This window comes from Polyodon spathula, chromosome 1 (genome assembly GCF_017654505.1).
Source record: "Polyodon spathula isolate WHYD16114869_AA chromosome 1, ASM1765450v1, whole genome shotgun sequence".
NCBI classification, from domain to species: Eukaryota; Metazoa; Chordata; class Actinopteri; order Acipenseriformes; family Polyodontidae; genus Polyodon; species Polyodon spathula.
The window spans coordinates 94,663,618-94,807,796 of NC_054534.1; the positions used below are offsets into that span (position 1 = coordinate 94,663,618).

At 36.0% G+C, this 144,179-nt stretch overlaps 2 protein-coding genes across 2 annotated transcripts; both read left to right on the forward strand.

Moving 5' to 3' along the window:
* The first annotated feature begins 27,952 nt into the window (after positions 1-27,952).
* Positions 27,953-29,592, forward strand: LOC121301225 (homeobox protein Nkx-3.2-like). The gene is made up of 2 exons (XM_041230409.1): positions 27,953-28,605; positions 29,112-29,592. The coding sequence occupies exons 1-2, from the start codon at positions 28,194-28,196 to the stop codon at positions 29,546-29,548; spliced, it is 849 nt and encodes a 282-aa protein (XP_041086343.1). The 5' UTR covers positions 27,953-28,193; the 3' UTR covers positions 29,549-29,592.
* A 15,536-nt stretch (positions 29,593-45,128) lies between these two features.
* On the forward strand, positions 45,129-101,758 carry rab28 (RAB28, member RAS oncogene family). The gene is made up of 7 exons (XM_041266732.1): positions 45,129-45,336; positions 52,250-52,346; positions 56,573-56,661; positions 57,744-57,873; positions 93,038-93,141; positions 94,555-94,632; positions 99,362-101,758. Exons 1-7 carry the CDS (start codon positions 45,262-45,264, stop codon positions 99,452-99,454), a joined length of 666 nt encoding a protein of 221 aa, XP_041122666.1. The 5' UTR covers positions 45,129-45,261; the 3' UTR covers positions 99,455-101,758.
* Positions 101,759-144,179: the final 42,421 nt, after the last annotated feature.

Genomic DNA, 144,179 nt, shown 5'->3' on the forward strand with positions numbered 1-144,179 from the left:
AGTGCATTTTATAAATGATCTTGATATTAGGAATACATTGAAGAATGAATGTATGTTGGTAACAAGTGTACTAGCTAAGTGTCTGCCATTCTGTTTTATAAACGATGAGGAGAACCAAGAGACTAAAATACCTTAACAAAAGAAGAGAATGAAGATCGTAAGCCCACAGCAGGTTGGCAAGCCTACATCCACAAGCCTTTCCTTTACTCCAAGTACAATAGATGCCGGTTATTAGCAACCTGACAAAGTCAACTTCCGGTTATTAACAACATTTTCCCAGGAACCAATCCTATCAATTTGCCACCTGTTTTTAAGGAACAAGAAAAAACACCTGATTACTCCAGACAAAAATGTAAATCTTGCTTTAATGCCTTTAGGACAGGACGGTCTGTGTGTTTAGACAAAATCTGAATGAAATGCAAACCTTTTCTCCTACACACACACACACACACACACACACACACACACACACACACACACACACACACACACACACACACATATATTTGTATTTATTTTTTAAAAATTATTTTTATTTTCTTTTTCAGGAAAGAAGGAGATGATGGTACAATCCAAGGAAATGCTGAAGAAGGCTGAGGTAAAATGCATCTTAACTGTTAAACACACTAATAAATACTGCCCCTCTATAGTAGTAGTAAAAAAGTTGTTGTTTTTGTTAGCAATTCAGTCTAAGGTAAGTCATTTTCTTCTAACAGACACAATAAATATCTGCAAAGGAACCAAAACGGCAGTTGTCGAAGCCTGTCTGAAGAGTCTGTTCAGGCTACAGAAGAAAGCAAGCATAAAAACAAGAGGAAGAGGCAGCACTGCTTCCACATCTTCACAAGTTGAGGAAATGACAGTAGAAGCAGGAGGGTTGAAAGACCCCAAAAAACTACAGGAAAAGGTTAACGTACACTCTTTTCTGTCAGACCTTGATCCTGGTTCTGATGAATCCCACAGGCCGAGAGCCACTGGAAAAGTTGAAAAGCATCTTAAAAAAGAGACAATTTCTGATGCAGAAAATGAGAAAGAAATAAACATTTGAAAAAAAGTGAAAAGGAAAGAAGTCAGCTGGACAATAAAGTTAAAGAGAAGAACAAAAGTGACAAGGTGCAGAAAGCAGGATGCTGCTGAATATGTGTCAGAAGGTAAAGGGACAGAGAATGTACTGAAGGACAGTGGTCATCAGGCTAAGGCTGCATCTGACGATAAGTCTGCTAGAAAGAGCAAATGACAAGAAATGTTCGACTTCTGTCAAGGATATAAGGCTGGTGGTTTCTGAGGCAACCAAAGAGAATGTCTTGCAAAACGATGGCACAAGAAAGGTAAAAATATCTTTAGCTGATCAACCGAAAACAGAGCAAGGTGACAGGTCATCTGTTAGAAGTGACACTAAAGTTCAGCTTGGTGCAGAATAGTGTTCAGAGGAGAACCCTGTCTCTAAAAATAAAGCTGAAAGTGGATCTAGATCTGGGCTCAGAGTGTGGTAGAAAATAATTAAAGCCACTCAAAGACATTAAAAAGAGATCCAATAGCTATTCCGATGATGGGCATGAAGAAAAGGTTAGATCCAGGACTGAGAACAAAGAAGCCAAAGCAAGTGACAAAGAAGGCCTAGGTCCTGAAAGCAAGTCAAAGGTGGATCAATCATCAAAAGATAGCCATAACAATGAGAAGAGTCACTTGGGTGTTGATTAAAAACAGCTACAGAATCTGAGAGCGAAAGGTCAATCTTTAGTTCACGGAGACAGCAGTCACAAAGTAAAGAAGAAAATCCTGCTTCAAAATCTTCTGAAGTTACATCAAGTTCAAAGACAGAAAGAAGTCTCTGGGAATTGAACACAAAAGTAAAAATGCAAAACAAAGCCACAGGCTGGAGGTGTTGAAGGAGAGGAAAAAGGATGGTGGTATCAAGGAAGAAAAGAAGGCTACTGCTGAAAAGTCTCTTTAGTTAAAACTAAAGAAGACAACCAAGAAATGTTAGAAAAAGAGCAAGAAAGCAAAGACTGTGGATAAGAAAATACAGCATGAAATGAAAGGTAGTACATCTGTATTGGGGGTTTTAGAATAAGAAGGTAGTATCACAGAGGGCAGTTCCACATCACCACAGGATATGGAGGTCACAGACAACCTACCCTTTCTGTACAGGAAAGTGTGCCAGTGGATATGAACTTATGTCTGAAAGATACACGTGCTTCTACAGAACCACAGGAACGTGCGTCAGACGGGAGTCCTGAATCTGATAATAGCTGTTTGCAAGGAAAAGGCAAACCAATAGAGATTATCTCAAAAACAGTTTTGGCAATATGGCATCTATATCTGTAGATACTGTTTCAGATGAAACAGCTGCCAGTGATATGACTCCTGAAATTGAATCGAAAACACCAGTAGAAGTTGTTCCAGTAGTGGGTGCTACTGATTCTGGACAAGAATTCAAAGAGGCAGAGGCAGAGAAGAAAGCAAAGAACTTCAAAGCACTGATGATGTTTCTGTACATGAGGAACTACTCATCTCTTAGCAATATCAAACAGGGACCTGAGCAGCCTGTCACAGTTTCCTTCTAAGAACATGAAGAACCAGATGTGAAGACTAAAGAAGCAGCTGGCATTGCTTTCCATGGATCCACATATCCCAGCTCAGATTGAAGAAGAAACACAGACATGGTTATTGGTTGAATCCATGCCACTAGTGCTGCATGGTGCCTAGCAGGAAACCTCACAGATGGAAGCTGATGTGGATGTTTCAACTAGTATTCATAAGTTGGACATTATAGCAGGAGATGAAAGTCTTTGAGTGGGCGCTACTGGCTGGAGCACCGGAAGAAGGATGACAGTAGAGAACCGCCTGAAAAAGACACAGCACACAAAAGCAATATACTTTTATTTTTGGATGTATTTAATTATCATTATTTTTGTTAATGCTTACAGAATCGGCAAAACTAGTATTGGTGACTTTGCTCATTTGTGATGTTATTTAACTTTTGAACAGATGAAGCCGCCTGTGAAAATGAATCTATGGAGAAGGATAAAGCAACGTCTGAAATCACATCTCAAGACCGGCAGGTTTGTATACAAGAGGTGGTGGTGGTGGTGGTGGGGGTAGATGTGGGGGGGTTATTATAAAGACATTTGGGAAATTAACTAAAACAGTATACTGGAGTCCAGTTTCATTAAATGTTTGGTGTCATTTTATTTTCTTTAAAAGAACATACACTACTCTTCAATCATTGATACTTAACAAATAATAAATATGATTTATAACTCACAGATATTTCATAGACCCATATTAAACCAGCCTTCTGAAGGCTAATCTGTGTACATTTCTATTAAAAGAAGCTGAAATAATAGGTCCTTCACAAGAGGAAAAGACTCCTCAAAGAGGTAGACCACCCAAACACTGCTGCCCCTGTGAAGGATACCGGTAGGTGGAAGTATTATCTTCTTGTATGTTTGTCTCTATTGGGTCTCGTCCTGGATACAGTGACATTCTTTGTTCTCACATCCCAGTGTCTGCGTGACCAGACTGTTGTGCCCCTGGAACAAATTAATGTCCTCAACTTATCAGAAATACATGAAAGTGCCATGGCCAAAAAACTTCTGGGGTAGAAGCCAACACTCTTGAGCCCAAATAACTCTCTCTAAGTTATTTAGAGTTTTTGAAAACTATAATCTAGGTGGAAGTACTTACAAGATTTGTATGATTTTTAAATAAAATAAATCATCATTAATACATTTAAACGACTTTTAAATGCCAATGATTCTCATATATTATCAAATGCTATAACAACAATTATTGCAATATTTTTCTCTTTATGGATATCGTTGTAGAGAATATCAGTATTATCTCAAACCCCAATATAAACAAACACACCCACATTAAAGCTGACAAAAAACATAAATTAGTTTGTTACAAAATCACATTTTTCTACTACTGCCGCATCAGATGTCCTTGCTATTGTTTTTACAGGGCAATATCTTTTATCTTTGCCAAGGATCCAGCAAATATATATACTATCTCAGCAATATATACTATTCAGCATATATATATATATATATATCCATAATATATATATATATATATATATATATATATATATATATATATAATATATATATATATGATATATATACTTATATCAGAAGACAATTTAGTCACATGATTAAGTTTGTACAGTAGTTAGATAGCGTCTTGTAACTCATGCCATGAAAAATGTTAGCACTGTAGTGGCTCCTCCACTAGCTGCCCTGTTCAAGTGGAGATTGATTACCATGTGGAGGATATTTGTTTCTAGTTTCTTAGAATTGCATTTCTTTGGTTCATTTGAAACTATGGAGGATGGACAGGTCAGTGGACATCATGTGTAAACCAAATAGGGAGAGAATAAAGATTTCCCAGTGATTTCTCCTGATGTAAGTGTTACATATTTTATACTTATACAAGTATATACTTAAAATATACTGCCTCTATGTTGCAACAGCCATATTAATAAATAGGTGCCCTTTTGTCAAACTGTGATCATGTTACCAATTTGTTTTACAGAATGTATGGATTAGCAAAGCTGTTGCAGAGGTAGTGAGATCAAATTTGGAGTGTTATGTAATATGCTAAATGTGTTGATGACAGTAACATGGACCCTGTGTGACTTTATTTTCCTGCTGTATAGAGACTGTACACATTCAGTTATTGTCTTTACATTTGATTGATAAATTCCATTCTGTTGTGCAGATACATTTACTGTTTCACTGGCGGTTTGTTTTTCCATATGGATGCTACAGGTACATGCTTGAGATAGTGCCTTTACAGTTTGTACACACCTGTATTCTATTATTTTCTCAATACATTTCCATTGTTGGTGTTGTCCAGTAAAAAAATAACAATTTTACTGCCAGGGATTCTTTGTTTTTGATCTGAAAAACCCTAATTTTGTAAATGTCAGATTTTATTAAGTAAATATGGTCCTTTTGTTACTCGGGTCACCAACGTTTGGATCAGGAACTGGAGATGAAAGAGGAAAATAGAGTCTAAAAGCAAATCTAATGTAAGTTGGGGAAGGATGAAAATACATAGACAACACGTTGATGTTTGTTTAGTGATACGGCCATTTTTCTTAAACATCTTAAATATAGGATGGAATGGCAGAATTGACAGACAAGAAGAGAGGGAAAGGAAGACCAACATGGGTATCTGTTTCAAGTAAGTATATATCTTTCACAAGCTATTAGTACAAGTACTTGATAAAGTCCTGTCAATTAGATTCAGAGATTGTTGGTCTGTGTTTACAATAAGATTTAGGAGGTGTAATGATTGATACTGAGATGACCTGTACTGTAATTCACATATTTATTCTCTACATTGTCTTTGCAGGTGAACCAATGATGGTGGAAGTAGAGGAAGCTGAAAAAAAGAAGAGATAACAGAAAAATTAGAAGAGGTAGCCAAATTAATTTCACTTCACTGCTTTATATGAGAAAGAAAAGATTAACTTCTTATGATCATCACTCCAGTCTTGAGATGATTTTCAAAGGACATTCATTCCCTAGAAATACAAAATTTAAATTGTTGGTTTATGCTTGCACATGGATTAGGCAGTGGTTAACATGTAGAAAACAGAAAGTACTGATTAGAGGAGAAACCTCAAAAATGGAGCGAGGCAACCAGTGGAGTACCACAGGGATCAATATTTGGTCCACTGCTCTTCCTAATCTACATTAATGACCTAGATTCTATAGCAAACTTATTAAATTTGCAGACGATACAAAAATACGAGTGGCAAACACGTTGCAGCAGCAAAGTTCATTCAAAATTATATAGACAGCATTCAGAATAGGGCAGACACATGGCAAATTACATTTAATATAGAAATGTCTAAGGTACTGCATGCAGGCAGTAAAAATGTCCATTATAAATACCACATGGGAGATACTAAAATTGAAGAGGGAATCTATGAAACAGATCTAAGATGTTTAGTGTTTATGTTGACTCAGAAATGTCTTCATCTAGACTATGTGGGGAAGCTATAAAAAAAGACCAGCAAAATGCTTGGATATATGAAGATTAGATAAAGGTGCATTTAGAACAGAAAATAGGAGCCACTTTTTTACACAGAGAATTGTGGGAGTCTGGAACCAACTCTCAAGTAATGTTGTTGAAGCTGACACCCTGGGATCATTCAAGAAGCTGCTTGATGAGATTCTGGGATCAATAAGCTACTAACAACCAAACGAGCAAGATGGGCCAAATGGCGTCTTCTCGTTTGTCACCTTTCTGATTTACATTACACGAGAGTAGATGTTAAAACTTCATGCTGATTTGAACTCGGCTCTCGCCAAGATAAGCACCAACTAAGACGTAGCTTTACAGTAAACTAATATGATCCATATGTGTCTCCATCCATTTGCATTTCCTTCCATATAATGATGTAGATCTCCTTCTCTCTGGTGTTAATGGCTGAAGTGTAATGCTGGTTCCAGGGATCAGCTTATTTGCCTCCCTGGCGCATCAGCACACACAACGGCTGTGATGCTGGATCTGGGGATCAACCACAGTGCGGATTCCCCAGCGCATCAGCATGACAACCGTCTAGATTGAGCTAAGTAGGGTACACCTCTGGAGTCTTCAGGTGGGCACCTTCCATCCTCAGTGTTTCGTCGACTAGCCCACGACACCTCAAGAGGGCTCGACGGTGATTCTGGCGTCCCAGCATCACCCCCCTCCGTCCACCACTCAACCCCAGCTTACTTGCCTGTACATCAGCGTTTCTTTCTTTCTATTGTGCTTGAGATCCCCAGCCAGAATCTTTCTGTCACAACCACAGCCAGTTGCTGCTCCTCTCTGCTGCTTCAGATAAGTTCTTCACTGTGCGACGCAACTCTTGGCCACTGAATCTGACATCTCTGAGAAACCGGGTTGTAGAGTGTGCCACAAATCCTCGACAACCCACTTCCACTGGGTAAACCCGGACTCTCCATCCTCGCTGTTCCGCTTCAGTGGCTAGTTGAGCATACAGCAGTTTCTTCCTCTCGTACGCCTCATCTACAGCATCCTCCCATGGCACTGTTAACTCTACCAGGTGAACAAGGCGTGCTGATCCAGACCACAAGACAATATCTGGTCGAAGGTTAGTGGTGGCAATCTCAGGTGGAAAAATAAGCCATTGACCAACATCTGCCAGCATTTTCTCTAGCAGCTTCCAGTTGTCCTGGGCGAGGATTGGTTTTAACATCTTTTCTTGGTGGTTGCTCTCCTGGGTGGAGGAATGTTGTCTTTTGTGTGTAATGTTTTGATGGAACAGGTGGCAACTTATTGGTCAGGTTACGCTTGTCTTCCATTGCTAAGGCCAAACATCGCAACACCTGGTCATGGCACCAAGTAAACTGTCCTTGGCTAAGACCCACCTTACATCCTGTGAAAATGTGCCTTAATGTTGCAGGTGATGAACACAAAGGACATGAGGGATCCTCTCCTACCTAGAGGTTTAGGTTCTGTGGTGATGGGAGAACATCATATGTTGACCTGATGAGGAAACTGATCCTGCTCTGTTCCACTGACCATAGGTCTTGCCAGCCAATCTTGCGTTGTTCCACACTCTCACGTCTCATCCATTCTCCCTGCTTGGCCTGGGAAACGGCCTTTACACACCTGATCCTCTCCTCCTGCTTTTGAACCTCGTTGACTACCAGCTTCCTCCTTTGAGCTGGGGCTGCCTTGTGCCATGTAGGAGGAGCTGAACTGAGACCAAGACCCCTTCTTCCATGCTGAACTTGCCCCATGATATCACCAATTCGAAGGGCAGCCTTTGCATCTTCCACAGCTTTCTTTGCCGCCCACTTTCTTCCAGTTTTCAACACAGGTGCTACCTCCCTTACGCATTTATCGCGTGACTCTACTAATGTCATTTCCAGTCTGACCTTAGCGCACTTAAATTCCTCGGTTAGAGCGGAGACTGGTAGCTGCAGTATTCCTTTACCATGAAGTCCCACTCTGCTGAGGCAGCGTGGAACGCCCAACCATTTCCTGATGTATGAACTGATTAAAGCTTCCAGGTTCTCTACTGTTGTCAAAGAAACCTCGTACACAGTCAGTGGCCACAGCAACCTCGTCAGTAGACCACACTGAAAGCACCAGTTTTTTAGTTTGCCTAGTAGAGCGCAGCTGTCTATGCTCTTCAACCCTTCCACTGCTTGTTGTCTAACTTCTCCCACACAAATTGTGTCCTTTAGATCCCCATCGTACCATCTCCCAAGACTGTTCACTGGCTTCTCAGAGACTGTTGGTATTGCCTCACCATTAATGAAGAATGTTTTATCTACTACTTTGCCTTTAATTATAGAGATGCTCCTTGATTTAGTAGGCTTGAATTGCATTCGTGCCCATTCAATGTTATTGGTTAATTTGCCCAATAACCGATTAGTGCAGGCTACTGTTGTGGTCATGGTTGTCATGTCCACATAGGTGGAGTCATAAAGACTCCACCTGCTCGGCGCCATGCTCTTGGTACAACCTGTTTTATCCATGCCGCTTTCATCAATTTCCACAGAATTCGTAGAACTCCTGAAGCACTCTTGTACACTCTGTACAGAACTCCATTAGGCCCTGGTGATGATGAAGCCCTTGCTTTTTTCACAGCTTGCTCTACTTCTTTCCACTTAGGTGCACAATCCTCCATTTGGTATTCTGGTGGATTGATAAGTGGGATGTCTAAAGGAATTGACATAGGCTCCTGCCTTTTTGAATCTTACTTTCTTATGTTCTTATATACTTTGATTTGTTAAACTTTGAATAAGTGAGTCTGTGTGATTATTCTTGATTAACGGTTGTCTGGGTATGTGGAAATCTGTAAGCCAGTACATGAACAGCGCACGGTAGGAGTTTATGCAATAGATTTGTCCTCCTGTTTGCCTCCCCCTCGTCTAGTTAAAGAAATGTATGGATGTGACAGGTCTTTTGTAGTTCAATTCAATTAGAATACTATAATATCTATAATCGTATGTGCATGCAATTTTAATAAAATAAGATGATTATATATTTGTTTAAATTTGATTAATTATATTCAATTTGTAAAAAGCCAATATATGTATATGTTATGGTAAAAATCCAAATCTCGTCACTTAAATTTTATCGGCAAATGTCAAAATTTCCCAAATAAGGTGGTAAATGTCCAAAATGATGAATAAGTAAATTCCTTTTCGGATGTCTAACAGTTAATCAGTTATGTCTGAAATGTTTAAGAAATAGATTGCTTTTCAGACATTTACCAGTTAATTTTAGAATTTACCAAAGCGTATTGGTAAATGCAGGTATATCATCGAATAATGTATTTATTCCTACATATATATTGCCATTTAACAATAATCATTAATGCCAAAGAATGTATTTATTTCTGCATACACATTTTCTCATACAAATGTTCCATTAACAAAATAATCATAATGAGCTTACAGTAATACACAATTGAACAATTCAACATGGTACTGAACAGTATTGTAATCCATTTATGTAGAACAACCAACATTCTGGTAAATCTACGTATAAAACAAGTAATCGTGTTGAAGGATACTGTACTCCAAATATGTAGTAGTTTGATGAAAAAAATAACATTCTGTTAAATGCAAATTAAATCAATTAGAACCTTCATTTTTTTCAACAGAAAATCACACTTTTGTTATGACACAAAACACAACAAATACAGGCACTAAATAGATACCGGTATATTTACTTACTTACCGTAACATGGTAGACTCTTGTTTGCACTCGGTTCCTCAATTATTCCTGATGCCTTACAATGCGTGAAAGCGAATTATTCGGTCATTAGCCAAAGCCACTTGGTTATCTTTGAGGTTTACCGGTAAATGTTCTAAATGTTAAGTGTTCTCGTGTTTATTTCAGACATTTACCAACATGCCTACCTGCATACTTGCATACCCGCACATGCGCACACACACACACACACACACACACACACACACACACACACACACACACACACAGGTTTGATGGTTTTACCTTGTTTTAAAGTCACAGAAATAACAGATCTTCTTGCTCAGCCCAAGATAGCAGGTGCTATATAAAACAAGCACTGGATGTTAGATGTTTTGCATGTGCAGAAAATACATGATATATGATTTGCATTCTTTTAAGATAATTTTACTGAAAGACATAATTTTTGTCATACACAAATAAATGCCAAATACTAGTATTGGCCACACTAAATAATGAAGCACTACTAGTTAGCAATGTCTGTTTTAACCCATGTGTCTTGTATTTTTATTGTATGTAGTAATGTTAATAAGTGTGTGTGATAGAGATTGAGTGATTCTTGGTGTTAGATCTCCCTCCCGACCTGTGAGGGCTCTGTATAAAGGGAACAGAGCACCCTGGACTTAATGCCATGACAGTTTATTCCCAGGCTTAGGTGGAAGTCAGCCATCTAGAAAGGGGGTGGAGTTACGGTACACAAACTTAATGACCCGGATGAGAAACGGCGTGGCATCCGCGGATTGGAGGAGCGGGTGCGCTCCTTGACCAAGGAGTCATAGGTGACGGTATGAAAAGGGGACGTAGTGAAGTGATCTGTTCCTTTTGTAATTGGTTAGAGAAAGCCTAAAAAGGAGAACGGTGAAAAACGTGAATGTTTTGTTTGGTTGTACTGTCTTGTTAAAAACCTATTTGTTCATTGTTTAGACAGCTAACACAATCCAAAACTGTGACCATAGGCCAGCACCAAACCAGACAACGTCACTTCCCTTGTTTTACGAAGAACTGTATTTGCACCACGAGCACTAACTCACGCACTAAGGACTTGCGTATGCGTTTTGTGTGGATGTATAAAGAACTTTTGGTTGCGGGTCAAACCATATAAGTAAAGTTATACTTTAACTTAAGTAATTTACTTTTTGTTTTGCTGTCAGGCTTTGGAAAATAAGATCATTAAACACCATTGCACCTGAATCTCATTGCTTTCACCTGCACACACTTGGTCACAGTGGGTCAACAGATCACTCCGGCAAGAAAATGTAACAGACTAATATCCAGTTAAAGGGTGTAAGTAGACCCCCAGCTGTGTGGATCATTAAAACAGACCCCAATGAATTATGTGATGTAAATAAATATTGGAGTTTAGAAAGGTGAATCTGTTACCTGAGACGTGACTCCCGGCTTCAGTACAGGACAGCACATCGGTCAGCTTGAGGATATTTAAAGCTTGTTGTAGTTCCCCTTTTGTAACAGTCTCCCCTTTTTCTCTTTTCTTCAGTTTAATCAGCTGCAGCATCTGATATTTCTGCTCTTTAACATCAGATAAATGTCCCTGCTTAATTCCCTCCATTTCAGGTTCAGTGAGGCCAAGGATTCTCATTAAGTGTTTCCAGTCTACATCTGTGATGTTTCCCAACACTGTATATAGAAATTTGTTGCTGATACCTCCAATTGAAAAAAGAAAATGAGTGTGATTTTAAACAACTGAACACATACTTGAGGGTTATATATTTAAGGTGTTTTAGCTGATTAAATGTGTATTTTCAATTTAAAAAATAAATAAAATCTGTTACCTGTTATCATACTAGGTTAAGGAAATCTTTCAGTCTGTATGTCTTTCTGAACACTGGCTCTTTCTCAAACATGTTTTTGTCTTATGTGAAGGTACAGTTTTCTTACAGACAAACAGATTTGTACATCATACAGAATATCAAAGTGGCTATGATATACAGGAACTTACCTTCATTTTGTACAGGGGTAGTAGTGAGCAATCGTCCATTATCTGGAAAATATATGTTTTAAAAGGGACAGGTTTAAATTCAGTTTAAATCCAGTTGGATCATCTTGTGACTGAAGGAGAAGACTGAGTTGTTGAACTATAATCATGACATTAGTGTTTATGATCAATGTAGCTTGTATAAAGACATATCTAGTTTAAGGACAATGAACAGCTAGACCTTAATCCAAAAACAAGTTATAGTAAACCATACTTCTGATTCAACTTTATGCATTGAACATTGTACTGGGAGTTGTCATGCTGATCCTTAGTAAATAATTGAGTGCTGAAAAAATGTTTGACGCAATTTAAAAAAGAATATATATATATATATATATATATATATATATATATATATATATATATATATATATATATATATATATATATATATATATATACACACAGTGCCTTGCAAAAGTATTCAGACCCCTGACCAATTCTCTCATATTACTGAATTACAAATGGTACATTGAAATTTCATTCTGTTTGATATTTTATTTTAAAACACTGAAACTCAAAATCAGTTATTGTGAGGTGACATTGGTTTTATGTTGGGAAATATTTTTAAGAAAAATAAAAAAAAACTTAAATATCTTGCTTGCATAAGTATTCAAATCCCACACATTAATATTTGGTAGCGCCACCTTTCGCTGCAATAACAGCTTTAAGTCTTTTGGGGTAAGTATGTAAGGTAATTGTGTCCTCGTTAGGGCAATTTCAATTTTGGTGCAAACTGGGAGCTTCCACAGCACAGGGGTTGAATACTTATTCAAGCAAGATATTTCAGTTTTTTTTTTATTTTTCTTAAAATAACAATGTCATCTTACAATAATTGATTCTGAGTTTCAGTGTTTTAAAATAAAATATCAAACAGAACGAAATTTCAATGTACCATTTGTAATTCAGTAATATGAGAGAATTGGTCAGGGGTCTGAATACTTTTGCAAGTGTGTGTATATATATATATGCACTCATATATGCACTGAGTGTACAAAACATTAGAAACACCTTCCTAATATTGAGTTGCATCCCCTTTTGCCCTCAGAACAGCCTCAATTCGTCGGGGTATGGACTCTACAAGGTGTCGAAAGCATTCCACAGGGATACTGGCCCATGTTGACTCCAATGCTTCCCACAGTTATGTGAAGTTGGCTGGTAGTGGATCTCTACTCCGAATAGCTCGTTCCATCTCATTCCACAGATGTTCAATTCGATTGAGATCTGGTGACTGGGCAGTCCACTGCAGTAAGCTGAATTCACGGTCATGTTCATGGAACCATTCCTGGAGAATCCTAGCCTTGTGGCATGGGGCATTATCCTGCTGAAAAAATACATTAGCAGATGGATACACTGCTGCCATGAAGGGATGCACCTGATTGGAATTGATGTTCAGATATCCTGTGGCATTCAAACGTTGCTCCACTTTTATCAAGGGGCCCAATGTGTACCATTAAAACACACCCCAGACCATCACACCACCACCACCAGCCTGTAATGTTGAGACACGGTATCATGGATGCATGTACTCATGTGGTTTTCTCCATACTCTAGTCCTCCCATCAACATGAAACAGCAGGAACCGAGATTCATCAGACCCGGCAATGTTTTTCCAATCCTCCAGTGTCCAGTGTTTTCGTTCCTTAGCCCACTGCAACCGCAGTTTTTTGTGTTTTGCTGAAAGAAGTGGAACTCTGTTAGGTCATCTGCTGCCATACCCCATTCGTGTCAAGGTACGACGAGTTGTGCATTCTTTTATGGGTCTTTCGGCACCAATGTTGTACTGGACTGTCAGTTGACTAAATGTGGCCTGTCTGTTGCTCTGCACAGTTCGTGTCAGCCTCCTTTGGCCTCTTTCATCAATGAGCCATTTTCAACCATTGGCTTGCCGTTGGCAGGATGTCCTTTGGGTGGTGGACCATCCTTGATACACACAGGAAACTGTTGAGCGTGAAAAACCCAGCAGCGTTGCAGTTCTTGACACACTCAAACCAGCACACCTGGCATCTACTTCCATACACTGTTCAAAGGCACTTAAATCTTTTGTCTTGCCCATTTACCCTCTGAATGGCACACATACACAATTCATGTCTCAGTTGTGTCAAGGCTTAAAAATCCTTTTTTAACTTGTCTCCCCTTCATCTACACTTATTGAAGTGGATTTAACAGGTTACATCAATAAGGGGTCATAGCTTTCACCTGGATTCACCTCGTCAGTCTATTTCAAGGAATGAGCAGGTGTTCCTCATGTTTTGCACACTCAGTGTGTGTGTGTATATATATATATATATATATATATATATATATATATATATATATATATATATATATATACACACACACACACACACACACACACACACACATATATATACACACACACACACACACATATATATATATATATATATATATATATATATATATATATATCTATATATAATATATATATATATGGGGGAAAACAAACATTTTATTTTGTATTATTGCCTCAATAATGATTAAAAACAGATGGATTAAATATACTCTGTACAGGGAAAAAAGATTCTACCTTTTTCCAAGCATGTTTCAATGCAATTTAGTTTGGTTTCCATTGATTGAAGCAGTTTTAATATTTCAGTTCTTGAATCTGAGTCATCTTTCACTGGGTTGGGCGCCCTTTCATCTATGAAAGAATCGACAAATGTTAATAAACTGGTAGACCATAATAGCACTGGACTGACATAGCAACTTGAGTTTGATATAGTCTAAATCGATGTCGGCTATAATAGTTTGAAGGATTATTTTTTACATGGCACAGTTAATCTAAATAAATTATAATTCTTGCCGCAATGCCTCTCAAATTAAAAAAATAAAAAAATAAATAAAAAAAATTATGGCAAAAATTGAGAGAGATATCATGTTTGCTATAACATGTTTATTTTAAGCACATTTGAGATCTATGTAGCTAATGTAATATTATACCTGTATTGACCAGAACTGTGCGTAGAGGGTTAACACAAGTGATTAGGAGACATTCCAACCATTTAGATAGTATCTGTTGATTTCGTTTTTCTCTGTGTTATCACTAGAACAAACAGACTTGTTTAAACTGGGGACTGAAGGGTTTCAGTGGGAGGGAAGGGGAAGTGCTTTACCTTCTTGGAGAGGCAGCTCTTTCTGCTGGTAAGCTTTCTTCAATATGTTTGCAATCTTCTTTTCCAAGGTTTGAAGTCTGTGTGAAAGCTTGTACTCCTCTCCAGGTGAGATAATAGTGCTGTGCTCTGAATGAAAATAGACATTGTTTAAACAGTGTTACTTTCATCCTAGATCAGCAGGCAGGGGCAAATAAAATAAAAATGCAACTGTATTCACATAGTTTCAACACATAATTCATCAGGTGTTACAGCGATTTGTCAAGTAGAAAACAAAGCTTTATCATATATACAGGACACTTATTAATCTAATAGTTACTCATTAATTGGATATTAATAGATATTATTTCAAGTTTCAGATGGCAATTTTAACCTATCATTAATTGAAAATTGTTTTAAAATCAATTGTTAATCCATACATAGTGTATGCAATAATTAAAATCAAATACAGATATAATAAAACACTTTAAAATACAGCCTTATACACTGGAATGTGATTCCCAACCCCGGACACCTAAAGTTGAAGTTGGCATACAAAGATTCATTTTCATTTTTTTTTAAACGTTTAAGATTTTTAGAGATATGGATTGAGTACTAATGTTTCATTAAGTCCATGTGGTTCCATAAAATTTAAAGTATACATCCAGAATTACTCTCTCCTCATTAGCAGATTAATTATATTATTACCTTTCTCAGAGACAGATACTTTTTCGAGTCCTGTACATTTAAGAATAGAAGCTGAACCATGGTTCACGGCTTTATAGTGTTTCGCTATCACATAATCCATGTTGTTGTTATGTATTGCAGTCTTATGTCCTGGTATACGTATTTTTATATTTATTTTTGTTTGTCCTATATAAACTAAGCCACAAGGGCATTTAAGCATATATACCACATGGATTGTATTAAATAAAACCTTGTATCATGTATTTACGACCAGAGTGTGGATGATTAAAATATTTGGCATTGTGCACGTTAGATTTATACATAGAAGAGAATAACGCATCTTTAATATTCTTGCCACGTCTAAAACAGCATCTAGGTGGAGAGGTATAGAAATGTCGAAGTTGATGATCGCATTCCAATATCCTCCCATGTTTAAATACTATTCTTTTAATGTCATTAGAGATATAATTATACTCTGACAAAAGTTAATCTTGTGAATTTTTGTTTTGTTTTGCTGTACATGAATGCCTTCAAAATTCTGTAGTTAGTGTAAATATGGACTGAAGAGGAGGGCTATAATAGAAAATTATTGACCTAAGGGAAGACTATTGTTATCGACAGGGGGCTATTGCACTATAGTCAATATAGAACAATAGTCTTCCCGAGGGGCATTTAATTTTCCACTATGGCTGAGGCTGCAGTACATATTTAATATATGAATCAATCAACAAAATAATTGAGGTAAGGTTGGATAATAAATATGATTTTATATATTTTGTTTAAATATAGCTGGTACAGTATATTTAAATAAATAAATAAATAAATAAATATAAATAACAGAAAATATTTTTGAAGTTCATACTGTATAGTTAGCAAAGTTTTTCTCCGTCTCCATCTGATTTGCGACTGCTGCATAATCCAATTTATATTCTGCCCGTCATATGATTTTATCAAGTTGAATTTGTTTGAATTTCAGAAAGTCAGAAAACAGTGGCAGTGATGTTTTAATCACCATTTTAGTGTTTGGAGCATCTTTCTTTTGTAGTATATTTTGTAATTCAGTATTCATTGTAAATTGGTTTTCAGCCATTTTTTCTTGTGAAGTGCAGGGGAGAAAGGCGTTCCTTTGAAAAGGGGCGTGACTGACAGTGACCAATCACATGACAGACGGAGACTATTGACCAGTGGTGTAAGGATGTGAGGGCAATAGTTAAATTTATTATATATATGTATTATATATAATGTATATGAGATCATCATCTTCAACCTTTTTCAATCCACTGCTTGACTGAAAAAGGCTGAAGAAAGCCTGTCCGCAAACATCTTCCTGGAGGTCTTCTTCTTGGTTGCTTTATACCTCTTGAGATCCAGTCTAGTATCTCCTTGGTCTAGCGATGGTCTGTTCTTCTTACTACATGTCTGGCCCACTGCCACTTCAATATTTTTGCTCTTATAATAACATTGCATATTTTTGTTTGTGCTCTTATCCATTCCTTCCTTTTCCTGTCTCTTCTTGTTTTTCCCAGCACGGATATTTCCATATTCATTTGTCATTTTTGAGTAATTTGTGCATTGCGGGTCCAGATCTTGCATCCGTAAGTTAGCACAGGTAGCACACACTGGTTGAAGACTTTCCTCTTGAGGCATTAGGGTAGTTTCCCTTTCAGAGCCATGCTTAATCTTCCAAAGGTACTCCAGCTCATTTTTGGTATTCTGTTGATTTTGCACATTTGGTTCTCTGTTGCTGAAACTAACTGTCCTAAGTATATGTAGTTATTGACTTCTTCAAGCTTGAGCCAATTGACTTCAATTGCCTGTGGAGTGGTATATTTATTGAACATGACAAGTCTTCTTCACGTTCATTTTCAAACCCGCTTTGATGCTAGCCTCGTGTAGTTCTTGTATTTTTGTTTGTAATTCTTCTGGGCACATTATAACAAAAATATTGTTGCTTTCTTGATGAAAAATGTTATATTTTGGATTCGTCTGACCATAAACTTTGGTTGAATAAATCATCGGTGTTCTTCAAGAATTCAATAGAAAACGCCAATCACTTTCTTTTGTGTATTTTTTTTAACAAAGGTTTGCCTCTTAGTTTTCACCAGTGGACGTTCATCTTGTTAAGTTATTGTTGAATTGTTTGCTTGATAACTTCTTGACCATCTTCTTTCAATTCTTGTGTCAAATCTTTTGCAGTAATCTGAGGATTTAGCTGTGCTGCTCGAATGATTCTTCTTCCAGATTTTTCAGAAATCTTTCTTGGTCTTCCACACCTGGGGGTAGTTCCTGTTCTCCTTCTCCTGTGTTTGTCAATAATAGCCCACACAGTGCTGTTTGGTAAATGGAGTGTTTCTGCAATTTTTCTGGTAGTTGCACCTTTTTTGTTTAGTTGTATCACTTGAGATCATTGCTTTACTCTTCAGTTTTAACCATTTTTGTTACTTTTCTAATCAGAAATTTCCAGTTTAATTTTCAGCACTTGATGATTATGCATGCTATAATTATCATCAGATATTGGTTTTCAATCATGATTATTGTCAATAATTAACAACGAATATGTTTAATAAAAAATGTGTTGATTGTCCAAATATTTTTGTCAAAGTATGAAATTAGTTTTTGCATGTTGTTTTTCATTTTTTTGCAAGTTATGTAATAATTTGTTGTTTTATTATAAATCTTAATCTCTAATTTATATTTTTCAATAAAACAATTAGAAATTGTAGAAATAATTTTCTTTGTGTTTTTTTTTAAACTACCACATTATATAATATATATATATATATAATATAATATATATATATATATATATATATATATATATATATATATATATATATATATATATATATCTCTATATATCCTATATCACAGGACAGGATAAATTCCCCATTGAATGATAAACAAAGAAAGTGTATTTGAAGGTACAGTGATATTCTATGTATGCTGTTTTTGCGTCAATATCTTTTTTTACAAATGCACAATGAAATAAATAATACAAAGACATCCAATAAGTTAATGCTGTACAGTGGTCATTGGATGCTGATGTACTGTTGGCAATATATTTTAAGCTTATAAATATCAAATAAGTAACCATTTACCTGGTCTACCTGGTGGTGATTGAATAGTGACATTCTGATCCCAACAAGCCATTATCTAGAGTAAATACAGACACACAGATCATCCTATGTTTCCTTTCCACAGTAGCTGTTAAAATAGAACAGAATCAACCAAAACATATGAATTACATAATTTAGGTTTCATTTAGTACCAGTATTAGATTGTCTTGGTTTTGCCATGGATATCCCCAAGATATTCGTGGAAACTATACAAAGCTGTAAAAAAAACCATGACCAAATTATGAAATATATAACACATAAATAAAAAGGGAACCATTTATTTCTGCCCTTTGTATCACTTTCCAATTTTGATTGTCACCTGATTTTCTTTGTTATCCAGATATTCAGTTCCATTATTACATTTCCGAACTCTTGTACCAGCAACTAACTTGATCTTTATGACCTTTTGTAATGGTCACAAAATAACAATTTCTCTTCAAAGAACTGCTTCAGCTATGAAAACAAAACTGTGTGACTACATAGGTTATGTACCAGGACGTGTCTTTCTGAAGATAACATCAGAGAGATAAAATGAGTCCTTCATTCAATAAACATAATGATGGAGATTTCACTAGGTAGTTCCCTAATATATTTTGCTCACATTGAAGAGCTTAATTCAGGGAAACCCCTCCATCACAGAAAATTGAACTATAAGGTTCATCACTGAAATTAGGACCCAAGAACACAAAACAAACAAATCTCAATTTAACTCAATTTTACAGTGTTTCAGTTGTGAAAAATATGTATTGCTTGTCATCTTATTAATGTAATAGTTAAACATAATAGTTTTTACTGTAAATCCTGATTTTTTTTTTTGTTTTTTTTAAACCACCGGGGCCCATAAAATATAAGATATTCAAAAATGGGAATTTGGCTAAATGATTTTACGCACCAAAACACAATTACCTTGGAATGGAATGCTACCGTTTTAGAATGCTTTAAATAAATAGAAGATGTATATACTCTAATTTATAAAAAGTTTGAGTAAATATTAATCATCATTACATTTGCAACAAAATAAAGGCTGGTGGTTAGGTATTTTTACAGTCTGTAAGCCAAATTGTATAATAAAGGCTTGATGGACAGGTGCTTCTATTCCCACAGATTCTAATATTCTCTGATAGTTAATTTGGGCTAAACTTAATCCCAATTGGATAAGCATTTTTCAAGATTCTGTTCACTTGTGATAAAGTCGTTAAGAGGTTTCATCATATTTGGATGTGACTGTATCCCCCACGCCCCCACCTCCACTTTGCCACACACACACACACACACACACACACACACACACACACACACACACACACACACACCTTGATGGGGGGGGGGGGGGGGGGAAATAAAAAAAGGCTTAAAATAATGAAGCTTAATACATGAATAGCTAGATGCCTATTCATTATAAAAAAAAAAGAAGATACTAACCTTATAGTAACATAATATCATTTTAATGATTACACTGCATGCATTGTTAACAAACTCCATGAAATAAAAAAAGGCTTAAAACTAGGTTTAAGGACGCAGATGAAAACCAAGTACCAAACTGAAATGTAATCTGATACTGTATATTTCATTGATGTTTATTTATGTTGGGCAATTCCCCTGAGTGCATAGTTTTATTTTTTTAACCTTTGATAAAAGAGTATATATATATATATATATATATATATTATATTATATATATATATATATATATATAGTGCCTATAGAAAGTATTCACCCCCCTTGGACATTTTCATAGTTTGTTGTGGTGCATTTAAATTTGATTTTTTTTCACTTTGATTTACACAACCTACTCAACACTTTCAATGTGTGAAAAAATGGGGTGCTGGTGGGGTGTTAAAAAACAAATCAATTAAAAATAAAAACCTGAAAAGTTTTCATTAGATAAGTATTCACCCCCTTTTCTATGACACTCCTAAATATCTCAGGTGCAACCAATTGCCTTCAGAATTCACACAATAAGTTAAATGGAGTCCATCTGTGTGAAATAAAAGTGGTTCACATGATTTCAGATTAAATACACCTGTCTCTGCAAGGTCCGGCAGTTGGGTAGTGCATTCAAAACAAAGATTCTACCATGAGGACCCACGAGCTTTCAGAACAACTCTGGGATAAAGTTGTGGAAATACACAGATCAGGGGAGGGGTATAAAAAGATTTCAAGGGCATTGAAGATCTCTTGGAGCACGGTCAAGTAGATCATTAAGAAGTGGAAGGTATGGTGAGTCCAGTTTACCTAAAGTTGATGGTGATGCAAACCTATATACTGCATCACCACAGTCAATTTACGGCAAAAACATACAAGCAATAAGCCTCTTTTTTGTTTCCATAGAGAAACAAGATTTCAGTCTGTACAAAAAAAACAACATAAATTTTAGTTTTTTGCAAGATGTTCAATATGAGCCTTATCCAACCAGATACCAAATACTTGTAATTATCAACAAACAAAATGTCTTTGTGATCTAAAGTATCTAAAGCTGGAGTCACAGGAGCAGTTTTCCTTGCAGCAGAGAACACCATAGCTTTAGTCTTACTGGAATTTAAAAGAAGCTTTAAATCAATGAAAGCTTTTTGAATGGAATCAAAATCAGATTGTAAATTACTAACTGCCAAGGTTAAGGACGAATTGCATGAATATAGAACGGTTTCATTGGCACAGAGATGGTACTTAGTGAATGTCCTAGAGTGGCCCAGTCAAAACCCGGACTTGAATCCGATTGAGAATCTGTGGCAATACTTGAAGACTGCTGTCTACCAATGTTCCCCATCCAACTTGACAGAGCTTAAACAATTTTGCCAAGAAGAATCGCAAGAATAAGAATTGTGAATATTGAATTTTGCTGCCCAAGGTGGTTCAGCCAAGTATTGACTCAGGGGGCTGAATACTTATTCAGAATACATTTCAGCTTTTTTTTTTTTTTTATTTATTTTTCATTAACTGTCGTTTCACAATAAAAATTGTCTTGCCTCTTCAAAGTGTTGAGTAGGTTGTGTAAATCAAAGGAAACAAAAACCCATTTAAATGCATCAAGATTTCAGGTTGTAACACAACAGACTGTGAAAATGTCCAAGGTGGGTGAATACTTTGTATAGGCACTGTGTGTGTGTGTGTGTGTGTATATATATATATATATATATATGTATATATATATATATATATATATATATATATATATATATATATATATATATATATATAGATATATATATATATATATATATATATATATGTGTGTGTGTGTGTGTGTGTGTGTGTGTGTGTGTGTGTTTGAAAGCATGTGTTTCAGGGTTATGTTGCTCCATTACATAGTGATTGTTATTTTTCTCTAAATCTGCCTTTACCTGTCTTTGAGCTGATTTTAAAGATTGGACCAGTAGTGTGCTCTCAATGCAAAGAATATCCACTGCAATGATTCTTTGATGATTCAGCTGCTGAATGATATTACAAAATATGCACATGACACAGGTTATATTACTATAATTAGGAAAATATTTGACAGGGTTAATAGAAAATTGTGAAAATAAATTAACAGATGTGAACGCAAGCAATGAGGAATGGAATGCTTTCTGTATAACAGACCTTCAAATGCTGTTCTTCAAGAATTTCAAAAATGACAATGCTGTAAACAGTATTATTGCTGAATCGTCCTTATAGCTAAGCAATTTTAAGACCAGATCTTTTTGCAATGCTGGCAGTCTTTAATGCCTGACAAAAAAAAAAAAAAATCAAGTACTGGAGAAATATTTGCTGAACAATTAATACCTTCCTACACACAACATAATAATTGTGCTGTAACATATTTCTTTTTCAAATGTACAATTACACTGGCTGACAATTTAATAACTGTTGTGGTATAAAGAAACTGTGTATGTTCTTAGAGTGTGGAGATCTTCCAGAAGAGAGGCACAAACAGATAAGAATAAAAGGACAGGTGTACTCAAAACAGTTCTATTTTAGAAAACAACTGGTTTTCCGAACAAAATGTGTGAGAATTTTGAATAATTGAGTATCTGCTTTATCAGATTATTAGTTGAACTGTGCTAACTACTACAAAGTTCTTGTGAAATCACTAAATTACTAAATATGTTTTACAGTCAAAAAACAGTGCAACATAACTGCAAATATATTTTATGGCAATTGTCTTATCGTGCAGCAAAATCACTCAGCTTTCTCATTGTCAAAGATAAGTATACCAAGCTATTGTCCCATCATGCTTCATTTCCAGACACTTTTCTAAGCACTTACTTCCTATTAGTCACTTCTCTACACTTACCGAAACATAACAACATTGAAAGTGTTCAGGGTGAGATCATCTGCATAGCTGAGGCTGAACAGCCTTTGTGGTTCTTTGGCAAGTGAACAACTATCTTTCAGCCATGATGGAATGGTGCTGTTTTCTGCTGGCTGGAAAAGCTACAATAAATGCACATTCTTTTAGAATTTTAACATGTCAACCAGGCAGAGCTGACACACAGATAAGTAATGACTAGGAGTATTAATATTTGCAGCAATAAGTGATAGGGAACACAGTAAATAACAATATTTAACTTTCACAGCCGGATTGTCATACTACTATGATTGATTGACTGCTGCTCCTCATAGGAATACAGATATCGAAGTGACAGTCTTGTTATGGGGGTGCAAATATATTTGCAGCTTGAGTGACTTTCAACAAAAAAAATCCCCCAAAAAACTGTAAATGTAAACGTCAATGTTATATTTGGAAGTATAGGCTAGATGGTGCTGTTTCTTCATTATGTCTTTAATGCCCATCCTCAAGGTGGGATGCTTGGATAATCTCTTACGAACAAAGTTGGACTTGGGTGGTTTTATTCTGTTAATTGTTTCACACCCCTCCAGTGGTGTGCAAATCGGCAACCTTGCACAGCTTGTTTAATAAAGTGCTTATTAATATTATTATCCAATCATTCTCTGAAACCTGTTGTGGAAATTTAAAAGAAAAACTACTTCTCCTCTTCCTCTTCCTCCTACTGCTAATAATAATAATAATAATAATATAATAATAATAATAATAAGAAGAAGAAGAAGAAGAAGAAGAAGAAGAAGAAGAAGAAGAAGAAGAATACAGTGTTTGTTTTTTATTTAAATATAAGCAGGAAGGATCACCTTGCAATACTAATAGGTAGTAGGTGTAATAGAAGAGTGTCTTCTCAAACAAACCCACCAGGTGGCATGCCTTCCATTATGGGTAGCGTTCAGTAGGCCTTCTGCTAAAGCACTGAGCCACCACCTATAAGTAAAATGTTGAATTCCACAGATGATATCAATAATTGTAGAGAATACACATAAAAATATGCAAAATACAAACATAGTAGACTGGTATCAATCTTGCATCTATTTTTTAGATCTTTAAACCTTTAAGTCGTATAGCCTACACTGCATAAAATAGCTTATGTTACTAATTTTAAACTCCAAGAGAGTGATTTTAATTTCAAATTTAGTCAACTTTAATCTGCAGATAGCATGATAAGTCTAGTTAACCTACCAGTAAGGTATGTTTTTATACTAAATCAAGCAAAATATTAATACATCTTTTATCTTTTTTATTTCTCTATAAAAAAAAACTAAATGTTGATGATGAAAAGTTTCAAATGGATTGAAAATTGTATTTACATTTTGCTGTTTGATTTTACAAACAACAAAAGAGTATGTATAGAGAGTAAATATATAGACCTAAACCATACTAATTTGATCTTCAACAATTTGACTGCATTCTGTTCCACATTATTTACCTACAGTAGGTTGTGCCTATACTGCAGTGGTATGTGCAGGTAAAAGTAACAAGCTATTTTGTTTCTGCCTATTGCAAGCAATGTCAGGATAGTAAAGGCAGCAAATACGCCTGTTCAAGTTATTTAACCTATTCAACCTATTGTCTAAGTTATTAGGCTGACAGTTTATTAGGCTCCTTTTTAGTTTTCTTTAAGTATTATTATTATTATTATTATTAATGAAGATGATTGCTTATTATTATATATATATATATATATATATATTATATATATATATATATATATATATATATATATATATATATATATATATATATATATATATATATATATATATATATATATAATATATATAAAACATTTTTTGGAAAAGTTGGCTGCAACTCAACATCGTGTTTATCAACTTTGAAGCTGACTTTTATTTTAAAATATAGTTGGAAAAAGGTTTGTAGTAGCTCATTATTTTTTGTGATACAAGTGTTAAAGATATTGTAATACCTAAAATGTTTGACAATGACAACGAAAAAAATATGAACAGTTTGTTTATCTTGTGCATATTCCCAATGACATAAATGCCAAATAAAAATCTTTCAAATCCCTTGAAAGAATGTGATGGTAGTCCACTATGAAAGGCACTATGTAAAATTGATTGAAGTATTGAACTTGCATTCTCACTTCAATTTCATCATCATCATCATCATCATCATCATCATCATCATCATATTAATCCTTAAAAATATTCCTGCTGAATAAATGTTGCCTCCCATAGTAGACTGATCGGAATAGGATAGGAATAGATGTGTCATTATTTTGGTAGCAGAAATGTAAATCTTTATCTATCTATCTATCTATCTACCTATCTACCTATCTAGCTATCTAGCTATCTGTCTAAATTTCATAAGTTGAAAAACTTGCCTGATACACATTGACAAGAGAGACTACATGTAGAGGACTCCATCACACCTGCATGGAGGAATCTGTATTGATCACCAGTTCCTAAAAGAGCTGTGATCTGCAGTGGAGAATATTGTACATCATTGTGGCCATCAACTCATTTCTCTCCATTATTCAGCTGGGGGGAGAAGATACTTTTTAATTTTGCTTGATTGGGGAAAGGGTTTTTCATTGTTATTTGTTTTGTCGTTGGTTAAAGCCTTTGTTTGAGTTATTGAATGATTTGTTTAGCGAACTGGGTCTTAGTTTTACTCAAATCACTTTTATTTTTGGAGTGAAGAACACTAAAGGAAATAAAAATCTTTGTCAATTGACAAATTTTCTACTGGGCCAGGCAAAAAAGGCAATTTTGAAAAGTAGGAAAAACAAAATGAATGGAGTTTTAACTGATGCGGTAGTACCTATTTTTAAAGTGAATTAAAGTAGATTTTACTTGTTATAAATTGGTGCACCAGCTAGAAATGTTTCAGACAATTTGAACAATTGGGTAGGTGGTGTGTTTGTTGGAAGATAATAGATTAAGAATGTGTTTGTAATTATTGTAATAGAGAGTCTTGTATGGACATATTTGCTATTTATTTATTTTGTACTGTTAATATTGAGTGATTGAAATAAAGGATATTAAAAATAAAAAAAAATGAACCACAGAAGTAGAAAGTGGGCCTATACATGGGGGTCTCGTTAAGATGTTGAAATGAACTCAGACCACCCAATTCGCCTGCCAGAATTCAGAAAGAAAAAGTCGGACTTGAAACGGGGGGAGAGAGGGGGGGGGGGGGGGGGGGGGGGGGGTCGAACGTGTACTTAGTTCTGCTTACTCTGAACTGCCTATAACGCTCTGAGATCCATATGGTCAGCTGATACAGTGACTGGTTCTGTTTTCGAAATTCTGTTTTTTTTTTTTCTGATTTTAAATTGTTAAAAACAGTTGGTGGAAATGTGTAACTGCAAATGTGTTGTGCATTTGACGAGTATCAGTATAAACTGTAGTGAAAATGGAAATTTAAAAAAACTTGTAATTTTGTAAATTACACCTGAACTATAGTCTTTAATAACCAATATTTCCTGACAACCACACCAGTATTTTTGAAATTCTGCGATAAAAATAACTCTCACAACGGCAGTAAAATCAAAACTCAACTCGAATAAATGTAAGCCATTATTGGAATATTTAAATAATGGTCATGAATACTCATTTAAGATTTGGTAATAATGTGTTTTTAACCTTTTTCTTTGAAAATCGATACGTTGTTAATTCTCCGTCAATGCTACTTTGGTACAAAACAATAACAAGTAAATGTTAGTGTTTTATTGTAAATGCACGTTCATAAATGCAAATAACTAAAATCCCGCTCAATGTTAAAAAGCAATATCCCTCTAAATGTATATCACTAAATATGGGCTTACTAAAAACAATCGGAAAGACTAGATGGTGGGACATATACCTGTGTGAGATCTAAGTTTTCTTAAACGTCACATTCTAACAACAGCATTTATAGTTTTGCCGTAAAGAAGACTACATTATTGGTATGGACGATGACCAATCATAAAATATTTCTAAAACAGTAATTGCATTATTATTATTATTATTATTATTATTATTATTATTATATTATTATTATTATTATTATTATTATTAGTAGTAGTAGTAGTAATGGTCTAACCAATCAATCTGTAGGCCCGCTGTTATTATTTTTAATTATTAATAATAATAATAATAATAATAATAATAATAATAATAATAATAATAATAATAATAATAATAATAATAATAATAATAATAGGCTACATAAAGATATTGCTATTTGTGCACCCAAATTTAAAATCGCATTTTTAAAAGTGGCTGGGCCATTTGTGCTGTGTACAGTTGGGCTTATCTTTACCAGAATTATTTTATTTTACGAAGTTTTCTTGCTACCTCTTCCCTCTCTACAAACAGATACAAAATACCTTGCATTTTTTATTTTTGTTTTATATTTGCTCTAGCATACTAAACTAATTTAATGATATTTCCTTGAACCAAACGTTTTTCCAGGTATTCAAGAGTGCCATCTAATTAAATGTGCATGCGAGCAACACTGATAAGCAAGTTTAAGATAGAGACATTTACAAAGATACAGATATTTATTTGTTTATTTGTAGAGAGGGGAGGGATTAAACCTACACACTATTAACATTAACTAAACGTCCATTCACATAATAGAGCAACCAAGACCACGACTCCATAAGAGATGGTTTTCATGTTGTCCCCACAAACTGGAACGTGTCATTTTAATCTCACACAAGTGAATCTGTGCATTAGAAATCTACAGGATTATTATATTATTATTAAATAGTAAATAATAATAATAATAATAATGTTATAGTTTTTTTCTTCTCCTTTCATCCAACAGAGCTCAGTTTGTACACTGTTAAGAAAGGGTGGGGTATTATGTATGGGGTATTAGTATGTCACAGCTTGGCCTGACCAATCAGACTCTAGCATTCTTCTTGCTTTGTCCAATGGGAGTTGCTGAGGGTTTGCTGTCACTCACAGGTAAGAAATTATACCAGAACTGTATGAAAAAGGGGAGGAAAACGAAAGAGACTAGGATTGCAAGAACCTATCTAAGAGACAAGAGTCCTGCGGTCGAAAACAGGACCACATTTTGTGGAGGGGATCGAACAGATTTCCTATACGCAATGAGCTGCTTCTTGTACCAGGAGAAACAAAACGGATAAACTACAGTCCTTTTAATGAAGAGGAAAATAATATAGGTCTTACGCTTATCTTAAAAAAAAAACAAACCAAAAAAAAAAAAACAAGCATTGCATTAAAATGGCCGTTCGCAGCAACACCTTAACGTCATTCTCCATCCAGGCTATTTTAAATAAAAAAGAATATAACAGGCATTCGAACGATTTGGATGTAGCTTGTTTTCCAAAGTCATCCTGCTGGAAAATATTTGGGGATGTGGATACTAGAGGATCGGAGGGCTTTTCTTACCCATCTAAAAGCGAAGGAGAGGCGGGCATGGTGAGCGACCAGAAAAGCTATGATTCTGATTCGGGTGTCAGTGAAGAGAATGACAGTAAGACCCGTCCTGTCTGCAAACCAGAGAAAGATAATATGGAACTTTCAACCTCCGCATTATTGGAAGACAGTTTCCACGATGAAACGGATCAGGAATCCACAGCAATGGAGAGTGCTCAGATTCTTAGTGACTATGAGATGTCAGCGAATGTGTCTGGTAAGTGATACAAGTATTCTGAAAATACAGCTGTCCTCAGATCAAAGTAACCGAGACAACGTCTACAGCACTAAAGTTATTTAAGAGATGCTACTCAGATATCCATTACAATATTTTCATGCTAATATGTATACTATTATAAATAAAACAAAATAACAAAAATAAGTGTCTGAACGGGAAAAGTTGCTGTTATCTTTCCTCACAAGAATATCAAATCTAAAGGCAGAGTATTGACGTTTATGAAATGCGGGCAAGTGGGGCATTAAGGCGTGTTACAAACAGTGTGCTGATTGCAACATTGAAAGTGCTGAGCTAACAAGTTAGTAATAGTTGATTTAGGTAAAGATATTAGGTGATGTTCATAAACAATAGAGTCGACAAGATAAAACGTATCGTTTTCGTTGGTGTCCTGTCCTCAGTTAAGCGTATTGGGTTTGACAGTGATTATCGATTTAGGAACAATAACCTTCAAAAACACGGATTTACTGACTCATATCTACTTTCAGATACCAACCACCCGGAAGATGACAAATGCGATAAAAGCTCGGAACAGCCTAAGCAAAGGAAGAAGCGATCAAGGGCCGCTTTCTCCCACGCGCAGGTATTCGAGTTGGAAAGGCGATTCAACCACCAGAGGTACTTATCCGGACCCGAGAGAGCCGACCTGGCGGCCTCCCTAAAGCTGACCGAAACTCAAGTTAAAATCTGGTTCCAAAACCGCAGATACAAAACCAAACGTCGGCAGATGGCTGCTGATTTAATGGCCTCAGCCCCCGCAGCCAAGAAAGTGGCGGTGAAAGTTTTAGTTCGAGACGATCAGAGACAGTACAACCCAGGAGAACTAATGAGACCGCCGCTCTTGTCTCTTCAGCCATCCTACTACTACCCTTATGCATACTGCCTCCCTGCATGGACACTGCCTGCCTGCGCTGGGAATCAATGAAACTATATTAGTAAGAAATAAAAAACCCTGACACCAAACTGAAACACAACAGTATTTATATATATTAAAATATATATATATACTATATATATATATATATATATATATATATATATATATATATATATATATATATAAACTTATTTTGAAAGTGATTTTTATAAACCTAAAACTGCCCAGTGCAGAATGTTTCATGGTATCCATGTGTTGACTATTTATAGCATTATGGATTATAGTGAAAGTACTACTTCCTTTCCATTATATCGATTTAATGAGAATCTCAGTGTTGGACTATTATTGATTACCACAAACAAGCGTGCCGCTTGTTGCTGAATGTATGGACTACTTAGAATTTGCAGTTTTTACTTAATTGTTTCTTATATTCCATTTTTACATGAATAATAGTAAAAAGGGCAGCGATGTCACAGATTTTGAGACCTCCCAAATACCACGAGCTGTTTCTGTTTTTCTTACTGAGATTAGGGTAAGGCTTTTCAGCACTTTGTCCACATGTAGCTTATATAGTTTGTTTGTGTGTATCTCAGTCAAGCTTGCTGTAAAATGTTTCCAAGATGTCAGCCGTGTATTTGCTTACGCCGAGTGCCTCCTGGGCCCATACTGCAAGAAGGTAGACACCGACAATAATGACTTTGCATTAAAATGTATTTTTATTCCAGAAACGGTTCGTTATTTGTTCTCCACCGAATATAAACACATATTGTATGTATGCCCTCTAAGAGACTATATGCTTTAAATTATAAATAAAAACGTCTGAAAAGTTAACTTATTCTTTAAGATACATTTGTCAAAAGACATTTACAAAAAAGGTTTTGTGTGTTTCTGGTTTAAATGAAGTGCATTTTAAGTCACCTAATTGTTTGTTTTACGCACAAACCTTTATAGGTTTAAGTTTTGTAAGTTCGTTTTTTTTTTAAACAGATACTCATCTGTAACTTGTTTTTTCATGTATCTAAGTTTGGCGTCCCACAATGCCAGAGAGGATTTGATTCACCTCACTTCAACAAATCCAATGGCTTGTCAAACAACAAGTTTAGCTATAGCTATTAAATTCTGCAGAACTATTAAGTTATAATAGTTCTGGATTCATAACTTTTTTAAAATACTGTGTTGAAACTGTGAAAAGCTCATAGGCCTATTTAAAGTGACCAGAGCGGTCTCTAATATATATTATATATATTATATATATTTATATATATATATATATATATATATATATATATATAGCTGTGACACGAACATTTGTAAGACAAATTAACAGCAGTCAAAATTCCGAATAACGTTGGTGTTTTAGATTTTGTAGTAAAATATTGACAAATAAAGAATGTGAGATAATAGTAATACTATGTAAAATAAATTAAAACACCTACAAAAAAGAACAGAACGAATATACTGTAATTTGTCTTTATTAGGTCTGAGAAAAATAAAATAATAATTGTGCTTGTTGCAAATTGGAATATAATAAGGCAGAATTATTCAATGCAGTCATTATTTATTGTTGGATATATTTTCGAGCTACAAACCGTGCAAAAGTCCAAAATCTAATCAAATATAAAATGATGCAATTTTTCTAAAGTAGAAGCTTATAAATGATAATAATCTGATATTGCAGTATATATTTCATTTTAAGACTACTTTAGAGTAACAACAATCTATCTGACTGATGCTTTGTTCTCATGATTATGATTTTAGGCATACACACACACACACACACACACACACACACACACACACACACACACACACATATATGTATGTGTGTGTTATTTAGTATATTATCTACCTATTTCTCTCTAAACGTTATAGATATATTCTGACAACTGCTATACCACTTGAAAAATCCCCTATTATAGCAGGTTTTACGTTACATTGCTTTTATAGCCAACATAAAGAAATAATAACCAAAATAAAGGTTATAAAAGTATGCTCTAAAGTACTAAACTGTAACTATAGTTACCAGTGATTTAAGGCAACAATAGAAACAAAGTGCGTTAATGGTAATGTTAGTCATGCATTCTATAGCACCTTTTATTGTTTAAAGTATGTGTTATATTATTCTGACTACAAATAAACATATTTGCTATATTTTTTTTCTCAAAGCAAAAGAATGTAACATCTCTAAGAAAATAGACTGTGAGCTGTTTTTTAACTTTAATGTTTGTATGGCTTTGATAGGTCATACAATGTATGGCAGTAACTGCATAACCCTATACAGTGCAGTAGATATTGACACATTCTTCTTATAAAGCTGCAGTTTGAACTAAACTAGTTTCACTTTCTTTTAAATATATCGGAAAGTCTAAGGACATGTTTAGATGACCCTGTCCTGTCACCGAATTAACACAATCAACACGAAGAAGGAGGGTAGTCTACACGTTGTAAATCGTGGACAGAAGTGACCTCCTCTGTTTTATAGTGACTTGTTTTTCCTGAAACAAATATATCAGTGCACAGCCTGAGTGTTTGCTTTGAAACGAGGGGCGTTGATAACTTCAAGGCATTGTTTTCTGAAAGGAATGCAATAATAATAATAATAATAAGTTAATGACACAATGATGCAATATCCCTTTCTGTGAAGGAAAAGCCCTGCCCCTTCACTCTTCTAAAAAATGCATTCCTTTTCTCTAGCAATTTCCTTTGCTCCAGTTCAAAGTTTGCTACCTTTCATGAATGAAAACTACTAATCTTGCCAACCAATTAAGATGCACATAAATACATCTTTATAATTATGGGTTTTAAGGGAAAAAGAAGTGCAACACCTCATGGGTAATAATTAAATGTGTTTTTTTCAGTTTTATTTTGCTTTTTTGCTTTTTTTAGATGATAATAGGTTACTGTTCTAGTATACAAGAGTTCAACAAGGCATTAGCTCAGTAATACAACAAACGGTAATCACAAGTTACTAGATATCCAACCAGATACACAAGAAGCACATTTTTTTGAATTGTTAAATTCCAGTGGCATCAAAAAACAAACAGTTAAATACTGTATTGTATCTATATTTAAAAAATAAAAAACAAACAAATGGGTCTGGTGTGTCAAGGTTTTTGCTCCAAAGTGCAAAGACAAAAACATTCAGACCATTTTTCCTTTTACATAAACATTTGAAATCTGTCTCCAAATGTATGCTTTTTATGAATATGAAATAGCCCTAATCCAACTCACATACATACTGTGTATTTCATGAAACAGTCGAGTCAGGTAAATAAAGAGATCTGGCTTACCAGCTGAATCGCTCCACTGTGCTCTATGGTTCAACTTGCTACCTCCAATTATGATGTAGACTATACTATAAAACAGAAAATTTCACACACACACAGACACACACAGACACACACACACACACGCGCGCACACACGCACACACACACACACACACACACACACACACACACACACACACACACACACACACACACACACACACACACACACACACACACACACACACACATAAATACAAAAATGGAGGTAAGGTTTCGTTTCAGATTCTAATAGAAATGTCTTTTTTAAATAGCAAAACATGTATAAGGACATTTGACTTTATTGCTATGAGCAAAATTTGGTACTTTAAAATATTTACATTTTAAATGGAATGTAGGACCATTTCCTTTTCTGTGTGACAGAAAAAAAATCGGAGGTCTACAATATGTTTTTCATTCAAAGGTAACATAGAGGCTGTATTCTAGTGAACTGGATAAACAGGTTACCTCCACTAAGAGTGGAGCCTGTGAGCGTTTAAAAAGCATCTCACCGGCAACTACAAACATTGCATTAATCTTCAGTTAAAAATCAGCTAGGAGCTCTTACATGAACCTTGTTTGTTTGTTTGTTTTTTTTTTTTTTTTTAGTTCTTTAACATTATCAATTGTTTTTTTTTCTTTCTTTTTCCAACATAAAATAAAATAGAAATGGTATTTGGGTAATACTGCAATAAGTATAGCCCCTGATCTCCAAAAAAGCAAACACTTCTAGATTCTCCATGTCTTAACAATTCTTTCTTCTGTATAACTGAGACAAAATTGGAACTTCAAAATTATGGGAAATGTGTTGTGCATTTATTACCATTGTAACAGATGGAGCCAAAGACATCTCCATAAACAAACCACATTAAATTTTACATTTAAATAGAGATACCTTAAAATATATAAATCAGAATACCGTAATATCTTTCAAACAATTCTGTTTATATGCTCTCAGTTTATATCTTGCATATTTTAAAGAGTAATTCTCAACACATTAGAACCTTTACAATGCATTTAATTTAAGGTGGACATCTATTTTTATGGTTAATTTACAGCGGTTCAAATTATTCAAAATATTCCTATTTCACCGACCACCCTTTACGATGTATGGACTCTTCTGTAAATAATTGCGTCATTTATATCATAGAAATGTTTAAAAGTATGTTAAGCTCACTTCACCAAAGTTTTGTTTAACTGTTGTGACTGTGTTTTTTCCAGTTACAGGCACGATAATCTGATTATAGTTGATCACTTTGCAGGGAAGAATTTAAAATATTTGCATCATGGTTAGATAAGGAAAACTCGTAATGTCGCCAGTGTGTTTAGATTTACTTTACAATGGAACGGAACGCATAGTTAACATTCTGTATCGGGTGCATTGACAACTATTAAACGTTCAGATAACATCAAGAATTAACCGGCGGTGGCGCTTATATTTCGATGTCCGTTTTTTGTAGTAGCCTAAGCGATTGTCTCTCAGTTTTCCATGTAGGCTACCTAAGTTGGCCACTAGTAAGAGCTCGTAGCCTGCCTTCGATGTTTAAGGATTTCCAACAGACCTCTATCCTAACAAAAATATATTTTGTGCAAAATTGTAATCGCAAATTGCAAATCGCACTTTACATATCGAGGTAGTTCATTTTTGATGTGCTCAGTTTGTAAAAGTATTTCTGGGGACCAATTTGCTCACAGGGTACACTTTTTTTTTTAAAAGCAATTTTGTTTGCTATAAATACAAAGGTGATTAAAAATGACACAAGACCACATCAGAGATTCCCAGTCTGCTGTTTGCATCTCTGATCTGGTCTTGTGTAATTTTTAATTACCTTTGTACTTATAGCAAAAAATTAGCAAAAAATAAAAATGGAATACAATGCGTTACCAAAAATGACTCCGACATTTTATTGATAACTACTGTAATACATTGAGTGTCAAATATTGTTTGCATTGTATTTAGGTCAAGGGGGCATTTAGTGTTCAATATCCTTTTTAATGAATCCCCCACTCTCTGTATCACAGTTTAAATGTGAGCCAATTTAAAGATCCCATATGTGGAATATTTGCCGAAGGAAAAATGGTACGATTGGGGTTTACTTTAAAAGTGCTTTACATACAGCAACCATCATATAGTTATTAAACAAGATGCAGTGATATTATTTAAACTAGGTTGTTTACCTTATATGAAATAGCCTAACGCCAAAGCAAATAATCCCATTATTTTTAATTGCAAAGTACTCTTATATGTATCTATATCTATCTGTCGCTAATGTGAAATAGTCTCCAAACATATAACTTATCTTAATGTGTAACATTTTCACCTATTAAAATCAGATGGAGACAATCAGCAGCACTATCCCTGTTATTTACTTTACAAATAACAGGTCCAACGCCATACCAATTCAAGTATGATAAACGTCTTCAGAAAAGTAGACCTATAGCGTCATTATTTTCAAAAAGACAAAAAACAAAAAAACAAAAAACAAAAACAAAACAACAACAACAAAAAAAAAATTGAATTGCATGCATATATCAACAATTTAACTTTTAACAAATGACCCTATTCATACTGAACACAGCCCACATTTCTACCAGGGGTATCTTTGCAAGACAAGAGATGCATTTATTTACAGCACATAGATTCACTGCAATGCCAGTACAGTGAACAGTATAATCACAGTTTTAGTTGAGCAACGGCATTATTAGTTGTATTATTATTGACATAAATGGCTAATTAAATATTTTTGGAACTACTCTTACACATTTTATCCCAAAACGATTGGTCTAAAAATGAGTTTACTAGTCATCTAATTGATAATATTACTAGTAATAGTGGACTGGAGTATTTTCTATCCTAAAACTAATACATTTATCTCTATTTGAAAATCGATTCTATAACAACTTCACTACATCTGGGACCAAATCAAAACTTTGACAACCCGTTAATCGCACTTAACAAAATTGTATTCAATAGCGTTTTCTTTGCATGAGTAGAAGAAATAAGATACTTACAAAAACAAAAAACAAAACAAACAAACAAAAAAAAACAAACAAACAAAAAAACAATAATAATAATAAAAAAAAAAAAAAAAAAAAAAAAAAAAAAAAAACCCGGTATTAAATAGTTTTGTTAAGTGCGATTAACGGGTTGTCAGAGTTTTGATTTGGTGAGGGCCTAAATGTGAAATATACTGATGTCCAAATCGTTTTTTTTTTTTTTTTTTTCTATTTCTTATTCTGTTAATCATTTGTGTCCAGGAGTGTGAATTTAAAAGTCTATATAATGTATCAGGTTATGATACATTATTAAGCTTACACGTCTTTGCAGAAATACTTGGTCAGGTTTTTTTTTTTTTTTAAGTTATTAGAGTCAAAATAAAATAATAATCTTTATTTATACATAGCGCCTTTCATAGTCGACCACCATGACGAAGCGCTTTACAAGATACGTGACTAGGGTGTGTGAGCTATGCATGAGCTGCAGGGTCACTTACAAGAACGTCTCACCCCAAAGACTGAGCACAAATGACAAATGAGTTATTGGCTGAGCTGGGATTTAAACCAGGTACTTACTGGTTACAAGCCCGTTTCTGTAACCACTTTAACACAGCCACAAAACGGTGTATTTGTCAGATTTGCTCTCAGCAGAACTAGTTCAGGATCTCGGTTCTAGGTAATAAGATGTCGTATCAGGGTATGAAGTCGGGAGCACAATATAAGACAGAAGTAGCGTTTCATATAACGTTGCTCACACTGCTTGGTCGCATTACCTGTCGAATTTCACCGACAAAAATTTACTCTCCTGTGTATTTAGACATAGACTGAGACAATTACAGCGACAGAGGGCATCGGAAGATGAGTGCGCAGTATCTTTGACATGGTCTCTTCTTTTATTATTATTATTATGTATTGATATTGTTTTATTGTAATAATGTAGCCTATTGTTATTTTGTAATGTTTACTATTTCTCGATACTGTAGACTTATATTTGTTTTAACCACGTGTAAAATCGCTTTAGATAATGTAACATGAAAGACTCTCTATAAATAAATAAACTTGAAAATGTAAATCGATCAATAAATTATAGTGACCCTCTCTGTTTCTGCTGAGAGTATATAGGGTAAGAGGGACGCAGCCTGTTTGATCTCATGTTACGGCCCGCTAGTGGCCTTGTTTTATTTGCAATTGACAGTCTTTTTAATGATCTTTGGGGGAAAACTTTACATAACTGTTAATTAAAAAAAAAAAAAAAAAAAAACACAGTGGCCTTCTTCTAGCAGTAGACCTATCTACAAGCTAGCTCTGCTAGTATGATGTGTTCTTTTTGTTGCTGTTTGTGCACATGTCAGCAGTGATTTTCCTGTCTGGTTTGTCTCCTAACACAGCCCCCCCCCCCCCCCCCCCCCCCCCCCCCCGCCCCCTTAATAATTATGATCGTTATATTTAGTCTTTTTAAAATGTGTCTCATGTGTTCTAACATATTTAATAATTATTTCGTTGAATATTAAAATACTCGTGTTTAATAACTCTGTATTAGTAACACGAGTATGTGTTTATGATGCGGTTCCAAACGCGTAAATTACATGGGAATATATAAAATTACATATACAGCATACATTAGATAGACAATGTGGTGTTAGGCCATTTAAACCTATAGTCATATGACTTGATTACGCAATTGTGATTTCCAAGAGCACTGAAAATGCATTCCTTGTGTTGCGTGGTCCATGTATTTTCAGACGAGGCTAGTCCACATTTAAACACAACACAATCGATTCAACTCGAATGCACAGGTGATAACTCACGAGTCTGGTAACAGGTCGAAAGACCTATCGTATTTGAACTTACGATCTCGCAATATAGAACCGGGCCCCTTGACTCCTCCCAGTGATTCATTTCAAATATTTTTGTATTGCGATATAAAACACATAATAATAGTTCGGTACTAATATGGTAAAGGTACAGTTCGATAATAATATGGCAAAGGTTTACCATATTCATGGAGATAACAGCTTACACTATTAATAGCCCTATTATATTTATTTACAACTGTTGCGGTCTTTAACAGACAACTGGAGCAGTATGAACATAAGAACATAAGAACATAAGAAAGTTTACAAACGAGAGGAGGCCATTCGGCCCATCTTGCTCGTTTGGTTGTTAGTAGCTTATTGATCCCAAAATCTCATCAAGCAGCTTCTTGAAGGATCCCAGGGTGTCAGCTTCAACAACATTACTGGGGAGTTGATTCCAGACCCTCACAATTCTCTGTGTAAAAAAGTGTCTCCTATTTTCTGTTCTGAATGCCCCTTTTTCTAAACTCCATTTGTGACCCCTGGTCCTTGTTTCTTTTTTCAGGCTGAAAAAGTCCCTTGGGTCGACACTGTCAATACCTTTTAGAATTTTGAAGTAGACTATCCATGGGGAAAATAAATAAATAAATAAATAAATAAATAAATAATAATAATAATAATAATAATAATAATAATAATAATAATAATAATAATAAATAATAATAACAATGCTGATATATTATAATAATAAACATTTCTCTGTAGTTTTAATGGCTCAAGGTTATTTTTTAATTATGGTAATTTGTGTTATGGTTTAAATCTCTAGAATTAATCATGTTTTATTACACAATATGTCAGTCTACAGAAATGACGTGGCATTTTTTTGCTACGCGTGCCCTGAACATATCATCTTCGTTTAAACTATTTAAAAACGTAATCATGGAAGGTTGTTTTTCCTAACAGAATCGTAAGACATATGCTGGGACAAATACAGCTTAAAAAAAAAAAAAAAAAAAAAACTTAAAATAAGATTTTATGTTAATATCGTTTTTAGAGTACAACTAACTATTTATTTGAAGAAAATACAGTAGGATATTATTTTAATTATGAGTTTTGTTAAATTTTGGGCCCCTGGCATTGTTTTAAAATGTAATTAAATAATAAATATTACGGAACTTCACGATATCAATAATGTTATTTCTTCAGATATTTTAATGGATGTGGTAATACGATGGGTTGCAGTTTTTGTTTTTCACATCTAAAAGTACTAACATTATATGAACACTTTGATATTTAATTTTTAACATTACATACCCGTTATTTGATACAGTTGTATATGACTATGACTTTTTATGGCTTGAATTTAAAACTAACAAAATATAAAAATTTCACAGATATAAGACTTTACTCTTCCACGAATGTCTATGTATCTGTGGTAAGAGTTTGTACGTCAAGGACAATTTCTTTATACAAGTTAATAGAGTACGCTTGACATACATAATAGTACTTAATCATTACAATTATTTTCCCTTCCTCGCAGACATGTTCCAGTTGTTGTTCTAGATCACATTTCACATTTAATGATAGAAAATTACTATTTGAAATGTTACATATTTTGACACTTAAATCCGTGGACCATATGTTTCCCGAGCGAGAAATAAATTTGTTCGGGCATATAACTTAATGACATTATATTAAGGGGTGGCAGATTAGGAAACCTGAATATCAAAATCCCAGCATCTTGTGATTAATGTGTGGCCATGTGTATAAAATGAAATCGGTGAAGTATGGTTTGAAAGGCATATGTAAATGGATAAGTTAATTCGTGTTTGCATTGGTGCTTTGTTTGAATTCTAAAAATTATGAATTGTGAAATAAGAAAGATTTCGTCTCGCAATGGAAAGCTATACAATTTTTATCAAGGGACTCGTGAAGTAAAACTAGTTGAACGTGTAACTTAAGAGGAGGAATTGTATTTTCTTCTTTTTGGTAAAATCTGTTCAGCTCTGCTATCTTGAATCACTGATATCATCGATTTTATAATAATAATATAACAGTGGACCAACATCACAAAGCTTATGAGACTATAGGGTGTTTAAACTATGCATCAGTTACAGAGTTACTCACTTAACAACAACGTCGCACCCGAAAGACGGAGCACATACCAATAGTTATGTTTAATACGTTTATTAAGCATGCATTGCTTTTGATTTCTAATTTGTTGTTTTTAATTAATCTTGTGTTGTCTTCTTAATGCATAATTAATAATATGTATATTATACAACCCTTGAAAAAGTTCTGGGATACAGAATAATAGTCATTAAGGTAATTAATTATATTGTGCACTATTGAAGCATTTAACTGATACTGTGTATTCAAGTAGGCTACAAGTATGCAAAAAACTGCAAATGTTGTATTTTCTGACATATTATTCATATGATAATATTAGTAATAACACCATTTTCAAGCCCTTAGGCATAAGACCTGGGCCAGCTGAATATTAAACGGAGGTTACAAGCCACAAGGCAGTACAATAGCACCTGAGCTAGTAAACTAATAGCTATGCCTTTGAACTGTTTTGATGGAGCTACTGTACCACTCTGGATACAGTACTGTACTCCTGTTTTTAAGAGAAATATATAAAGGCCATATTTTGAACAGCTGCAAAGCAAAATTTACATACTTTTATATGTTATAAAATTAGAGATGACTCAAAATATGAATAAAGCCACTCCCTCTTTCATGTAACTTGTGCTAGTTTTATTGGAACTGTTCACTATGGGTTAACATTTGAATCCAAAAGTTGGTCTGTTTTATCTATCATTGGGACTGTGAAAATGAAAAGTGGTTACACAAAAGTAAAGGTTTTGAAATACCATTTTATCTCCATTATTATCACATTGTACAAATGATATACATGGATAACATAAACAATAGGACTATTTTAAAAACAATCGGTCACATGAAACATTGAAGTAAATAAACAACCACTGTCTTACCTATGTCAATTGATGTCAACACCTTATTTAAATTTTTTAGGATGATGTACTAAACTTTTTCCCAGTGAAATGTGTGGAGAGATGTTGTCAAAATAACGACTAGTGTTTTATCAACATTACTGTCAACGCCTAACGCTGTACAATATATGCTAAGGCTAAGGTTAAAAGTTCATTTGATTTAGCCAGTCATATATATTATATATATATATATATATATATATCTATATATCACCAGTATATATATATATATATATATATATATATATATATATATAGTAAAAAAACACATTGACACTAATTGACATATATAAGGTTTTATATAAAGAACATGTTTCAGATAACAAGAAACTGCTTAGATTCACATAAACGCTTAAATGAACCTTAAGAGTTGTGTATGTGAACATCAACATTTAGTTTTCTTTTTTCAGAGAAAGGTATCAGCTTGTTGGTAAATGCTTTGTGACTGTACATGTTGCTCCTAGTTTCTTAGTTAGTATAATTATAACGTGTCTAGAAAAATAAATAGATAAATAAAAATCACTCAATATTTATCGGCAAGCATTTCCATGGAATTAATATATAACATTTAATTTCAAATCTTATTATTGGGGGTTGGGGTAATGGATTTTTCAATCTGATTATTTAGACAGACCAGTTTTTCACCTGTTTTCAATTCTATCTGAAATGCATTGTGCTGTATTGTGTCTTCCAAAAATAAATTATTTAACTTTGTTTGAAAATTCAGATAACTTTGTTGTCTCTTGGTTTCTACCAATGGAGAATATTTTCTTTTCCATAATTGTGAGTGTAGGTGCATAATTACGTGTCCAAAGTTTGAATATCATAAGGTTGGCTAGGCATATGTGTACCTCAACACCAAGAAATTCCCACAGCACTGTTAATTCTCTGCCATGTATTCTGTAATATATGACAATGGTATCTCCCTGCTAGCAGGTTCATCCCTCTTTTCGTGGTTTTATTGTTTAAATAGGACCAGCTACTTTATGACAGATGTCATCAATGGCATCAGAAGCAGGTCTGAAGCTGTTATACGATTTGTAGGCCTACTTTGATTCTAAAGTTGTTATTTTATTTTATTGTATTTACTATTCACAACAAGCTTCCTAATTCATTCAACACCCCCTGGGTAGAGGGGCCACTGGTGAGTATATCAATTAAATTGGTTTAACAGCTATACACCAATGTGTTTTTTACTCTCCAAATACAAGCATTTACTTTTCGAATACAAGTTTGTCTGTATTAAGGTTTGTTTAATTCGGAGGAGTAGATAACCTTGATGGGGAAAATACCCAAGAGACTCAGATTCCAGAAGATATAAAGAAATGAATGAGAGTCCATTGCACACAAATTTGTTGTATATTAGTTAGATAGCATACATGCTAGGATTACGTTTTCCTAAACAACCTCTGCATCTGTGTTACCATACAAGGTTTGTAGTTAAGCATTAGTAGTGATGTGTCTAAACACTTTCATTTTAGGAAAAATATTTAGCACATAGTGTTTCATACAGTATAAAATAAATTAAATTCAAAAGCTGGAGGCACAAACAAATAGATATATAAAACAAAACTTGTGCCATGCACACAAGCCTAGCAGATGCAGGAGGAGGGACCATATCAATGCTGGAGAAATTTTTAAATACCATACTTTTGACATCCAAAATTGCAAAACAAGCATAATTTCCTCAATTCAGTCAAATACCGCATATCCTGTAAAAAAAGACAAACAGCACACTGTTCCTTCTATCATTACACCACACTTCTATTTGCTGTTCCATCTTCTCCTACAACACACAAAGAACCCTATTTCCCTTAGGATGGCCATCCAGTTTGAAACCAGCACATGATTTTTATACTCCAGTAGTACCCATAATCTTAGCCTAGTAAACATGTTTTATCATAATTGAAGGCTGATTGGGGGATATAATTGAGGATGATTATGTGAAATAAATATTAAATATGTACAATCCAAATATAGGTTTAAGCACAGCTATATCTAAGAACAACACATAAAGTAATATACTTCTTCACAAATGCTTATGTTGATGAGATATATAGTAGCTTCATATACAATCATTACCAAAAGAATGATCACAATATTTGTAGAGTTATTAGTAAGCTAGTTGTTAATAACCTAAATAAGGGGCTGCTAAAATGAAGTCTAACCATTCTATAATAGGTTTGTATAATTGTACAACTACACTAGTAAGGACTGAAAAATAAACCCATGAACCTGTGTTATCAAAAAGTGTTAAAATCATCTTTTTTTTTGTAAGCAAACAAACAAATGATGCTTTTTACATTTTGCTTGGCTGTATCTCTTAAGAGACAAATAACACAGCTACCATTAAATACACTATGTTACCTGTATTCAAAATGTACCAGTTTTTATTTTTTTATTTTTTTTTATGAACCAATGGGTATATTTTCATTATTTTAAACACACACACACACACACACACACAGAGACAACGTGTGGATAATCACCCAATTGTCAAGTACTGTAGTGTATTTGTTACAACATGATGACTAATGTTGTTGGTTGATAATCTCTAATGTAAGTGTTTAAATTGCATGTTGGCCTGACCAGAACAAGGTTATCCTCACAATACTTGCACTCCTTCATTTTGATCATATAAAGAGTTGAATGAATAATGATCAATTAGCTTATATAAAACTGATAACATATTTTGTATTAATATTTAATGTTTTTACAATGAGTGAATAAGGTTCTTTTGTTTTTTTTAACTTACATTAAGTGGATGCACTTTGTCATTTAGCAGCCTTGCTGAATGTACAGCCAGCATTTTGCAGTTTAAAAGGCAACATTTAAATAGGGGCAATGTAACAGTAACAAAAGGTATACTTCTAGGAAATACACAACATGAATGTCACAGTAACAGATTTTTGTTGATTTAATACATTTTAAACTCAGTTTTGGTAAGTACTGTTTCACATAAAGAAACATTAATGAAGACTTCAGATAGAAACGATTGACTCTACATTCAGCAACAACAATTAAACAATTAAACTGGTGCTCTTATTGACATGACTGACTTTTGGGGAGCAGAAAATGACCAGAATTGCAATGGGAGTGTTATCTGGATAAAATATGAGACATATGCCTATACAAAATATAATAACATTTTCAAAAAAGGTTGTATCAGTATTAAAATACATACAAGTCATTTGGAGAAATTTACAGTAAAGTCTGTAGCATATGACTTATTTTGAAACAGTTGGTAGAGGGTTAAAATAAAATAAAAAATGCATGTTTTTTGCAAAAGTGCTTATGGGACCTTAGCAAGGGCTCTGGTACTAGGGGTGCTGGGGGTGCAGCAGCACCCTTGGCTTTGCATGGCTTCCACCATACACAGGGGTTATAGTTTTGCTCAATGGCTTTCAGCACCCCCACTTCAAAAATTGTTCCAGTGCAACTGGAACTTAAGCGAATGGAATGTGAGCAAGAAGTAAGGCAGCATTCAAACACAGTAGGGTTGTTATGTGATTTGTGCTTCTTGTTAAAACAGCATTTGATCTACTGGTACTACAGCACTTGCTGCACGTCTATTTTTAAACAGGAGACAATGATATATTCAGCGATATCAACGTATTTAGCGAATATGAGGTTAGGTTGTGTTTAAAATATAATGTAAAGTCATTTGCATTCTTAGGACATGGGTGGGGGTATCACTGCAGTTGTGAGACGCCACTCTCGTTAAATCGTCGGATATATCTGAAGAGGGTGATAAGGTTATTCAGAGATTCACAGATATTCACTTAGAAAGTGGACTGAGTAGGTTATACTACTAGCAATAATACCTCACCCCCAGCGCCACTTGTTTTTATAGCTGGCCAGAGTAATAATAACAAAAAATATCATTACAGTAACGCGTAGGTGCAGAGAGAGATAATATTATGCAGACTGTGGTGTGAAAACATTGAAAAAAAAAAAGAAAAAAAAAAAAGTATCTACTTGAATCTGTTCAGAAAAACGTATTTCCATGCAAGATTTGCACAATTCCAAAACTGGTTTAGTTGCAGTCTGTGAAGTAACAGTAGCCTGTCAAATAAATAAATAAATAAATACATAAACAGCGTTCGGCGCATATAGGCTCATTAATCTATTTTCGATGTGTTGGACATTTAAGGCTACCTTTCAAACAAACAGTTTGTTACTTATGTTTCACAAAACCAACAGTACAGTACCTATACTCTCAATAAACAAAACATTGAAGCTAAGTCTTGTTGTAACCTCTGACCCCATTTTCCTTGGATACAGAGACGCGTCATAGATGGAATAAACCATTATAAATCTACAGTTAAAACGCAGCAGTAAGTGAACATTTATAACCAGATAAAAATAATCTGTTATATATACATTTCATTTTTATTTAAGCGAGTTAATGTCATCCGTCAAACCTGGTTCCTTTTTGTTATATATCTATATCTATATATATATTTGCATTCTTGTACAGTGTCTCCTGCTTTTCAGTGCAATAGGATTTCCCCAGCATAGCAATTGCGTGAATATGGCGTCTGGTTGCTTAGCGCTAGTCCTTTTAATCTTTATCTGATAACATTTCTTTAATTAATTTCCAGTTCATATTATACAGTTTATATTATCGTCTTCATAAACATCATGTCTGACTCGGAGGAAGAATGCCAAGACCGACAGCTGAAAATTGTTATTATAGGAGACGGAGCATCAGGAAAGGTGAGAGATTTTGAGATTCAGGACGACAGATACACAGACATTGCAGCATCAACAGAAAAGGGGATTTAGGACTTCCAATTCTATGTACACGCTTTGCAAAATCTTTTAGCTGAGAGGCGTTTGCTTTCGTTATTAGAAAAACAAAATTAAATGATCCCGTTTACCTATTCGGAAAGATAGTACGGATAGGCTTTGATATTACAGACAGTGTTTATACAGTACTGGTGATTAACTTGAATAATTTATGACAATAAAATGAACAAAAAAAACAAATAATAATAATAATAATAATAATAATAATAATAATAATAATAATAATAATAATAATAAAAAAAACTGGCGTAAATAACTACAATCTTGGTAGGATAAACATTTGTATGATGGCTATGACAATGCAATATTGATTGAATACAGCACAAATACCCCTAAAAAATTAACTCAGAAATACCATTTGTTTATTTGTATTTATTTATAGCGATTTATAAACAACTTAAAATATGGAGAGAAAAAAAAAAAGTTTATATTAGAGTGTGCAAATAAGTTAGTTGTCCTCAAAAGTAGAGATAATATGTTATGTACCAAATATAAACTCGATAATGTTTTAATATGTAGTAAGTTGTATACTGTATCCTGTACAATTTTCCTTTGTTTTGATTAAGCGGTAGTGCCCATCGATGACAGCTCTAACCTGTGGTAGTTGACCGTAACTGTAGCTGTGTATTCTGAGCTGAAGAGGAGGGCACTAACGCGTCAAGGTCAACTACCATACGGTGATGACTTCACTGAGAGGGCACTATCGCTATAAAATATTTTTCACGTTACTTTCTTTAAACAACATTTTAAAATTTAGATTTGCCTCGAACTGCCGGGTACCATTCCGCTGAGAAAAGGTTTAGGAAAATATCCTCAAAATGTTCATGATCACATACATAATGAGAGAGAACAAAAAGAAAAGTTTTATTAAACCAATAATTTTTTACTTGCTGGGGGTGCTTATAGTTTATATAAGAACATAAGAAAGTTTACAAACGAGAGGAGGCCATTCGGCCCATCTTGCTCGTTTGGTTGTTAGTAGCTTATTGATCCCAAAATCTCATCAAGCAGCTTCTTGAAGGATCCCAGGGTGTCAGCTTCAACAACATTACTGGGGAGTTGATTCCAGACCCTCACAATTCTCTGTGTAAAAAAGTGTCTCCTATTTTCTGTTCTGAATGCCTCTTTTTCTAAACTCCATTTGTGACCCCTGGTCCTTGTTTCTTTTTTCAGGCTGAAAAAGTCCCTTGGGTCGACACTGTCAATAGCTTTTAGAATTTTGAATGCTTGAATTAGGTCGCCACGTAGTCTTCTTTGTTCAAGACTGAACAGATTTAGCCTGTCTGCATATGACATGCCTTTTAAGCCCGGAATAATTCTGGTCGCTCTTCTTTGCACTCTTTCTAGAGCAGCAATATCTTTTTTATAGCAAGGTGACCAGAACTGAACACAATATTCAAGATGAGGTCTTACTAGTGCATTGTACAGTTTTAACATTACTTCCCTTGATTTAAATTCAACACTTTTCACAATGTATCCGAGCATCTTGTTAGCCTTTTTTATAGCTTCCCCACATTGTCTAGATGAAGACATTTCTGAGTCAACAAAAACTCCTAGGTCTTTTTCATAGATTCCTTCTCCAATTTCAATATCTCCCTTATGATATTTATAATGTACATTTTTATTTCCTGCGTGCAGTACCTTACACTTTTCTCTATTAAATGTCATTTGCCATGTGTCTGCCCAGTTCTGAATCTTGTCTAGATCATTTTGAATGACCTTTGCTGCTGCAACAGTGTTTGCCACTCCTCCTACTTTTGTGTCGTCTGCAAATTTAACAAGTTTGCTTACTATACCAGAATCTAAATCATTAATGTAGATTAGGAATAGCAGAGGACCTAATACTGATCCCTGTGGTACACCGCTGGTTACCACACTCCATTCTGAGGTTTTTCCTCTAATCAGTACTTTCTGTTTTCTACATGTTAACCACTCCCTAATCCATGTACATGCGTTTCCTTGAATCCCTACTGCGTTCAGTTTGAGAATTAATCTTTTGTGCGGGACTTTGTCAAAAGCTTTCTGGAAATCTAAATAAACCATGTCATATGCTTTGCAATTATCCATTATCGATGTTGCATCCTCAAAAAAATCAAGCAAGTTAGTTAGGCACGATCTCCCTTTCCTAAAACCATGTTGACTGTCTCCCAGTACCCTGTTACCATATAGGTAATTTTCCATTTTGGATCTTATTATAGTTTCCATAAGTTTGCATATAATAGAAGTCAGGCTTACTGGTCTGTAGTTACCTGGTTCAGTTTTGTTTCCCTTTTTGTGGATCGGTATTACGTTTGCAATTTTCCAGTCTGTCGGTACCACCCCTGTGTCAAGAGACTGCTGCATGATCTTGGTTAGCGGTTTGTAAATTACTTCTTTCATTTCTTTGAGTACTACTGGGAGGATCTCATCCGGCCCAGGGGATTTGTTTATTTTAAGAGCTCCTAGTCCCTTTAACACTTCTGCCTCAGTTATGCTAAAGTTATTTAAAACTGGATAGGAACTGGATGACATGTGGGGCATGTTGTCAGTATCTTCCTTTGTAAAAACTTGTGAAAAGTAATCATTTAACATATTTGCTATTTTTTTTTCTTCCTCTACGATTTTGCCATTTGTATCTCTTAAACATTTAATCTCCTCTTTGAATGTTCTCTTGCTGTTGTAATATTGGAAAAACATTTTGGAATTGGTTTTAGCTCCCTTAGCAATGTTCATTTCTATTTCTCTCTTGGCCTTTCTAACTTCCTTTTTGACTTGCGTTTGCAGTTCTGTGTACTCTTTCTGCGTACTTTCTTTTTGGTCCTTTTTTAATGCTCTGTAAAGTGCCTTTTTTCGCTGAATATTTTTTTTTAATTGATCTATTAAACCATTTTGGCAATTTAGTTTTACATTTAGATTTGTCTACTTTAGGGATGTAATTGTTTTGCGCCTCTAGTACTACATTTTTGAAGAACAACCATCCTTCTTCTGTGGGTGTTTTCTCTATTTTACTCCAATCTACTTCTGTTAGTCTCTGTTTCATGCCTTCATAGTTTGCTTTTCTAAAATTGTAAACCTTAGCTTTAGTCTTTACTTTTGGGGATTTAAAAAACACTTCAAATGAGACCATGTTGTGGTCTGAGTTTGCCAGTGGTTCTCTGACCTCTGTTTTAGTTATTCTATCTTCGTTATTTGAAAAGACTAAATCAAGGCATGCCTCCCCTCTAGTGGGTGCCTTCACAAATTGTGTTAGGAAGCAGTCATTTGTCATTTCCACCATTTCTATTTCATCCTTCGTGCTACCCACCGGGTTTTCCCATTTTATTTGGGGGAAGTTGAAATCCCCCATTAGTATGGCTTCTCCTTTGCTACACACATTTCTAATGTCATTGTATAACAGATTATTGTGCTCACCGTCTGAATCTGGCGGTCTATAGCATGCTCCTATTATTATGCCTTTTGAATTTTTGTCTGTTATTCTGACCCATATTGATTCGGTTTTATTTTCTTTGTCCAGGTTTAACACCTGGGCTTCAAGACTGTTTCTTATGTATAGCGCTACCCCTCCTCCTCTTCTGTCCTGCCTGTCTTTCCTATACAGTGTATACCCACAAATATTATATTCGTCCCCATCACTCTCAGATAACCACGTTTCTGTAACACCTATCACATCATAGTTACCTGTTAGTGCAGTAGCTTCAAGTTCTAGAATTTTGTTTCTGATACTTCTAGCATTTAGATAAATACATTTAATGGTTGTCTTACCTGAGTTGTTGTTCTTGTTTTGATGCGGTCTCCCTTCTGTTTTTTTGTTGATTTCTCCCCCCTTCCTTTCTAGTTTAAATGCTTCCGAACCTGCTCGAGGATCTTTTCTCCGAGTAGACTAGTTCCCTTGTTATTTAAATGCAGTCCATCCCGTCTATACAGATAGTCCTCGTTGTAGAATGTGGTCCAATGATCAAGATAGGTGAAGCCTTCCCGTGTGCACCACGTCTTCAGCCATTCGTTTTGATTAATTATTTCCAGCTGTCCATATGGTCCTTTGCAAGGTGCGGGTAGTATACCAGAAAATACCACAGTTTTGGTTTTCTCTTTTAATTTCCTTCCTAGCTCTCTGAATTTGTTTTGCAGGGATTTTGGTCTGTCTCTTCCAATGTTGTTTGTACCGATGTGGACGACTACTACCGGGTCGTCTCCTGTTCGTTCTAGGAGCCTGTCCACGTTCTCAGTGATGTGCTTGACCGAGGCTCCCGGAAGGCAGCACACTGTTGTAGTAAGGGGGTCCAAACTGCGAACTGAACTTGCTGTGTTTCTCAATATGGAGTCCCCAACAATCATGACCTCCCTTCTTTTTGCTGTCTGGTCACCACTGTCAATAGGGTCCTGGATGTTGTTCCTTTCATTCTCTTGTTGTTGGTTCTGCTCATCACAATTCTGAAGTGACTCAAATCTGTTGGTTGTTTTGATTTCTGGTGGTTGTGTTTGACGAAGTTTCTTTTTTTCCCTGCTTCTGCCTACCTGAACCCAGCTGTTCTGACCTTCTATCTCCCTGGTGGCTTTCAGTCTGTTAGGGGTGATGCAGACTTCCATGAATTGTGGGTGTGCCAGTTCCTCAAGATCCTGTTGCTGTCTCACTTCTTCCAGCTCCATTTCTAGCATACCTACTAGTTTATGCAAATCCTGGATCGTGCGGCACTTTACGCACACTTGGTTTAGCTCCGCTGGGTTTTCTCGGATTTCCCACATCAAGCAGGTGTCACAGATTACTGGCTTGAAGACCATGTTGAGGTTTTTTTTTTTTTTTGAAGTTTAGTTTCTTCTGCAGCTGTCAACCTGCTTTCAAACTGCTTCGAAACTGCTCTGTACTTTTCCACGCCTGTACTTGTCCCACTCGCTGTCGCTTCCACTCGCTGTCGCTGGGAAGACTGCCTCGTTTAACTGCGTTGTTCTGCTGTGCTGTTGGCTCCTCCCCTCGCCCGTGTCTCAAAACGGCGCTGAATTTGAATCAGCTGCTCCGAGTTTCAGCTTGTTTGTTATCAGAAAAACACACGCGGCTGTTTGACTTTGAGCTGCTGCTGTGTTTCCCCAATGTCCTCTCTTTTCTGATTAAAGCAATTCAAGATGCAATTTCTCCTTTCTGCTTCGAAACTGCTCTGTACTTTTCCACGCCTGTACTTCTCCCACTCGCTGTCGCTGGGAAGACTCTGGACAGTGCAAGGTTGGTTTATTCTCTCGCAGACAAAAGCCGTACGTCAGCTGGAGACACTTCAAAGGGTGCGTCAGAAGGACTGAGGCACCCCCCGAATCGCAGTTTGACAAAGCAAACTGGTCGTAGCTGTTGGTCGTACTTTCAGCCAGTCTGCGTTATTGCCTTTGTCGATTTGTGACTAGGGTTGACAACAGGCTCCGCAATCCCGCGACACTTTGGACGGGATTTTAAAATTGCCCGTCTCATGAATGAGGCAAATGCGTAAATTGGCTCATATATATTTTTATGAGCAGCAAACAAGTAAAATTGATCAGCTGTTCTCCATACTGCCTCCGATCAGACGTATTGAACAGCTGAACAACGTTAGTGATTTGATGGGAATGTAATTGCATACAGAAAATAAATAGCGATGTTAACTTATTATTGAATAAAATACATAAAAATAATAACAATAATACAAATAAAAATATTATTATTATTATTATTATTATTATTATTATTATTATTATTATTATTATTATTATTATTTTATGTCATAATACAGTGGTTGCTGCGCGACCGGAACTATGTAAGCACCAATATTCATTTTTTTTTTTTTTTTTTTTTTTTTAGCAAAGGCATTGAACTGATTCGGTATAAGCCGGAACGGCCTTGCAACGGTCAAATCTCGGGACCATAATAAGGATGTGTGATGTGAATGATATACTCTGTCTTCTATATGTCTTGTAATACAGAACATTTAATTAATTTTTTTTTTTTTTTTTTTTTTTTTTTTTTTTTTTTTACAAATGCACTAATTTTAAAATAATAATAAATAAATAACTAAAAAAAAAAAAAAGTAAATCCTCTATTTCCAGATTGGTGGCTGATACATGAATCCCCCATGTAATTTGGAGAATGTTTTCAGGATTGATGAGTGTGTATGAACAAGGACTGTGTTACAGGGCAGAACCAATTCCCACGCACGCAACAAGGGAGCATCTTGATCACTGTGCAAAAAAGCTGGTCTCGTTTACAAGAGCTGTTATCTGCTGACCTCATTTTACCTTCAGGGGTCAGAGCCTGGTTCTTTTCTACATTTTGACCACCTTGTAGCGTGGTTACTTCATGGGATTTTTCAACATGTATTGTTTCAATTTGAGCCATTTACCACCTTTTCTAAGACAGTTTTAGAAGTTAGCAGTGCTCTAACAGGCTAAATTGTGACTTATCACGGGAGCCGTTGGTGAGTATACAGTAGTATGCATTCTGGTTTCAGGTTCATTGTAACACTAACAGACACCTTGGGCTTGTTAATGCTCGTCAGTGCACAGCAAAGGAACTGGTAAAAACTGTATATTAAAGATTATATAACCCCCCCCCCCCCCCCCCCCCCCCACACCCACACACACACACACACCACACACACACACACACACACTTTCATTTCAGAACTTCACATATAGACTGATTGTGCTGAGCCCATAACACTGTCAAACCTGTTAAAATCCTGCTTTTGTTGTTCTTATAATGAAGTGCTATTACGTTTAGTTTATTATAGTGTTATTGTTTTATAAGGTGATTGTAGGAAACACACTTTCATTGAAGAGCAAGAAACTTTGCTGACCACCTTCCTTGTTTTTTTTTTTTTTTCAGTCTTCATTGGCTATGCGATTTGCACAAGAGTCTTTTGGAAAACAGTACAAACAAACAATAGGGCTGGATTTTTTTCTGAAAAGAATATCTTTGCCAGGTAAGAAACCTTTGAGTGAAGTCCATTTTATTTTAAAATCTTTCAGGCAAATTATTCAAATGTTTGACTTTAATGTTTATTATTTTTACATGCAGTTACTGTCAATTTTACAGTTTAGTATTGTACAATTTTAAAGCTTGCTTACGGCGGTCCCCCACCCCCCCAAAAAAATACTGTACATAAATTACCCAATTTGTATTGATTTCTGCCTGCTCAAACAAAGTTGTATGTATGTTTTATGAAAATGTTTTGTTGTTTTGTATAATTTTTTATAATTGTATGTTTTGTTCAGTGTATAATTTTCAGAATCAAGATTTTACTTGCAGTAATTATAGACATTTTACAGCTCTGAAAAATATACTGCTTCTGTGTTAGTTTTCTTATGATTAAACAGTACAGTATATTTCCATTTGAATCTGTGAGGTGTAGCTTTTCTAAGTTTATTTGACCTGCAAATAAATAAAACCAATACCTTTAAGACAGGAGGTTATGGAAGCTTGACTTAATAAATTACGTGAATCAGACACAGCAGTACTTTTAATTAACAGACCATTTTAAGTTCTGTTTTCCAACTGTTTAAGTCAGAGTTAATAGTCTTTTAGATCAAAGGGAAAATAAAGCAAGCTATCATGTTTTGAAGCAAGTGCAAAGGCACATTTTCTGAAGGAAAAAAAACAACAGTAAAATCAGCAGTACAACTGTTTTTTTTATTGGTATTATTATTATTATTATTATTATTATTATTTAGCAGACACCTTTATCCAGGGCGACTTACAGAGACTAGTATATGTGAACTATGCATCAGTTGCAGAGTCACTTACAACAATGTCTTACTCTAAAGACAGAGCACAAGGAGGTTAAGTGACTTGCTCAGGGTCACACAGTCAGTCAATGAGTGAGCTGGGATTTGAACCGGGGACCGCAAGAAGAAGAAGAAGAAGAAGAAGAAGAAGAAGAAGAAGAAGAAGAAGAAGAAGAAGAAGAAGAAGAAGAAGAAGAAGAAGAAACTTTATTTTATATATTGCCATTCATGTATAAACATCACAAAGCACTGTACAGTTCAATAAAAAAGACATGACATTATAATTTACATATTTCAATATTAGGAAAAAACTACTATATAAAAGTGATTAATTGATTTAAAAATATCCAAAACCTCAGTCCTTGATTAACCCAGGAAGACCATTCCACAGTCTTGGTGCAAACTGAAGAATTTAGCCCTGTTTTTGGAATAATTAAAAGACTGTTGACCGAAATTCCACGAAGGAATATAGTTGTGTACTAAATATTTTATATAGCATGGAGCCAGTCCTTTTAGGCTTTATCAACAGAATTTTAAAATCAGTCCCAGATTTGACAGGTAGCCAATGCAAGGATGCCAAAACCAGAAGTTATATGTATGCAGGATTTAGATTTTATTTAAACCCGAGCAGCCGAATTCTGCACATACTGCAGCCTGTTGAGAACCCTCTGAGAGACACCAGTAAGCAGAACGTTGCAGTAATCAAGTCTAGAAAAGACAAAGGCATGTACTAACTTCTCGGCATCAGACAAAAACAGAATAGAAAGTAGGTGAAAAAATGATACCCTGGTAATGTTCCGTACATGTGACTCGAAAGGCTAGACTAGGGTAACAAATAATACCAAGATTTCTCATTTCGGAGCTAGACCAAATCTCAATATTGTAACCAATCAGAGAAGAGTATTTTTACTTTGACATTTGAATGTAACATTTGAGTTTATATTGAAAGTACAATTCCTTTTTTTGTTTGCTTTGTTTATTAATGACTAATACTGTACTTGGCTTCCTGTTCACTGCATAACCAAGGTGTTCTATAATATTTATTGGTAAATAATGGGTCCTATGACTGGTTAAATTTTGCAATTTGATGAATAATGTCTCAGTAATCTATCAATGTTACTTTGAAACACTGCATTATAAAACATTTTGGATGTATCTTGTTTAGGAAAAGTGTGTGGTACAGATTAACCATTAAAACCATCAAAGTTATCAAGATGCAAATACATCTCTAGTTATTAAGGGCAAGAACCTTTAAAGAGTAAGTAGCGGGGTTATGTAAAATATAGCTTTATATGTTCCCACATGTTGCTATAACTGTTTAAATAATGTGCTTGTGTTTTTTCTTTTCATTTTTAACATCCTGACAAACTTTTTACACTTAGCCTATAACTTTTAAAGTCTGTTTCAAAGCTCTTTTCAAAATTACTGCTCTAGTGCACTGGGGTTTGAGATCTGTCCTCTAAATCACTGCAGGAAGAGCGGTTAAAAAAAAAAAAAATATATATATATATATATATATATATATATATATATATATATATATATATATATATATATATATATATAACAAGTGCTCTGGCTTTTCTGTTCCGTACCACATCATGGATCGTCATTGCTGATATCTGTTTGACAACGTGGGCAATAATCCTTACGCTGTCAGTGCACTAGAACAGACATTTTGAAAAAAGCTTTGATATAGGCGAATAAGTTATAAGTGTAAAAAGTTGTCAGGATGTTAACAATCAAAAGAAAAAGTACAGGTACATTATTTAAACAGTTTCAGCAAACTCGTGGGGATGTGAAACACTCTTTTTAAATTACTCTTTAAAAAAAAAAATGGAACCCCACTACTTACTCCTTAAAAAATACTAACTCTTCAATGTCTAAATTAGAACACAAAAAACAAAAAAAAAAAAAAAAAAAAAAAAAAAAACAAAAAAAAAAAAAAAAAAAAAAAAAAAATGTTATAAGTGTAAAAAGTTAAACAGTTTAACAATCAAAAGAAAAATTACAGGTACATTTTTTTAAACAGTTGATAGCAACATGTGAAACACTCTCTTTTTGGAACCCCACTACTTACTCTTTAACTCTTATTTGAACTTCATACAGATGTTTCTCAGTTAAAAAATACTGCAGGTTCACTTTAAATTAGAACCTCCTATATATGCTTTCATATCTACAGTATATGGAGACAGAACACTTTACAGAAATTGTAGATCCTTTGATTACACAATGTTAAATAAAAGATCTAAATTGTGTTCATGTATTTATTTTTATTTTTATTCATGTTTCAATCCTAAAATTCTAGGCGATGCAAAACTTTTGGCCATAGCTGTAGTGTATTATTATTTTCCTTTTTTCATTCTTAGGTAAATTTTTTAGCAGGATCATATTCACTAGATGTCCAGATGTCTTTAGTTATTGTAACAGAGAGACATCAGCATCTGAATTAATTTTTTCAGCTAACTCTGTAACTTTACTTCTATCAAAGAATGATACATGTAAAGATATATATATATATATATATATATATATATATATATATATATATATATATAAAATGTTTTGAATCATTCTTTGATAGAAGTTACTGCATGAGTATATATCACACCCTGAAGAAAAATAACTAACTCTATTACAGATTACTTTACTACAGATGCATTTTTTATATTAAATGCAGCTTGCTGTGTTGTATAGTCTAGATGCAACCACTGTGAAGATTTTCCTTCCTTAAAAATTGTAAGTGAGTCAGCAGGGTCTGCTGGTTTGAGTTCACGTTCAGTCAGGCAGTCTACTCATGCAGTTTCTTAAGATCTACTGTAAAATACTCCTAGGAGCCTTTTGGTTACTGTCCAGTAAAAAGCTTTCCTGTGAGGATTTTTTTTTTTTACTTACTAGCACAAAAAGTGGCCAAGCCAGTGTTTTCAGTACCATCTTAGCTGCACAGCACTTAAAGCAAGATTGCCTGATTAGCCAAATATACTATACAGTCACTGTTGTACCACAGTGGTGGTTGAATATCAGACCAAGATAAACTGCTTACTGTGTAGTCCTTTTTTTTTTTTAATGAAGAAAATATTTTTCTTTCTTTCTTACTGGACAAAATCTTTTAAGGTCTTTTAAGGACCTTCTTTTCAATATAGTAAAAACACCATGTCAAGGTTACGGTATGCTGAAGAAACTTTTGTGAAATATTATTCAAGTAGAAAATGGAATTTCATTTCTTAAACATGACTGCTAAGCAGCCGTTCTCTCATTTTTACTAAAATGACTAAGTGCTACTTTACGTTAAGGGCCTTTTTGACACTGTAGATGCGAACTCATTGGCTTGTATGGTCTTGATTGACTACTTTTGTATGTTGTGTAATAAAAGCTAAATAGTTGTGTTTCATATTGTATTAGTAACCAGAAGTTCTTTTTACAGGAAATGCAAATGTCGCACTACAAGTGTGGGATATTGGAGGCCAGACATTAGGAGGAAAGATGCTGGATAAATACATTTATGGAGCTCAGGTACTGTAAACACAGTAATTTGGCATGGCTTTAGAATAAAAAGTTGAGAAAAACTGATGTTGCACAAAAAGTATGTTTGTAAAAAAACGCCTCTTTTCCACTGTAAAACTGAGCCTTGCCAGGGCTGTACCGAACCTTCACGGTGCTGTAAGGAGAGCCTGGGTGTTTTTTTCACTGTACAACTGAGTGTGTGAGTTAAGGGTACTGTATCCACATTTTTTATCCATTTACTTTAAATTGTCAGATATTCGGGCATAACCTTTCTCATTTCTGATGCACAACTCCAGAGCTTTCTGAACATTACTATCTAACTATAGAGAAACTAGACCCTGCACTTCCTCAGAGTCCCAAGGCTGTACTTTTCACTCATCACACTCGCTGCTTGCCTTTGTCCTTCTGGATTGGACTGACTGATGCAACGTAATGACGAAAATCCTTAACTCCGCCCCTGGCTCAGCTTGGCTCCGAGCTAGATTCAGATGTCTTGTGAGGCCGGAGTTTCGCGGCTTGGTTCTCACTCGGCTCAACAAATAGCCAGTGGAGAACCACCCATACCCGCACAATACCAAGCCCTCACGGGTCAGATGTGCCAATGGAAAAGGGATATGCTCAAGTTTTCTGAAAATTCTAATTAGAAAAGTGATATTTTCTTTAAATAGATAGGTATAACAAAGAAATTAAAAGGAAAATATAAGAACAGTCTGGAGAAGTTTGTGTAAATTGACAAATAATAATGTCACTGAATTTTTATTAAAAACCCTCTTGAATCAGAGGTAGTAATTTGGATTTAAAATAGAGCAACAACTTTGACAATCTAATTATAACCTTATGAAAAGTAGCTCTGATCTGCAATTATTTCTGACTCCTACATATGTCAGTTTTAACTGGGTTATCTACAGCAGTCATAATGTGGATTTGATGTTGCTCTGTTCCTGTTTGTTATCCTTTTATTAAGCATGACATCACACTGGTGCTGCAGTGGGGCTCTTTGATGAATGATAGAATCCATCTTCGGTGATTGGATTTAATGAAGGAGAAGTGAGAAAGTAATCCTAAGGTCACTGTTCCTTATCCCACTTTAGGGTGTGCTTCTGGTATATGACATCACAAACTATCAGAGCTTTGAGAATCTTGAAGACTGGCACTGCATGGTAAAGAAGGTTAACGAAGAATCTGAAACTCAGCCTGTAATTTCCTTGGTGGGAAATAAAAGCAATCAAAATGAATTATATTTATATATATATATAAGTAATCTTCTCTTATATATATATATATATATATATATATATATATATATATATATATATATATATATATATATATATATATATATATATATATATAAATATTATATATATATATATATATATATATATATATATATATATTATATATATATATATATATATATATATATATCTATATATATATATATATATATTATATTTGACACATACTTTCAGGTAATATTTACTTTTCAAGCTTGAAATGGACAAATTAAACTGAAACTGAATATACACTTTTATATTGTGGACCTACAGGGGGAAAAAAAAAACATTTCTGATTGTGATCTACACATAACACTTACCTTTTAACATCTAATAAAAAAAGAGATGTTTTATTTTAAATGAATTGAGCCTGTGGTGTATTTGTTCGGTTTTTAACCCCCACCTCATATAGGATGCTCAGTGCTATCAGTGCATTTATATTTTTCATAATCTGATTCATAAGCAGACTACTCATGTGTCAAACCAACATTCTCCCTGGATTTATTGTAAATAGAAATTAACCCAAGTTGCATGGGAGCTACACACGTCTTGATTTATGGTCATGGATCATGGAGTCTGGGGCATTGGTTATCTGTAGCTGTATAGTGGGGTAGGAATTATCTGGTGTTCATTTGAACACCAGTGTTCATTTGATGGATGAATGATTTCTACTTGTAGAGATATTAACCAGATCCATTTGCAAATAGAGACTAATAACTCTGATTTTTAAACATTCTTCATGATAAATGGGGAGGCAAGGAGAAGAGTGCATCAGCTCTAATTAAAAATGTTGACTGTATGTTCTTTTGGCCACGATTGATTGTTACAGAAGTGGTATCTCTACACAGGAAACTCTTTTCCGTTACTTTGCGAAGTTGAAAGGTTATGTTGTAATGTACGTATTAATTTGTGCCCCCTGCTCCTGAAAGTGATGCATTAACTTTGCAATTTACAGTGAACTCTTGTTGATTTCGAACAGCAATCTCTACAGAATTGTTTATAAACTTTGTGCTCCTGAACATAGTCTGTTCCTCCAAGGATAGAAACCTGAGAAACATTTGTGTGTTTTACTCCTACATAAAAAATACCACACAAATTGCTCTACAAGGAGCAATCAATTATGATCTGAAACATTTTAAATCCTTGAACCTTCATACAGACTTATTTTTCAGTGGCCATGAAAAGGAGTTAGTCTAGATATCTTAAGGGAATAGCAGACACAGACGTTAGTATTTTAGTTGCCTTCAGAGTAGTTATAAACTTGTAACTTAATGTAAAATACTTTGGGGGTACTTTTTTCAGTTTATTGCCCTCTTAAAAGAAAAAAAAAATGTGGTAGGCCTAATTAATAGCTGTAAGTTACAATGCGCAATGTGCAATATTGGAGGGTCTTTAAAAATATAAATTCAAGCCTCTTCGTCCCCAGGAAATAAAGAATCTGCTTGTGCAGTCCCTTATTGTATGTATTTTTTTTTTGTTTAAAATAGCTAGCTATCCATATATATATATATATATATATTATATATATATATATATAATATATATGCATGTAAAACTTCAAATAGTATATATATATATATTAATCACCGGTCTCCAATACTCACTGGGTCTCTAAGTGCCGGGGCTGCTGGGAATTATAGTAAATAGACGCCTGGTCTCTCTTAAACGCCGGGTTTTGAATAATAATACAATGCGCATCATACCAAATGTTCCAGCCAGTACACACAAACGGCTGTACAGCGAGCTTACCAATTTGTTTTTCAAAAGCGATGAAGAGACCCTGAGGCTCAGGGTGAATGATAAGAAAACTGAATTTAATTTATTTTAAAATATACATGTAATGCATACAGTTGTATGGCGTTATTCATTTTAAAACCAGTTGTGAAGCTTTTTTGAGCGTGCTGAAAGTAAAATACAAACCTTGTTTTCTGATATTAACAGGGTTGCCTTTTAGGTTATTTGGAAGTGTTTTTTTTTTTTTTTTTATTAACAATATTTCGTGCATTTGAGTTTTGCAATGAATGTTCATATTTTGCTCCTTTTCCAGTTGTTATTTATCAATGCACAATTTATAGAAACAAATTATTCACTTTTGCTTAGATTTTATGATAAAACTGGTACTTATATTGATTTTATTGTTAATCTTTAAACAGTTCTTGAGTGTGCTGTGGGCCAACATATCAATACAATATTAATACAATATTTACAATACAATACAATATTTCATGCGGTTGCTGGTTAATTTCATCGATTGTCCATGCTTACCAATGTATACGTTGTGAGGGTGAACAATAAATATAATATGTGTTAATAAAGATGATGCTACTTATTGCTTTCATTAATTTTAAAAACATGTTTTGTTTTATTGTGCTGCAAGCCTACCTTAACATACGCTTGTGTTCCGATATTTACGGGGCTGTCTTTATTGGGTTTTACTGGTTTTATTATTACAATACAAACTGTTATTACCCACTGTGACAAAGTGCCCGCCCCTGTGTATATTTTCTGTTATATGTTGCGTGTTGTCTGTTAATGTTGGTGTATAGTCATTGGTACATGGGATATAAACGGGTCTGTGTAACACGAGTGTTTAAAATGTATATTTGTATTTAGGCACTAGGATTGCACAGCACTTCACGTGCAAGTAAAAAGTAGTAATATGTGAGCACGGGGAATTGCACTTTATTAATTCATGTGCAGTTGTACCGAGACTCCAATTGAATGATTGATTAGCAGTCGAGTCTTAGTACAGCTGCATAAAAGCAGCATGTTTTCACCCACTCGTGGTTGGGTGTTCGGTGAGTGGAGAACAGGATAGGAGAAGGAGGTAAAGAGAATAATAAGAATAAGAATCATCGTAAAATGTCTGCTCACCGTGTTTTGTTTAGTCTGTTTTTGTTTGTCTGTTTATTTTGGCGAATGTGCCGTGTCTGTGTTTCTGTTTGTTACCACTGTTTATTTTCTGTGTCTGTTCATTCATTAAATGCTGAGCAAGACCATTCGCTCAGCTCCACCAAACTCCACCTCTCTTTTTGTTTATTATTTCCTGGCTCTGGTCTGACTCCACCCACTCTGGCCATCGTTGTGACACATGGTGTCAAAGTGGGATAACAGCGCCTCCAAGCGTCAGACCAGAGCAGGAACTGCAATTTGTTGTTTAAAATAAAATTAAAAACAAAAAAACAAAAAACAACAACAAAAAAAAAAATAAAAAAAATTATTATTTACCTTTCTTACCGTCTTCATCGGTCGGTAGGTTGTGGTCGGCACACCTTGTCGTCGGGCCCACAATGCAGCCCGACGCGACTTACTGACCCGCTCGCAGCTGGGCATCCTGACCAACTGCCGGGACCACCTGGGGGAGCTGTCGATGGGGTTGCCAAGGGGTTGATGCCAACTCCGATGCACCGGCACTACGGGGCAGGTCTGCACTCCCTCTCAAGAGAGGAGGGAGTCAGGGGTCGCCTCAGTGGTAGTCTGGGGAACCTCCTAAAATTAGGAGGATTTTATAAAGAACCTCGCAGCAGAGTTATGCCCTGGCTGTGGGGCTTATGGGCACACATTAGCCATATGCCCTACGCAGTATGGAGAGGAGGAACTGGACCAGGAGTGGCAGGTGAGGAGGCAGAGAAGGGGAAGGGGAAAGGGGAAGAGGAAGGCAGAACGTCCACCACCCAAGTCTCCACCAGCAGCAGAAGAATGCCTGCTGGTTTTGCCTCCAGAGCCAAAGGGAGAGCCCCACCAGTCCCCTGAAACAAGGGTAGAATACACGCCGCTCCCACCTCCGCCGCCAGGAGACTACATGCCACTCCCACCTCCACCAGCAGAGGGTGAATGCCTGCTGGGTCCCTGTCCACCAGCAGAGAGTGAATGCCTGCTGGGTCCTTGTCCACCAGCAGAGGATGAATACCTGTTGGTATCACTTCCCCCACCAGCAGAAGATGAATACCTGTTGGTATCACTTCCCCCACCAGCAGAGGATGAATGCCTGCTGGTATCACTTCCCCCACCAGCAGAGGATGAATTCCTGCTGGTATCACTTCCCCCGCCAGCAGAGGATGAATGCCTGCTGGTATCACTTCCCCCACCATCACGAGGAGAGGAGCAGAAGGTAGAGGCAGCTCCATCAGAAGGACCAGGACTGGATGCTGGCGGTCCTCAGCAGCCCTTGCACCACCCGGCCGCAGTGGCCGAAAAGAGGGCCAACACTCGCACCCCAGCTTGTCCTGACTCCCTGCCTTGCTTCGCCCAAGGATCTCTGCCTCACTTCGCCCAAGGATGCCTGCCACGCTTCGCCCAAGGATGCCTGCCGCGCTTCGCCCTAGGATGCCTGCATCGCATGGGGTTGCTCGCGGCTCTGCATCGCCTGGGGTTGCTCGCGGCTCTGCATCGCCTGGGGTTGCTCGCGGCTCTGCATCGCCTGGGGTTGCTCGCGGCTCTGCATCGCCTGGGGTTGCTCGCGGCTCTGCATCGCCTGGGGTTGCCCGCGGCTCTGCATCGCCTGGGGTTGCCCGCGGCTCTGCATCGCCTGGGGTTGCCCGCCGCTCAGCATCGCCTGGGGTCGCTGGAACTGCTTCGACTGGGGTTGCCAGCTGCTCCGCATCGCCTGGGGTTGCCAGCCGCTCTGCATCGCCTGGGGCTGCCTGTTGCTCCGCATCACAGCAGGAAGTACGGTGGCCGGCACCCCACCAAGGGGAGCTGCCGGCCACGAAGAAGGGGGAGGAGGTCTGGAGACCACCAACCCCTGCAGCAGTTTCGCTGCCGGAGATCGGGGAGGAGGTCTGGAGACCTGCTCCCACTGCAGCAGTTTTGCTGCCGGAGATCGTGGGGAAAGTCAGGAGACCTGCTTCCACTGCAGCAGTTTCGCTGCCAGAAGTGCTGTGGTCGGAGCCCCACCAAGGGGAGCTGCCGGCTCTGAAGAAGGGGGGAGTTCAGGAGACCACCCCCCAAGCAGCTTTCCGCTGCCAGGACTACCCTGGCAGGAGTATGCCACCCTGCTGTCAGCATTGCTGCTGACAGCCTTACCTCCTGTGGGCCCCTTGAAGCCTCCTCCATGACTTTGTACTGGACTTTGGGGCTTTTAAGGGGGGAGGTGGCCATTGAGGCCATGTGTGCTTTGCACAAGGGGGGGGGGGGGGGGGTGGGTATATGTGACAAAGTTCCCGCCCCTGTGTATATTTTCTGTTATATGTTGCGTGTGTTGTTTAATGTTGGTGTATAGTCATTGGTACACAGGATATAAACGGGTCTGTGTAACACGAGTGTTTAAAATGTATATTTGTATTTAGGCACGAGGATTGCACAGCACTTCAAGTGCAAGTAAAAAGTAATAATATGTGAGCACAGGGAATTGCACTTTATTAATTCATGTGCAGTTGTACCGAGACTCCAATTGAATGATTGATTAGCAGTCGAGTCTTGGTACAGCTGCATAAAAGCAGCATGTTTTCACCCACTCGTGGTTGGGTGTTCGGTGAGTGGAGAACAGGATAGGAGAAGGAGGTAAAGAGAATAATAAGAATAAGAATCATCGTAAAATGTCTGCTCACCGTGTTTTGTTTAGTCTGTTTTTGTTTGTCTGTTTATTTTGGCGAATGTGCCGTGTCTGTGTTTCTGTTTGTTACCACCGTTTATTTTCTGTGTCTGTTCATTCATTAAATGCTGAGCAAGACCATTCGCTCAGCTCCACCAAACTCCACCTCTCTTTTTGTTTATTATTTCCTGGCTCTGGTCTGACTCCACACACTCCGGCCGTCATTGTGACACCCACTTACACAGCCTTTTAATGACGTTGCTGGAATGTTGTAATTTACTTATGTCGTTTCTATAACGTTGTGTGCAGGCAGTTTTTTCATGATTGCATCTGAAGTATTTGCAGATGTTAGTGATCTTCCATAATAAATAAATTAATTAATTAATTAATAATAAATGCCAGTCTCCAATAGTCGCCAGGGCTACTGGCAAACAGTGTAAACAGTTTTACATACAGTTAGGTCGATAGATAGATAGATACGGATGAAGGCTATGTTTGCATCCAGAGCCATTCTAAAAAAAGGCATAATACCACAGTAGTGACATCAAAAAGTGATAATTCCTCTAGAGCAAAATATACTTTAACTTTGACTGACTCGACTCCTCGAGACCATCACTTTCAATTCAAACACAATTTCAGTAACTCGACAACACTCACAGTACAGAAATGTTCATTAATCATCAACAAAATGAGAGTACTTAAATGAAAAAAAAATTAAAGCTGGTATATTTGTATCTCAGAGAAAATGGAGAGGAACAGGAAATTAAAACAAGGTAAAGGCAATCATCCAAATAAAGCTGAAGCACTAACGGATAATGACATAGAACATCTTTACAGCACTGAAGCATTACGTTTAAAAAATCCCAACTGTACTGCTGAACCTCGTCTTCTTTACTATTTGCATCACAAAGGTATCCATGTATTATATAAAAAAGAGTATTTTCAGTGAGTTACAGGAAAACAATTCCATCTCAGGTTTATTATATATATATATATATATATATATATATATATATATATATATATATATATATATATATATATATATATATATATTTAGCTCAAAGAGCCTGCTGCCCAACGTTTCGATATGTTGTACATATCTTTCTCAAGGGAGCCTGTGTTTGAATCAAAACATTGGAAGTATTTACAGAGTCCCACTGGCATAATTGTGTTCAGTCTATTTATCCATTTACTTTCTTTTATTCTTCTATATGTGGCATTATCTAATTTTAGCTGTTCTAATACTACAAACTTTACATAATTTATGACATGTCCTTGACTGGTGAAGTGCTGTACTATTGGCTCATTCATTTTTTTATTTCTAATTAATGAAAGGTGGTTCTGAATTCTTTTATATAAAGTTGTTCCAGTCTCTCCAACATATTTTATTTCATCACATTTTTCACAGGCTATTCCATAAACAACATTGTTATTTTTACAGTAGGTATTAGTTTTTAGTGGATATGTGGTGTTCTTATGTTTAATTATATTTCTACTTTTGTCCATGTATTTACAAACTTTACATGTACTAGTGCAAGTATTTGTAGAACCTATTCTGTCAATTATTCTTTTATGTTTACTGTGAACTAGAATATCACCTAAATTAGCTTCTCTTTTGAATGCTACAACTGGGGCCTTAAGAAACACTTTTTTCAATTTTTCTGAATTATGTAGAATATGCAAGTGTTTTTCCAAACTATCTTAGAAATATTGGGCAAAAGTTTAGAGTACGTCATTATTAATGGGTCTCTCTTGACCTTTTTATCTCTATTTTTATAGTCTAGTAGATATAATATGTAATGTTAATAAAATTACATTTTATGGTTTAAAGTATAAACTACATCATTTCTGTATAAGTGATTCAGCTATTTTGTATTGATTTTATTGTGTTTTATTTTAATACTGTCTTTATAGAAATTTAAAAAAAAGAAATGCATTTATTTGATTCAGTTTTACAAAGCTTAAGTGCAAATTATACAATGTGAAGCATAGGTGATACTTTTTGACATGCGTGATAACCTGCAAAGGGTTCTGGAGGGATACTTCACGATTTACATCTAAGGTTATGGTACAAATCCATTTCCTGTAACATTTAAATTTCGTGCTGGGCAATAATGGGGCACAGTCTATGCTACGCTGACCATTCCAGAACCTCCAGGCAGATTGTGCTGCCACACAGCAATACTGACGATCTCTTTTTTTGTTATTTAAACAGGTGTTTTTAGTTTTCTGCCCTTCCATGATTTTTTGCCATGAGGAGTTGCTTTAGCACAGAAACTGGATGCTGACAGCTGTGAGTGTTGGGATAGGTCTCTGCCAACTTTGCACACCTAGATTTGGCAATATTTGACCATTATTCTTTACAAAACTGTTCAAGCTCTGTCAAGTTCCTTGGGGAGCGTTGATGGACAGCAATCTTCAAGTCATGCCACAAATTTTCAATTGGATTTAGGTCGGGGCTTGGACTGGGCCACTCAAGGACATTTACCTTTGTGTTCCTTAGTCACTCCAGTGTAGCTTTGGCTGTGTGTTTTGAGTTGTTGTCATGCTGAAAGGTGAACTTCCGTCCCATTTTCAGCTTTCTTGCAGAGGGCAGCAGGTTTTTTGGGCGATGCGTTGTGTTGGGATTGCGCCAAACATAACGCTTTGCATTTAGGCCAAAAAGTTCTGTTTTAGTTTTGTCAGACCACAAAACTTTTTGCCACATGGCTACAGAATGTCCTGAGTGTTTTTTTGCATACTTCAAATGGGATTCAAGGTGGGCTTTCTTGAGTAGTGGCTTCCTTTGATACTTTGACCAGTCTTGGCCATAAAAGCCTGTAGCTCTTGCAAAGTTACCATTGGCCTCATGTGAATCACTACAATTTAACAGCAGTGGAGGCCACTTAACTTGGTGTGTGATTTTGAAGGCAACTGGTTACACCTGAGCTAATTTAGGATTGCTATTTCAAGTGAAGGTGGACCCTTATCCAACCAAGCTACACTGAACAAAAATATAAACGCTACACTGAACAAAAATATAAACGCAACATGTAAAGTGTTGGTCCCATATTTCGTGAGCTGAAATAAAAGATCCCAGAAATTTTCCATACGCACGAAAATCTTATTTCTCTCAAATTTTGTGTTACAAAATTTGTTTACATCCCTGTTAGTGAGCATTTTTCCTTTGCTAAGATCATCTATCCACCTGAAAGGTATGACATATCAAGAAGCTGATTAAACAGCATGATCATTACACAGGTGCACCTTGTGCTGGGGACAAAAAAAGGCCATTCTAAAATGTGCAGTTTTGTCACATAACACAATGCCGCAGATGTCTTAAGTTTTGAGGGGGTGTGCAATTGGCATGCTGACTGCAGGTTCATTTCTCTACCATAAGCCGCCTCCAACGTCGTTTTAGAGAATTTGACAGTATGTCCAACCGGCCTCACAACCGCAGACCACGTGTAACCACGCCAGCCCAGGACCTCCACATCCGGCTTCTTCACCTGCGGGATCGTCTGAGACCAGCCACTCGGACAGCTGATGAAACTGTGGGTTTGCACAACCGAAGAATTTCTGCATAAACTGTCAGAAACCGTCTCAGGGCCATATGATGTGATTCAGGCTATAGTAAAGTTATGAAATTAGACAGCCCGATCGGCGTAATGAACGTGGAATTTATCCTGTAAATTTGTTAAAGATCTGGAAGGCAAGGGAAGCTTTATTTATAACCCCAGGCAATGTAGTGATTTAGGCTGCCGTCCAGAGACCCCTAGCACTAAAATAATTTGGATGGGTCCAGATCAGCAACAGGAGCTGTGTAAGTTTATTAAGGAGTTCAGCGATGTTGTCTGACTTGCCCGGCAGAACTAACTTTGTTGAATATGACATTATCTCTCCACCAGGTGTCATAGTATGAGAGAGACCTTACCGGAACCCAGAAAGTCGACAAAGTGGTGTTCGCAAAGAGGTATGAGACATGCTCGAACTTGGGGTAATTGAGCCTTCCAAGAGTGAGTGGTGATTTCCAGTTGTCATAGTGACCAAGAAAGACAGCACCAATCGCTTCTGTGTGGACTTCCAGAAGATAAACCATATTGCCAAGTTCAGTGCGTACCCTATGCCTCGGGTTGACGAACTAGATAGACTAGATAGATAGGCGAAGTTTATCTCGACTCTGGACCTGACAAAGGGATACTGGCAGATCCCCTTAACCCGCAGTTATAGAGAGAGAAACACATTTTCAGCACCAGATGCATCGGATGGGTTTGGGTGAGGTCTTGTCCCAAAAGGTTGACGGAGTAGAGCACCCGATACTGTATATCAGCAAAAAGATGCTCCCCTGGGAGCGCAACTACTCTGTAGTCGAAAAGGAGTGTTGGCCATTAAATGGGCTACTCACTCCTTACGATACTCCCTGCTGGGACATTCGTTTGATCTTGTCACAGACCACGCCCCACTAAGTGGTTAAGCACAATGAAGGGTAGCAATGTCCAGATAACTCTGTGGTCTCTGGCATTGCAGCCCTTAATGTACCACCAAAATACAGATTATTTTTCCGGGAAGGGGGAGTAATGGGAAAGAGCGGTGGGATATTTGACAGAAATACAGTGATTCTTTGTTGTAAATCTCCCTCCCGACCTGTGAGGGCGCTAAGCAGTGAGAACAAAGTTCTTTGGACGGGTTGGTCTGACAGTTCTTTCCCAGGGTCGGGAAGTCGGCCAGTCTGGAAGAAGGCGAGACTCTGTTGCAAGAACGCATTGACCCGGAAGGGATACGATGTGGCAGCCGCAGATTGGAGAGGCGGTTGCACTCGTTTACCAAGGGGTCATGTGTGACAGCATAAAAGGGGACGGAGAATTGTAATTGGTTCCTTTATTTTGGTTGGTATTAAGTGAACCGGAAGGACTTATGTTGTGTTTAATCGTGAGTGTTTGTTTTGTTCTGTCTATTTGTTATGTGCTATCACTAGACAGCTAACATGTTCCGGAGCTGTAGGCCAGCACAAACCTGGAACAGCACTGCACTTGTTATCACAAATAACTGTATTTGCACCACTAGCACTAATTCACTTGTGTATGTGTTTTGTGTGGGTGTATAATAAAAACAGGACTATTTGCGGGGCAAACCAGGGATTATAAATGAAGTAATACATGCTCCTGTATTACTTACCTCCATTATTATTTACTCTTTGTTTTGCTGTCGGGCACTGGACATAAAAATGAATAAAATAAATTTTCACCTGGATTACAATTGTCTGCCTGTTCTTTAATCACCTGCACCTATGAACCACTTTGCCACAATCACACTTCCCTGTTTTGATATGAAGTGTGATGAAGAATTGCTTATACTTTCACTTTTCATATTTTTTTATATATATATATACACACACACACACACATGTTTGTAATCCTATACTGGTGGGGACTGCTCATTGACTCTCACTATATTTTTATTTACTATTTCTAACTCCAGTCAGACAAAACTCCACACAGGGTGAAAGTCGACAACAAACTTTTTCTTAAAAAGGTGTTTTACAAAGTGGGGACATCCCCACAATGCCGTTTTTTCAGGAGTTACTGTCTTTGTGGGGATATTTTCTCAAATTTTGTCCCCACATTGATAGCAATACCTACACATACACACAATATAAATGCAAAAATACCCTATTTTATGGTTACACTGTAATGAGTGCTTTTGTATTTTCCATTCTGACTGGGAAGAAATCTTAAACAGGCTACAGTTTATTTTTGTACACATGATACAAAACTGTAAATACATTAGTATAATTTAAGTAAGTGTTTTTAAAAAAAAAAAAAAAAAAAAAAAAATATATATATATATATATATATATATATATATATATATATATATATATATATATATATATATATATACTTCAGCTGCCAGTGAACTCTCCAACACTCTATAATAATAATAGTAATACATTTTGTTTATAAAGCGTCTTTCCAATCCCAAAGGTGCTTTATAAATAACATGTAGTCTTCTTCTTTTTCTTCTTCTTCACTGGCACTTGAAGTATATAAAAAAAACTTATAGGCAAGATTAGCCACAGCATGTATAAATACTGTATGGTCAATGCCTGTATATGTATGTTTGACAGTCTGCAGTTTTGAGTGAAGTTATCTTCACAAGATGGTGAACATGAGCTGCTATTTTGTGCAAAGTTATCTTTCCCAAATCCATGTGCAAGTCAGCAGTGTTGAAACAAAACTTTAAATAGAATATATATATATATATATATATATATATATATATATATATATATATATATATATATATATATATATATATATATATATATATATATAAATTAAATTAAAGTTGACATGGTATAGCTGCAGCCTTTCTCCTATTTCTTTACACTGTTATTTGTATTCTTTTTTCAGGTTTACAATGGTCTCTACTACATGGAACAACACATACCCTCTCTATGTTGGTCTCCTGGCAATCCATGTGTGACTCTTAACAAGGATTGCTTTTAAAAACATTAAAGTCACATGATGCATTTTGCCACCAACATTGTTCTCAGTGTTTACTTACTTGGCAAAGTAAAGCAGAATATTTAAAGAGCCTTGTAAATCTGCCATAAATCCTGTCTGTTCAGTGTAGACAGCACATTTTTTAATAAAGAGGTGCTAATAATCCCAGGTTAAAGCTGAATGCGCTTCTGTTTTTGGTTTAGTTGAAAAATGTTGTTTCTGGCTCTGCCCTTCATACTTAGGTCTTCTTATAACAAACTAAAGGGTTTTAATTGCACCTTTGGGGATAGTTAGGCTACAATAGACATATGGTGGACAAAAGCCGAGTCTAGTAAGTGAGGTACTATTATAAACAGGAGATGTATACGTCAGCAGTGTCTGAACTGCCCAGGGAGATAACCACAGCTCGTGTGTAGAATTGTCGTATACAGCATAGTTTTTTATTGCAAATTTTAAAAGCAGTTTTTCATATAAAATGTACCATATCCACTGTACAGTTGATATTTAAACCAACAGTACATTCTTGTTTATGTCAAATTAATTGCGAAAGCAGCAGGTTATATGCTGAAAGAGTATCTATTGTGTAGGATTTTTTTGTCTTACTTTTTAAATAAAAATTCAAACAATAAGTAATTCTAAAGGAGGCTTTACATGTTTGTCTTATATTTGATAACCAGCTTAGGCTGCATGTATTATTTTCCAAGCAGAGTTTAATTTGCCAAGACAGCAAAATATTAATATTAGGAACATTTTAAGCTCTGCCCCTTTGGGAACCTTTAGGTTACACAGACAGTGAAAAAACAGGATGTAGCATTGCAAGTTGTGAATAGATTATTGTAAAAATTCTAAATGTAAAGAATATTGGAAATGTGATCATTATCAGAGTAATCATGACAGAAAATACTGTGGCCCCCATTGTAGGAGCTCTGGGCTTCATTGACTTGAATACTTCATGTGGTTGATGTGCTTCACCAAAAGGTTAAGTATTAATGGAAAATGTTCACAGCCATGTTACTAAAGGAAAACATGTTCCTTGTAAGTTTTCTTTGATTTTGCATTTACAGTAACGTTGAATGTCTTCATTCATTAAGCCATCCATAAAGCAAATATTGTTGCACATGTAGCAGATAATACGTCTTTTTAAGACGGCTTGTGTGGTATGTCACAGATCATTAACTGCACATAACCACCTGACTTGTGGCTGTCTGGAAGCATCATTATGGTCAAATAGTCTTTTATTCCTCTATCACTACAGAACATTGATTTACAGGAATGTCCTTTCTTAGCCTCTGGGTATACATTGCATAAAAGGTGCTGTTAAACCTCATTAGCAGTTACCTTTAAAATATTGTTGAACTTCACTTTAAAGACCAGATATCAAATGGTAGCAACTGTAGTTCTGGGGAGAATCCGTATGATTACTGGTTGAAGTATGAGTTTACCATCGTTGATAAAACTATATCTATATTATATATAATATGAGGAATATATATATTATATATATATATATATATATATATATATATATATATATATATAGTTGTAGTCAAAAGTTAACATACCCCAATGGAAATTTTATAATTTCTTGAAATTTCTCAAACAAAAACTTCCAGGAAAAATCTTTTGTATCAAAAGTTTTGCATTTGTGGATAAGGAAAAAAGTTACAACAAATAGATGTCTACAATTATTTCAGCATGTTATTTATTTATTTATTTATTTATTGCAAAACTCCAAAAATGCTAATTCAAAAGTAGTCATACCCTGACAAGGAAAATGAAATTAATAGCTAGTTGAGGCACCTTTAGCAATAATAACCTCTTTTAAACAATTAGTTTATTTGTTTAATTCTTTTTTATTTATTTGATTCTTTAGTGATTTTTGATCATTCTTCAACGTACAATTGTTCCAGTTCATTCAAATTCTGAGGACTTCTCTTGTGCACAGCCTTCTTCAGCTCATACCAAAGATTCTCAATCAGATTTAGATTGGGAATTTAACTAGGCCATTCCAAAACCTTGATTTTTTATTCTTCTTTTAACCATTCTGAAGTAGATTTTGATATGTGTTTTGGATCCTTGTTGTGTTCGAATGTCCAATTGCGTTTTAAATCAAGTTTTGTATAGAGGGTTTCAGATGATTGGCCAATATCTTTTGGTATGCTATGGAATCCATTTTACCATGTATTGGAACTAAGTTTCCTGTGCCATGTGAGGAAAAATATCCCCATAGAAGGAAAAACCTTTGACCAGAACTGATATCCATCATTCAAATGTCATTTTGCAAACTAAGCGAATGTCCTTTTCCTAAGAGTGGCTTTTTCCTTGGCCTGCGACCATTGAGACCATCACCGTGCAATACTCGACCTATGGTTGAAATGGAAACCACAGTCCCACTTTTAGCCAGTTCACTTTGAAGGTCTTTGAATTGTTTTTCTTATATAAGTAGCAAACCTCAGATTATTAACAAATCACTTCTTTTGCCACACATACTTTTACAGCTTGTTTTCTGTATTCATAACTGTATTTTGAGTGAATATAAGACTGATCACGTAACGTGGTTCCAGAATGTAACTGACCGCAAGGTGGAATCAAATATAGTGCTATTTGATTCACTGGCTGCTCCGAAAAAGCAAGCTAAATGAAATGTTGAATTTCAGTAGCTGGCTGTGATGTAATGCTTTGTTGATGACCACTGAGGTGTAAGACCATGGGAAGAGTGTTCTTTTCAAATTATTTTATGTTTGAAAACAATAAAAAGAAACAAAATCTTGAATACCGTTTTCATTCCAGAACGTAATAAATTAATTACATTTCTTTTTTTGTGTACATGAAAAATTTCAAGTTTTTTTGTTTATTGTTCCTGTTCTGATTCCGTTTCAAATCACTGGTTTGGAACAAGAACCAGGAGGGACAACAGCCCTCCATGACCAGGATTGGACACTCTTGCGCTAGATGCTTTCAAAACAAGCCTATCTATCTATCGATCGATCGATCTATCTAGTGCCGAGAAAAAGTTTGTGAACCTCAATGATAATTATGGAAATTCCATAGTTTTACCATGATAGCCGCCTTGAATCAAAACCAGTCTTTTCTTATATATCCAATAGGGTTTATATTAACCAATTCCATGTCTTTTGAAACAAAGTGATGTATGAATTACACAAAGAGTAATTAAGATTCAGGGTATGTGAAAAAGTAAGTGAACCACTGGTTTTACAAGCTCAATTAAGGGGATAATTAAAATCAGGTGTTTTAAATAATTAGATAGATCTTCATGGGTGAGTTTGGGAGGCTCCACCCTATATAAAGATCAGAAAAGTTTGGTCTTCACCATACAGGTGTGTGGAAACATGTCATGCCACGATCAAAAGAAATCTCAGAGGACCTCAGAAAAACAGTTATTGATGCTTATCGGTCTAAAAGGGTTACAAAGCCATTTCTAAGGATCTGGGGCTCCACCAATCCACTGTCAGACAAATGGAGAAAGTTCAAGACTACAGTCACTTTACCCTAGTCCTAGTCAAAGTACGGACCTAAACTCCATTGAAATGTTGTGGCAGGACCTGAAGCGAGCTGTCCATGCAAGGAAGCCCTCAAATGTCACCAAGCTGAAGCAGTTCTGTAAGGAGGAATGGGCCAAAATTCCTCAAAACGATTTGAGAGACTTACCAACAGTTACAGGAAACGCTTAGTTGAAGTCATTGCTGCTCAAGGGGATGCCATCAGTTACTGAATCTAAATGTTCACATACTTTTTCACACATGGATATTGAATGTTGCATCATTTGTGGATAAATAAATGTTAAAGTATGTATGTCAGACTTCTAGTCGAGTCCAAGTCATCAGGGTCCAAGTCACTTGTCCTTGACAAACTCAAATCAGTTTTCAGTAAACTAGTGGTAGTAGTGGAGGAGCTGTTTACCTAACGGATGTTGTCTGATATCCCTCAGGAAACATGCACAAAAATACAAATACAGAAAAAAATATTTTGATTAATTTTTTTTCTAGCTAGATTATTCTATTTGCAGAGCCTTTTCAACGTGTCTGTCACTATCTTCTTTGCTTTTGGAATTGGAATTTGAATTGGAATACTGTTTGAATGTTCCTGAAGTTTGTAGATAAGCTTCAAGTTCAAGTTTGTGGACATGTTTTTCACTTTGATAGAAGCCGTGATCTGGACTATAGGGCTGGTGTAGTGTTAGAAAGTGGTATATTGTCAGAATGTGCTAAGAGTACCAAAACTTGACCAGTATAGTGTCAGAAAGGGGTATGCTGTCAGGTTGCAAGTGGGAAGCTGGCAGATTTTGGTACAGGTCCAATCAATTTGGATCTGATGGGTATTTTTCTATTGTCAAAAAGAGGCACATTTACCATTAATGATATTGTGGCAGAGCAAAGCTCTGCCCTTTAAATTGGCAGGGATGGGGTTAACTTCCCCTGCCTGCCTGGGTTTATTATGTTCAGGTGGCTGGGGTTGATTAGTTGATTAGGTTGATTAACGATCAATCAGCGCCCAGCCACCTGATATAAAAGGAGGCCTCTACTTCTCATTTGGAGAGGGAGCTGAGGAAGCAGGTTGGGTTTTTTTGGTTGTTTGGAGAGCTTGAATCCAGTGAAGGCATTGTCCAGCCTGGAGATTGTTATTTTTGTAAGTTTTGCTTTTTATCTTTTTTTGTGTTTAAATTGCTTTGTTTTGGCCCTTGTGCCCTTTCATTTTGTGTTTATTTATAATAAAATAGTTATTTTTTTGAACTGCAGTCTGTCTCTGGGCCTCTATCCACTCGCCAGCCTGCCACAGATATATATATATATATATATATATATATATATATATATATCTATATATATTATATATATATATATATTGCAAACTTAAACTGGAAACAGACAATTTCTCTAAAAAGAAAAAATAAATTAGTCCACCACAGTAAAAAATAAAAACAATGTACAAGACCCAATGTATTGTGTATGATAAATATTCACATATTATTTTCATAATGGTGGAGAAATATGATAAATTTGATTTAAAAAGATGTCAAATACTTCGTATTTCTTCAAGTTTCTCTGAAGCAGTTTAACTCTCCATGCTGCCAAAACCGTCTCCGCCCTTTAGACACTAAATGCCCCTCTCAGTGATATCACATGAAAAATGTAATCCCTCCCCTATCCAGTGATATATTTCAAGCCTGTTCTGTAAAGTACGGTGGTCGTGTAAGTCATTAAAACGAAGTGCGTTTTTTTTTTTGTTGTCATGTTTACACGATCAGAAGCCCACTTTAGTATGATCGTGTTAACACGATCCCGGCCCTTAAAGGGTTTAAGTAATTGTGCTGAAGAACTGGCTATTCTACTGTAGTTAGCAAGTTGTATTGGTATTGATTGGTGTAAAACCAAAAGGTTTTCCAGAAACTGATTGTCTTGTATGGCACATGTCAGCATGCCAGGCTATATTCCAGTGAAGTGTTGTACAAGTATCATTGTGTAATGATGGGCTTAGTAATTACCTACCATTACTATACTGTTTTTGAGCTTTACCAATAACCATTAAGTTTCTACCTGATATAAATAGTTATTTAGATAAAGGTTGTTGTCTAGATTAACATTTTTTGCACGGTTAAAAGCAGTAGGCCTGTGCCAGGTTGCAAAAGATTGAATCCCAAAACTCTACATTTGGGTGTATTTAAGACCCTGCTCTGACCCCCACAGTCAAATCTTGGCAAGTAGAAAAGTTTTTTTTTTTTTTTTTTTTTTTTTTTTTTCCCTTTTAAAGTTACTTGCTTTCTAGCTTGATAGTAAGGAAGTTTGTTGAAGCGAGAGTGCCTGAAAACAATACATGTGCCAGAAACAAAAGCCTGAATCCCCCATTCCATCAACTGAACTGTACTGAGTGCTATATTTTTTTAAATCTAAAATGCATTGTTTTCTTATATTACACTTAATGATTTTAATGAGTGGTGTAATGCTGAAGTTCAAGGCAGTCAAAGTTACACTTAAGGTTTTAAGAGATTGAATTGGTTCTTTCACATAATCTGTCCTCATACAGTTATTTACTGCAGAGATGTATTCAAATTATTGCAGCTTTCAGTTCTCATACAATCTTAACCTGCCCAGTCACTGGTGCTTCTTTCAAAGTAATATTTGAAGCACTGCATAGGTTTGTGTGACCACTCTGAAAGTAAAGTTGCTAAAGGGATGAGTTGTGATTAAATAACTGTTGACAGGATATGTCTGCTTTGAAGCAAACTGATTCCCTTGACAGCTGTCCCACATCGAACCCGCCAGTTTTTTTTGGTTTGTTTTTTTTTAAACTAAAAAGAAGACAACTTTAGCAGCTTCTATAATATCGGTTTGTCAGAGACTATGCTAACCGACTTTAGTGGTGCAGTGCAGTTATATAACTCTCTTTTGATTTAATGTGTTTGAGATCTTATTTAGGATGTACAGTGGCTCTCAAAAGTATTCACCCCCCTTTGGACTTTTCCACATTTTATTGTGTTACAACATGGAATCAAAATGGATTTAGTTAGGAGTTTTTTGCCATTGATCAACGCAAAAAGAGTCCATAATGTCAAAGTGAAAAATAAAATCTACAAATTGTTCTAAATTAATTACAAATACAAAACAGAAAATAATTGATTGCCTAAGTAGTCACCCCCTTGAGTAAATAGTTGATAGAGGCACCTTTGGCAGCAGTTATAGCCTATTTGGATAAGTCTCTACCAGCTTTGCAGATCTGGACACTGCAATTTTTGCCTGTTAAAGCTCTGTCAAGTTGGATAAGCACCTTATGGTGAACAACAATTTTCAACTCTTTCCACATATTCTCAATTGGATTGAGGTCCGGGCTTTGACTGGGCCACTCCAGGACATTGAACTTTTTGTTTTTAAGCCACTTCAGTGTTGCTTTGCCTGTATGTTTGGGGTTGTTGTCCTGTTGGAAGATTAATCTTCTCCCAAGTCCCAGGTCTCTTGCAGACTTCAGCAGGTATTCCTCTAGGATTTCTCTGTTCTTTGCTGCATCCATTTTTCCCTCTGTCTTCACGAGCTTTCCAGGCCCTGACACAGGGAAACATCCCCATAGAATGATGCTGCCACCACCATGCTTCACAGTAGGGATGGTGTTCTCAGGATGATGTGCGGTGTTAGGCTTGCACCAAACATAGCGCTTAGCATTGAGGCCAAAAAGCTCTATTTTGGTCTCATCAGACCATAGAATACTTTTGAGAGCCACTGTAGATCTGGAATCTACATTAATTCCCCTAAGGTTTGTTTAGTGTATGGATGTTTAGTTCAACAAAAAATGTTAATACCATATTTGTAAGATACTGCCTAATAAGAAACATCAGTGTCTGGTCCTGTAAAGCAGTATTTATTGTGTTTGCTCCATTTTGTGGACATGCTGAGCTGCCTTCTATGCAATGCTTAAAAAATAAATAAATAAATAAATAAATAAATAAAAGCCTTTGGCAACTCAGTAAAATTCATTGTACAGTACAGTGTTATAGCATTAATTGCTTATTGCATTATTTACCATGAGGAAGATAGCATAAAATGCTGATTTCTCAGGGGGGAAAACAAGTCAGTTGATGGATGGCAACATAAACAAATATTTTACTAAACTGGACAGAAGGCAATTTTTGGCAGTAAAGCTCTCATATCTGTTGGTTCAGACTCCAGCCCTTACTTGTGTGGATAGTGGCTTTGTGAAAACTGGATGGATTAGGCCAGGTGTTCTACTTGCAGGAGCTGTTCAAGAGTTACATTTAATAATCTTTGTGTCACTCTACAAAAATAAACAATTAGAAATTGCCAGTTTTCTGTAAACATATTTAATTAACAATGTTTAGAGTGTTTTGGGCTAATAAAATTACTCGCTCTAGCATTTAGGTAAGATGTGGCTGGAGCCACCAAGGTCTGCTTTACTGGAAACTCTTGTGAGTTCTGAATGGTTTTATAGAGCGCTTAAACAAGAAATGCTTAATATAAATGTGTTAGAGTTATAATTTTTCATATGCGCAAAAAGTGAAGGGATTTATAAAATGAGTGCTGTATGTGTAAGTAGTGAGGGAGACTAAACAGTGTGTTGGTGTTACTTTATCCTGTTTCCACTGGGGGTTTGCCTTAAGACTTAAGTCATACTTTGTATGAATGTCTCTTAACTAAATGGTATGATTTTTTTTGTGTTTTTTTCATTAATGGAAACTTTGGAAATATTGACAGAAAGTTATGTACAGGGCTGTAGTGCTCTGATTACTCACTTAACTGTATATATTAAGGATTTTGTTAATGCTGATATTTTTTCACTGGCTAAAAAAGCTCAATCATGTTTACAGTATACAAAACTTAAAATGTAATATTAGCACCATCTTGTGCACCCTACCACACACTGCAGCAGCAATGTACTTTTACTGTAAGCGTGATATTATTCTCAGGCTTGGAAAGCTTTAGTTCCTAAATCTATTTGCAAAATAATAGCTGCACAGTAAGTTCAGTGTATTGCAGTATATCAAATTAATATTTTGTCAAATATTTATTTTATTTTTTTTAACATTTATAGGATTGCAAGAAGACTTAAATAGATGAATACGCTTATTTTGATCCCTTGAGCTAGATTCTTAGAGGGTTAAGTAGAAATACAGTGAAACCTGATTTGAAGAGGGTGAGTTAAGTAAACCGTTGTCAGGTTAATTCACATCTCAAGGCAATGTTAGAGAGTTCAGCAGCATGTAGGCTTGTTTAATTTGTTGCTGTAGTCTTTGTGTACATTTAAAGTAAAATAAACATCAACTCTTTTATGTGATACATCTGTATTTGGTAAATATTATATTTATTGATGATCACTTCTAATGACTAACCTCTTTCCTTGTTTATTTTAAAAATACAAATATGTTTGAGTGGTGATCCTTTACATTTCCTCAGCTTTTTACACATTATGAAATGTAGTAATACCGGACACCCAGAGCAAATGGAACTACCAGTAACTAACACACAGACATACTATGATAAAGAGTTATTAGTCACCATAATGGAATAGAAGGCTCCTGGTAACCTGGGGCTGGCATGCCAGTTTAAAATGTTTTAGTACAATTTGTTAAGATGGAAATTTACAATCTAGCCATTAGTGATGGAAGGTGAGGGTATTAGCGAAATCCATTATAGAAGAAACAACTTCTGAAGCCATTAGTCACAATTACACAATATTTTAGATCAAGCACCTCAAATACAGCAAATTCAATCATTTACCAATGCACACAACTATTCCTGCTCTGTTCTCACTGAGCTGGAGACACTGTCATGTTTGCATTTTACTCATTTATGACAAGTAAGCCATTATACAAACATTCAGTAACATTGAAAAACTAGAATGTGTAAACCAAACAGATGAAAGAGGAGTGGTTAATCATCTATTACTTAAAGATGGGTACATTCCTGTTTTATACATTTACAATCATAACTGTTCTGTCACTGATCCTTTATCTTACTCCCAGCTGAAAATAGATAGTTAATAAGGGAGCTTGCTATTTAGAATGCATGTACTAGTTTTAAATCGAGAAATCTGTTTTTATGGTATGTATTTATAGTACCGTGAAAAAGTATTTGCCCCCTGTCTGATTTTCTGAATTTTTGCATATTTTTGACACTGAATGTTATCAGATCTTCAACCAAAATCTAATGTTAGATAAAATGGACCCTGAGTGAACAAATAACACAAAATTTTGATACTTATTTCATTTATTTGTTAAAGAAAGTTATGCAATACCCAATGCCCAATGCCCCCGTGTGAAAAAGTAATCGTCCCTTTAGACTCAATAACTGGTTACGCCACCTTTAGCAGCAATAACTGCAACCAAATGCTTCCTGTAGTTATTGATCAGTCTCTCACAGCGCCGTTGAGGAATTTTGGCCCACTCCTTCATGCAGAACTGCTTAAACTCAGTGACATTTGTGGGTTTTCGAGCATAAACTGCTTGTTTCAGGTCCTGCCACAGCATCTCAATGGAGTATAGATCTGGACTTTGACTAGGCCATTCCAAAACTTTAAATTTCTTGTTCTTCAACCATTCTGATGTAGACTTGATTGTGTGTTTCGGATCATTGTCTTGCTGCATGACCCAGCTGCACTTCAGCTTCAGCTCACGGACGGATGGCCTGATACTCACCTGTAGAATTCTCTGTTACAGAGCAGAATTTATGGTTTCTTCAATGATGGCAAGTCGGCCAGGTGCTGATCCAAATCTTGGCACTACCCCCACCATGCTTGTTATGAGGTTCTTACCGTGGAATTCAGTGTTTGGTTTTGGCCAGACATAACTGGGCCCATGTTGGCCAAAAGGTTCCACTTTCGACACATCTGTCTATAGAACATTGTTCCATTGAGGATCATCCAGGTGCTTTTTGGCAAACTTGAGACAAGCATTCATGTTCTTCTTAGTGAGCGGTGGTTTCCGCTTTGCTACTTTGCCATGAATCCCATTTTTGCCCAGTGTCTTTCTGATGGTGGAGTCATGAACACTGACCTTACCCAAGGTGAGAGAGACCTGCAGATCCCTGGCTGTTGTTATAGGGTTCTTTGTGACTTCCTGGACAATTTTACGCCTTGCTCTTGGAGAGATTTTGGCAGGACAGCCAGTCCTGGGAAGATTCACTACTGACCCAAACTTTCTCCATTTGGACAAAATGGCTCTGACTGTGGTTTGGTGGAGCCCCAGAGCCTTATAAATGGCTTTGTAACCCTTTCCAGACTGATAGGCATCAACTTTTTTTTTTTTTCCCTGGAGGTCTTCAGGAATTTCTTTTGATCGTGGCATGATGTGCCTCTAGAACCTGTGTGCTGACAACTTCACTCTGATGGTAAGAGACTAAGTTAGTCAGATTTATAATGGGCAGGGCTGGCCCAAGTCAGGCATGATTGTTAACAAAAGTATAAAAACAGCTGACCCTAACTATCGTTTTAATTGGGTTGAGTTAACTAGCAATAGGGGGCAATAACTTTTTCACACCTGAAGATTGCATGTTTGATTATCTTGCACACCAAACAAATGAAAGAAGCACCACACTTTGGTGTCATTTTTTTTCTCTCAGACTCCCTCTATATACTACTACAACCCACCAAAAGATCTGACCAAATTCAATGTGAAAAATGTGCAAAAGTGCAGAAAATCAGACAGGGGGCAAATACTTTTTTCAGGGCACTCTAAGTTAAGTACAGTATTATAAATGGTGCTTTATCATCATTCATAGTTTCTATACTATTCAACTGCTGTACTGTAGGTGTAAAACAAAAACAAAAATATGATTTTTCTGTTCAGGAAAATTGTTATAGAACATGGGGCTCTATGTATCATTGATTTTTCTTTTGTATTTTGACTTTTCATAGGTTTTTGTGACTTTCATAGACCTACCCACGATGTATTAAAGTAATTTTCATTCCCGTAACTTAGTTTCATCCCTGCTGCGGTAGTTTAGTTACGACTGTTTGTTTCAAGCTACTTTTGTATGCAAATGTATGAATCTCATTATAATACCGAAGTGTTGCGCTTACCCTTGATGTATTATCATTTTTGCCTCTCACTGGCGTGAAACATTTATTGACTTTTAGTTACTTTAAAATAAATTGCTGCAGTGCCCAAGCTCCTTTCCACAAAGCCTCTCAAATTGAAAAAAATGACAGCAAAAGTTGCCTGAGTGTCTGCCCGTCATTGCCGCCAGTGTCCCTCAGCACCAGCACATCTGATCTACAAACCATTCACAAACTTGCACACCATCAGCTGGCTCATTCTGTCACAATTCAATTGAATTCTGTCTCATCCCGTCCAGTGAGAAGATGATTCATTATCATGTTTCCCACAGGGAGTTTTGCCATACTAAATGTGGGGAAGTGCCATATGCCAACAATTGGCAGAATTATCATGGAAAATGCCTGCCAAGGTGTGTCTTGTTTTGAGGCTTATTGCAGCCAGGAACCTCATGTAAAACACATGTTTGGTATCCTTGCAAACCTGGAAGACATGGAAGTCTACATTTGAAGTTCATGTATCTAGCTTTTGTGGTACATCATTGGGAGTAAATATGAAGTTTTGTGATTTTTGCATATTTTTATTTGTAAGGTTAACCTCAATATTCAGCCCTTTTAGAGCAAGAAAAGCTTTGAACAAGTATAAAATGTTCTAGTTTCTGTAAAGCACGTTTTGAAATGAGCATAACATTTGACAGTTATCTTGCCAATTGAAGCTTTCAACTTGGAATAAGCCTTATAATGTGAGCTGGTAATCCTTAACTTAGAAAATTGGGCATGTTATACTCTATGCATTGCAAGAGGGGTTAAACTTCACCTCGTTTATAAGTCTAGTGTCATTGTAATCCTCAATCTACAGTTTCAGAAGTATAGTTGTCCAGCTTCCTTTGATACAGTATGTGCAGAGGTTTGAGCAGCCACGATAAAAACATCTGTTAGAAAAATGTTTTTTCTTCATATATAGTTAACATTTTGGCAATGTGAGACATATACAGTTTGTTTAAGAAATAACTTTTACAGTGATTTAAAGTTACATAGAAAATGTAATTTTTCATTTTGTTTTATACTTAACCTACGGTATATCTCAATCAGTTCACCAGATGTACCCACAAATGTAACATCACTGAAAAGTTCAAATTGTACTGAAAAAAAAAATCTAATATTAGTCTTCCTATTTATCCTTTTAAAGTGAGAAATTTGACTTTGAAATGATTTAGTCCCAAATTCAGGAAAAACCTCTAGCACTGAGGGTTCCAAAAGACCTATCTCCAAAGGGGTTAAGCCTGGAATAATTCTGGTTCATCTTCTTTTCACTCTTTTCTAGAGCAACAATATCCTTTGTAGCGAGGTGACCAAAACTGAACACGATATTCTAGATTCTATTCAATATTCTAGGTAATGAATTGTAAAGTTTGAACATTACTTCCTTTGATTTAAATTCAACACTTTTTACTATATATCCAAGCATTTTGTTGGGCTTTTTATAGCTTCCCCACATTGCCTAGATCAGTGATCCTCAAAGTAATTTGGGCACGGGCATAAATTGATCTTACTTGGCTGTTTGCGGGCAAGCTGGCAATTGCATAGGTTATTTTCTAAAACTTTTCTTAATTAGCGGTTTATAAGTTCTTTCATTTCTTTGAATTTGCGTATTGGGAGGCTCTCATCCGGCCCCGTGGATTTGTTTATTTTAAGAGCTCCTAGTCCCTTTAACACTTCTGCCTCTGTTATGCTAAGGTTATTTAAAACTGGATAGGTACAGGTCGACATGTGGGCCATGTTATCCGTGTCCTCCTTTGTAAAAACGAAAAGTAATCATTTAATGTATTTGCTAGTTTTTTCTCTTCATCTTTGATGTCGCCATTTGTATCTCTTAAATATTTTACTTCCTCCTTGAATATTCTTTTGATGTTTTAATATTGGAAAAACCTCTTAGAATTGGTTTTAGCCTCCTTGGCAAAGTTCATTTCTATCTCTCTCTGTACTTTGTTCTTGGTCCCTGTTTCTTAATGTTTTTTGGCCCTGTGAAGTGTTAAATTTTTATATATATATATATATATATATATATATATATATATATATATATATATATATATATATATATGTATTTTTTTTTTTTTTTTCCCCAAACTAATAGGTAGTTTTGTCTTTGTGGAGATTTGTTTTCCTTTTCTTTTTGGCCAGTGCCTTAGTTGCATCACAGTCGAAGTCTGCAAGAGCCATAGCTTGATATTGTTATATTTGCGGTAACACTTTAAAATAAGTGTTTGTTCATGATTATTTAATGTATATTAAGGGGAATGTTATGAAGTCATGAAAAGTATGTCATGAACTCATGCTTGTGACTTTTGAATTCAGTAGGAATTTCATTTGAAATCAGTAGGAAATCATGTGTTTGTTACATTGGAATTACAGACACTTATTTTAAAAGAAAAATTGAGTATTAGTTTTAAACAATGTCTATGTACAATAAAGACTGCTAATTTGACACAGGTGCTGTACTTTATGAAGATACCTTTCAGGCTTTACACCTTGCATAGTTTTTCAGCTGTATCAATACATGCATACTTATGTCAGTTACAGTGCATCCTGCTTGCCTGTCCAAAGACAGCACAGTGTATTTATACTGAAATGTTATGGTTGTCTGTTTTGTTATTTAGGCAAGTTCCTCAGGATCTCAAAATGTTGAAAACCATTTGCAGCAGTTCTTTTGTTAAGTCATTATGTCTATGAATTCTTGTGTGCTTTTTAGATATTTTCCTTTTGTATAAATAAAATATGCTGAGGCAAAATAGCCAGTAACAAATTCTCACCATTTGAAAGCAACAAGAGCTACAAAATACAGTACATGACACTCTGTAAAATAAACACATGCTCTGTATCAAATGAATGCATGTCATTTGTGTGTAAGTACAGTAATACTCTGTCATGCTATCTATCTGTGTAGAGGCATAAACAGTTTATTTTGTGTTTAGAATAACTTCCTGGAGGTAGTTAATGTGACATACAGTTTGTCAGAAATGAGGGAAACCAGATCCGCACTTGAGATTGTTTTTCCGATAACCCAGAATTGCTGCATTAAAGAAACACAAACTGTACGAAGGGTATGGTCTTCTGTTTCAGCTGAATGGAGTTCAAAACGGTAACATACTCTATGTAGTGTATGGTTGGTTACAGCACAATTATTTTTCTGGAATCAATTACAGCAACCTGGTTATTAATTACTGCTTTTAAATTAACACTTGCAATCATTTTATGACAGGATATAATTTTACCCCGGGCAAGGTTTGTTGCATTTAACCACTTTACATGGCTGCTTTGGATGTCAACATGGTTTGATTTGAAAACTAGTAATACATTATGCACATTTTATTAATTGATTAATTTATTTAACCAGGAGATTTACCCATTTGAGGCCTCATTTACAAGGAGGTCCTGGAAACTAATACAATGTTAAATGGTGTGTGCAATTCATATTGCCCGATGCCCAGGACAACAAGTTTTGCCGTTATGCTTTGCCTGTTGGACAAATAGTTTTTATTTATTAGTTTTTCTTATGTTTCTTCTGTTGCTAAAAAGAAACTGGGTATATTTCTAGAGAGTCACGCAAGTGTTGACGTTCCACCCCTGTCAGTTCTGATTGGCAAGCTGTGGAACAAGCTGATCTGTTGGTTACAAAGAAACACAGTAATGGCTGCCAGGAGAGCATCTGGCAATGCACAGACTAATCTTTTAAACTTAAGGTATTATTTACAGTTTATGTAAATTTGCAAATAAGTGATACTTCTTTCTTAATGCATGAACCTGACATTTAAATGCAGCAATGAGCCACCATACCACACACCACACACCATGAGCCAGATCACAACAGGGGTGAAGAAACATTTGCTCTAATCAACATTTGGGCTGACTGTTCAACCCAGAGATGCTTGGACGGAAGCATGTGGCAAAGTGGTTGATTGTGTACAGGTGCAGAGGTGATGCAGTGCAAGAATAAAACAGAGATTGTAATCCGGTTGGGAAAAATGTTTCTTTATTTTATAATCCAGGTCTGGTGACCAAACAATGATCCCCGGCAATACACAGCAATGTGTAATGCACGGGGTAAATAACAGGTTTGCAGTCCCAAACAATAAACACAGGTATCTCTCCCACAAACACGGTCATCAGTCCTGGGTGCACGCTGTAGTGCTCATGGTGGGTGATACAGTTTAATGCATGACAGTAGTGTAGTGCTGATCTCGGTTTTATGCTGACTCTTAGCGACAGCTCTGGAACGTGTTAGCCGTCTATAAAAACACAAGTAACAGTTATAGACAAGACAAAGAAACACTCGCTCACAATATTTCACAAAGATTGCACAGGTCCTTCTGGGTTATTTTTCGTAACAAAAGCAAAGGAACAGATAACATTGCTTCGACCCCTATTTATACCGTCACTCATGACCCCTTGGTAAACGATTGCAGCTGCCACATCATTGAGTTAGGTACCGAAGCGCTGTCTCTTTTCTACATGACCAACTTCCTTTTAACCATCGGAACGAAGTGTTAGGTCAAGTAGTCTAGAGTATCCTGTTCCCATTAGTGCACTCACAAGTCGGGAGGGAGATTTACCACCAAGAATCATTGTCTTTCTGTCACTAAGCATCAGTAACAAGCTGCTCCCAGGGAATTGATATGCACATTGTTGACTTGTATCTGTCACCCAAGTCAGCTCTGCTTTATCATGACACCGGGTCCTGCCTGGGTAGGTTCTGTCCCCTGTAGACATTGTGAAATCCATAAGAACATAAGAACATAAGAAAGATTACAAACGAGAGGAGGCCATTCGGCCCATCTTGCTCGTTTGGTTGTTAGTAGCTTATTGATCCCAAAATCTCATCAAGCAGCTTCTTGAAGGATCCCAGGGTGTCAGCTTCAACAACATTACTGGGGAGTTGATTCCAGACCCTCACAATTCTCTGTGTAAAAAAAAAGTGCTATTTTCTGTTCTGAATGCAAACTCCATTTGTGACCCCCTGGTCCTTGTTTCTTTTTTCAGGCTGAAAAAGTCCCTTGGGTCGACACTGTCAATACCTTTTAGAATTTTGAATGCTTGAATTAGGTCGCCACGTAGTCTTCTTTGTTCAAGACTGAACAGATTCAATTCTTTTTTAGCCTGTCTGCATATGACATGCCTTTTAAGCCCGGAATAATTCTGGTCGCTCTTCTTTGCACTCTTTCTAGAGCAGCAATATCTTTTTTATAGCGAGGTGACCAGAACTGCACACAATATTCAAGATGAGGTCTTACAAGTGCATTGTACAGTTTTAACATTACTTCCCTTGATTTAAATTCAACACTTTTCACAATGTATCCGAGTATCTTGTTAGCCTTTTTTATAGCTTCCCCACATTGCCTAGATGAAGACATTTCTGAGTCAACAAAAACTCCTAGGTCTTTTTCATAGATTCCTTCTCCAATTTCAGTATCTCCCATATGATATTTATAATGTACATTTTTATTTCCTGTGTGCAGTACCTTACACTTTTCTCTATTAAATGTAATTTGCCATGTGTCTGCCCAGTTCTGAATCTTGTCTAGATCATTTTGAATGACCTTTGCTGCTGCAACAGTGTTTGCCACTCCTCCTTGTGTCGTCTGCAAATTTAACAAGTTTGCTTACTATACCAGAATCTAAATCAATGTAGATTAGGAATAGCAGAGGACCTAATACTGATCCCTGTGGTACACCGCTGGTTACCACACTCCATTCTGAGGTTTTTCCTCTAATCAGTACTTTCTGTTTTCTACATGTTAACCACTCCCTAATCCATGTACATGCGTTTCCTTGAATCCCAACTGCGTTCAGTTTGAGAATTAATCTTTTGTGCGGGACTTTGTCAAAAGCTTTCTGGAAATCTAAATAAACCATGTCATATGCTTTGCAATTATCCATTATCGATGTTGCATCCTCAAAAAAATCAAGCAAGTTAGTTAGGCACGATCTCCCTTTCCTAAAACCATGTTGACTGTCTCCCAGTACCCTGTTACCATATAGGTAATTTTCCATTTTGGCTCTTATTATAGTTTCCATAAGTTTGCATATAATAGAAGTCAGGCTTACTGGTCTGTAGTTACCTGGTTCAGTTTTGTTTCCCTTTTTGTGGATCGGTATTACGTTTGCAATTTTCCAGTCTGTCGGTACCACCCCTGTGTCAAGAGACTGCTGCATGATCTTGGTTAGCGGTTTGTAAATTACTTCTTTCATTTCTTTGAGTACTACTGGGAGGATCTCATCCGGCCCAGGGGATTTGTTTATTTTAAGAGCTCCTAGTCCCTTTAACACTTCTGCCTCAGTTATGCTAAAGTTATTTAAAACTGGATAGGAACTGGATGACATGTGGGGCATGTTGTCAGTATCTTCCTTTGTAAAAACTTGTGAAAAGTAATCATTTAACATATTTGCTATTTTTTTTTCTTCCTCTACGATTTTGCCATTTGTATCTCTTAAACATTTAACATCCTCTTTGAATGTTCTCTTGCTGTTGTAATATTGGAAAAAACATTTTGGAATTGGTTTTAGCTCCCTTAGCAATGTTCATTTCTATTTCTCTCTTGGCCTTTCTAACTTCCTTTTTGACTTGCATTTGCAGTTCTGTGTACTCTTTCTGTGTACTTTCTTTTTGGTCCTTTTTTAATGCTCTGTAAAGTGCCTTTTTTCGCTGAATATTTTTTTTAATTGATCTATTAAACCATTTTGGCAATTTAGTTTTACATTTAGATTTGTCTACTTTAGGGATATAATTGTTTTGCGCCTCTAGTACTACATTTTTGAAGAACAACCATCCTTCTTCTGTGGGTGTTTTCTCTATTTTACTCCAATCTACTTCTGTTAGTCTCTGTTTCATACCTTCATAGTTTGCTTTTCTAAAATTGTAAACCTTAGCTTTAGTCTTTACTTTTGAGGATTTAAAAAACACTTCAAATGAGACCATGTTGTGGTCTGAGTTTGCCAGTGGTTCTCTGACCTCTGTTTTAGTTATTCTATCTTCGTTATTTGAAAAGACTAAATCAAGGCATGCCTCCCCTCTAGTCAGTGCCTTCACAAATTGTGTTAGGAAGCAGTCATTTGTCATTTCCACCATTTCTATTTCATCCTTCGACCCACCGGGTTTTCCCATTTTATTTGGGGGAAGTTGAAATCCCCCATTAGTATGGCTTCTCCTTTGCTACACACATTTCTAATGTCATTGTATAACAGATTATTGTGCTCACCGTCTGAATCTGGCGGTCTATAGCATGCTCCTATTATTATGCCTTTTGAATTTTTGTCTGTTATTCTGACCCATATTGATTCGGTTTTATTTTCTTTGTCCAGGTTTAACACCTGGGCTTCAAGACTGTTTCTTATGTATAGCGCTACCCCTCCTCCTCTTCTGTCCTGCCTGTCTTTCCTATACAGTGTATACCCACAAATATTATATTCGTCCCCATCACTCTCAGATAACCACGTTTCTGTAACACCTATCACATCATAGTTACCTGTTAGTGCAGTAGCTTCAAGTTCTAGAATTTTGTTTCTGATACTTCTAGCATTTAGATAAACACATTTAATGGTTGTCTTACCTGAGTTGTTGTTCTTGTTTTGATGCGGTCTCCCTTCTGTTTTTTTGTTGATTTCTCCCCCCTTCCTTTCTAGTTTAAATGCTTCCGAACCTGCTCGAGGATCTTTTCTCCAAGTAGACTAGTTCCCTTGTTATTTAAATGCAGTCCATCCCGTCTATACAGATAGTCCTCGTTGTAGAATGTGGTCCAATGATCAAGATAGGTGAAGCCTTCCCGTGTGCACCACGTCTTCAGCCATGCGTTTTGATTAATTATTTCCAGCTGTCCATATGGTCCTTTGCAAGGTGCGGGTAGTATACCAGAAAATACCACAGTTTTGGTTTTCTCTTTTAATTTCCTTCCTAGCTCTCTGAATTTGTTTTGCAGGGATTTTGGTCTGTCTCTTCCAATGTTGTTTGTACCGATGTGGACGACTACTACCGGGTCGTCTCCTGTTCGTTCTAGGAGCCTGTCCACGTTTTCAGTGATGTGCTTGACCGAGGCTCCCGGAAGGCAGCACACTGTTGTAGTAAGGGGGTCCAAACTGCGAACTGAACTTGCTGTGTTTCTCAATATGGAGTCCCCAACAATCATGACCTCCCTTCTTTTTGCTGTCTGGTCACCACTGTCAATGGGGTCCTGGATGTTGTTCCTTTCATTCTCTTGTTGTTGGTTCTGCTCATCAAAATTCTGAAGTGACTCAAATCTGTTGGTTGTTTTGATTTCTGGTGGTTGTGTTTGACGAAGTTTCTTTTTTTCCCTGCTTCTGCCTACCTGAACCCAGCTGTTCTGACCTTCTATCTCCCTGGTGGCTTTCAGTCTGTTAGGGGTGATGCAGACTTCCATGAATTGTGGGTGTGCCAGTTCCTCAAGATCCTGTTGCTGTCTCACTTCTTCCAGCTCCATTTCTAGCATGCTTACTAGTTTATGCAAATCCTGGATCGCGCGGCACTTTACGCACACTTGGTTTAGCTCCGCTGGGTTTTCTCGGATTTCCCACATCAAGCAGGTGTCACAGATTACTGGCTTGAAGACCATGTTGAGGGTTTTTTTTTTTTTTTGAAGTTTAGTTTCTTCTGCAGCCGTCAGCCTGCTTTCAAACTGCTTCGAAACTGCTCTGTACTTTTCCACGCTGTACTTCTCCCACTCGCTGTCGCTTCCACTCGCTGTCGCTGGGAAGACTGCCTCGTTTAACTGCGTTGTTCTGCTGTGCTGTCGGCTCCTCCCCTCGCCCGTGTCTCAAAACGGCGCTGAATTTGAATCAGCTGCTCCGAGTTTCAGCTTGTTTGTTATCAGAAAAACACACGCGGCTGTGTTTCCCCAATGTCCTCTGTTTTCTGATTAAAGCAATTCAAGATGCAATTTCTCCTTTCTGCTTCTAAACTGCTCTGTGGTACTCTGATATATTCCAACAACAACATGCCATGAAAAGTTAAAAACAGTAATTCATATGAAGCTAAACATAGATCTGCATATTTTAAAAATGTTCTATTTTCAATAAAATATTGTTTTCATAGTGTGTGTTACCTTTAAAACAAAAAAACTGAGACCTACTGTAGCACCGCATTTGAGTCAGTCAGTCAATTCCAGTGTGCCAAGTAGCGAGTTGGGACTCTGATTCTTTTAATCAAGTAAAAAAAAAAAAAAAAAAGACATTTAAGAATATGTTATGAAAGTAAGACTACATTAGCTTGTTAACACTTGCCAGCCATGCTAAAACACTAGCTGCGTAGATGTTATCCAAGTTAGTTTTCATGTGTTTACTACTGTAGCAGGCTTTACAGGAGATATCTGTCACACTGCATCCCAAGTATTTTCATTTTATATATGCATGCATGTTTTCTTTTTGCTTTCACTGAATTTGCTAAAGGGTTGTAAGCATGAAAAAAAACAAACATCTACATGTATATTGATTTATATGTAGTGATGTCCTGTACTATGTTGTACTGAACTTTGTGGCAAAATGGTTGTATCAAGATGTGTTTAATATCTCATGCATGCAGTTTAATTTTCAAAATGTACTAGGAGCAGCAAAAAAAGTCTCTTCTACAATGAAGTTAATGTTTTTATTTTGTAAACTCTGTTTCAATACATAAAAATATACTACTTGTGTACCAAATTCCACGGATGCATGAGTAAACAAGCAGAACAATTTGTTTCACCTAATCTGCAGGTTGATAGTGCACTTATGGTAATGGAGAGAATAGGAAATGTAGTAAGGGTGTGTGAACCTCTGATCAAAAATTGTGGGAACAGAACATTGTGATTTTATATTATATTTTCAAAGGAACTGAGTCACTCCATAAATAAAAGCACAGCACAATCAGTTTATCAAAAGTTTTATTTTTACATTAATACAATTGGAACAAGCTATTATAGTGCAGTATGCTGGACTCCTGATCAACAGAATTACTTTTCTCATGTTAAAACTGAGACTAGTGTTTTTTTTGTTTTTTTTAAATAAACTGTGCTGTAACTGGTGTCTGTTTGTGCTTAGACATACTAAATGACAAAATCTTTCAACTAAAAGTCTTTTTCAATGTCTTGAATATTTGGCAGAAAAAGTCAACATATAAGTATTTGTTCAGTAATACATTTTGTCAAGAATGGGCTTACTTGGTTTACTTGTATTGCTCTGGTCAGTCCGATGTAATACTTGTCTGACCAAAATTCATCATCCCTAGAATTGTGCTGGCTCCATAAACAAACAAAGAATCTGAAGCAGTTAGTGCTTTCTGTAAGCTGGAGTCCTCTGCCCTGTCACTGTACTGGCAGTATCACTGTCCAGCATCAACCACAGTGTTAAAGATAGCAGGAAGGGCAATGATTGTTTGGTCATATAATCAATTACTAGAAGTGGTGGAACAGAATAGATCATGGTAACTTTAAGGTTGTCTTTAATCTTTACAATAAACCACCCCGAAAAAAACAAAAAACAAACATAGATTGAACCGCAGTTATGGATATATTTAATGGTATTTGAGGAGTTTATAACAGATGGATAATTATACAGATTAAATTCTTATCTGGCCAAAAAAATATACAGCAACAGTGATTGTTCTTGGCACAAATTATGCTTGTTTATTAGTTAATGTTACTGTACAGTATATAGGGACTGTCAGAACTAATTTACTGTAACATGTGGTATTCACAATCACAATGCTGTTCACTCCCTTAGAATGTGGGCGGATGTTAACCAATACCCTGGAGACTAAAGGCTAAAGATCAGGTCAATGTATAATTCCACTGCAACATTCAAGCATGTTGAAAAATGTTTGAGTGTTTTATTTCCATTGGCCATGCCATTGTGTATATTGCTGTACTCAGCTGTTCCATAGTACACTGTGTATCTTAAAATGCTGTTAATGCTTCTCTGACAAGTGATTTATTACCTGGACCAAGTGTCCAGGAACTAAAGGATTTGTGAAGTTTACTTATAGTAGCCAATAGAGTTCCTCTGTACTTAATTATTGGAATTAATAGAGTATTACTTTGTAGATTTTAGCATTTTATAAATAGTAATAGAAGTACATTTGAAAAGTTTAGCATACCTTCTGCTCAACCAATAAAAAATCTAAAATGCAGCAGTAACCTGAGATGTCTTTTGTACATCCAAAATATAACAAATGTAATGCTGTCATTTTTGTCTATTTATTTACACAGAGGAAAAATAAAACACTCAAATGAACAGGTGCCGGTATATGAATGGAAGTTTAGAAATTGACTCCACTTTACACAAATATATATTCTTGTGTTACTCTTGTTTTAAAATGCTCTTTACTAATCTGTAGCTCAGTAAGATATGCAGGTAGAGAATGCATGTTATTTACCTGGATCATAAAACATTTAATAATTGGTCAATCTGACTTACTGTTTAAGCAGTAGGAAAGCAAAAATGTCAGTTTGGCTGCAAACTGAGGTTGAATGATAATGTTAACCCTAATATATAAACTGCTAAAATGTACTTCATTGTGCATGTTTTTCTAGTTGATCTGGAGCACATGCGAACTGTAAAAGCTGACAAGCACCAACGGTTTTGCCAAGAAAATGGCCTCAGCAGTCATTTTGTCTCAGCCAAGACAGGAGATTCTGTGAGTAAAAAAAGTTTTCTTTTTCTTTTTTCTCTCTATTATTTAGACATAACTATTAATATTATTTTGATTATGATAGTATTAGTATTTAAAGAATAGTCTGATAAACTGTCAATTGCACTGAAAGATAGTAAGCTTTAAATAAAAAGTGTTATAGAAATTAAAATTGCAGTGAAAAGAGAAGGCCTGCATCAAGAGCTGAATCGTGTTATGTGTCATATGAGGAAAACTTGCATTTAAATATCACTCCATATCAACTATATGAATCCATATTAATACATTGGGTTTACCAATTGAAGTATAACTCTTGTCCTTTCTGTCGTTGTAAGGCTGGTTCATACTGACATAAGTTTGGTCGGACTCAAAGGCCTCCGACCCTGTGCGAGAGGTTGGAATTAAGTCATCCACACTTTTGCAACGTGCGTCTTTTTTGGAAAGTCCTACAGCCTTTTTTCATGTATCCACAACCTGAAATCTTATGGGGTCAGATGATGTTGAAAAATGTGATTATTTGCTGCATGGTCATATGCTGTTAATCATCATGGAGCAAGGCTTTAAGGAACTTTTAATAGAAGACATTTGCAAACATCCACATTTATATAACCCCTGACTTAAAGAATATAGAGCTGCTCAAATAATAGAAAAGGCGTTGGTGTGTATTATTCAGATAAAAATGGAAAAGGACTGGAGAGAATATAAAGCCTGATGGAGAAAACTGTGTAGTAGATTTGTGAAGAGCAAGAAAACCCTGAAGAGTGGAGTCAGAAAGACATTGCTTGGAATTTCCAGTTGCTATGTGCTATGTACAGTGTGACTGTGTCTGCAAGTCTTTCTGCAGGTGTCACTGGCATCGCATGTATATTTTTGCATTGAAGCAATGGTCCCAATTTGTTTAACAGATCGTCAAACCTTTCACCTGTCATTCTAAAAATATCTCTCACTGTTACATACCCACATCTCTTTAATTAATGTATAACATTCTTCCTTTCGGATTCTGTTGGTTGAGAGGTCAGATGTACCATGACCTCTTGTATAAGGGATACAGTCTCCTAAAATGTCAGTTTTTCCAACTACGCGAATGCTGTCTGTATTTAAAGTATGAACGACAGCTAGGCAGTCAAAAGGGCTGGACACAAAGCTCCTTCATACAGCCAATAGTGAAGGTGCACAGCTTTTATAGCTGTTATGTGCCTAGCATATCGCATTCATCTGTGACAGAAGTATGAACCAGCCCTTCACCTACCTGGGATGTTAAGGAATGTTTTTATTTTTTTTTTTGGTATTTTTTTTTTTTTTTAAGCTCTGGTTTAACTCGGATATATCAGTGTTTAGTATTGTGTTGAAAGGGAATTCTTGGTTTGTTTGAGCACTTTTGCTGTCTTTTTAATCACTTGATTCCCATTTCATTTGCAGGTCTTCCTGTGTTTTCAGCGAATGGCTGCTGACATTCTTGGAATCAAACTAAACAAAGCAGAAATGGAACAATCACAGGTGAGAGCACTTCAGGGAGTATACTCCCATTCTAGAAAAGTGTTTTACGAGAAGAAAGACCCTAATGCTATATGTACTAACACTGCAGTACTAACCCTGTTGTCATTATTTTCTTTTACCTCCTCCAGCGCACGGAAACACATATAAGAAAATAGTAAATGATGTTGAAAAAATGTGGTGTGTGAACTGTTATTTATCTTTTGGTAATTTGTAAGGGGTCTTTCTCTGACATACCTTTACCACCATCCAGATATGTTAACCAGAAAGCTGTGGTTCGAGGTGATAAGATTTAGAAGGTTTCTAAAAGGCCATTCATTATTCCTGTGATATGGCTTGGTGGAGACATGTTGGCTGTGGAAACTGTAGGAGGCAAGTCAGACAACAGGCCACCCCACATGACCCCGGGACAAGACCCAGAAGGAGTGTTGAATGTTACAATGACAAATTACATGATTTTGTTATATAATCATGAAATTGTCAACAAATGCTATTCTAAACAACTACACCCCCGTTTTTCTGTCAGAATTAGCCAAGTGTATTAATTATATGGTATTAGGTTCTGTTTCTACAGTAAATAAATACATAAACAGGCCTATCTTTATAATAACTTTATTCTCATGCGAGAACAAATGTATAAAATAAGTGTAACCAACCGCTTGTTCAAAGTATACATATATTTCTTAATTAATTTAAGATGTAGCCAGTAGTAGCCAGCATATAAAAACAACACATCTTTCACTGAAAATGAGGTACAGTGTATGTGGTTTCAGTGGCTTTAGTTCTACTTACATTCAATACATAATTCAGCAATTCTAGATGCTGGTAATTGTTTATATTGTGAAAGAAAGTATATGTAAAATGGTTCTCCAATTTATATACAGTGATGCACAAAAGAAATGCAACATTCAGGTCTAATGGATTTAATCAAATATTATAAATGCAGCTATAAAACAAAATCACAGAAAATGTGAACAAAAATACAGATCAAAGAATCTTAAGTTTTCACTATGAAACATGACACACTGTCAAAATGAAAACATTGCAAAGTTAGTATCGGGTATGATCTCCCTCAGCATTAACACAATCCTGACAGCGTTGACGCATAGACCTTATCAGCCTCTGGATAGACTACTGAGGGATGTTCTGTCACTCTTAATGTGCAGCTGCAGCCAGCTGGCGAAGGTTGGCTGGTCGCAGTTGTCTCTTGTGGATGGCACTGGCAATTTGGTCCCACAGATCTATTGGACTTGGGTCAGGAGAAAAAGCTGGCCATGGCAAGACCTCAACATTGTTTTCTTGAAGTCATGCAATTGTAATCCTAGCACTGTGTAGTGTTGCATTGTCCTGCTGGAAAATCGACTCTTCCGGATTGGCTTGCAGAAATGGAAAAACTGTTGCCTCAAGGACTTCATCCATGTATCACTGAGAAGTAAGGTTGCCCTCAATCTGCACCAAAGGCGTTCTTGTGTTAAAGGACATTTCTCCCCACATCATCACACTTCCACCGTCCCACCGGTTAGCTTGAATAATGCAACAGTCAGCATAATGCTCATCATGATGTCGCCACACACGTTGTTTTCCGTCAGGTCTATCAAGGGCAAAACGGCATTCATCGGTGAATAAAATACTTTCTGCCGTCACCTCAGATGTTCTGTGGCCCACATTTTCATGCAGATGGTGAGCTACAGTCCTTCTGCTGATGCACAGGTTATTTCTTCCTGGAATTTCTCGTGCTATAGCCACTGCAGTCTGAAAGCGATTACGCAGATGGATCAGTTTGATGTAACGGTCCCAGGCCAGTGTGGTGACCATCTGCCTTCTAGGACATGGCCTGTCCCGCACAGAACTGGTTTCCTGGTTTCTCTAGACTAGTCTGCTGATTGTTGAAGCAGAACATCTCGTTCTGCAGGCAACTTCTCTCACAGACAGGCCGCCTTCAGTCATGCCAATAGATTACTGAAGCGGGACATGGTCATATCTTTTGCTTTTCTTGCATTAATTAAAATCATGTCTTTTTCGAATGGCTAGTTGTACAGATTCTTAATCAGCTAATTTTGGCAAATACCAAATACTGAGCACCTGGCATTTTTTATGGAATCACATGACTTGAGTTCAGTATTTTGTTATGCCAAGAAACAATACTACTCAAACAATCAACAAACTTATCTGCTCACTGTTTAAAATGCAAATAACATTAAGTATGTGCCCAATGCGCTGTTGATGTAAAAATTAGACTGTTGCATGTTCATTGTGCATCAATATATATTATTTTTCTTCTGAGCCATGTACAGCCACAAAATGCCACATCAATAGCCACATACTTCTATTTACTTAAAAGCGCACAAGTAACTAAACCTTACTAGGTGTTTCAGATTTTGTTTTCAGTTAGCATTTTCTTTCATAAATAGTGTTACATGGAACTTTTCACATCCATAATAAGTAATGTAAACCTAATGTGAGTGCTGTAAACCAAAGACAGACGAAACTGTGTATAATCTTAGCAAGTATATTTTTATTGGTCTACATTGTTTATGTAATGCAGAGGCCATTCTTTTTAATCACTGCACTCCAGCATACTGACTTCATTATGCTTCATGAAGTGTGACGTGTTTAGCTCATGAGATTTTCAACAAATGTTGTGAGAGCAGTTAATTGCTTGCAAGTTGCCAGAAGTCCTTTTCTTGATCCCCAATGTACAGGGTTGATGGAGAGGCCAGGACCTGGGAGTCCAGATAAATGTTATTAACATTGGTTGGTTTTGAGAGCTTTACACAGGAGTCGGTGACCTTTTCAGTGATAATATCAGCAGGGGAGCCCACTTAATCATGGCCCATGTGTAACAGATAAGATACTCTGAAGTTGATCAATTAAAAACTCAACAGAACACATCTTCGGCTGATGAATCATGAAGGCATTTTGTTTTAGGACACTTATGTCTTGTGTTACACCAACTAGTGCAGATTAGTTGGTTGCCATTGTTCATAATTGCAGTAAACTGCAAGAAATTGATTTTTTTAAACCACAAATATGTAATTTCCTGCTAAATATTACAATATCCGCAAATTCACTCAATAAAATCTGAAAAAAAAAAAAAAAAAAACTACAAATGATTTATTTATTTTATTTAGGTTTAGTTTACAGTTTAGTTACTGTAGTCCACTTAACAGAATTGAATCCCATTTGTATACCTTTTTATTCTTTTTTCTTGGATGATTCAAGTATTTAAAAGTGTTTGTGGAAGCAACATCAATGTATTATATTAACAGTTACCTTGGCATATTAATAATCTTGCCTTTTAATTTATAATGGCAAAGGTTAATTAACTTTTTTTTCTATTATTTTATTTATAAGGAATCCATTGTTAACAGCTAGCATTGTTTTCTTATGTTTTGTACGGGTTCTTGATAAGCTCTGTTTTTCTCTTTGTATTTTTCTGCCATCAAGCTCTGCCTTTTCAACTAACCCTTGTCACATTACTTTTCTACTATTCATTTCTCTCTTCACCTTTCATGTTGGCAGCAAGTTGTGAGGGCAGGGTTGGTGAACTACTCTCAGGAGGAAAGCCAAGCTCCTATCTCTGAAAACTGTCAGAGTAAAGTCTGTTCAATACAGTAGTCCAGGTACTAAAGTAGATACAAACTGTAGATTTTTGTAAAGCACAGTCAGAACTTTATACAGTATACAATTTAGGGGTGGGAATTTTTTCTGGGACCCGATCTTAAATTTTACCCCACATTCCTTATTAACTAACATCTGTAAATCCATAAATAGAATATTTTTTTTTTTTTTTTTTATATTTTGAATATGCTTGTTGTACTCCCATGCAGGGTATGAGGGTATATATATCTATCTATATATATATATATATATATATATATATATATATATATATATATATATATATATATATATATATATATTTATATATATATGAAGTCATACTTATTTAATTACATTCAAAACTATAGGAGATATAAGGTGTATTGTTTTTGTTTGCTCAAAAGTGTAGCATAAACCTACAATAGTTAATCCTAACTGAAGTTTGTAGAATGACATTGAAACGACACAAGCCCTCAACACCCACTTTGGCTTTAAATCAGAAAAATGTCCCCTTTTTTTCTTGTTTGACATATAAAAATAAAACAAAAACATTTGGGTTTGTGACTGGCATTGTGCCATCACCAAGCAGCCCAAGTCCAATATAAACAAAAATATAAATAAAATAAAGACTAGTTTTAAATTATTTATAACTGTCAAAGTAAAAGAAATTGGTTTATCTTTGCAACAGATCCAACCATTAATCTTGAATTAACTTAATTTCATCTTTACATATTTTTTTCTCATTTTTCATTTACTATTGATCATGTCTAGGGCTTCTGCTTTTTGGTGTTAACCAATAAAACACCCCTGATGCAAAAAATAAAATAAAATTAAATCTGCGTAAAGCCAAGTAACACCAGAAAAAACAGTGGAAATGGTTACTCAATTCATGTCGACTGCCAACCACTTTCCCATTTAAAAAAAAAAAAAAAAAGTACTTCTAAAGTATTTATTTATTATTCATTTGCCTACATAATGGTGAAGTGAATAGTATATTATCTTGCAAGTGTAACAGCTATCCAATCCATCAGCAAACAGACTTTTTTATGCATGTGGTGTCTACTTAATGTAATAATAATAATAATGATAATAAAATATTATAATATCTTTTCTTTCTTTCTTATGCCAGCGAGTAGTAAAGGCAGATATCGTAAACTACAGCCAGGAGCCAGTGGCACGAACAGTGAACCCGCCTCGAAGCTCCATGTGTGCAGTGCAATGAACCACACTCCCCCTCCACTGGTACAGCTGGCGCTGTTGCTTCCCTCAGGCCTGTTGTTCACCAGGAACTTTTCTACTCAGCAATGATCATATCTGCAGCACAGCAAGAGGTTTTACAAACTTGTCTTCACCAGCATGTACTAAGAAGCAGCAGGAAACTATTGTGACTGACTAGGGTCCAGCTTCTGATACCGAAACTAAGGAAAAGTTTCTCCTTGTTCTTATATTTTGTATTAAATAGTTTGCTGTATTTACACTCTCTGCTTGCTATGTCTTTCTAGGTATACTTATGATTATTTATTTTTAAGTTCCTGAAGACAACAATTTTAGCAATCACTGCTTCATTCATGTGTATTTTTACTCTTAAATATACCAGGCTCGGCTTTTCAATTTTTATACTGATAACTGTCATTCCTGTGCAGCAGAATATGATTATTATTGGATCATTAATTGTGTAACATTATTATTATTATTATTATTATTATTATTATTATTATTATTATTATTATTATTATTATTATTATTATTATTATTACCTTACATTACCTACGTTAAGAATCAATAACAACCAAATGCTTCCCAAATGACCACCACTATGTTAGTAAATATATAAATAAATGCACTGTACTGTCTGTCTAGCCACTAAAACAGAAGACAAAAGGAGAACATTCATTTGTTCAAACCCAACTTTGATGAGATTTTTTTTTAATGGCAGTATAGTGTATGTGAGTACTGTCTTATTAATCTTTCCTACTCTTTAAAAGCTTTAGACCAATTTTACTGTTCCCCATTTCAATGTGCAGCTCTATCCCCCATGCCTCCCTAACAGCCCTCCAAACTTTCCTCACTGAGCAGTGAGTCTCTCTTTCTAGTTAGAACGACACTTAGAAAATGCTGTGCCACGCTGAAGGAATATATCCAACCATTACGTACAGTATATATGTGTAATGTGATTACAGCAATGTTGCATTGTACTTTTAAATGTGAAATTACTTGTTATTGTTATCTGAAAGGAATTTTCCACATCAAGCACCCTCTGATGTATCAGAAATTTAAATGCAGTGTCATTGTGGTAAGGAATAGTTACCTTTGCAGTGACATCAACTGCAGTTGGTTTTCGTTACTGTCACAGATATTACCAGCTTAAAGCCAAATGCTGTTCTATCCAAACAATATGTTGTAAAGGATTCTTATTGGAGAAGTTGAGTAAATATTCTTAAATGCTGCTGCTGACAATGGTAAGCTACAAACAGACATATATGGATTGTATTACATAGAACACAGAAAAAAGCAAAAGTATGTAACTGATATCCTTGAGACTTAGTTACGGCTGTAGAAAGGAAAGGTTTTTGACATTTAAGGAAATAAATAAAACAATGAGTAGTATGTATTGTATACATTTTTGTTTCCGTAGTTCTGATTTAGTGTACAATTCCAGGACAATTGTTCCTCATCCAGACCCCATTTAAAACTTTCCTTTTCCTCATTTAATGATTGACAAAACACTGTGATAAAATGTTTATTATATTGCCTGTTTTTATTACATTAGCTGGATATTTTGGATAGTATGGTATTGGCAGAATAATACCCCAAATCCCACTGTCAATATATTGTTTTTGTTAATATTTTTTTCTTATTTGTTTGAATGTGATTTAAGATCTAAACTGGCATATTCACTAAGTGTAACATCAGAAAAGAGCAGTTAAGTGGATTAATGATGTCATGTACTATACTGTTGAAAAATGACCTGTTTTTCTTCTAGACAGCATACCTTCATGTATACAGAATATTGTATTGTTATTCTAACTGAAGAGATGGATTTCAACCTAGCCTTTGGAAATAATGGATTCTGATGGTTCAAAAAAAGATAGTTCAATTATAGTTCAATTATAAGTTTTTCAATTGTATTTGAAATGTATTTGCTATATACACTGTACATTTATTTGTAATGTGAATATTACATATTGTTCTGTATAGAGATAATGCATATGCGTGCTGAGATAAAATAGAAGTTAGAAAACTGAGATTTTGTTTGTTAACTTTATAAATGAAAAGTAATGAGGAATTGTACAATGAAATCCACCTTGAACTGTGGAAACCTCTTAAAGGGGCAATGTGATTACCATCTATGTGCCAGTTACCTACTTTTAAGTTGTATGTCCTCAGAAAATTCCACGTCAAAACGACTGTTAACAAAACTCTAAACACTGTAGGCAAACTAGGGAATGTTACTGAGTTGTAGAACACCTGTGTATGAAGGAACTCACTCATGAAACTCATAATTGGCTGAAAGCTCTATAATAATGAGTATATACTAATACTTTAGATATATATATATCATATATATAATATATATATATAGTATATAGATATATATATATATATATATATATTATATATATTATATATATAAATGCGCCACTATATATATTCGACAAATTTCCCACCTTTAGGTGACTTTCAGTGAACATGGACTTTATTTGGGCAATTTATTTTTTGTGGCTATAGAAATTTTGACTTAATTCCCTTTAGACTAACATCAACCCTCTTAATGGAGTATCTGTGAAAATGACAACCATACATTTTTGTCTCTATTCCACAGCCTAAGCTCCAGGAACTCTTGGTACAACTGCAGGATGCCTATTACTTACTATATACTTACTCCAACAAAAAAAAAAAAAAATCTATGATGCCCAATTCTCCTGTGCAGAAAGCAAAATTGATACTACCCTAAAAATGACTGATTTTGGGGCTCCAGAGAGACGCATCCGGTAAAGGTGCTCTGCGTGGAGTGCAGGATGAGCCCTATAGCGTGGACAGCTCTAGTCCAGGCTACTCCACTATTGACCGTGGATGGGCATTGTCAGGGGGCGGCGCACAATAGACTCAGCCTGGACAGACCCTGTAGTCTGTCCAGGCGCCTGTAGGCTTGCCTGTAAGCTGCCCAGAGATGCGTTGTCCTCCAACGCTGTAGGTGGCTGTATGATGGGTCTGCAATGTGAAAAAGAAGCGGTCGGCTGATGAGACACGCTTTGGAGGACGCTTTGGGTGGTAGCGGTGAGCTGAGCCAATAAATAATTGGCTATTCCAAATTGAGAGAAAAAATGATAAAAACAATTGCCGACTACTAAATTAAAAAAACAAAAAACAAAAAGGGAAAGCCAAAAAGTAAAAATATAATGCATACTTTTTATTGCTGTTGAAATAGGAATCATTTTGCAACAGATAGTTAATGTGGAAAAATACTATGGGTGTTGGGCCTAATTTACCTTTTTATTGTTTTTTTGTAATTCCAATTTAGTGATTTTAGGTGAGCATTTGTATTAGAATTAGAGGTACAGTCAGCTATTTATTGGGAAGAACCCTCTCCCAGAGTTCAGTTCCATTTAAGCAGAAATCCTGATTACATCTCCCGAGGCATCCTGATAAAGCAGTGGTGACTGTATTATACATGGTAGTATAGTTTGGTTTAGTTTAGTTTAGTTTATCAAACAGTGCTGATTATTAATACCACATAAAATACTGTGGCACTGACTGTGTTTCAGCACGGAGATTCTACAATGAATGAATGGCAATGAATGATGATGATTGCGATTGCAATTGCAGATGATTTATGAACTGTGAAGGGCGTTCAGGTCTGATGACTGTGGAGGGCACCCGGAGCCCGAGTGAAAGGTAAATTTGGCCGGAGGTCTTGTCCGTGGGTGCCCAATGACTACCTACGCGAGGCCGGCTAGAAAAACATGAACAGTTACATGCATCACATTGCCGCAGATGGGAAGTGGCTGCAGCCAACTCCCCCTGAAAAGACAAGGCCGCAAAACGATGAATGAATAATAATAAATAATGCGCTCCACAGTGGCACTCTGCCACCTATCCCCCAAATATTGAATTTAATGAGGCACTGTGCCGGGGGAGAGAACCCAGCCCAGCCTCTCCAACCCGACCACTCTCCCCACAGAACTAAAACAAACCGCTCAGCACTCAGGTAAGAAAACACCCCCTACTCACATATTTTACATTTTTTAGAGGGAAACCTCAGGAAATCCATGGTTGAGGGCAACCCTTTCTCCAGGCTCTAATCGGTCAACTCACGCTTTGGCTTCCCAGTGCTTGACTGAGCAGCCGAAACAAAAAGAGCGACAAGAAAGAATAACACACAGAGCTTTTATGCACTTGCTGATGATGTTGGCTAGGGGCATATTCTTCCAGAAAAGCAACCAAGTTTACAATTCCTTTTGATTGGAACTTATCCTCATAACAGCTATGTGCATCAACCTAAATGATCAAATTTTGCTTCATAAAGTAAAATAAAACCTGCTTAATAACGTTTTGTTTACATATTCAATTACATACCACTTTGTAGTTTTCCATATGCATAATGAAAAAACTGACATTTCGAACTATAACATGAAAACATCAGATTTTCCCAATGACATCACACATCTTGACACGTGTTAATTAAAAGTAATCAAAAGGTGACAATTAGAAGTGGTAATGGTAAATTTAAGCTACATAAGAATGATTTTTACATAGATTTTGTAGCCTCAGAGCAAGCCATGAGGAAGAACCGTACCTCCTTGGATACACGCTCAGCCATCATTACACTTCATAAGGAAGGTTTTAGCAGTCATCAAATAGCCAACAGAGGTTATGCCAGCCAAAACAAAGTCAGCAATCCTCTCCAGGATTGGCACTTATGCCGTTCAAGTTTGACAGATAGGATGGCCAGTAGTGTCCACTTACTGCAGTAATGGAAAGAAGTTGGTGTGAAAGCGTCTCTTGGAGAATGGTCTGGTGTCAGGGAGGCCTGCTAAGAAGCCCCTTCTGAGGAAGAAAACCATCAGAGATAGCCTGAACTTTGGTCCCACATACAAAGACTAGACCAAAGATGACTGGACAAAGTAATTTTCTTTGATGAGTCCACCTTCAGCTGTTTTGGCAACCAAGGTGGATTAATAGTTCAAGCCAGAGTGTACTCTCCAATGACGGAGCATCTGGAAACTGTCCATATCTACGTTCTACACAACACGTTCCACCCAAGTGGACAGCTATGTACAAGGACTTCTCACTAGGGCTCAGAACCATTTTCATAATGATGATTTATACTTCCAAGATGAAGGAGCCCTTGCCATTGAGCCAAACAAGTTAAGAAATGGTTATAAGACAACAGTATCACGCTACTTCAATTTTGACATGGAGATGCGCCAGATCTCAATCCTATTGAGAATGAATGGAATACACTGCAGATACTAAGTGTTACTATTATGGTTTCTGGTTTTTGCGATATCATTTTGTAGTTTCTTTGATTATATATATATATATATATATATATATATATATATATATATATATATATATATATATATATATATATATATATATATATATAGCTCTGGAAAAAATTAAGAGGCCACTGCAAAATTAGCAGTTTCTCTGGTTTTACTATTTATATGGTATGTGTTTGGGTAAAATGAACATTTTTGTTTTATTCTATAAACTACTGACAACATTTCTCCCAAATTCCAAATAAAAATATTGTCATTTAGAGCATTTATTTGCAGAAAATGACAACTGGTCAAAATAACAAAAAAGATGCAGTTTTGTCAGACCTCGACTAATGCAAAGAAAATAAGTTCATATTCATTTTTAAACAACACAATACTAATGTTTTAACTTAGGAAGAGTTCAGAAATCAATATTTGGTAGAATAACCCTGATTTTCAAGTACAGCTTTCATGCATCTTGGCATGCTCTCCACCAGTCTTTCACATTGATGTTGGGTGACTTTACGTCACTCCTGGCGCAAAAATTCAAGCAGCTCGGCTTTGTTTGATGGCTTGTGACCATCCATCTTCCTCTTGATCACATTCCAAAGGTTTTCAATGGGGTTCAGGTCTGGAGATTGGGCTTTCCATGACAGGGTCTTGATCTGGTGGTCCTCCATCCACACCTTGATTGACCTGGCTGTGTGGCACGGAGCATTGTCCTTCTGGAAAAACCAATCCTCAGAGCTGGGGAAAATTGTTAGAGCAGAAGGAAGCAAGTTTTCTTCCAGGACAACCTTGTACTTTGTTATTTGTACTTTGTTATTTTGACCAGTTGTCATTTTCTGCAAATAAATGCTCTAAATGACAATATTTTTATTTGGAATTTGGAAGAAATGTTGTCAGTAGTTTATAGAATAAAACAAAAATATTCATTTTACCCAAACATACAATTAGTTGAATGGACTCTGTCTGTGTGCAATATTAGTGGTTCGTATGATTTCAGAATAAACTCACCTGTCTCCGTGAGGTTCCTTGGTCATGTAATGAATTTCAAGCAAAGACTCAACCATGAAGACCAAGGAGCTTTCAAAGCAAGTTAGGGATAAAGTATTTGAAAAGCACAGGTCAGGAGAAGGGTACAAAAAAATATCAAAGTCTCTGAATATCCCTGTGAGCACAGTCTACTCAATCTTCAAGAAATGGAAGGTGCATTGTACCACCCAGACACTGCCTAGATCAGGCCGTCCCTTCAAACTGAGCAGCCAGGCAAGGAGGAAACTGGTAAGGGATGCCACTATGAGGCCAGCGACAACTTTGAAAAAGGTACAACGTTCAATGGCTGAGATGAGAGAAAATGTGCATCAGTCAACAATATCCAGAACACTTTGCAAAAGTAGCCTGTATGGCAGTGTGTCTTTACTAAAAATAAGCCATCTCAAACCCACATGGGGTTTTCAACAAAGCACCCGAGTGATCCTGCAAAAGTGTGGCAAAAGGTGTTATGGTCAGACGAGACCAAATTGGAACTTTTTGGTCTAAATGCTTAGCGTTACGTTTGGCGCAGACCCAACACAGCACATCTCCCAGTCAACATCATCCCTACAGTCAAGCATGGTGGTGGCAGCATCATGCTATGGGGATGCTTCTCCTAAGCAGGGACTGGAAAGCTTGTTAGGATTGAAGGAAAAATGGGTGGAGCAAAGTACTGGCAATAACAGGAGGAAAACCTGTTTCAGTCTGCTAAAGACTTAAAACTGGGGCAAAAATTCGCCTTTCAGCAGGACAATGATACAAAGCACAAGGCCTAAGCTACACTGGAGTGGCTTAAGAATAAATGAATGTCCTTGAGTGGCCCAGTCAAAGTCCTGACTTGAATCATATTGAGAATCTGTGGAAAGACTTGAAAACTGCTGCCCATAAGCGATCCGCAAGCAACTTGAGAAGTCTGAATACAATCAACAAATTTCATTTTTTTCTCTTTAGTTTTTGCTGACATTTGCTGTAACTTATCTTACCCTTAGAAGTGTTCAGTTTGAGCATTCAAGTTTGGAAAAAAATATTAAGTTTAAAAAAAAATGTGTATGCATCATTTTGAATTTCACAAAATAGGACACCCTTGGAAGGGTCTGAATACTTTTGCAAAGCACTGTGTGTGTGTGTGTGTGTGTGTGTGTATATATATATATATATATATATATATATATATATATATATATATATATATATATAATATCCTAAAATTCTAGGGTGATGCAAAACTTTTGGGTGTAGGTGAAGTTTTCTTTTTGGCTTTACCTATTGGTGACAATAAAAGGGCATGATGTCTTATTTTGTTATTCTTCACCAAGACAAAAAGGATTAAAGCTGTAGGACTTTTGTCATTTGTTTTTTTTTTTCTGTGTAGCATTGTGACCTTTGACCAGTAAGGCTGTCATATGTCTAGGGTATGTCACTAAAAACCACTTGGTATTTGGCTGAAAGCCGTGTTTAAAATGGTTTGAAAAGGGTGCAGGTGTGCACAGAAAAAAATATTATGGGGGTTGTTTGATGATTTTAGCACATTCAGCCAGACCACTGGATTATGTTTCTGTTGTGTACTTGCAGTAACAAAATACCCATATCATTTGATACAAGTCATCCACTGTTCCACATTCTCACCAAAAACACCACATCAACACCACCTTCTTCAGTAATGCAGAATTTCTACAATAACATTATTATTATTTTTTTAAACTCTGCTTGTGATAACTTTAGGTTCGGTATGAAAGTTCTTGTCACCAGTTTATATCATGTACCCCTGGACTTGACAAAATGATAAACTAGACACACTTACACGAAACGGGCTGTTTAACAGAATCATTTTATTTCACTCTTAACCAGTTCACACATAGACATATGCACACATAACATTGTACCGCCCCCCCCCCCCCCCCCCCCATGTGGTTAAATCATTTGTAACACTGTGACATTTGTGTATTGTGACTCTTTTAAAATATTATCTGTACTATTTAATTATTATTTAGCTTTTTTTTATGACTTCTTATTGCATTTAGGTTATGCATCAGAAAGGGTATTTATATATAAAAAAGGCCTATACCATCAAATATTCTACACAAAAGATCAATGTAAAATCCATAAAACTAAGGTGGCTTACTTAGACTCAGAATAGACTCCAGAGGGGTTCATAGGCTTAATTCTTGGTTTTTTACTTATCGCTCATGTATTTGTTGGAGGTTGCACTGTGCAGGCCTTTTCTTAACCAGGTATGGTAACAGATTCCACTGATGAGGAACCGAGCAGTGATACAAAGTAGTATTGGACATGGCTTTGATAAGCAGTCTGTTCCTCAAGTCAGACATAATATTCATTTTACCAAAACCTCTCTCATGGTCAGCATTATTGATGGGTAGTGTGTAAATAGCACTGAATAGTTGTTTCTGTTTTGGAGGGACGTTCCTTTTTCCCGTTGATTGTATTCGACAAAAGCTTGGTGAGTTTCATTCGTATCGAAACTAAAACGTGTTACCAGACTTTTTAAGTTTTTTTCACCATGTCGCACATGCTCACTTTCATGACTCAGTCTATGTGCTGAAGCAACAATTTGTTCCTGTCATCCTCGGGCATTAGTCAATGGTTCATGTTGTCCACAACTGATTGGATCAACTGATCCTGATTCGCATATGGACATTTCCCACCTTTCTTTAGTTCCACTTGCTTAAATAAGCCTTTGTCGAGTCCAGTCTTGGCTTCTTCTTCATGTTCTAAGGGACATGCTTTGTAACTTTCTATTCTTCTGATGTGCATTTTTAAGTTTTCTTGGTCCTTTGCCAAGTGGCATTTCCGTGCTTGTAAAGTTTGTGAAGGCCAACACAAGAACACAGTTCTTGACTGTTAACTTGGCAGTAAGTCCCTTGACTTAATTTTGCTCAACAGACTTTCTTGCTGGGTTTTGCACTTCTAAAGTGAAATGGTGATTGAGAGCAGTATACATTGTCCAAAAAGCAGAAACACATCGGTAAGAGGAGACAACCCAACAAACCCTAAATATTCTGCCGATCTTCTTTACCTTTGTCGATTATCAAATCGCTCATTGCTCCAGCTGAGTCACATTTTTTAGGGGTTGGCTGTACAAAGCATACAGTGTGACCATGAAGCACTCAAAATGATTCACTCCCCCACCAACATTCGTAAGGGAATCACTGTTAGCTAGCTCAAGCCTGTGATACAGACAATGCCAAATTATAATCGATTTTAGATTGTTTTTACTATAGCCATTCCTTTCCAGACATGCTATCAAAGCATTAAATATAGTTTCAGACATTTCATTTGGTAGTTCCACTAATTCAAGAAACATTGTAAATATTTGATGTAATGTTTTGTCAATATGGACCTACACCTTGTATTCCTTTTAAAGATATTGTGGTAGATAACTTATGTTTTTATTTTCACAACCTTTTGAATTGTTACATTTCATTGTTTGTCTGCTCCAGTTTTGGGAACTTGGATAACTAATATGCTTACAAACGTGGTTTAAGCAGGCTGCTGAAATGAGGACCGCAGCTATGACTACCAGGATTATGTGTTTGTTTGGTTATTGCAATCTTTTTTCAGTGTGCATTTAAAAAAACAAACTGCATCATCCTTACAACACAACAGCTCCATGGTAACCAGAACTGTTGTTATTTATAAACAGCTCTCCATAACATAGCTGCAAAAAAAACCACACATTGTAGATTAGATTTAAAAAAAAAAAAAAAAAAAAAAAAAATCTTTCATTGGTGTTTGTGGTAGTTAGCTTAACAGCACACTCTTCCTTTGGACATGTATTACAATGCTACATTAGTGGTGTGATTTAAAATCATAAGATATTCCTATACACTGAGGACAGGTTTGTTATGGGCTATTATTATGGATAGCTATAAGATAAATAAAAGTCAATTTGCACATACTGTATTGTCATTACAACATAAAGTGAACACAAACATGAAAATACAATATTTTTGTTGCTCATTGACATTTTAGCAAAAACTATACCCCAGGGGAGATAATCGGCAAAATGAGATCCATGTGTTTGAAATTTAAGCATAACAGGTGTAATTACACCCTCAGCCAGTTCCCAGAGACAGACTATCCCAAGGCTATCAGCAAGACCTGAATAAGGGACACCATTACATACACCATTGTATGTAAATCTGCATTAAAAGAGCTCAAAAAACACTCGACAGATTATACAAATTCCATTGTGTGTTATTATAAGCAGTATTAATCAATCACTTAGTCTGTGTAGTCTTTTGTCAGCTCTACAAAACTGTATGAGGGTACAGTTTAAGGTCTAAATTTTACAGTAGAATACTTCTAAGGGCTAACCCTATTTAAAGCATATGGGAAAATATGAGGGAGGTATATAGAAGCTTACCTTTTAAACATACCCTGACAAAAGATTAACTTGAAATTCTGAATCTGAATTACACATACTCGTTTCCCGGGCGGGGGGATTATGTTTGTTGGCGCGGGCGGGGGGGGGGGTAGCCGGTTGGGGGGGGGGTTCGGGCCGGGCGGGCGGGGGGAGCGGTGATTAAATTAAAAAAAGGAATGGGGGATGGGGGGCCCGAAGAGGCGGATGCTGGATAAACCAAAAGGGGATTAAAAAGGCCAGGAGGGCGGCTGAGGCGTTCGTTGTGGGCCCGGCCGAGGTGGCGTGCGTGACGCAGCTTTAATTAAAGGAGGGGGAAGGCTATTTTAAAATAGATGCGGGCTGGGTTTGAGGGTGACGGGGCTGAGCGGGGCGCAAGTGGGTGCGTACGTGATTAACAGTTCTATAATTGGAGAGTCAGACTAACGCGGGCGGTAGCCGGATGAATAAATAAAGGGATGCGGATAAGGGTTGGGTGGTAGGAGTGGGGGATGAGGGGCGCGGCCAGGATAAAAGGATGGCGTTATTCACTCCCCCCCCCCCCCCCCCCCCACCCCCACTATTGTAATAATACTAAAAAGAGGGAAAGGGTGTGGAGAGGTGGGATGTAAGGCAGGGTTGCCGATAAATGTGGGATGTATAGGGGAGGATTTGGGGGGGGGGGAAGCAGGGGGGGCGTAGGGCCCGACGGGGGGCGGGTAGGAAGGATGGTAGGGTGGAGGAAGCGAGGGCTGGCCGGTGTCTGTGTGTAGTTGGACAAAGGGGTATAATTTTATTTTAAAAGATAACGGGCGGGGACGGCGGTTGGGAGGTTGGTCGGGAGATATATAAAGGGACGAGGGGTGGGCTAAGTGGTGGGGGGGCAGTAATAGTTGTAGCGGGGGCAGTGGAGAGGGGGTGTTGGTGGGGGAAGGGGCGTGGCGGGGAGGGAGGCGCAGGGATAGGTAGAGGGCAATAAAGGGGAATGGGGAGGGTATCATGTCGGCAGGGTGAGGACAAGGCGCGCGTGCCGCGTCCAAGACGGCGAATAAGTGGGGGGGCGCGGATGAAAAGAGACCCCTCTGCCCTATTCCCCTCCCTCCCCATGGGGAGGACGGAGGGAGATAGCAGTGGGTGACGGGGAGCGGGGTAGCGCGAAAGGGGGGATAAAAAGATAAAAAGGTCGAGCCGTATAATAAAGCAGAAGGGTGAGAAAAGGAAGGCGGTAATGGGGATAAAGGGGGGAGGGAACGGGGGGGTGCGGAATAGGAACGGGGATTGGCGTAAACAGGTGTAATTACACCCTCAGCCAGTTCCCAGAGACAGACTATCCCAAGGCTATCAGCAAGACCTGAATAAGGGACACCATTACATACACCATTGTATGTAAATCTGCATTAAAAGAGCTCAAAAAACACTCGACAGATTATACAAATTCCATTGTGTGTTATTATAAGCAGTATTAATCAATCACTTAGTCTGTGTAGTCTTTTGTCAGCTCTACAAAACTGTATGAGGGTACAGTTTAAGGTCTAAATTTTACAGTAGAATACTTCTAAGGGCTAACCCTATTTAAAGCATATGGGAAAATATGAGGGAGGTATATAGAAGCTTACCTTTTAAACATACCCTGACAAAAGATTAACTTGAAATTCTGAATCTGAATTACACATACTCGTTTCTATTGCCTTACCTTAGATTTAAATACATTTAATTGCGCATTAAAGCTATTTTAAATGTATTCTGACAATCAATTGTACAACACGCATGTTTTGTTATGTTTGAGTTTCTATCTAAAGCTGTCTCTTCTGGATTTTTGTTCAAAGCTGTCATTGCTTCTGACAGCTGGGCTCAGCCTTTACTGTGCTATTGTTTAGACAGGTGTTATTATAAAGAAAACCACTTTACCTCATGTCCAGATGAAACCAAACACAACATAAAAACTAACAATTGTGGACAAAAATGAACAAAAACAAACTAAGGATAATCTGAAATCTAAAGAGGGTGCATATTTGAGACATAAAAGAGGAAATACATAAAGGATACAATTACTTCTACTCTAGCACAATGATGCCCAACCTTTTCCAAGACAGAGACCACCTTGGAATTGAAATATTTTCCTAGGATCATTACCAGCTTGTAATATATACATCGGTATAATACAATATTGAGAACTATTATATATTTAATACTTCAACAAAGCTCTCTTTTGTGCAAAATGTAATTCCAATTGCAAATGGCAGCAGGCTACCAATGTGACAAACACACACACACACACACACACACACAAAAAAAAACATTCTAAAGATAAACAGCAACTAGTCAGTTGATATGATGGGTTGTGTGCCGAGTGTCAGATTGCAAGTTTAGTACAGTAGATGCAGTTACATTCTTTAGTGACCTGAAATTTGTTAACAGAGCACAGTGAACCTGTACTGCAGTGCACTGGACTTTCTATCTCCTGCTGATAAAAACAATTCTACTGTGGTTTTGGATATACAGCCAGTTCAAAGAGGTTAGCATTCAAGAGATTTAGTACACAATTAACACAATTCTCACTACTATTTTTTCACCAGTAAAAACAGAGTTAATATTTAAAAAAAAAAAAAAAAATAATAATTAATCAATACCTTAAGAGGTGTTCTGACTTGATTCTGCCTGATATAGGATCTGAGCAGAATGTTTGTTTTGATTACATGTAAAACCGAATTGTTTCAACTCACCTTGGCTCGTTCTCCTGATGGAGTCTTAATGGAATGTTCGCTGTGTCACACACTTGATTGTGCTGATGAATGCTAATGACAGATGTAAGAATCCAGAACAGTTTGGTGGGTGATAAAGCCACATTCACCTCTGCTGAAAGGCATCAATAATGTGGCACAGGCAGGCCCCCTCATTTTCAATGTACTGCAAATGAAAAAGGCCATATTTCAAGTCATTTTGTCTTCATTAAACTACATGAAGCTACTCAGAAAAACATTTGAGCATTTCCTTCCTGCTAGATTTATACCAATGCAGTTTTATTTGCCTTTTACCTTGCACTCGCTTAAAAAAATGTCCTTCAGAATTGAACTCTTTCAGCAGTGGAAGATTATTGTAGGATAACTAATTAAATAATTTCAGTGTCAATAAAGAGTATCCTCACTTGGGATTCGTTCACCAGAATGTTTTTGACTGCTATTTCTGCATCATCAAGATTAAAAAATGAAACATCATTAGGACTTACAAGCTATACAAGTCAGTAAAGTCAGTAATTCCCCTTTATTGCATATATACTTATATTATCCAGCATCAGATTCTAGTGAGCGGTGCAAGGTACCGATCTGGACTTTACTGACTAGTGTCTTATACTGAAAGGTATTTTTGAGTGATTTAATGTAATGTATGACACGTCAGAAAGATACACTACTTGTGTAAACATGAACACCCAATTAGGTGTTATGATTGTTATTTACTTCTATAACTAATGGCAATAGAAGAGTTGACAAAAGTTAGCAAAGGTCTCATTGCATGTCATGCTGGATAACCCTCCCTTATGGCACTGTAGATGGCTACAAACAAGTTCTGCTAGCCTTTATACAGAGCAGCTATACGGGCTATTAAAGAAAAATACCTAATACTATAGGAAAGTGGGGCCATTACTTTAATTTATCTTTCTAGAAAGTAATAATTGCTTACAATTGATAATATTTAGTTGTAAACTGAGTCCTAGTTTAAAAGCCTGTAGTTAACATGCCTGAAGAGGTTCTCATAATACACTTGAGCTGAATAAATTATTTGTGAACCTGTCAATCAAACAGGTAATTAAATGACAGCAGGCTGATGAGGCAGAATTAACATTCTTGGGTGTAACTGAGAAGCCTCCACTTTTCTTGTGCTATTCTGTGGCTTGTATACTAATCCGACAGCTTGACAAAAGTGACCAGCTCATTTTGCTTCAGGTGATCTCAGATGCACCACGGAGTGTTTCTGGCGGTAGCCCCTGCCAGTTACAGTGAATTGTAAATATGTTTTGTATACTGTTAGCTACCTGAGGGTCAGTTAATGCTCGGGTTAGTGCTTCTGCTGAACAGAACAAAGGCCAGTTACAGCGGGTGACCAGTTAAAGAATTTAGTTCCCAAGAAGGCGACCTCCAAGGAGACAGAAGAGTGTGTAACACTTCTCTTTCTCTCCCTGCTGGTACCTGAGCCTTGGAGGCCATTGTACTCTTAGCATCATTTCAAATTATTAAATATTAAAATTAATTACTTAGATCCTTATAACATTTTCCAGTAGTCACAAAATGTTATTATGATACTACTATAATTTTAATATAGTGTATATTTTAGAGAGGTATTTAACTACTGGAAACAATAGGAACACATTTTTAATGACAAGGGTCTGGGAGAATTTTGCAAAGAAGCGAGGGGCAAAACTGCAATACTTACTATGGAAGTTGTATTTTTCAGCGATCAGGAATTTGTTCACAGACTACAGGTGGGGAACCATAGGGTATATTTGCAGATATGAAGTGCAGAATTCTTGTAGAGCATATGGCGGACTCATGTAGGGTGGTGTCAACACTATTACATGTCAGTTGGTATGCAAGAGCTGGTGAGGTGGGGATGTGCATGATTCGGCCACCAGATAATATATTGAATTTAAAAAAAAAATGATAAAAGTGAGTACATTTACACAAGTACAAAACTATAATTCACATAACATACTGCTCTTATTTTAAAATATGGCCAGAATATAATCAGGTTATTCTTGTCCTTTCTTTGTGCACTCATAACATGGTAAAACCTTACCGCAGATTAATTCTCATGCTACTTCTTGAAACTGCAATCCTCTTGCCCACCTATATGTCAAAGACAATTTAATCACCTTAAAAACAATTACATCAGGCAAAATAGAACGGTACTTCTGCTGCTGCTGAGTGATAGTAAAAATGGCAACCGTACATTGTTTGATTATAATCTTTGCTTGCTTATTTTACAGCCATGCGTTTAAATTACTGATACAATCAGAGTGAAACCCCATTTTGGAACGGCTTGCCATCTCAGCCTATTTAACTGAATAGAGTGACAAAGACTAGAATGTGAGTACGATTGGGGTATTTATTACTTATGGTAATATAAGGGATGTTCAGAAAGCTGTAGGGGGATAGTAACTGTATTTATTATGTATCAACTGTTTGATTAGTTATTTCTTAGTGGGAATATTTAATACAAACTGTAAGTAGTTTGGTTATGGTGACACCAGCAATTATATCGGTGGAAATCGATACACTGTTGAAAAATATTGTCTGATAATTATTCTTAGGTGCAGTGCCAACTATTACCAAAATAACAATTGGACTTATTTTAACATATAACCCTTTTTCAATATCGCTGTCTGAAAACGCTAGAGATTTACACATTACCATGAACTACCAATAATTCCAAGTTCAATAATTCGAAGCTGATACTTCTTACAAAGATGATATTTATTAAGCATGCAATCAAAATATTTTCAGAAAAAAAAGTTACACATTTAATATGACATTAAAACATTACAATAAGAACTTTGTTTTTAACAACAATTTGCCAGTGAAATATTAGTACATACTGACACACAACAAGAAATTGCACAAGGCCTGAATAGATATTTAAGAGTATTGATACCTAGCCTGAAAACCAGTTGAGTTTCTCTGTGTGTTTTTCTAGCATCAGGGCCCTCTGATCAGGATGGATTAATGCTGAAAGCTGAGGGCTCCATGTGAGTCTTTTTTTTCTTTTTATTATTATTATTATTATTATTATTATTATTATTATTATTATTATTATTATTATTATTATTATTATTATTATTATTCAGAGAGAGCTTTGTAACGTTTACAGTCAGCTTTTATCATTTCCAGACAAAGGGGAATTTTAAATCTCCCATGGCACGCTCTGATTGGCTAGATTGTGCCTGACAGGGCTGAGAATCTTGATTGTTGATTGTCTAGTCTGGAGGTGAATACATGTCATATGTTGATGTCAGTAAATATTAACTTATCAGCTGCTGTGGAAAAATCAATTACAAGAAGTTATAGGAAACAGATTCTGAGCTGAACATAGAACACAGATTCTGTGCTGAACACAGAATTACATTGTATCGTGAGTTTCATAAAAGGCACCATCAAATCCTACACATAAGTAAATATAAAACTGTATTGTAAAAAACATATTTCTAAACTACATTTTATATATTTATAATAGTTCATTTGCACAATGGTTGTAACAATATTTGTAATAGTAATACCCTGTACTCTGGGAGAGGCAGTAAAATGACAAGACATTTCATCAAAGGCACTGAAATGGTTAAAGTAGTTCACAGTATTTAAAAAATAATATCCCAAACGATGTACTGGAAGTAGTGTGCTGATTTATTGGGTAAATTAGAATAATTATCCCAATCCTTATTAAGAATATACTCATTTCTCACCAGCAGCTATTGTTATTTTATATGCAGGATCCTTCCCTCACTGTATTATTAAAAACTGACATTCTTTACTTTTGGTTAAGACGGATGTATGTGACACCAAACACTGCTTCTGGAAAAAACACTTTTGACATGTTAGTGTTTAATGAAAATATATTTTATGTTCAAATAATTGCAAATGTTAATTTTAGAAGAGGTGTCATATTATGTGCTTGATAAGGATCTAATCTATTAAACTGGGAATACAATGCTTTTGTAATAATGTGTAATTAAAAAAGAAAAAAAAAAAACACCAAAGGCACTTATCCACTTACCAAAGTATGAGAACCAAAATAATTAAATGTTTTTACAATGGCTAATAGTAAAGGAAATGAGGACTTAAATGTTATTATATGTGTCAAATAATGATGGCCTGAAATTGAGCAGTAAATAGTAGGGGTGTGCAGAGAACCCATTAATCACTCTCGTACTTGTACTGGTACTCATAACCGTACTTGTACTCAGAGACAAGTACTTGTACTTGTACTCTTAATCATAACTGTACTCATACTCAGAGACCAGTACTTGTACTTGTACTCATAATCATAACCGCACTCATATTCAGAGACTCATACTTGTACTCGTAATCATAACCGTAATACTCAGAGACTAGTATTTGCACTTGTACTCATAATCATAACTGTACTCATACTCAGAGACCAGTACTTGTACTCATAATCATAACCATAATCATACTCAGAGACCAGTACTTGCACTTATAATCACAACCATAATCATACTCAGAGACCAGTACTTGTACTTGTACTCGTAATCATAACTGTACTCATACTCAGAGACCAGTACTTGTACTCATAATCATAACCGTACTCATACTCAGAGACTTTTACTTGTACTCGTAATCATAACTGCACTCATACTCAGAGACTAGTATTTGTACTTGTACTCATAATCATAACCGTACTCATACTCAGAGACCAGTACTTGTACTCATAATCATAACCGTACTCATAGACCAGTACCTGTACTTGTAATCATAACCGTAATACTCAGAGACTAGTATTTGTACTTGTACTCATAATCATAACCATAATCATACTCAGAGACCAGTACTTGTACTCATAATCATAACCGCACTCATACTCATAGACCAGTACTTGTACTCGTAATCATAACTGTAATCATACTCAGAGACCAGTACTTGTACTTGTACTCATAATCATAACCGTACTCATACTCAAAGACCAGTACTTGTACTTGTACTCATAATCATAACCGTACTCATACTCATAGACCAGTACTTGTACTTGTACTCGTACCCATAATCGTACTCATACTGAGATACCAGTACTTGTACTCATAATCATAACCGTACTCATACTCATAGACCAGTACTTGTACTTGTACTCGTACTCATAATCATACTCATACTGAGAGACCAGTACTTGTACTCATACTCATACGGCGACATCAGTGGAATTGGGTGGTGTTAACAGTCGCAGTGCTGTAAAAATGCATTTCTGCCCGATTTTCACTTAGAAAGTGACCAGACCGTGCTTTAATGTTTATTTAACAATGATCTGATTCTTTTGATTTCATTTTACTGTGCAATATATATATATATATATATATATATATATATATATATATATATATATATATATATATATATATATATATATATATATATATGCATAATCATTTACTAGCTGAAATTAAGGAAGTTATGCTTTTTAACTAAAAAAAAGGAATTTGTTCCTTTCGTTCTACTTAATTATTTGTCGAAATTATTGTAGTTCTATTCTTATATTATAATTATTATAATAATTAAAAAAGACCAACCCTCTTACTGGACAAAATAACAAAATAATGCGACACAAGAGACACCAGATCTTACAAAATCAAAAAGACATCGTAAGAAAGAAAGAAAGAAAGAAAGAAAGAACTTTGTTAAGCTAAAAAACTGTTCTCATATGAGACAGGCAATATAATGTTGCTTTGCTTATCTTATACCCCTAGTCTAGGTAAAGAACAAATATTAATACAATAAGACATATCACAAAAACAACTGAAACAGACACATTTTCCACGGACATGTGCACATGGACATAAAAAATAACCTTGAAAATAAGCTGAGATCCCTAAATAAACCTAATATTAAAAATAAAAATAAAATTTAAAAAGTTTGCATTTTTAGAAAGAATATTCTTGGGGATGTATATATGTAAGTATTTGGTGACTCCAGCTCTGCTTTCTGCTCTCTGGAGAGCTGGTGTTTTGCCATTGATTCAGTCAGAATAAAATAATGACTTACTCAAAGGTGTCCCAGTGTCCATTGTTTCATTATAAGTTCTTCCCAAAATGAGGTGAAGACAAATTTGACATCCATTTCTAAACACATTAGTGAAGCGTGAAATATACAACATGTTCCACAGTCCAGTGACAAAAGCAGCAAATGAGACCTCAGTGGCAGTTTGTCAATGTGATATAAATAAATGAAATGTTCTTTGCTTCTCAAGATATATTATTATTTTACTTAAATGCTATTTCTGGGTGGTTTGAGTATAATTAATGTAATGTAATTCTTCTCAATCAACCATGTTCGTGCAGAGCCATCGTTATCATTATATTATGGCAGATGCCCTCTTAAAGCTAATGGGATTTTAGAATGTTGAGATTCACAGTCATTTCTTGTAGATAAGTGACCTTATCTTTCATTACGTTTTATTGGGGCACCTTTCTGTCGCTGCCTCAATTATCTAGAAGGTAATGACACTGCATCAGACATTAATGCTTAAATCTATTCAACTTGCAGATCAAACAAGGGAACATTTTGGGGTAGAGACACCAAAACACTAGTTTTCTATTAAACGAAAAGCAGGAAATGACACCACAACCGCGTATCTAAAAGTATGTTTTTCCTGCAAAAAAATTAAAAACTACAAACAACCACATAACAAATGTAACTATGAAACAGAAATAACAAACTAAATAACAATGAGAATAGTTAAATTACTTTTTAAGTACTTGTATCATAAAACTTGTATCATTATTACTGTAATATAAAGCTAAGGAGTAAAATGCATACAATTTCACAGTCATTTTTGGTCTTGTTTACTATGTTTGTTGAAGGACTTTTGAATAGCACTGCATCTCTCCTCCGTTACTGTATTTGACATGTTTAAATCTTCAACTGGACTGCACAATGGCCTCAGTTTTAGTTGTTTTTTATTCATTTATTAGTATTTTTTGACAGAAATAGTTATACATTATGAAAGCTTATGGATGACCTTCGTGTTCCTCAACAGTGAAATGAGTGAATAGTTTCTACACAACCGTTTAGTGTTTTGCTTCCTTTCTTCACACTGTCCGGGTATAGAGTTGGAATATACAGATGACGCAGCAAGCCTTTTTCTAACCCACACAATACTGGCAGTGTTTAAGAGCTTGGGTCTGGCCTAATGTCAGAGCTCTGCTTTCTGTTTTACAGGTCTAAAGCCTTCCAGGTTTTAGACCCACTGCCAGAAACAATTAATCTGAAACAGCAATAATATATATATATATATATATATATATATATATATATATATATATATATATATATATATATATATATATAAAAACTGTTAAAATGCAGATCTCTAAGCAGTTTTATGAACGGAAAGAAAACCAAACACCAGTTTTTGGCAGAAACAATGATTTCAAGGGTGCCATTAGATGTAATTTATTTGTGGTTGATTTAAACATATGTTAACAATAACATGTACACTTTTAAATTTGCCTCAAAATTTCTTCTGATTTGTGTACAAACTTCCTGTATGACGTGTAGGCATGTTTGTATGTATGTATGTATATAGGTACAATATGAATACATACAGTTATACCTACTTTTAATGGCCACTCAAAGGAATGTCTTTAGAAATGGGTGGCCTTTTTACTGATGTAATTAAATATAGTGAATATAACTCTAAGGGGATTCATTATAGGCAGGTGGTCCCGTACAGTCGGTCTGTAGCGCAGGTTACACTGTTTCTATTGTTAGAACTGAATAGATTAGTTTTAGTCTCCGTGTGAAACTGATCTTTCCATTTATTTACACACAATATTAATCGAGGCAAAATATCATATCTAAAGAGCTGAATGTGAGGCTGAATTTGAGTAGGTTAGAAATTACAAAAACATTTGTTGAGTTGGCTTTGGGTAGTAATGTGATGATAGTATTGATGACCCATGTTATTATATATGTTTCTTAAAATAGACAGAAGTCTGTTCCTCCTCTACCTTGTTTCTCTCACAAATACAACTTTTTTCACATCAGCAAGTGTTTGAATTTTCAGTTTCTCTCCATCTAGAGCAAAAAAAAAATGTCTGCAGTTTATTTATGTTTCAGATAGGAAGATAGGAAAGTGTTATGACTCGTATATTACAGGAATATATTTTTGCATGTACCTAAATATGAATATGGAGAATATATATTACCACACTACATATATATATATCTAATATATATATATATATATATATATATATATATATATATATACACACACACACACACACACACACACACAGTGGCTTGCAAAAGTATTCAGACCCCTGAATTACCGAGTTACATATGGTACATTGAAATTTCGTTCTGTTTGATATTTTATTTTTAAACACTGAAACTCAGAATCAATTATTGTAAGGTGACATTCGTTTTATGTTTGGAAATATCTTTAAGAAAAATAAAAAACTGAAATATCTTGCTTGCATAAGTATTCAACCCCTGTGCTGTGGAAGCTCCCAGTTTGCACCGATGAAAGAAATTGCCCTAACGAGGACACAATTACCTTACCATTGGCCTCCACCTGTGAACCATTAAAGTTGCTGTCACATTTTCTGGATAAAAACCCCACTGTTGTAGGATCATTGGTAAGGCTGTGAATCTGAAGGAAAATGAAGACCAAAGAGCATTCTACAGAAGTTAGAGATAAAGTAATACAAATGCATAGATTAGGGAAAGGGTACAAAATAATATCCAAGTGTTTGGATATCCCAGTGAGCACAGCTGGATCAATAATCAAGAAGTGGAAGCTGCATCACACCACCCAGGCACTGCCAAGAAAAGGCCGTCCCTCAAAACTCAACACTTAAACAAGGTGTTACAGAAACTTGGTTGTCTGAGAGTGATGGGGACGAATATAATATTTTTGTGGGTATACACTGTATAGGAAAGACAGGCAGGACAGAAGAGGAGGAGGGGTAGCGCTATACATAAGAAACAGTCTTGAAGCCCAGGTGTTAAACCTGGACAAAGAAAATAAAACCGAATCAATATGGGTCAGAATAACAGACAAAAATTCAAAAGGCATAATAATAGGAGCATGCTATAGACCGCCAGATTCAGACGGTGAGCACAATAATCTGTTATACAATGACATTAGAAATGTGTGTAGCAAAGGAGAAGCCATACTAATGGGGGATTTCAACTTCCCCCAAATAAAATGGGAAAACCCGGTGGGTAGCGCGAAGGATGAAATAGAAATGGTGGAAATGACAAATGACTGCTTCCTAACACAATTTGTGAAGGCACCCACTAGAGGGGAGGCATGCCTTGATTTAGTCTTTTCAAATAACGAAGATAGAATAACTAAAACAGAGGTCAGAGAACCACTGGCAAACTCAGACCACAACATGGTCTCATTTGAAGTGTTTTTTAAAACCCCAAAAGTAATGACTAAAGCTAAGGTTTACAATTTTAGAAAAGCAAACTATGAAGGTATGAAACAGAGACTAACAGAAGTAGATTGGAGTAAAATAGAGAAAACACCCACAGAAGAAGGATGGTTGTTCTTCAAAAATGTAGTACTAGAGGCGCAAAACAATTATATCCCTAAAGTAGACAAATCTAAATGTAAAACTAAATTGCCAAAATGGTTTAATAGATCAATTAAAAAAAATATTCAGCGAAAAAAGGCACTTTACAGAGCATTAAAAAAGGACCAAAAAGAAAGTACGCAGAAAGAGTACACGGAACTGCAAACGCAAGTCAAAAAGGAAGTTAGAAAGGCCAAGAGAGAAATAGAAATGAACATTGCTAAGGGAGCTAAAACCAATTCCAAAATGTTTTTCCAATATTACAACAGCAAGAGAACATTCAAAGAGAAGATTAAATGTTTAAGAGATACAAATGGCAAAATCGTAGATGAAGAAAAAAAATAGCAAATATATTAAATGATTACTTTTCACAAGTTTTTACAAAGGAAGATACTGACAATATGCTCCACATGTCATCCAGTTCCTATCCAGTTTTAAATAACTTCAGCATAACTGAGGCAGAAGTGTTAAAGGGACTAGGAGCTCTTAAAATAAACAAATCCCCTGGGCCAGATGAGATCCTCCCAGTAGTACTCAAAGAAATGAAAGAAGTAATTTACAAACCGCTAACCAAGATCATGCAGCAGTCTCTTGACACAGGGGTGGTACCGACAGACTGGAAAATTGCAAACGTAATACCGATCCACAAAAAGGAAAACAAAACTGAACCAGGTAACTACAGACCAGTAAGCCTGACTTCTATTATATACAAACTTATGTAAACTATAATACGATCCAAAATGGAAAATTACCTATATGGTAACAGGGTCCTGGGAGACAGTCAACATGGTTTTAGGAAAGGGAGATCGTGTCTAACTAACTTGCTTGATTTTTTTGAGGATGCAACATCCATAATGGATAATTGCAAAGCATATGACATGGTTTATTTAGATTTCCAGAAAGCTTTTGACAAAGTCCCGCACAAAAGATTAATTCTCAAACTGAACGCAGTTGGAATTCAAGGAAACACATGTACATGGATTAGGGAGTGGTTAACATGTAGAAAACAGAAAGTACTGATTAGAGGAAAAACCTCAGAATGGAGTGTGGTAACCAGTGGTGTACTACAGGGATCAGTATTAGGTCCTCTGCTATTCCTAATCTATATTAATGATTTAGATTCTGGTATAGTAAGCAAACTTGTTAAATTTGCAGACGACACAAAAGTAGGAGGAGTGGCAAACACTGTTGCAGCAGCAAAGGTCATTCAAAATGATCTAGACAAGATTCAGAACTGGGCAGACACATGGCAAATGACATTTAATAGAGAAAAGTGTAAGGTACTGCACGCAGGAAATAAAAATGTACATTATAAATATCATATGGGAAATACTGAAATTGGAGAAGGAATCTATGAAAAAGACCTAGGAGTTTTTGTTGACTCAGAAATGTCTCCATCTAGACAATGTGGGGATGCTATAAAAAAGGCTAACAAGATGCTCGGATACATTATGAAAAGTGTTGAATTTAAATCAAGGGAAGTAATGTTAAAACTGTACAATGCACTAGTAAATCCTCATCTTGAATATTGTGTGCAGTTCTGGTCACCTCACTATAAAAAAGATATTGCTGCTCTAGAAAGAGTGCAAAGAAGAGCGACCAGAATTATTTCAGGTTTAAAAGGCATGTCATATGCAGACAGGCTTAAAGAATTGAATCTCTTCAGTCTTGAACAAAGAAGACTACGTGGCGACCTAATTCAAGCATTCAAAACTCTAAAAGGTATTGACAGTGTCGACCCAAGGGACTTTTTCAGCCTGAAAAAAGAAACAAGGACCAGGGGTCACAAATGGAGATTAGACAAAGGGGCATTCAGAACGGAAAATAGGAGGCACTTTTTTACACAGAGAATTGTGAGGGTCTGGAATCAACTCCCCAGTAATGTTTTTGAAGCTGACACCCTGGGATCCTTCAAGAAGTTGATTGATGAGATTCTGGGATCAATAAGCTACTAACAACCAAACAAGCAAGATGGGCCGAATGGCCTCCTCTCGTTTGTAAACTTTCTTGTGTTCTTATGTTCTTAAGGAGACTTGTGAGAGAAGTCACAGAGAGGCAAACATTCACTTTGAAGGAGCTACAGATTTCAGTGGCTGGGAGTGGAGCAATGGTGCACCAGTCAACCATATCAAGAGCTCTGCATAACACTGTCCTTTATAGGAGGGTGGCAAGAAAGAAGCTGTTACTCAAAAAGTACCATCTGAAAGCACATCTGGAGTTTGCCAGAAAGCATAAGAGTGACCCAGCTGCGATGTGTGAAAAGGTTTTGTGGTCAGATGAGCTTTTTTAGTCAAAACTCAAAGCGCTATGTGTGGTGCAAACCTAACACTGCCATTGCCTCAAGACACACCATCCCTATATACAGTGAAGTATGGTAGTGGCAGCATCATGCTGTGGGGATGCTTCTCATCAGCAAGGACTGGGCATCTTGTTACAATTGAAGGAAGAGTGGATGGAGCAAAATACAGGAAAATACTGCAAGAGAATCTGCTTCAGTCTGCTAGAAAACTGGAGTTTGGGAGGAAATTCACCTTTCAGCAGGACAATCATCCCAAGCACAAGGCCAAAGCAAGATTGGAGTGGCTCAAAAACAAAAAGGTGAATGTCCTACAGTGGCCCAGTCAAAGTCCTGATCTCAATCCCATTGAGTATCTTTGGCACTATTTGAAAATTGTGGTCCACAAGCGTCGTCCAACCAACCTGAACAACCTGGAGCAAATCTGCCAAGAAGAATGGGCCAAAATCACTCTGACACTGTGTGCAAAGCTGGTACATACTTAGCCCAAAAGACTTAAAGCTGTTATTGCAGCGAAAGGTGGCTCTACCAAATATTCATCTGTGGGGGTTGAATACTTATGCAAGCAAGATATTTCAGTTTTTTATTTTAATTAAAAATATTTCCCGACATAAAACCACTGTCACCTTACAATAATTGATTCAGAGTTTCAGTGTTTAAAAATAAAATATCAAACAGAATGAAATTTCAATGTACCATTTGTAATTCAGTAATATGAGATAATTGGCCAGGGGTCTGAATACGTTTGCAAGGCACTGTGTGTGTGTGTGTGTGTGTGTGTGTGTGTGTGTGTGTGTGTGTGTGTGTGTGTGTGTGTGTGTGTGTGTGTGTGTGTGTGTGTGTGTGTGTGTGTGTGTGTGTGTGTGTGTGTGTGTGTGTGTATATATATATATATATATATATATATATATATATATATATATATATATATATATATATATATATATTATAAATTATTCATTCTACATATCCCAAATACTGTGTAAATTGAAATGAGACTGGACTGAATGCCTTTCTCTTTCAAAGCAGAAAGTGGACTGAATCTTGGCTGACATAAGCGCAATATGGGAACAGAAAGCAGAAATGGAATGTTGAAGAGACGTCTTTCAGGAAGACTTCATTTTTTTACCCTTTAGCTCTCTTCATATTCCATATATGGGAATCTTCTACAATACAAGTCATGCAATAAAAAAATCTGTTTTGGATAGTCACTTTCAGGTTCAGATGCCTGTATAATTTACCTAGGAGACCTTGTAATAGTACTAGTGTTATATTAGTTTTGTGCCTTGTATCAGAGTGCATTCTCACAGAAGTAACCACAGAACAATTGTGACATATTTATCATATTCACTGGTTAGCCAAAGAGTTTAACATCCTTTAGAAGTTGTTTAGACTACAAAAAAAAAAAAAACCTCTTAAGAGCTTTTGTTCAACACACTTAAAAATAAAAAGGGCAATTGAATTGATGTGTTGCTACATCTCCAGACGGAGTAACTAAGGAAAATGTGAGAGATTAAACATATTTACGTTATTGTTTCCCATGCTTGTATTGAAGCACTATGGATGCACAACTATAAACTCTGCTACTGCCTCATTATTTGGGGTTTTTCACATTCTATTGGACTCCAAACCAATAGCTTGTCTAAGTCCACGTCTCATCTAAGTCTCCCAAGACTAGTCTAGTGTGCTCTTCCCTGGTCCAGTTAGACTTGTCTAAGGACAGTTTACTCAGCAATTTACATTAAAGTGATAGGACTTTTGAATAATAAACAGCTGCTATGCATTTTATCACTATGCACCAAAGGTCAAGAAAATAATAATGGCAGTCTTCTTCTTCTTCTTCTTCTTCTTCTTCTTCTTCTTCTTCTTCTTCTTCTTCTTCTTCTTCTTCTTCTTCTTCTTCCTTAGCAGACACCCTTACCCAGGGTTACTTACAGTTGTATACATAAAATACATATTAAGAATTATAGTACAATTAAAAGCAAGATACAAGATACAATGACTTCAGTCCTAATGAAACATAACATAACCTACAATGAGACATAAAAGTTGAAAAGTAGTATTTGTATCCAAACCAGGATTCAAAGTTTTTTGTTGAAAAAGGCAGTTATCCCACCACAGCAGACAAAATAGATGCAACACAAAATATGTAATGTTTTGAGTAAATATTCACCTGGAGAGCATACACCAGCTGCTTTAGACTTGGCCAAGCCTATACTAATAAACAGCCTTTCATCAGGGATCCTGTTTTAATGATTCAACAATCATCGATTATCGAACAATTGTATGGCTTAATGAAGGCTGGTTCAAAATCACTGAGATTACCAGAGACAGCCTACAATAAAGAGTGCTTCATATGTTTCTATGCATATTCAGTAATTCTTTTGATAAACACAAGTTCACAGAGCCCAAACATACACCCCAGAGATTATCCACACACAAAATTACAGTGACCACCCAATACTGATTACTCCAACAATAGTGATGTACAATATATCTTGTAAATGATACTAATGTCACACAGATCTTGGTCTCTAGTACCACCTTGAATTAATAAATGACTGCAAGGAAAAAGGAAAACCCCTCAGTGAGAGGAAGCCTTTGGGATCCAACTCCATAAATCACATTTGCCACTGACAAACACATTGCCATGGAAACCTAACTTTGTAATTAGGACAGATGGAATACATCAGAGCTGATTGTATATACTGTACGATTATGCAACATTGCATGGTGACTTAATGGTGAGAAACATCTGTTATCTGAACTCACTTATGGGGAGAGGGAGAAAGAGAGAGAGAAGAGAGAGAGAGAGAGAGGGAGAGAGAGAATGGACATAGATAAAAATCTGGTTTAGAAAAACAGACCCAGACATTGTGACATGAACAATCTGGTATGGCAGGCTTAACCAACCCTGTCATGATGTTCCCATGAAATCTCTGATAATGGGATGGCTGCAGAGGAAGGTGTTTATTTACTGCAGCAGACAATTCCAAAAAGTGATCTAAAACAGAAAGACAAGCAGTGACCAGAACTTCAGAAGCACTGACATAAAATCCTTGGATCTGAGCAGATGCTCACCTAAGCAGGACACAAAAACACATAAGCATAGAATATTGTGTATCTAATACAGAATTATTATACATATTATGTTCACCACTGAAGGGACCAAATAGAAAAGTTCTGAGTTAACTCAATGAAGAATGGAAAACTACTGAATCAACATCCTGTAAATGACTTATGAAACAGGGGAAGTAAGCCCAGAATGTTCTAGTACATCAGTATGTTGCAACAAATGTCCGGAGACAGTTGAAAAGTACAAAGTTTAAGTTTTGAGGTTTAAAACCTGTACTAACCAGTTGATAAGAGGAACATAACAAACGTGCAGGGACGGGGACATAAGCCCGAATGTTTGTGCTGATTGATCAAACCAAGGGGTATAGCAATAATTAAGGGGGAGTAATTAGGGAATTGTTTGCTGCGTGCTTGATTGTGATAGGGGTAAGGGATCATATGAAGAAACTATATAAACCATGTAAATGCTTTACCCCGGTAGAATACTCTAGTTACTGATGAAGTGACTGATGTTCTCTGGAGATCTCTGTTGTTGATGACCACTGCAATAAACCTTTGATGCAAAGACCGGTGTGATCGTTTGTCTTTGAGCAACTTTAGAGCTTCAGCAAATTAACCCTACACCACTTAATAAACGATGCTGATACACGTACAGTATTACATGTACACTTGCTACAAGTCCAGTATTACCAACAAATCTCCAACAAAGGACTTCCTTTATTCCTTTCAGAACAACTTTTCCAAATTCACTATACAGACTGAGGCTAAGAGAACTCTATAGAAATTGGGCAGATGAGCTGATTTATGCATGCAATGTTTATATGTGTATGTTGTGAAGCCGCAAACTTCCACAAAATAAGCTATATGTCAATGTGTAAAAATAAATATGGTTCTTAACACACTGGCAACTACAATCTGTGTTACTCCAATGTTAGGCACTTTGCAGCCTCTGTCGTCCGTTGTCCACTCCCCCCAAGTACCACGTTAATGGATGATGGTACCAGAGAAACTTGAATTACAAAATCAAGTATTTGGGGGCAGCAATGTATTCGGCCAATATGTTAAACGGTACATCACTTGTAGAGGGCTTGACTTGAACATTACGTTTTAATCAAATTGTCTTAAATAACAGTATTATTCCCATATTGTGGTTTATTTAAGTCATTTGCTATATGATAAACCTACAGATGTGTATACAATGCATTATAACCAGCTTGTTAAATACATTGTAAGCTAGCAGGCGTGAATGTGAGTGATTTGTATTTATGTAAAACAGCAAACTATGTGTACCCTAAATAACTTAAACAAATAACTAGTAGGCCTACAGTTAATTTTTCATTCTAAACAGATGTTTTCAATGTATGACTTTTTGGTATCCACAAAGTACATTTGCATGTGTTTCCTCTACCAAGTGCAGAATATATAACTGATTAGTTGATCTAAGTATGCTGCAAGTATTTACATTGGCCCTTGTGGGACATGAAAAAAAAAATGTATGAAACAAAGACAAATGTGGGTATGTATTTGTTATATGATTATGAATACCTAAATAAATTAACAAAGCTTTAATCAAACACAGATTCAAGGGATTTATGTTTGCTGTTGTTGTAATTATATATTAATAAAAGCTTGAAAGGCAAATTCATAGATTTATATAGTTATTATAAGCTTAATTCATATTGGCCAAGTCTTTGTGAATCTGTTTGAATAAGCTGGAAATGGATGATATTTCTGCCATGAAGTTCTGGTGCTTTAACAACCTGACAAGTTTATTTTAAGTGAACTGTTACCATAAAATACATGAAGTCTCCGAACAGTCTGTAGTATTTCTTTGAATATCATCAATGTTTTTACACACAGAGGAAAACCACAGGCTGCAACATGTTTACATTTTAGAAATGAAAAAAAAAAAAAAAATCAATGAGTTATATTTATGATATTTTAATGCAAACCATTTAAGCAATATAGCATTTCTTGCAGGCTCAGCTGTCCCTAAATGTAGTACTTCCAAAACAAAACTGTGCAAAACAGTTCATAGCATCTTAACTCCTGCTAGATTTCCAATACTTGGAAATATACTGTGACCCATATGTATCAAATATATCTGCTCAAATGTGCTGTTTCAACAATGTATAGTAAAATAACAAGACAACAGTACTATTTTTTTTTGTGAAAAGAACAAAGCGTTAACAAGTCCTTTTCACCAGTTTCTGTAGTCATATTGCATGTGAACTTCTTATACAATCTAATACGAAGTGAAAGGTGATTTAATATGAATAGCAAATTATTAAAAAAAAGTGAGGTACTGTACATCGCCTGTGAAAACTATTTATTTATTTATTATCACTCCTGCTAAGGTGTGAAAAAGACAAAGCACAAGTAAACATGATCTACCTGTGTGGACATTCATGAATGTGACAAAGTTTCTTCCTGACACCTTATCTGACAAGTCCCCATCTATCATCACTATGTCTGGACCTCAATGCACCATACTTAAGGATACTGTTAAAAGTTTTATGTTCCACAAGCAATTAAGCAGAGACAATGATCTTATTATTACTGAATACATTTTGGAAACCCAATAATTTATTCAATGTGATCTGCGCGATTGCATTACATTAATGACTGGAACGAAGACTGGAATCCCTGCACGATATTTCTTCTTTTATTCTTAAAAAAAGTGTCTTTGAATATGTTAGCTTCTATATTCATTGCCAACTATTTCTTACATTACAGTTGCCATAATCGTCAAAGGACACTCTGTAACAGACACTGTTGCGAAGCACTGCAGCATGAAAATGTCAGAAGTGCTCGATTATATAAGGTTGTATTCATATGAAACATTGTCATTCTATTCATGATAACCAATGTTCATATCCAGAGGGTGGAGGACTCCTTCAGGTAGCCTTCAGGTAGTTGAAAAAAACAACAACATTTTGCTCATTAAGAACTCTTAAGAAATTAAATGACGCAATGAAGCGTAAATTCATGTCATGAAATACAATGTTGATTAAATGGGGCTTGAGTGGCCTTGCAAATTGTAGTATCTAATATCTAATTCCTTAATGGCAAAATTACCAGTGAGATAATGCAACAACTGCTGAAAGGTGTCGTTTTGAACAAATCAAAAACAGGATATATAAAATCAACCACACACAAAGTGAGTTATGCTTGAGTTATAGAACTACATATTTATTCAGCTATAATAAATAGAAAAATAAGGCTATGTACACATTTGTTACAGAAAATTTGAAAGGAGTCTAATACAGTTGCTTAGCTGAACGACCAAAACAAATGGCCTCATCCACTGACCAGGAAATGGCTTCAGCCAATGGTCAGGTAATGTCCCCACTGCAAAAAGCTTTTTGAGTTTTGGTGTAACGTGACTCTATCAGTATACTCTATCCAACGCACTGTGCATTGATATTTGAGATTTCTGTGTCCTTTGTTTGGCTGCATCTCATGAGTGCATCCAATCTCAAATCTTGTTTTATTTAACTTTAGGGAGATATTGTCAAACTATAACATGATTAATTATGGCTTCACAAGTAACATAACAAATTATGTTTTTTTTTTTTTTTCTTTCTGATTACACAGTACTGGGGTTGGTGATGAGTAATCTAGGGTCTGTGAAAATGTTGTCCTTCCAATCCCCGCTCATTTCTTTTTATGTGAAATGGAAGCTATTTTAAACTTGAGGAAACACAAACTCAAACAAAAGCAGTATGAGTAATGAACCTGTTTATATTAACAGACAAAAGTCACAGAATGTTTTTATGTACCTAATGATAATAACTTCATGTGAATATACTCTGTACATGCTTTATTTATTTCTCACTTTTTTAAACATAAAAAAATAACAATAATAATAAATGCAGTGTGTATGAGAAGTTCATGAATGGAACAATAACGATAATAAAATTTCAGAATGAAGAACAATCTAACTGAATATTTCATGGTGGAGCATAGTTAATACATTTTACACTGATTGTATGCTTCAAATCGACACTGGGAGCACCCCAAGCTGATGGATTTGTTGTTAGTCATCTTTTGTTGTGATATTTAAGGGATCATATTCTGAACAGACATATATTGCCTCATCTGGCCTTGTGAGCGTGAAAAGACCTATTTAGAAAGATTGGTCTATTAATTGATTAATTACAAATATAAAATATATTTTGTTATCCATGTATATAAAATACATTGAAAACAAATAAATCATTGTGGTGTGTAACTGCAATTTAAAAACCTGTTAAAATAATGTATAGGTTCTCTTTGTTAAAAAACAATGACTCTGTATTAAAGGTCTTTTTAATAAGTAATTACACATTTACAATATATCTGGTTGTAACTGCAAATAAACTAATTGAAATGTGTGCTTCTCTCTACTTGTTATAGCTGTTTATATGTTCTGACTGCTGTTCTTTTATGCAATCCCTCTTACAAAACGTTAAACATGACCGTCACCTATGAAAGTGTTGATCGGCCTGCAAAGATTAGCCATGTGATTCTCAAGGGTTTTATAGAAATGGTCAGTGTTATTCACGTTTACAAAATACTGCACTTATTTAAATATTTCAACAGTGAATATTTAACCAGGGGAGCATAATGCATGTATTATGAATGCAAGAGACTTGAGGGAAGGACGTTAATCAAATTTTAAATTCTTTGCTAAATGGAGTAAAATATAAATAAGAAGATACCAAAAGGGGTCAGGTTTTTTTTTTTTACTTGCAGTGTTTTTGTAATACAGCACATTGAAATCCCTGTCATAAAATATAATCTACAAATGTATTTGTGTTATATTTAACATATATTTGCTTCCAACTGAACTAGATTATCTTGTGGAAGTACTATAAATGCTATATGACAGGGGTTTTCAACCTTTTTTTTTTTAACTGTACCCTCTATTTCTGCTCACTGAATGGTAACACAGTTGCAATAAAAGGCAGAATAATCTGATTAACACATTTCTTTTTTTCCTCCTTTATTTAATATATAATGTTTCACAACAGTGGGACTGACAAACTAGTTATTTAAGACAGAATACCAAACAGTAGGCTTCATTCTTAAAACTTAATTACATGCCTTTGAATTAAAAGACAGTATTTAAGAAACCTCTGGAAACACTTGTATTCACTTTCTATTTGGCAAATTCATTATAAATAACACAAAATAGACTGCATTGTAAATGTTTATCATGTTTACCTTTTACTTCCCACTGCAGCGTAATTATGTGTGCTATTTAAAATATTTACGATAGCAAAAACATTAACCTCAAGATAAAACTATAATAACTAACATTGATGAACTTTTTATTATAGTGACTATAACATTTATCGAAAGGGACTCTGTATAACTCTGTATAACTTTCTGTTGCACTTTATGTAGACATTTGTGTTTTCTTACTTCATTTTTCTGTTACAGGTAATAAATGCCATTTGCCATTGCAGTTCTAACCAAAGTTTATATAAATTACTGAGCGGAAAATCTTTCCATGTGCAGGGGTTGGACCTTTTACCAGCTGTATAAGTTGGAGAAGCTCCTGTGGCTGTGTGCATGTGTAGCTTTTCTATTGAAAACATTATGTTACACTGAAATTCAGAGTTAAATGAGTCAGTAATGAGGAAATCTGGTTTTCCGTTTAAGAATAAATGATATAATTTGCAATTATAATCTGATGTTTAGTTTCCACCCAGGAACTAAGAAAAAAAAAAACAAGCAAGTTATTAGAGGTGCATTAAATAAAACAGCAGAAGCCACAATGTAAATAGAACTTATTGTATGTCAAGCAGCGTTGCAGATGTTTCTTCTTATGTTTATTTAGGCCTGAATTGGCTTCCTCAGCTTGTTTTAAAATACATTTACACCTGGTGATTAATATAGTCACATTAGGATTACTAGTAATGCTTGGATAGTTTCCCATTTTGGAAATCTGAAATGTCAACTGTTTTAACAATCCAAGTTATTGTAGAAATCATAGTAAGATAAAAACATGATGTACTTTAAGTCTATTATTTTTTGGAGGAATTAATTAATTAGTTATGAGGATAAGGTTCTGAAACTGTATATACTTTGGGGGGACATGCATCAAGCATTTGTGATGGCATTAAGGCCATAGCTCTGAGTTTATGCCAGCCTTAAAATTGCCCTGTATCTATCATGACACTTTTGGCAGGTTAAGGCTGTGTTAGCACCGTCAAAATGTGCTCTGCTGTGCAATGCACCTTGCCGCTCATTAGCCATGCATTTTAAGGCGTGCCAAGCCTTAATTATATGCACAGGCAAATTGTAGGTGGGGATACTTTGTAAATTAAGGCTACGATATTAAAATTAGATTTTTGAAGCGGCAGAAGAGCAGTGCCGGATTGATATAGAATTCAGTGCCCCGTGGAAATTAGTTTCCCCTGCTTAATGGACTACATGCAATCACATGGCCTTTCACCAAGGTTTGTTTTGGTCAAATCCCAAAGTGACCACTTTTTTTCTGAAGATGTAATAAATTCACAAATGACAATCATTGATAGTTCATCAATGGTCGGCCAAGATGTCCTCGGCTCACCGCGTACCAGCGACCCCTGTAGACTGGCCAGGCGCCTGCAGGCTTGCCTGTAAGCTGCCTAGAGCTGCGTTGTCCTCTGATGCTGTTCTGGGTTGGCTGGCGGGCCTGCAGAGTGAAAAGAAGCAGTCGGCTGACGGCACACGCTTCGGAGGACAGAGTGTATGGCAAGCCATCGGGGCTACAAACATATTGACACAATGTGTAAGAAAGTGACCAATGAGAACCGGTATTGATCAATCGAATATAATAGAATAATTAACTCTGTGAACTGGTCAGTGTGGTTAACATTTATTATGCAGCCCTATAAGGGTAATTGTGATTGACTGTATCTGAAATTCCACAATACATTGTTGGCAGGGTATATGCCAATACAAAGTATTACATGATTTAAAAACTATACACTGATTGGCCATGTGCTAACATGTTGAATCAATGCGTTATGGCCCTCTTGGCATAAAATGTAAAATCATTTCACATTAGTGGTTTGTCTTTGCAACTTACTTGCTTGAAATCGCTTCTTATTCACAATATAATTATCACAGTAGACATGGGCTAAAATTTGTGCCGCAGCAGAGCTACTTTACACTCTGCCAATTTAGCGCTGCATCCGCCAATCTTGATACATGTCCCCCTATGTGGTTTAAATAATCTGGCGACAACAGCTTCAAACATTTACTTAAATGACATAGAAAGACCTATGTTTGCTAAAAGGTTACAGACAAAAAAAGAAACTGGGGCTCATAGATTTCTGAACCTGTGCTTCTTTTTAAGTTGTAAGTAGCAAAAGAATGGAATCAACATTGAATCAACATTTAAATGGTTCTTTTGTGTAGAATTATTGTGTAATGCTGGTTAAAGCTTCAATTATTGTATAGCTATACCCTATGTGTCAAAACGGCTTATGTTTTTTCTTTGCTCTGTTTGAATCAAAATGTTTTTAAGCAAATAACATGTAATAAGATTTTGCTGGACAGCATCAGTGGTCATGTCTTAACGAATATAGAACAGGTTTTTTTTAGTATGCATCTAGTCCCGACTAAACAAATATCAACAGTTAAGCGAGGTATGCATGGATAGTTAGTTGAGGAGACATTTTTAGTGTACAAAGTGTACACTAAACCTTATATTGGTCAGCACCTTCTTAATAAAACCTTTGTGGGTTTTAAAAAAATCCTTTAATACATCGCCCATCATTTTTTTTAATTAGAAAACTCATAAAGGTAATCACAAACACATAACAAAATAATGTGTAATTATATATATATTATATATATAATATATATATATAGATCTATATATATATATATATATAATATATATAATTAATTAGATTATTATAAGATAGAGTAATCCATCATATATCTGACTGCGCTATAACAGGTATCAAGGGGTTTGATAAATTTAAAATGGCGGGTAAATTAATCTTGTTTTAAATACCACCATACACAGCTGTAACAGTTATTATATTGACACAGTTATTGTTTTGAGATTCAGCTTTTATTAGGGAGCTCCCCTAAATCCCTTATTCAGAAAGATACAGGGTATTAAATGCTTGTGACACTGTGTGGGAGTGAGTATTCACTGCTCGGTACAGGCAGGAGATCAAATTGAAGTTGATATGCTCCACAGGCAAACAGGATTTATTTACATGTCAACACACTGAACAGCTCACGTGACACTACCAGCACTGGCATACAACACTGTGTACGGAAACTTTGGTAGGATCTACAATATCAAAACTAATCTTCTCTGTTCAATAATAAATTAACATTGCTGAAGAGATTTATCATGGAGGATAAATGGGTAGGGTAGATATGTGACAGGTGGGTACACGATGGATTAATGTATAAAGATTAACATTTCTATTTCAAAGATGTAACATCTTGACCCTGATCATACCTGCAGTCTTAATTTTATGTTTCACAACATATTTGGCATCAGTACATTTATAAGACTAACCCTTTAGTGGCAAATGTTTGGAGAGGAATAAAGCAGTAAATAGAATTTAGCTACTGTATCAAGAAAGAACAATAACTGCTACCAAGTTATTCCTCACTAATATACTTTTAAAACAGTTTTCCTTTCTAAAAATGTGCCTTTGTTTTTACACTGGTTGTTCTTGATTTTTCCTCCCATGTTTTCGCTAGTGAAAATGTAACATCATATTAATACCTTTCAGGGCTACACATCTTTGGGGCGGACCAGGTGGAAACAAAGTTCTGAAGAAAGGGTGACTGTTTGAGGGGTAGATTGAATTGAATGGCTGTTGCCATGTACAACTGACCTCTGATATAGGTCAAAAACTGTATCTAAAATGGCAACACTATCATTTCAATGCATTTCTAATTAGTTAATACTCTCTAATGTATAAAATAAATCTGTTTTTGTTTGAACAGGGAAGTGAAGGTGATTAAGGATTAGTTGTATACTGTATACATTTTGAGTTCTGCTTTTCAGATACCACAATACACTCCATTCACACTTACAAAAACATTCCATGTGCTGGTTCCTAATGAAGGCTGGAACCGCGAAACACAAAAATAGAGTGAAGCTTTTTCACTACACATTGCAAAATATAAAAGATAACATTATTGAATTAAGTGATTCATTAGGTAATTAATTACAGTGGTACACTGCATGCCCGAAGCTAATGTATGACAGAAAAACACATCTAGATGTCGATACTGTGAAATATATATATATATATATCATATATAATATATAGTATAATATATATGATTATGTCATATAATATATATATAAGGTCTATGGCATATATATATATTATATATACAACTGCTGAGTAGGATTTAAAGTCACTATTTTGGTTTTACAAAAAGGTATGTCATAGCGTATATTAGGTGCAATGTTGCAGGCTATAATTAGATAAATATGAAAATGTACTTTTTTTCGGACTGTCAGTTCCACTAATGGAGTGCATGACACTTACTATTAAATATTACAACTTCCTTGGCTACTGTAACAGAAGAGGTTAAGTATTAAATAATATAACCTGCATGGAATATTTGAATGAAATGAGGAAGGGAGTTCTTTTACAGAATTTAGGATTCTGTAGACATGCTAAAAACAATTGTTAGCCAGGTAAAATTTGATTAAGAGAGTAATGGTAACTGGAACACTATAAAACAGTAAAGCAAATGTAAAAGAGCGATTAAAATGACATGTGTGTTTGTATATTCTTATAAATGTAAAATATCATTATGTATATCATTATTCTATAGTTTTTATAGATAGTGATACACAACATAAAGTAAATAATTTATGCAATCTACTAAAAACCAAGATTTGTAAATTTGGTTACTTTTCTGGAAGGAGAATCCGCCCCTAACGAAAACATCATCAGCAACAGCATAAAAGCTCCCTGTGTTATTCTTTCTTGTTGCTTCTTTTAGTTTCGGCTGCTCAGTCAAGCACTGGAAAGCCGAAACGGGAGTTGACCGCTTAGAGTCTGGAGGAAGGGCTGCCCTCAGCCATGGATTTCCTGAGGTTTCACCCTAAAAAAATGAAAAATATGTAAGGAGTTTTTCCTTACCGAAGTGCTGAGCAGTTTGTATTTAGTTCTGCGGAGTGAGTGGTCGGGTTGGAGAGGCTGGGCTCTCTCCCCCTGCACAGTCATGCTGTGGGGGACGGGCAGTGTCTCACCTGCTGATTTTCATTAAATTCAATATTTGGGGGATAGGTGGCAGAGTTCCACTGTGGAGCATGTTAATTATTCATTCATGGTTTGGCGGCCTTGTCTTTTTGGGGGGAGGTGGCCACAGCCACTTCCTATCTGCAGCACTGGGATGCATGTAACTGTTCATGTATTTCCAGCTGGCCTCGCGCAGGTAGCCGTCAGGCACCCTGAGTGCCCTCCACAGTCATCAGGCCCTGAGCACCCTTCACAGTTCAAAATCATCTGCAATTGCAATCATCATTCATTTATTGCCATTCATTCATAGAGGATTCTTAGTGCTGAAAATTAATATCTCATAGCACAAACATCTGAATATATATCCTGGTATATTTTCAGAGAGTTTACCAGTTAGATTAATAAACAAGAAACATCGCAGAACAATAATTAAACTGCTCTTTCTATTGATCTTTTTATAGCATTACACTTGTCATACAGCCTTTTTCTTTTGCAATTGCTTGACAATATGGCCCTAACTTATCCCTATATGACACCTTAGATAATGACTGGAATTTTTAGATGTTATTTTTAAACAATGACCAGGTTTCTATGAAATTTTAAAAGTTGTCACTCTCTGTCCAGTCGTTATTTATGTGACATAGCATGCACATATCACGCACATACCACATGCTATAGGAAGTGTGTGTCTAAAACATTGTATGACTTTAAGTGGTGGGTCTTCTCACGCTAAACTGCTATAAAATTGAGCAATTGTGTGTTTATTTTTTATTTTTTTGCATGGAAACATGTCTGGAAGTTGTACATTGTGCTTACGAGACTCCGGCACTGAAAATCCTGTTTGTGAAGTACCCTTGCGCTACATTCTACTGTACGTAAAGGCCGTACCACAAAGCAATCCTATATTATCGAGAAGTTCTCTCTGACCACTATGATTCTCTGCATTCACTTTCAATATGATATTAAATCAAACATTGCCAAAGTGAAAATAAAAACCCTAGAGCAGTGGTATTCAAGTCTGGCCCTTGAGATCTGTTCCAGTCCTGGTCTTTATTCCAGCCAGGTCCTAAATTAGTTAATTGCCTCTTAGCAGCCTCAGTTACATTAGAACTTGCTTGTAGTAAAGGTCTGGACTGGATTGCTTCTTGAGGACCAGAGTTGACTGCCACTGACCTAGAGCTTCCCAGTGGCTTGGACGTTGGAAGTTATTCACAATAGTTTCATACTGTCTCAGGTTAAGGAATTAAAAATTTGGTCACCTTGCCTAATGCATTCCAATTACTACCCAACTGTCATGAGTTTGCAACAATGCGATTTATAAAATATCCCACTTTACTAACAAATACCTGTCTATTCCTTTCGTGCAACCATTTGAAAGAAAGCTACACCGCTGCTTTTGCCAAGATGTGCCAGTTTTGTGGCTGTCGTACACAAAAACATATTGCAAGGTGTTTTACAAGCAACAAATCCAATAATTCCACACTTCTGATTTAGTTCTCGAACTATTATCCACTGCTCTATCTTTTGTTTCATCTCGTCCACATACTTATTTAATATCAGTAAGCAGATGTGAGAAAAGGATCTAGTGACGTATCTAACAAGCGGCAATACAAACCAAGAACACTGTTTAGACAGCTGACTCCTCCCTAATTGCCTCCTGCTTTAGTTCAGGAAATACCGGTACATTTACCTTCTAATAGGTTATTTGTGAAAGGGTTACAGACGAGTGTGTTGAAAGAACAGAAAGAGTTTTTGGTGATTGAAATTCAGACCCGAGCCTGACCTGAAAATTACATGTTTTGACCCGCACCGAACCGCAAACGGCAAAAAAGTTAACATTCTGACCCGAACCCAACCTGCTCTTGTGGGTTATCTGCAGGTATCCAACCCGATGCAGGACTTTACTGCAGGCTATCGACACTACCAGGCTTGAGCATCCACTTACTGTTGGAGTAAAATCTTTTAGAAGAACAAAAACATGAAAAAAGAAAAAAACTTGGTTAAACAAATTTGTTAAAAAAGGCAGCCTTAACATTAGCTGGCTGACATAATGCAGTTGCAGAAAGTCTACTGTCCCTGTGGAATTCAGATTCAGGTATTTGTTTAAGCGATAGAGCCCGTCGATATGGACTCCACTGTGTGCTAGATGATCGTGACTGGGGGTATGTGTCCCGAGCTCTGGGCTAGTAGGGCGCTAACAAAAGTCAAGGTAATCTACCACATGGTAGAGCATGCATCGAGAGGACTCTATCCTTATTAGAAAAGTGTTTATTATAATGTATCTGAACACTGACAGGTAAATTAACTGTACAAGTTGTTGAACAATCTGTGTAGTAGAGTCCGACTCGAAATTTGTTGTTGGAGGCGGGGCGTCATTCAAGCAGGCAGGGAGTGGATTGGCTGGTGCGGAAAGAACTGAAACAGGGTTGGCAGTTTGACTGGCTGGTTTTGAGGCAGGGTGTTTGGATCCAGCTAACAACAGAATTGTGGACCAATCGTGTCTTTCCTGTCGATTTGTTGTCCTGTGGCTGTAAATTGTCACAGACATTATTTCCCTTACCTCTAGACCAGGATCAAAAAGTAGCTGACCAGTAGTTGCTCTTATGCAACTTTTTATGTTATCAGATTAGTTGTAAATTAGAATGTTAAGGGAAAAAGCCGGTATTTATGCGCAGATTGATTTAAAATTTACTTCACAGTTAAGCACAACGTACCAGCGGGCATCTATACTATTTGTCTGCTATTTGTCCTAAAATATTTAGTTATGATTGTGTGGTTATGCTTAACAGAGCTCTAGAAGGCGTTACAAATCATAAAGGACAACAAAACATGTACAGTAGTAGTATTATTATAAGAATATTATTTAGTGGGAAATATGGGCGAGTGGGATAACCTACCAGTATTGTTTCAAGATTTTGCTTTCAATTTGCCTGTGATTACGTTTTGGGTTGTGTCTTTAGATTTTTCTTTTCTTCCAGATTGAAAATCACCTACACGACTGAACTATTATTTTCAAGAAATATACGAACCTTACAAACATTTAAGTATACCCTCCTGTATTTTAATACTAATTAGGTTATTTGCATATGGAATGAGAACTTCTCAGGCTACTAGAAAGATACATATCAACACATACAACCCGAAAGTACTACCAAAATAGAGTGAGAAAAAGGTGACACTTATTTTTGTTTTGTCATGGAAATTGTCCCAATGTCACATGCACAAAAATAAAAGTGACATGGTGGGTGTGAACAAGATGGCTCGTGGGTGACGTCACACTAGGAGAGGTAGGAAGCGCTGATGATGAGTTTATTAATTAAATAAAAAGGTTGAACAGAATATTTCTCAAAAGAAATGGCACTAAAACAAAGCAAACATAAAAGTAGCTAAAGTATTGTGCTGGTGTAAAGCCAGCACGAGTAGTAACTCTCTCATTCCACATCCAACCTTGTTCAGCCAAAGCTACTTGTTTTTATACATGTGACGAGATTAGTAATAAATTAAACCACCTGTAGATGGTCACATTCTGCACAAGTTTAGCATGGATGGGGTATTTTAACCCCATCCATGCTGTAAAACAATTAACAATAAAACAGCATTTAAACACACAACAGTATATTTAAATAATAATAATTAAAATACAAAATAAACCAAATACACACGGGCGGGGTGTACCCCTTCACAGTGGGTTACAGTATGTAGCTGTCTAATGCACAACTACCTGTAACTGTTGTTTGCATCCCAATACAAATTGCTTAATAACTCAGTACTAAACAGAGAGTACAGAATCTATGTTGATTGCCTTTTCCCTCGACGGTTTCAGCCCTAACAGTGTCTGACAATAATGAAAGGCTCATCATTCAAATTAATCTAAAGTCACTCAAGTCCTTTAAGGTGACTCAGGATAGTTTTTTTTTTACAAGCCTCTGTATTAGATTTGTGTGAGACCACATGTGAATTGATTTTATTATAATCTCTAATTATGTATTCTTGGGAAGAACTACTAAAAAAATAATAAAAAAAAAATAAATAGATAAATACTATACGTTTCAGATAGTATTTTGTTTCCTTATCAGTTTGTCTTCTGAAATAATTTACTGTGGCATGTAAAACATAAACTTTGTTTTTTTTTTAAAGACTGGGTAAATGAAATCATGGCTAAACCTTGTTCACTAACCTGCTATTAAGAGCAAAGACATGTTCTTTAATACAAAGTCACTTACCCCACATCTGTTTCCATGTGCTGACTGACTGGGTTCCTAAATGTTATGACAGGGAAGTTGTGACATCACTTGTCTAACAAGAGTATAAATAGAAGCCAACTAAGAGGCTGGATTGACTGGATCACTTATTAAATAGAGCTGTCAAATTTTCAACCTATCCTATCCTTAATATAGAAAATGTATCAAATAGCGTTTAGTTACAATGCTCCCAGATTATGGAATAAACTACCAGTTGACATTAGAGATGCAGAGTCACTTCATATTTTTAAATCAAGATTAAAAACTCATCTGTTTAGACTTTATACAAAATGTTAAAAGTGTTCTTTATTCTTTTCTTGTTTCTATTTGTCTACTAATATTTATGTTTTGATCATTGTTACTATAACCTTTCCATGTTCACGTTATTTAATTGTTAAAATTAATTGTATTGTATTTTTGGTTTTTATTGACTTGTGAAGCGTTTTCAGATACTGTTGTATGAAAGGCTCTATATAAATAAATACACCATATATACAATATATTTAGTGCCCCCCCCCCACATACACACACACACAGCCAGGTGGGCACCATGACTTCCCAACATTTATATTAAACAAAATATATATAGAGAAAATTATGTTCTAAGCTCAACATTGATAACACACACACACACACACACACACACACACACACACACACATCAACACACATACACACACACATACACACACACACTATACAAAGTGGGAGCACGACACACATCTTTCAGAAATTGTTACCAATATATGTAACTTATTCTTTTTTTCTGAAATGAATGTATCAGTTTCTCCTCATGCACCTGTATAAACGTTTACGACACTTCACCAAGCCATGCCATGATGGATCTTATTAAAAAAGTGGATTTATGCTTCTTAAATCTTACCTGGTAAATAATATGAAGAAAAAAGCACTCAGTTAAACAGCCTATAGGGACCCTTGGTCTGATAGAACCTAACTGAAAGACTCCCTCTGCTGCTGTTATTGTGTAAACACACACATTCAAGAGTGGCACTGGTTTATTCAAGCTGCTTTGCTAAAGGCTTCAGTTATAAATACTCTATAAAGACCTCATAAAAACGCAATAGTTTACTTTAAAATGGTATTAATAGGGAATCATTGAGATAGTTAGTTGCAAGATTTACAATTGTATACCAAATCTATTGTCAACGCTGTGCTTGGGTGGGTCTAAACTGAACAAATATTTAGGTGGGAAATGTGTTGCTTACTTAATTTAATACCATTTAATGTTGCAAGTACAATTCATAAAGACAGTATTATGGAAATTGACCACAATTCATAAATCATTTGAGTTGAATATCAATGGGAAAACAGCTTTCCAGTATCAATTACCATCCTTTTGATGATTAAAGCAAAACAATGAAAAATAGATAACATTTTGCAATATTCAATAAAAAAAAAGTCTGAAAGTTGTTAGCTATTACAAGGTTATATATAAATATTTTTTTATATAGCTCTATGACTTCACAAGGGACACAGTAGTGGGAGCCTGTGTAACCACTTCATCCCTCAACACAGTCGTTGCACTGACCAACATCTCCACCATTGCAGTTGCTTAGTGTTGCTGGAATGGCAACAACAGCAGAAACCACTACCTAAAAGCACAAACCCGGTTGAAAGCAGATCTTGCTGGATCAAGCCCTTAGACTTGTGCAACGTATTTTGACAAGCAACAGACGTGCAACAGTGGCAAGCAACAGAACTCTTCAACACTGGACAAGTCACATCACATTCCACTCAACAGCTGAACGCTTTCATAGTCAATAAATGTCTTTTAAGGTGGGCAGCATAAAACAATAATTCTTGTAAACTTGACAATTTAATTTTTTTTTTAAATTTTGTTTGGCTTAGATGAACAATTCCAGTTTAAATCTGTTGGGGAAGCTGAAGCAGTGAAAAGCTCTCATAAATGTGAG

Coding starts and splice junctions, on each gene's coding strand:
- rab28 (XM_041266732.1), top strand. CDS start 45,262: ATGTCTGACTCGGAGGAAGAATGCCAAGACCGACAGCTGAAAATTGTT. Junction 93,142..94,554: donor CAGCCAAGACAGGAGATTCT/GTGAGTAAAAAA, acceptor TTTCATTTGCAG/GTCTTCCTGTGTTTTCAGCG. Junction 94,633..99,361: donor CAGAAATGGAACAATCACAG/GTGAGAGCACTT, acceptor TTCTTATGCCAG/CGAGTAGTAAAGGCAGATAT.
- LOC121301225 (XM_041230409.1), top strand. CDS start 28,194: ATGGCCGTTCGCAGCAACACCTTAACGTCATTCTCCATCCAGGCTATT. Junction 28,606..29,111: donor GATGTCAGCGAATGTGTCTG/GTAAGTGATACA, acceptor ATCTACTTTCAG/ATACCAACCACCCGGAAGAT.